At 41.9% G+C, this 144,179-nt stretch overlaps 4 protein-coding genes and 1 long non-coding RNA gene across 11 annotated transcripts in view; 3 read left to right on the top strand and 2 right to left on the bottom strand.

The window, feature by feature from the left end:
- Positions 1-13,263, bottom strand: part of LOC115572876 (phospholipid phosphatase-related protein type 4-like) — a 168,819-nt gene extending 155,556 nt beyond the window's left edge. For 2 of the 3 annotated variants that reach the window (XM_030403346.1, XM_030403347.1), the window contains exon 1: positions 7,981-8,473. In XM_030403346.1, coding sequence (XP_030259206.1) covers positions 7,981-8,064 — 84 coding nt within the window. In that variant the 5' untranslated portion in view covers positions 8,065-8,473. Of the gene's footprint in view, positions 1-7,980; positions 8,474-13,230 lie in introns of those variants that run through there. The other variant, XM_030403348.1, reaches the window with a different exon arrangement.
- Positions 13,264-48,618: 35,355 nt separating this feature from the next.
- On the top strand, positions 48,619-91,752 carry LOC115572882 (phospholipid phosphatase-related protein type 5-like). Of its 4 annotated transcripts, XM_030403359.1 has the most exons (8): positions 48,619-49,018; positions 49,219-49,299; positions 49,387-49,485; positions 77,137-77,269; positions 88,955-89,205; positions 89,290-89,466; positions 90,797-90,937; positions 91,200-91,752. In XM_030403359.1, the coding sequence occupies exons 1-8, from the start codon at positions 48,851-48,853 to the stop codon at positions 91,227-91,229; spliced, it is 1,080 nt and encodes a 359-aa protein (XP_030259219.1). In that variant the 5' UTR covers positions 48,619-48,850; the 3' UTR covers positions 91,230-91,752. The 4 variants fall into 4 exon arrangements, with proteins under 4 accessions (XP_030259219.1, XP_030259221.1, XP_030259220.1 ...); XM_030403362.1 differs by lacking the exons at positions 48,619-49,018; positions 49,219-49,299; positions 49,387-49,485 and adding exons at positions 75,345-75,534; positions 75,724-75,965; XM_030403361.1 differs by lacking the exons at positions 77,137-77,269; positions 88,955-89,205; positions 89,290-89,466; positions 90,797-90,937; positions 91,200-91,752 and adding exons at positions 65,411-65,482; positions 65,614-65,747; positions 66,701-67,209 and having other exon boundaries at positions 48,700-49,018.
- LOC115572884 (piggyBac transposable element-derived protein 4-like) lies at positions 80,211-83,001 on the top strand. The gene is made up of 2 exons (XM_030403365.1): positions 80,211-80,230; positions 80,811-83,001. The coding sequence occupies exon 2, from the start codon at positions 81,432-81,434 to the stop codon at positions 82,191-82,193; it is 762 nt and encodes a 253-aa protein (XP_030259225.1). The 5' UTR covers positions 80,211-80,230; positions 80,811-81,431; the 3' UTR covers positions 82,194-83,001.
- Positions 91,753-103,499: 11,747 nt separating the features above from the next.
- Positions 103,500-136,916, top strand: LOC115572880 (palmdelphin-like). 2 transcript variants are annotated; one of them, XM_030403356.1, is made up of 9 exons: positions 103,500-103,538; positions 116,475-116,520; positions 130,366-130,446; positions 130,906-131,015; positions 131,120-131,234; positions 131,338-131,362; positions 131,444-131,491; positions 134,498-134,658; positions 135,111-136,916. In XM_030403356.1, exons 2-9 carry the CDS (start codon positions 116,476-116,478, stop codon positions 136,194-136,196), a joined length of 1,671 nt encoding a protein of 556 aa, XP_030259216.1. In that variant the 5' UTR covers positions 103,500-103,538; position 116,475; the 3' UTR covers positions 136,197-136,916. The 2 variants fall into 2 exon arrangements, with proteins under 2 accessions (XP_030259216.1, XP_030259215.1); XM_030403355.1 differs by lacking the exon at positions 103,500-103,538 and adding an exon at positions 112,063-112,274.
- On the bottom strand, positions 128,067-129,096 carry LOC115572893 (uncharacterized). Its single transcript, XR_003982179.1, has 3 exons — positions 129,025-129,096; positions 128,242-128,307; positions 128,067-128,152 (listed from the first exon to the last, which is right to left on the bottom strand). It is a non-coding gene; the product is annotated as an uncharacterized LOC115572893 (long non-coding RNA).
- Positions 136,917-144,179: the final 7,263 nt, after the last annotated feature.

Below are 144,179 nucleotides of genomic sequence, written 5' to 3'. Positions count from 1 at the left end.
TTCTAAACCTGAAATTTCACAAATTCAGCACTCCTTACAATCTAATTTTAACTTAGTTAAAAATGGCTTTCATCAAACAAGCTTCTCCTGAATAAGAAAAAATCTCATAGCATGTTTTTCAGTACTAGATCTGATTTACTATCTAACTAGTGCATTGCCCGTAGGAAATATGTATTCCTATAGAAAAGTGGGAGGTTAAGTAGCTTTTTCATGGATGGCCAAATGAGGCTGTGTTTGAAGGTGAGACGTCAGGGATATTTAGGCTTGTTGTGAAATCCGATATTTCAGGGTATAATTGGCCGTTTTTGACTATTTTTGATTTTGCCATTATATTTCACCTTAAAAACTATTGACCTTGCCTTGTTTGGTGTCATTATTTTCAGCCCAGCCCCACATGTGTGACTGTACAGTTATTTTTTCATTTTGACAAACTTTATCACAAAAAACATAAAATCCGAGTAGATAAAATTTAGATTTTTTACTGTGAAAACCACAAATATGTTTAACAAACTATTCGTATTACTTAAAATGCAAATATATAAATTGCTGTTTGCTAAAAAAAATTGAAATTTACAAAGTTATACGTAGTGATATGTTCCCCCAGCTCCTTCCTGTCTGCTGAACATTCAGCAGTCTCCTCATTGTTTTGCCTCGTTAAACAAAAAAAAATGACTCCACTACACACTAAACTAAACACTACCTAACACACTAACAATACACTCCAAACACGCTTAATGTCACAAATCTTTCAATTCTCAAAACTCGCTATCTCTGTCGCTGTCACCGTCACTGTCCCTGTCCCTCTGACAACTTCCCACCGTTCCTAAGCAACCAAATCACATAGTTTGCCATTTAATTTTGTAATTGGTTGGTGGGATGCTTTTTTCCACCAATAGGAAAAGGAGTAGCACAAAGCAAACACTTCTTTGCCTCGTGAGAGAAGCCCGTTTTGACCGTTTCTTCCTGCACCAAACGCGCAGCAAACGTGAAAATGTTCGCGAAAAAGCATGGCGGACATTATTTATCATAAGTCCGGTTTTACTTGGCCTATCAACACGATTTAAAAACTGGTGTATAGTTTGAAGGCAGCTCCAACACATACATCGGAACCGAGACTCACGGAGGCTGCGTCTTGCTGCTACGTCATCTTAAATTGGTCATGTGACGCACTGGCACATCCATCAACTCAGGAGGAGGAGGTGGTGGTTTTGGTGGGGGTGGGCTAGCAGCTAGCTGCACACAAACATCCACAGTTTGTTGTCCTTGCGTGTCCGGATCTCCTCAGACCCGAACAGACTTGGCCCGGACTTGTTCAGCGTCATTAATCCACAACAGTCAGTTTAGATGCACAGAACGGGACCGAACCGCCGGCAAAATCCCGGTCTAGCTCGCGCCCTGCAGTTATAAATCTGCTTGTTTCTTAAGGTGGGGGGTGGCAGTGGGCTCTCCAGTGATTGGCTCTGGTGCGCACGTGGCTACGGTATGCAGTGATTGGCTCTGGTGCGCACGTGACTATGGTGGTTATGGTTAGCAATGCTAGCGGAATTCGTAAAGCATTTCTGAAATAATTTATTCACAGTATCATTGTAGTCCAAACAAATGCGACGTTGCACACCCTTGAACAGCGCAGCAGCCATGTTGAAACTCTCAGGTCAATCTGATCCTGATCCGCAGAGATATTTGAGGCACACATACACACACACACACACACACACACACACACACACACACACACACAGACACACACAGACAGACAGAGATTCCTTGCTTTTATAGAGAGATGACTGGTCCATACATTTTCTTGATGGAGCACCACTAGAAAATGTCGTTGAATTTAAATACTTGGGCCTCTGGCTTGACTCTCAATTATCCTTCAAACCGCACACTGGCTCAATTACAAAGAAAATGTACTGTTGTTTGAAATGACTGTATCGTTCCATTGATTGGTTCACACAACAGGTTCAGAAAAGAATTATAACACAATTAATATTCCCTATTCTTGACTATGCAGACATTATCTATCAGAACACCACAGAATCAAATCTCCGTCCTCTTACCGTGCTTTATTATAGCCTCTGCAGATTTGTTTTGAGATGTTCCTACAGAACTCATCACTGTACTCTTTACGAATCTTTGAATTGGTTAACCCCAAAAGCCAGAAGATTTTTTCATTGGTCATTATTTATTTTTAAATGCATTCACTTTAATTTTCCTTCATACTTAAAACAATTAAGGCATACTGATCACCTCTTTTTCCGCACTCCAAGAATATCTAAAGAATCTGGTCATTGTTCATTTCAATTCAAAGCTCTGATTGGAACAATCTCCCATGCCAGCTTAGGTCTACTACTTTTCTTCATGGTTTCAAAGCATCACTTCTAATCCATTTGCAAACCGCTTGTTTCTGTTTTTTTGCTCTTGTTTTTGTTTGGTTTTTTTAACTATTTTTTGTTTGTTTGTTTGTTTTTTAAATTATTTTATTTTATTCTTATTTCTCATTCATTTCCTCACTCATATCATTGTTGTATCTTATATATTTATCGTATAAAACAATCATTCTGAAATAAATTCTGCAATAAAAGAGTCAGATATTATCATCACACTCACTTATTGTTTTTAAATTCCTGTGCGTTAAAGATCATCGACCTGGTTGAATATCAAACTGCTCTAATAATGTACATATGTAAGCAACAAACTACTACCAGGTAATATTCACAAACTTTTTTTATGGAGAAGGGGTTATAATTCGAGGGAAAAGTTGAATTTCAAGATGCTAGCTGTTCGTACAACTATAAACAGTGAGCGCATTTCAGTCGGAGGTGTGAAACTGTGGAATGGTACAAGCATGGAGCTAAAGCAACATCCAACCATGATCCAGTTAAAAAAAGGTACAGCGATGATATTCACAATATACAGAGAAGGCGGGAGGGCGTTAAAATCACTGCTGTTTTCATAAATGTATGCGCCTGTTTGTGTGTATATATTATTAATATGTAATGAAAATATACATTTGCTGTAATAACTCTTAAAATAAGTTATAGAAATCTTTATATATTATATGGATATATATTACATGTATATTATATTTTAAGCTATGTAGGCTATGTATTTTATTAAACTTTTTTCGTATTGCTATCGACGACGTGGCTATCGCTGATACTGCTATTGATTTATCACTCGGGCCTACATCCACATTTCTGATGATTATCAGTAATGTCACTGTGTTCATATTGTACCAGTAGTCACACCTACAATATTGTTGCATTATTGATATCAAAGCAGGGCCTATTTGGAAAAAAATATTGTGATGGTATATACTGTATATCACAATATGGCCTAAAAATATTGTGATCTCATTTAAAGGCCATATTGCCCAGCCCTACATGGAAGGACTGTTTGAAGCCGCTACAGCATTGCTTATTGCTTAATCTCTGTTATCACTGAAAATATGCTCATTAATAAAAAGAGAAATCCCTTAATTAAGACAAAGTACATGCATCTTATCATTATTTGCATGCATAAGGGGTATGAATCGGAAATCAGTTTCAAAGATCAGTTTCAAATCAAGTCAAAGATACGAATACACCAATACACAGACCTCTGGATTAATCTAAATGTACTGTGACCGGTTGATGGCCCGATTTTAAAGTTATGAATCTGTTGAGTGATGCTGCTATGGCTGCTAATGCTGCTTCTTCCTCACTACATCTTCAAACTCTCCTAAAAGTTTAAAAGTCAGTGCGAGACTGTCGTGAGATGCAATACAGAAACGTTAGCCTAGCATTGCTAAGGAAATAAAATCCACATGTTGGACAACATAGACTATCAAATCTAAAATCAAATGTTTGGAAAAGATTTGGATTATATAAGACACATGAAAAGTTAGACAAAAATCAGATTGTTAGCTCTGTAGAGCAGCATTTAAGAACAGTGTAGAACCACAAATGTTAGTGTTCACCTGGTGAGACAGCTTGGTCTAACTTGTGCAGACGACGAGGATGCTAGAGAAGCTAGCCCTAGCAAGAACACACACGCAGACACAAACTTTTTTCAGCCAAAACGCTTCAGGTCAAAGGTAATCACAGCATCTGTAGCACGTTTTATTGCTAAGGACTAACAACCTGTCTGCTTTTGAACGTGTTGCCATCATTAGCTGTATTCTGAGACTGCTGGTAGTACTGCACACTGTTAACTGTCATTGTCTACTGACATTACGTACTGAATTGAACCATATTGCACTCTATTTACTGTCTACTGACAGTTGCCGCACCGTGCACACTGTTAAGTTAATCCGACTTTTGAGTTTATCAGTCGTAAACATTTGTCTGATTGTTAATCAAAGCAGTGATTTTATACATTGATTATTATGAGACAGCAGATAATGGAGACAGTCAGCTACATCCAGTTCAGAGAGGTCCAATGTAGACAGATCCAGCTCAGAGCAACCCTGCTCATGGAGACTAAAGGGGGGTACACACATAGGGATTTTATAAATCTTAAGAGATTTTTTATTTGTAGAGCCCCCACACATGAAGATTAAAAAATCAGCTTTGATCGTACTGTGTGTGGTGTGCTCCGATATTCTCAGCACATGTCACCACACACATAAAGATTATCTGTCTCACGGCCAACCTAGAGTCTAGTCCTCTGAGCCAGAAATATCGCGTGATCAAACGTGATCTACAGTAACCAATGGCAACAACCCCAGCGTCAACGGGCTCTTCATAAACGGAAAAGAGCACAGACTGTATATAAAAAAGAGTAAATAAACGTTTGAAAACATCAGAGACATGGAAGACATAGAAGAGGGAATGATGGTGGTCCTCGGACTATTGCTGTCCCATTAAAAACATTAAAATGGCTAATTCAAACACCCCCATAGGAAAAGTTAGATCTCAGCGCTGTTTTTATTTACGTCGACTTCAGTTCCTCAGTCAGCTGGTTGGCTATGTTGCGTTTCACGTCACATTTCATGGAGTAGTGACTCTGGAGTCGTCTGCTTTCCCCACACAAATGATGATTTTTTGTTGTGAATATTGAACAAGTTTAACATTTACGATTGTCGGCCGAGACCCGTTTCTGAGCAAATTATCGGGACAAATTGACTCTTAACACACCACAGACCACAGGATAATCGTATAGGATAATCTTATAAAATGGAAGATAATCTTCCATGGTCAGGAAGGGCTAAAATCGGAGCAAAATCAGCCCGATTATCGTTATGTGTGTACCCCCCTTAAGACAACAGGATAGTTGTTCATCAGATCCAGGATGAGACAACAGGTGTGTTTTCATACACTGAGGTAGAAGGCGATTAAGATAAAGATAAAGATACAATTCTATAATGTTTCAAGAATACTTATAGTCTATTTTCTCAATGAACTGGGAGTGTTACAAGAAAGTATTCTAATAATAAAGTAAAAAAAGGGCTGCATTTGAAAATAAAACACTACAGAGAGAGCTTGACAAATGTGCCCCCTTTAAAATAGGATACATACAAAGTGTCCTTTGACTTTCCCCTTTTCTGTCTTTTTAGCTTAACTTTAGCATGCTGTTGGCCAGTGAATGGCACGTTAGGATTCTGGTGAATCGATCAGAGATAATTTATTTTCTGTGCCTTCAGTTTGGACTGGATTGGCGATGTCTGTTATAAAGCCGTGTGCTTCATCTTACTGTGGCACTTCACATTGCTGCTTTAAATAATTGGCCCTCTCTTAACATTTGACACATTTGAACTGCCTTCGAGAAGAATGAACATGATAGTGTCCATTCTTGATTAACAGCTCTGAATTTGTTGTCCACTTATCTCTTTTTAAAGCATGCTGAGTGAAATACCTCCTCTTTGACTCACTGATTTACCTGACCTTTGTCTCTCGTCTATGTCTGTCTGTCACGCACTGTCGAGTCGCCTTACCTGTCAGAATGCACAGATTTGATCAGAATGGCTGATGACATCACGTAAGATGACTTATATCACACGCAATTGGTCTGTGAGTTTCCCAAGCCGTTAAACCAGTACTGTAAAGGCTAGAAAAGATGTGACAGTTAAAACAGAAAGGCTCCATCAAAATGTTATTATTCTCAATAATATATTGGTTATAGGTCTAGGTCCAGATAGGATGGTGGCTGGGTCCGGACTGGGACCGCGGTCCACCTATCAGTGATCATGGTTATATATTTTGTTACAGTATCAAAAAAGTCTTCCAGTGACTTTCAAAACTACAGAGATCTCTATTTACTCAAGGTAACTGTTTTATTTGTCACCTGTCGTTATAACTTGCAAAGAGTCAGAGAGTGAGGAGGGAAGTCAAAGGCCAATGAGACTTAGCCTAACATGAATGAAACTAACAAATAAGACAAGGTTAAACACCACCTGGTCTGTGAACATCTGTCACGATGATCCAGATGTAAAGACAACAGCTCCCATGATCCCACATTTATTCGTCTTTTGTTTAGTTTTGACTGAGGGACAGCAGAGAGCAGCAGAGAATACATGTGGTGCATTTCAATACTACAGAATAGGAGCGATAATAATACAAGTGGCTTCCTCTTATGTGTAAGATATCTTTTTCATCAGTTTGAGGCAGAGTCACCACCTTGGAGATTATATTTTAATGCGATGCATTTTGACAGGCTACTGGATATTTAGGTTATGTCCAAACAAAGGGAATTGTAACAGGCCACTACTACTAGTTTCACCAGCACTAATACCACTACAGTATCCTAATCTTAAACACTGAAAGAGGGGCACAGAGTAGTGCCTACAGGAAGGCTCTTCCACAGTCTGTGGGCGTATGAACTGAATGCAGCAGCATCACTGGAGGCTTCAGTCCTCAGGCGAGGACCATTTACTGTGAGAAAGTCAGTGGAACACAGTGATCTGACACAGTTTGGATAGCGTGTCATCTATAATCACTGTCACTTTCTTCACCATGTTCTATCACAGTGCTTTGACTAATGATACACAAACGATGAGGCACTTCAGAGAATCCCAAATATTGGATTGGACTTCTCTAGAAATGTTTGAATCCAGCCCAGAAAACTGCCATGCACACAAGGAATCACTATATCCTGTAGAGACTGCAGTGAGGCCAGGCAAACAGGGATGAGGTGAATACAGATTCTCTGGACCAGTGCGATCAAACTGCCTGTTACAGCCTGTATTACTGCATGTGGCTCTGGAGGAACCATATGAGGTCTATTTGTTTAACCTTGTGGGAATCAGTGTGGTTGCTCGCCTCTTTACATGACGGTCCACAACGAGTTCACTACTCATGTTCATGAGAGAGAGAGCTGCCAGAGGCCTGTGTGTCAGCACCATCCAACCCTCTGAGCTGTTCTCACCCCAAACCAGACGCACCACCAACACATACAGCCCGACTGACGGACAGCGTCCATCCATCACCTCTCATACAGAGACATGTAGTTACAGACCATCAGTCCACCCAGCAGCCAGTCAGCTGGTCAGAGTCAGGGACAACCTGATAATCTGCTGAGCAGAATGTCAAACTAGATATTAGCCAACCATACCAGTCACACAGCAGCCTGTCAGCCCTCACCTGCATGATAATCACAGGCCTCATAGACTGATAGATAGATAGATAGATAAATAGATACAGACAGATAGATAGATAGATAAATAGATACAGACAGATAGATAGATAGATAGATAGATAGATAAATAGATACAGACAGATAGATAGATAGATAAATAGATACAGACAGATAGATAGATAGATAGATAGATAGATAAAGAGATACAGACAGATAGATAGATAGATAGATAGATAGATAGATAGATAGATAGATAGATAGATAAATAAATAAATAGATACAGACAGATAGATAGATAGATAGATAAATAAATAAATAAATAGATACAGACAGATAGATAGATAGATAGATAGAGGCAGACAGACACAGACAGATAGATAGATAGATAGATAGATAGATAGATAGATAGATAGATAGATGCTTCACCTCTACAAAATAAAAGCACGGCAGCAGAGTGACGCTGTCCTTGGTCTCATTCCCGCCTTTCAGCCGCTCCTTGGCACGAGACATGACGAGAGGCCGGTGGTCTGCCCCGTTGCCGGGAGACAGGCAGCTGTACTTGATTCCCGTCGTAATTTTGGCGAAATTCGGGCCGAGTCGGGTTTCCCCGAGCCCTTAACCGCGGACCTCCATCTCCAGGCGGGGTGAGCTGGAAGTATCGACGCCTGTTACTGTGATTGGTCCGTTGTCGCCCCTAAATTGCGTTTTTTGGTCTTTATAAAATTGGTCCGGCACAGGACTGGCACGGTCTGTCCTTAAAGTGTGCTGTCATTAAAACGATAATGTCATCCTGAAGTGTGTTCGGAGGAGAGGATGACTCCAGTGAGCCCGTCCGGTACCTCAGAACTGTCCGGTGTGCTGTCTCCTCCGCGCTCCTCTCCTCTCCTCTCTGCTGCAGCAGGTGACTGCCCGCAAGTCAGACACAACATCACACTTCCTGTCAAGATTTTCAAAATAAAGATATTGACTATTTCTCTGCACTTTAGTTTCCTATTTATTTCATATTTCAACTAGACATGTGAGGTTGTAGCATTTCCCTTGACAAAAATGCTACACCCCTTTGTCTGGTCCGGTTACATGTCGTTTGCTTGACGCATATAAGCAGGTGCCAGAAAGATAGGCCGAAACTTAACGACTTCTCACTCTGTACAAATTTCGGTTTAATATAGCGCCAAAATCACGCCCATTCCGGTTTGCCCGATGGGCCTCATCTCATGAAAACCTTGTATAGTGGAGAGACACAGATAATGTATTGATCCTCTCTGAACTGTGTCATGATTCACACACACAACGTGTGTCAGTTAGTTGTAATTAAAGTCAAACCTCATATGTTTAAGCTCAGTGAACTACATTGTCTCATCAACACGTGACGTCACCAATGCCAACATGGAGCCAACTGGGCTCAGAATGAATCTGCTCATATTGACAACTATAGTTCTGTGAACAGAAAGCTGGTTCTGGTTCACTTCTGTGAGTTGCTCATATACAGGAGCAGCTCTACAAAGTTTTAAGTTAGACACTTTCGGCTGTGTCATCTTTATAATGACATATTTTCAGTTTTATATTTCATTAGTTTGATGGCAAACTGACAAACACCATATGTGTGATTCATGACACAGTTCAAACAGGATCAATACATTATTTGTTTCTCACCAAACAAAGTTTATCTGAAATATGGTCTCTTAAGGGACACTGGAAAGGACGGGGCCTCAGCTCTCTATAGAACGACTTGTTACGGTCCACAGACATAGTCTTTAATCGCTTTGATGAGAACTAAAGTAAACAGTTATTGCTCGCTCTAGTTTATGAAGAGGTTGAGTGTTAAGACAAAAGGTAATACCTGAGTCTTCTTTTGAACAATTAGGCCTATACAGATCAAAACAGAATAAACCATACAAGCTATAGAAATCTGTAATCACCCCAATCAAGGTCTGTAGATGAGCCTAGCTTATTAAAATTTAAACACTGTTGATTGTTCCTTTAACACCCACCTCTTTGACCCAGTATCAAGGTTTTGATTTTATCTACAGATTGATTCATCCTCTCAATAAACAACCGAACAAGGAAGACAGACCAAAACTGATCGATGGGTGTTATGTCAGAAGCGTGCTAAAAACCTATTTTCTGCACAGGTAGTGCGCATGAGTGTGTGAATGCCCGCCTCCAGCTCAGCAAGGCTTTACTTGTGATAGTACAGTATGTAGGACACAGCCCTGCAGATATACAGGTTACAAACACTGTGCCATGTTATCTCCTCCAGCCACTGCTTGCAACATGTTGTCAGTGTGTGGATAGCTGCTACATACTGTACATGTGATCAGTCCTATGGATCAGCCTCCCCTCTCCAGTGGGTTACAGTGTGGGAGAATGCCCAGACTGACAGCTGAGGGGAGCCACTGTGACTAGAAAGAAATATATATATATATATGTACATAAAAAAAAGCTGAAAATGATTCAATCTAATTTGAACATACTTGTTTGTTAGTGTTAGTGTGTGTGCAAACTTCTCTGTCTTGTTGTGCTATTGTTAACATCGGTTGTTCTCGAATCGTTTCTGTAAAAGACTCTGACTGAACAGAGTCTTACTAACTCTATAGAGCTCTGCACTTACCCAAAACGCTTCTTAATAACTCTCTGGTTGCTACAAAATGATGTAGATCGTAGTTCAACCGATAAAATGTCAGTGTGTTGGGGAGGGGAGGAACACTTCCTAATTCTATTTAATTCTTCATCAGAAATAAGGAATTTCTTTCTGGCAACAAAGTGACAGAACTACATCAGCTGGACAATATGCACCATGTTGCAGGGACGACCGTGGCTCAGGTGGTAGAGCGGGTCGGCCTATTTTCGGAGGGTCGGCGGTTCGGTCCCCGCCTGGGTGTCATGGTCATGGTCCTTGTGTCCTTGGGCAAGACACCCACCTTGCCTTGTGTGAATGTATGGAACCTGGACCCCTGTAAGAGCGCTTTGAGTGTCTTGAAAAGCGCCATACAAATCCAAGCCATTATGTTGTCAGTGTTTTGCAAAAAGATACAAGACTAATTTTCTTTTTGATGTTACTTGTTCTATCACATATTTATACATCTGTGTCAGTTATCAAGAATAGATGGAGATGAGGAGGAGCAGGGTTTGTTAGACACCTGGTGCTAAATTAAACTAAACTAATTAATCTATGAGTGATATCTGAGCACTAGTATTACATTTGTTGCATCCATAATTCAATTCATTGTAAATCAGTAATGTTGCTCATTCATATTTCTGATATTATATCATCAAACTTTGTTTGATATATAAAAACAAATGTTTTTTTTTTTGTTTTTTTTTAAACTAGTGCAGTGCCCGTAACAAAAGTGTATTCCTATATAAAAGTGGGAGGTTAAGGAGCTTTTTCATGGATGGCCAAATGAGGCTGTGTTTGAAGGCGGGACGTCAGGGATATTTAGGTTTGTTGTGAAATCCGATATTCCAGGGTATAATTGGCTGTTTTTGACTATTTTTGATTTTGCCATTATATTTCACCTTAAAAACTATTTACTTGGTGTCATTATTTTTAGCACAACCTCACATGTGTGACTGTACAGTTATTTTTTTTATTTTGACAAACTGTATTAACACAATGGACCTAAAATCAAAAAAAAACCATAAATTCCGAGTAGAAAAAGTTTGATTTTTTTACTGTGAAAACCACAAATAAACATATTTACAACAAACCATTTTTTTTTTTTTTACTTATAATGCAAATATAAATTGTTGTTTGCTAAATTTGTGCAGAAATTAAAAAAATTTACAAAGTTATATGTAACTATTTACATTTAAATGCAGGCAATGCTCAGGTCTGCCTGTGCTCCTTGAGAGCTGCACTGCCTGCTCCACATTCAGCATCTTCTCATTGTTCTGACTCATTAAACGAAAAACCGACTCCACTACACACTAAACACATTACACCAAACACTACATAACACACTAACTACACACTCCAAACACGCTAAATGTAACAAATCTCTCAACTCTCAATATCGCTGTCCGACCGTCGTTGCCTGTCAATCATCCGCCTAGGTCCCTCCCACAACTTCCTGTTCCTCAACAACCAAACTTGCTGCTTGGACACTTTCGTGACAAAAGCCGTTTTTACCGTTTCTTCCTGCACCAGACACAAAGCAAACGTGACGGCAATGTTCGCGAAAAAGCGTGGCGGACATTATTTACCCTAGGTCCGGTTTTGGACATGCCGATGCGGCCGGTCCGTCGCCTCAGGAGGTGGGCCGTGTAGCTAGCGGCTAGCAGCTAGCTAGCGGCTAGCTACACATGAACATCCACAGATTCCTATTCCACTTTGTTGTCCGTGCGTCTCCGGATCTCCTCAGACCCGAACAGACTCGGTCCGGACTCGTTTAATCTCATTAATCCACAACAGTCAGTTTAGATGCACAGAACAGAACGGACCGAACCGCCGGCAAAATCCCGGTCCAGCTCGCGCCGCTGCAGGTATAAATCCGCTTGTTTCTTCAAGTACGTCGTGGGCTTGAACTCTGCAGTGATTGGCTCTGGTGCGCACGTGGCCACGGTGTGCAGTGATTGGCTCTGGTGCGCACGTGACTGTGGTGGCTCTGGTGGAATATGCTCAGCGGAATTTGTAAAGCATTTATGGTATCATTGCAGTCCAAACAAATACTTAGATGCACACCACTGCCATGTTGAAAGTCTCGGGTCAGTGTGATCCTTATCCGCAGAGATATTTGACCAAGAGGCACATACACACACACACACACACACACAGACAGACAGAGATTCCGTGCATTTATAGATAGATATTAGGTCAGATGTTGTTCTTGTCTAATGGTTTGATTTATTGATATGATCTGAGTAATGTTTCTTAAAATCTACAGCAACCAGCTGTTTCAGAAAGTTACTAAGCCTACAAAACACACTTTATGACAACCATCATTTATATATGGTTAATTAACATTTATTAAAAGTTATTTGACTGAGTTTCAACTAATGTCTATAATACTTTATAAATGTCTAATAAGTACTGTACAGTTCATCAATAGTATTAAGTTCACTATGACGATGAAAGTCATGTTACATATTTACAGTGGTTTAATACGTTGTTTAAAAGCATGTCATTGTTAATTAGTGAAGTTTCACTAACTGTTGATTCACCATTATCAATGGTGCTTATATTACCAAAAATGAATTTGTATCTTCAAGATGACAAAGACTTCAATGAAAAAGACTGTCTACAAACAAGGTGTAGACATAATTTAGTTGAACAATAGGTAGAAGAAACTTGCAAATCCATCTAAACACTAAATCTATTTAGAGTGTTTATGCCATATTTACAGCACTGAGGTGAGATCTAAGCCCTGTTAGCAGGACTGCAGGACAGTAAACTGTCTACATCTGAATCTTCCTGTCTTCAAACACAGAAATGTTCCATGTATCAAAATGCTGAGGGTTGTTGGACTTACCGTGTGTGGCAGCCTTCATAGTCTCCTTCAGTAACAACTAATGGAGACACAATGAAGTTCCTCCAGTCTGTCACCATCACCCTGCTCTGATTTGTCTCCGAACACTTGTCTCTTGTCTGTCCCCCTGTGATCTGTGACTGAGTCATGATGGAGGCACTGAGGGTCATAAGAATGTGTGGAGTGAGAGGAGGAGAGTGACACTGACCTGTGGTCTGATCTTCATAATGTCTTCATGGCAGAGATCCTGAACTCGTTCTGTGTCTGTGCTCTGATCAACATGTCTGCCTGACTGCTGCTCTCTGCTCTTTTGTCACTTCTATTAGACCGAAACTTCTGGGCCAATGAAACCATACCAGTCCCACAGGGGATGACACACACACACACACACACACAGTTTTGTTAAGCTGTTTTATTTTATAGGCCAGTTGAAAACTATGGAAAAGGGTTAAGGAATCACCTCCTGATAAACTTGTGTTTCTTATTTTGTATTCAATGTTACAAATGTTCTGATGTGCATAGACTAATACAGTATTATTTGATGTGTGTACTTCCTCAGTCCTCTATGATGACGGGGTGCATATGGGGAAAACATTCTTCTTCTTCAGTCTGTCTGAATTTTGAGGCTTTTTATTGGAAAAACTTTATATTCATCTTTTTAAGACTTTTTAAGGACCCCAAAAGGAATACATAGGTTGTAAGGCACAAAACATTCCCTGGGACCAAGGCTACTCAAGTTTCACAACAGCACACTGGCCTCCAGAGAGACCCTCCAGCCCTGACCAATTTGGTGCCCTAGGCAAGATTTCTACTTGTACCGCTTGCACGTTAAACAGTTGCCATTGCACACCAATCATGGTCATACACTCTATGGTAAATGGTCAATTTACAGTGGTAAATAAACAAAGGAATAACATGAAATGTAAATACAATATACACTACCAGTCAAAGGTTTGGACACACTTTCTTATTTAATGTTTTTTCTTTATTTTCATGACTATTTACATTTAAAGGTCCCATATCATAAAAAAAAACACGTTTTCTCTGGTTTCTACATATATAAGCTGCACACTAAAAACAGTTGGGTTAAAAAATAACCCAATTTTAACCCAATTGCTGGGTTGAATAAGGACGAACCCCTTTTTTGGGTTATTTTAACCCAACAGGTTGGGTTATTTTTTTGACCCAAATTTTGGGTTGAATATTTAACCCAAAAGTTGGGTTATGCTAACTACAATGTAGGGTTATTTTTAACCCAACTGTTGGGTTGCACAATTTATCGCTTCTTTGACCCAATAGTTGGGTTAAAATAACCCAACACTGTAGTTAAGCATAACCCAATTTTTGGGTTAAATATTCAACCCAGCAATTGGGTTAAATTGAATAGGGTTGGGTTATGCCGAGCTCCACTATTTCCTTAACTTAAACAGGCTCCTTTACTTCCTGTCTTACATTATTGGACAAACTGATTAATCCAGGTCCAAGCTGGCATTTTAACGTCGAGTCACTGTTGAATCAACGTCAGGTGCTAGTGCTGGATAACCATTGAATTTTGTTTAGATTTTGCAAATCTAATCAACGTTGAAATAGTAACGTCATTCCTACATCACGTTTCTCAACATAGGTGAATTTGCCAACATTGAATCAATATTGATTTTAGTTTAGATTTTGCAAATCCAATCAACGTTGAAATTTCAATGTCACTATAAATTCCTGCTTTTCAACATAGTTTGACACACTATATATTTTTGTTACACTGTTTTTACTAAAGTAATGATGTGTTCAACAGAAGCTCCAGTAAAAATTAACACCTTAAAATGGATACATTAACACTAAGTACACAACCACACCATTTTAACCAAACTCAATGTTTATTAGTTTGTGTTGTCATTGTTTTAAGTACACATTAGTCACATATGTTGAGTTTGTTTACTTGAAAACATGTGACTCAAAACTTAAAATTTTTGAGGCAATTGATTGCCTCAATTACACTGAATTTAACAAACTTAATATATCTAAAAGTCATGAACATCTGCTACTGATAAGTATTTTCTTGCCCACTCCCTTTTAGCACACTTCAGTGTTACAATTGAACAGAAAAATAAATAAACATTTATAAATTAAAAATAAATAGAACAAAAAACAGATTGTAGAAATGCAAGAAGTAGATTAACTGATTATTTGCAAAATTTTTAAGAAGAAAAACTCAAAGTTTTCAGATTCTAGCCTTCCAAATGTGTTCTTGGTCACTTAGATATTTTTCACAAATTTCTGATATTGACCAAACAACTAATCTGACTAGTCAGTAAAATAATCAGTAATCAAAAACAATAATAAATAATACACTAATGAAATTAGCTTTTGTTATCAGCTATAAAAGTGCCTTTGGCTTCCTGGCTAATTCCTTTCAATGACGACTCACAGGGTGGTAGTGAACTGGATTGTGTCATGGTCACTGATGACAGTAAGGAGGCCCACTGCAACACCATCAAGCTCTGGCTCATCAGACTCGTCCTGAATGAATGAAAAGAGATACTAATCACAAACTAACACATGGAACAGAACATATGACATTTCATTTATCTTTCTTTAACCAAGTCCCATTGAAATCCAATACCTCTGGTCACTGTTCATATTTTTTCACCTTTTTAACCTCTTCCAGCCCTCTTACTCTACTGCTTGTCATCCTTTTTAGCCTTTTTTCGCCATTTTAACCTCTTCCAGCCCTTTTTTCACCATTTTAACCTCTTCCAGCGCTCTGACTGTACAGCTTTTCATCCTTTTCTCACCTTTTGAAGCTCTTTCGGCCTTTAACTTTTCACCCCTTAGCCTTTTTTCAACATTTTAACCTGTTCCAGCACTCTTACTCTACAACTGTTCATATTTTTTCACCTTTTAAACCTCTTCCAGCCTTCTTACTCTACAGCCTTTCATATGTTTTCACCTTTTTAACCTCTTCCAGCCCTCTTACTCTACAGCTTTTCATATGTTTTCACCATTTTAACTTCTTCCTTACCTCTTACCCAACTGCTTTTGATCCCTTGCCTCCTTTTTTCACCTATTTAAGCTCTTTCAGCGTATAACTTTTCACCTTTTTAACCTTCTTTCACTATTTTAACATCTTTACTACCCTCTTAGTCTACAGCTTTTCGCCTTTTTTTTCAACATTCTTATAGTTCTATGCATTTTTGGCAGCACGTTCAGCAGATTTCGGAAATCACTTCAGCTGTCAGCATTCACACTGTATTTTTCGCAGGAAATACAATTTTTTCTAGTGTTCCTCTGGAATTTATTAGTGTGAATGCTGAGTCATCAGCATTCACACTATTGTTCTTCTGGAATTTATTAGTGTGAATGCTGAGTCATCAGCATTCACACTATTGTTCTTCTGGAATTTATTATTCTTCCGTACGTTTTCCGGCACCTATCTCCTCCTACATACTTTGTGCGATTGAAACCATTCAAATATCAAAAAGCTTCAAATCCTCTTCAAAACTCATCGACTTTCAACCTCTACTTGTTCCTCATACGTTGAGCGAGAGACACCATTCAAACTTTAAAACAGTCTCAAGACCTTGAACTATTGACGATGTATTCAGTTTTTAAAAATTTAGTACGGTTTTGAAAATATCGCAGTTTTAGTTTTAAGGATTTTTAGCTCCTCTTCTGATTTTATAATGGGCGTGTATTGCGTCAGCTAGAGTGCGTGACATCATCGCATGAGTGGAGAGCGGCTTCGAAGATAGGAAAGACAATTTTCTTCAGCTTGATTTTTGTCCCAAATCTTTTAGTTGACATACACAATATATGCATAGAAATGTAGGAAATCTTGTTGGGTGTCAGCTGGTGGTCTCATTTCAGATGTGGGACTCACGGTTTTGGATTTAGAAGCCTGAGAGCGACAAGAAGTTGAAATATATCCCCATAAACCGCAATGTTAATTTTGAGGCTAAATTTCTGGCCGAGAGCAGATGGTACCTGATTTGTCTCTCGCTGCTGTGCCCTCATTTCTCACTCGACCGAAATGAAAAGACATGAACGCGTTCAGCCATGTCTTCTCTCACTCAATATACACAAATTTTGGCGATTACCATTACGCTTTTTTCAGAAATCACAGGAGTTTGGGAGAGGTTCTCCCATTCATTTCTTATGGGGACACTTTGGGGATCTTTGTCTCTGCTTTTCTCCAGCATGTGTATCTGAAGAATGCCTGTGTATTGCTTGAGCCAGAGTGCGTGACATCATCGCTACAGTGTAGAGCAGCTGGAAAATCTGGAGAGAGAATTCTCTTCAGCTGGATTTGGATCCCATATCTTTTACTTCACATAGACAATGTATACATACAAAATGTAGGAAATCTTGTTGGCTTGCTTCATGGTTGCTTCTCCTACAACGTGTGTGCAGCCATTTTAACCTCTTCCAGCAGTCTTACTCTACATCTTTTTACCTTTTCATCCTTTTTTCACCTATTTGAGCTCTTTCACCCTTTGATTTTTTTACTTTTTCATCCTACGTACGCACAAAACGGCAGTTTGGAGTATGCAGCCTTCTTGGAGGTCCTGGCTGGGGCCCTGCAAGGGGCCCCAGTGGGGGACTCCGTTGTCTTACTGGGGGACTTCAACGCGCACGTCGGCAATGACGGAGATACCTGGAAGGGCGTGATTGGGAGGAACGGCCTCCCCTGTCTGAACCCCAGTGGTGTTCTATTATTAGACTTCTGTGCTAGTCACGGTCTGTCTATAATGAACACCATGTTCGAACACAAGGATGCTCATAAGTGTACGTGGTACCAGAGCACCCTAGGTCGAAGGTCAATGATCGATTTTGCGATCGCATCATCTGATCTTCGACTGTGTGTCTTGGACACTCGGGTGAAGAGAGGGGCAGAGCTGTCAACTGATCACCACCTGGTGGTGAGTTGGTTTCGGTGGCAGGGGAAATCCCTGGACAGACCTGGTAAGCCCAAACGAGTAGTGCGGGTAAGCTGGGAACGTCTGGGGGAGGCCCCTGTGCGAGAAGCCTTAAACTCCCACCTCCGAAGGAGCTTCTCTAGCATCCCTGTGGAGGCTGGGGATATCGAACCTGAATGGACGATGTTCAAAGCTTCCATTGTTGAAGCTGCAGCTGTGTCCTGTGGCCATAGGGTCTTAGGTGCCTCAAGGGGCGGCAACCCTCGGACACCGTGGTGGACACCGGTGGTCAGGGAGGCCATCCGACTGAAGAAGGAGTCCTTCAGGGACATGTTGTCCCGGGGGACTCCTGAGGCAGTTTTGGGGTACCGACGGGCCCGAAGGGCGGCAGCCGCAGCTGTGGCAGAGGCAAAGCAGCGGGTGTCGGAGGAGTTCGGCGAGGCCATGGAGAAGGACTTTCAGGCGGCGTCAAAGCGCTTCTGGAAAACTGTCCGCCACCTCAGGAGGGGGAAACGGGGAACCATCCAAGCTGTGTACAGCGGGGATGAGACCTTGTTGACTTCAACTGAGGAGGTTATAGGGCGGTGGAAGGAGTACTTTGGTGACCTCCTGAATCCCACTCAGCCACCCTCTGTAATGGAGACAGAGCTGGAGGATGATGGGGTATCGTCGCCGATTTCCCTGGGTGAAGTCACTGTGGTAGTCAAACAGCTCCACAGTGGCAAAGCCCCAGGGATCGATGAGATACCACCAGAAATGCTGAAGGCTCTGGATGTTGAGGGGCTGTCTTTGTTGACACGCCTCTTCAACATTGCGTGGGGGTCGGGGTCGGTGCCGAAGGAGTGGCAAACAGGTGTGGTGGTCCCTCTCTTTAAGAAAGTGGACCAGAGGGTGTGTGCCAATTACAGAGGTATCACACTACTCAGCCTGCCTGGGAAAGTCTACTCCAAGGTGCTGGAAAGGAGGGTCCGGCCGATTGTCGAACCTCAGATTGAAGAGGAATAATGCGGATTCCGTCCTGGTCGTGGAACAACGGACCAGCTCTTTACTCTGGCAGGGGTCTTGAAGGGGGCCTGGGAGTACAATCTCCCAGTCCACATGTGTTTTGTGGATCTGGAGAAGGCGTACGACCGGGTCCCCCGAGATGTTCTGTGGGAGGTGCTGCGGGAGTATGGGGTGAAGGGGTCCCTTCTCAGGGCCATCCAATCCCTATATTCTCAAAGCGAGAGCTGTGTGCGTATACTCGGAAGTAAGTCGGACTTGTTCCAAGTGGGTGTTGGCCTCCACCAGGGCTGTGCCTTGTCCCCAATCCTGTTTGTGATTTACATGGACAGGATTTTGAGGCGCAGTTGTGGTATGGAGGGGTTACAGGTCGGTGACCTTAAGATCGCATCACTGCTTTTTGCGGATGATGTGGTCTTGATGGCATCAAGTACCTCGGGGTTTTGTTCACTAGTGAGGGGATGATGGGGCGTGAGATTGACAGGAGAGTCGGAGCAGCGGGTGCGGTGTTGCATGCGCTTCACCGCACGGTTGTGACGAAAAGGGAGCTGAGCCAAAAGGCAAAGCTCTCAATCTACCGGTCAATCTTCGTCCCTACCCTCACCTATGGTCATGAGCGATGGGTCATGACCGAAAGAATGAGATCGCGGGTACAAGCGGCCGAAATGAGTTTTCTTCGCAGGGTGGCTGGGGTCTCCCTTAGAGATAGGGTAAGAAGCTCAGCCATCCGGGAGAGCCCGGAGTAGAGCCGCTGCTCCTCTGCATGGAAAGGAGCCAGTTGAGGTGGTTTGGGCATCTGATGAGGATGCCACCAGGGCGCCTTCCTAGGGAGGTGTTCCTGGCACGTCCAACTGGGAGGAGACCTAGGGGTAGACCCAGGACCAGGTGGAGGGATTATATCTCTTCTCTGGCCTGGGAGCGCCTGGGGATTCCCCAGTCAGAGTTAGCCAATGTGGCCGGGGAAAGGGATGTCTGGGACTCGCTACTGAAGCTGCTGCCCCCGCGACCCGATTCTGGATAAGCGGTTGACAATGGATGGATGGATGGATGGACTTTTTCATCCTTTTTTCAACTCTTTAACCTCTTCCAGCCCCCTTACTCTACAACTGAACATATTTTTTCACCTTTTTAACCTCTTCCAGCCCTCTTACTCTACTGCTTTTCATCCTTTTCAGCCTTTTTTCACCATTTTAATCTCTTCCAGCCCTCTGACTGTACAGCTTTTCATCCTTTTCTCACCTTTTGAAGCTCTTTCAGTCTTTAACTTTTCACCTTTTAGCCTTTTTTCAACATTTTAACCTGTTCCAGCCCTCTTACTCTACTGCTTGTCATCCTTTTTAGCCTTTTTTCAACATTTTAACCTGTTCCAGTCCTCTTATTCTACAGCTTTTCGTATGTTTTCACCATTTTAACAGCTTCCTGCCCTCTTACCCAACAGCTTTTGATCCCTTGCCTCCTTTTTTCACCTATTTAAGCTCTTTCAGCGTATAACTTTTCACCTTTTTAGCCTTCTTTTACCATTTTAACATCTTTACTGCCCTCTTAATCTACAGCTTTTCACCTTTTTTTTCAACATTCTTATAGCTTTATGCATTTTCAGCAGCACGTTCAGCAGATTACGGAAATCACTTCAGCTGTCAGCATTCACACTGTATTTTAGCAGGAAATACACATTTTTCCAGTTATTTTTGTCATCCTAAAAGACTGTCTGGATGTAAATGTCAGAATCAGATATTACTGACATTTTAGATTTATTTCCAGGAAGGTTATATCCAGTTATCCAGAGTTAATTGTCTTGAAATTTGTTCAGTTAACTAGTAGATACTGTATCTACTTTGTTTTTATTCAGATATTTTCATTTCTGAGTCAAATGTTGCAGTCTCTGTCAATCTCCAATTAAATTATCACAACTTTATGAATTTTCAACAGATTTTTTAGCAGTATTGTCACAAGTGTCAGATCCTATTATTACACATGATATTCATTCTGGAGTATTACATATTTGACAGTAAAAAGAGAGAGAGAGAGAGAGAGAGAGAGAGAGAGAGAGAGAGAGAGAGAGAGAGAGAGAGAGAGAGAGAGAGAGAGAGAATAGCATAATCTGATATCTTTCATCTGGAAAAAGGCAGTTATCTGATTATGAGAAATCTGATAAACAAACTTAGATGCTTGCCTGATAATTAGTTTACTGATTGCATGTGTGCATAACAATTTGATTTCAATCATTTTGTTTTAAATCTAGACATGTGAAGGTGGACTCAGCCAGTGCTAAGAAAGGTCTTCTACCTGCCTGTTGGAGAGATAGAGAGACTAAAGCCTCAAAATGCGGTAAAAGATGCCGTATAAAAGAAAGGCTACAACTTTTATTCCTTGTCCCCCCCTGGAATTATTCTCTAAAATTTTACTGTTTATTGTCCCCCCCAACTATGAAATGGGATTATTGCCCCTGTGCTGCTGCACCACCAGACTACACAGTAGCTCCACTCCTCAGGCTGAACTCATGTCCTTTTCATTTGAAGAAGGTACAATGCACATTAATTAACATGAGCACCAGAGTCTATCATGTAAATGTCCCAGATTTAGTCATACAGGCTAATTTTCGACTGCTGTCCCTGGCAGGTTGATGGCATAAGAAAACATAGCACACACAGACGAGAACAATTAATCATGTAGCACAGTGGTGCCCAACCACTGGGCCGCGAAACGGTACCGGGCCGCAGAGAAAGAACACGTCATTCCATTTCCGTTATATTGACGATCATACTCGGAAAGTTGTTTTATTTTGAAAAACGGATTCTCTTTTAACATCCGTCTGTTCCTTTTGACATGCTTGACACGTACCTGTTTCAGTCACGCTATACTAGGGGTGGGCAATACTGTAAATTTTGGTATCGATCTGATAGCAAGTAAGTACAGGGCCAGTATATACCAATAATGATACTTTTTCCTTGGAAATTCCTGATCAATGAATGATTTTGTACTTTTGCCTTTAATAAGTTGACCATGATTATGATAACGATAAAACTGTTAGGACTTGGCAAAGATGAGGACTCAGTTGCAGACAGAAAACGATTAATGCAGGCTTTTATTCTGATATTCTTGGTGCTCTCTTCAGACAGAGTGATAACACAATGGCTATCAACTCTAGACTCGTCTGAACAGACGAGAAACAGACAAAGCAAACGAGGCACAAGGCACAAAACAATGAACGGAAAATCGCTCCCGAGGGAGGAAAAGGCAAAAGGCTAAATCTACACTGATCTAAATAACAACAATCTAGGAAAAGTTACACAAAAGAAAATCGCTCACGAGGAGGAGAGGACAAAAGGCTATAAACAGAAACTACGCTACACAGAGCTAAGAAAACTACAAATTAAAACGCTCCAAGAGGAGGAAAAAGCAAAGCACTATGAAATTAAACTAGCTTCTCAAAAGGAACAAGCTGACCAAAAACTTTAGCAAAACAAAAATCACTCTTCTTCAGAGGGATATAAAGAAAACAGAAATCCAAGCAGGGCAATACTTAACAACGGCTATGACAAGACTGTGGAAGACAGCTGGAGGTACACGACGAGACGATATACTCTGGAAACAAGACAGGGGAAGACGAGGACTATATACACATGGGGGAGGGTGACACAGGTGGACACAATCAGGGAATCAGGGGAGACATCAGACAGGTGACACAGGAGGAAGGGCAAGTGACCTGAAACGAGAGGAGGATTAGATTTTCAACATAAAACAGGAAGTTCGCCAGACAAGACCCCAAAACAGGACATCCCTCACCGCGGTGTGACAAAAACACAGGACAAGATTTTAGCCAAATAAGAAAATTATATTTAACATAATTAAATGTATAACCTATCTGCATGTGGCCTAAATAGGAATACTAATGTTTCTTCAACAGATACACAAAAGGGTTATTAGATTCTTGAGGTAGGCTATATATCTAAATATGAGTAGGCCTATATATTTTCGAGTTCCAGTTCCAGTGAACCTGAGTGAGCGAGTGAGAGAGTTGAAGAGGAGTGCTGCGCTTAAGGACTGAGAGAGACACTGCGCTCACACAAACTCTGTGAAGAAATACAAGTGATTTGCTGATTTTATAGAAGAGAAACTACAACAAAAATATAAATCTCATCACAATCTCACCTTGGTATCGTTACTGTCTATATTTGGATCGATCCACCCACCCCTACCGTAGGGGCGCGGATGGGATTTTTGAACTGGGGGGGACCTAGCTGTCAGCAAATGATTTCAACTCAATAAGTTATTTTTGTGTAATTTGGGTTTTAACTAGCGCTCAAGTAGTTACTTTTGTAATAGCCTATGGGCCAATGGTTTGCACTAAAAAGCCATTGGAGAATTGCTATTTGAAATCCTGGATAAACAATAATGAACATTGTTAAACAAAAGCCTACCTGATCAACACTAGCCATACATGATGAAAGTGTTATTTGTCTGGAATGCCAATCACCTATCAAAACTTCATGTCATATGCAAAATATGTTTTATTTAAACATTTGTGTATGTACTCAGAAGTTTAAACAACAACATATTTACATAAATGAAAATAAGTATGTTTACTGTAAATAAAATTTTCATTTTAAATGACAGAAGTAGTACTATTAGGAATTCCCTATAGTGCAGCCAAACACATTTACTTTCTAGAAGCCAGTGTTGGGGGTAATATATTACGTTTGGGCAGTAATGGAGTAATATAACGCGTTACTAACTATATTTTGGTAATATTATCACAGTTACTGAGTCCGGTAATGCGTTACAATCCAAGCTGTCGCACAGGCGGAGGTTTCGAAAAAACAACCCTGGTGCAACAGCCGTAAAAAAAGAAGGGAAGAAGACTGTTTTAAATCTACAGTAGAAGAAGACGGTCTGGTTTGGAGATGGCAAGATGGCAACAACAGCAACTGATAATTAAACGTGTTCTAAGTGGTTATACTCGCACTATTTTGAATTTGTCACAGAAATAGATAAGAACCACACAGTTCAGAACAGAGGTGAAGATGCTTGCCCCAGGAGAAGTGAGAAGGCTGGTGGTAGGGTATGTCGTAAAGGATGCGCTGCCTCAGTTGAGTCGCCGGCGTTTCAAAAGCTTGTCTGCAAAATCACTGTTCAATCAAGTGACAAGGTAAAAACAGATCTCTAATGATATAGTCCTATTGTTAGGGTATAAACACATTTCCAAAGATAGTTCATTTAAGATGAGATGGTGTGAGAGTTGATTCAATGATTTTTTTTTATTTTTATTTGTTAAGTAAAACACTAAATACATCTCCATGTTTTACAATACGCATAAATGGGGGTTAATGAACAAAGCCCTCACTAAGAAAAAATATGGATAGAAATATACAAAGTTATGAGTCAATAGAGATTTGTGTCTCAGTGTCTGAGGAAAAATCATTCACGGAAGACAACCTTTAAAATTTAGCAAAGTAAATTGAAATTCATATACTTGTAGCAGATTAAAAGAATACAAGTGAAAATATTAAAAAGCTTTATCTAAAAGAAATACAACAATAAATCATCAATCAATCAATCAATTTATGAGGAACTACAGTTAACTGAGGACTATTCGCTATGACAAAATATTGTGCCCCTTCATTTTGTAATGCCTTGTCCTAAATGTTTATTTTGGTGAAAGTAACTAAAAAGTAATGAGTAACTTATTACTCTACACAGAAGGTAATATTGTAAAGAAACTTATTACTTTCAATTACAAGTAACTAGTAATGTGAAATACATTACATTTTAGAAGTAACTTGCCCACCATTGCTAGAAGCAGACTCAATGAAGGACCCAAAAACATCTCTCCTCCTTTCATTACCCTGAACATACTGCTGGGCAATTTCTTGTCTGTCCAGTCTGTCAAGTCTCTCTTGGTGAATATGGCACACAGCAATGCCATTCAGTCTTTTCTGAGTCATGGTTGATCGCAACCATGTTTTTAATCTGCGCTCTGCAGAGGATATGGGCACCACCATCAACAGCCTCACTAGTGTCTCTACCTGATCAAACAGGCCACGGACTTCAGGGGGCATTTCGTTCAAAGCATGCAACGCAACTGCAGTTGTGTTGAGCTTGAACTTGTGTTTAAACATGGCCAATTGGACTCTCAATTCTTCCTCTTTCAGTTCAGGATATTTACGAACTGCTGCCTCATTTATAAGGGGAGTCAGGAGCAAGTTTTCCAGTTCTTTTAATGTTTGAATGCCTGGTTGCATAAACCTCTCAGTGATTTGTGCATCTACTGTGTCTAGGACTCTAGGACTCCAGGTGTGTATGCAGGAGCCTGCCCAGAGTATCTGTTAGGGGGCCTATGTGTGTGAGGTGGAACAATGGGCTCTAGAGACAGATTGTCACACCTGTCCTCTGCCTCCTTAAAGACTGCCTCCAAATGTTCTGAGTTTCTTTTGGATTTCAAGCTGTCTTGGACCAAAGAGACTGCAGAGAGCATGCCCTCCATTGTCTGAGTTTTCTTCTGGAGAGATGTGTTTAGAACCTCTAGTTCACTGATCACATCCAAAGCAAGCAGAAGTCCCAGTACAACATTACCCTGTTGAAGTCGAACACGTAAGCCCTCTGCCCTGCTTGCAGACTCAGAATGACTTGCAGCCATCTCATCTAGTGCGCTTAGTACCATCCCATATTGGCTGAGAACAGCACAGATAGCAGGTGAGCATACAGTCCACCTTGTGGGACATAAAGGCCTGATGGACAGGGCTGGCCCTTCCCCTTTAGCTGCAACAATGGCTTTAAACTTCTCTTTCATCTTACCAGACTGCCCAAAAAATGTGCCAAGGTCATGCATCCAGTCAAGTGCATTTCGCACAACATACGAGGCTGAGCAAGCTTGTTGTGTAACTAAATTGACACAGTGTGCTCCACAGTGTATATATGGTGCTAGTGGCTATGCTCGCTGAATAACAGCCTGTGCACCTGAGTACTTTCCAGCCATATTCGAAGCTCCATCATATGCCTGGCCTCTGAGGCCTGATATTGGCAAATTCAGCCTCAACAGAACATCCAAAATGATCCTGGCAAGGTTTTCACCTGTTGTAGACCTTGCTTCATACAACCCTATGAAGTCTTCGTGCACCAGCAAATCAGTGTCAACATAACGTAGGCACATCGCCTCCTGCTCAACACCAGAGACATCCCTTGTCCCATCCATAATAATGGAATACTGCAACACTGGTAAGGACCGGATCTCATCTGCAATTTTCCTGATAATTGATGAATTTATCAAATTTATCCGCTCATTTTGACAATCCCAAGATGTGTGCACCCCCCTCTTTGCAGATAACCACCTACTGAATGACTCATCATCTTCAGCTTTGTATTTCAGAAGCTGGCCAAGGTTACCTTGATGATGTTCATGCCCTCTAAAGGCCAATCCCTGCCTCGCCAGAAACATCTCACCCCCTATTATTTTTAACAGGCTAGCTCTGTTTTCGGCCTGCTGTGTGCTGACTGCGCTGCTCAACTGTGTAGCCTGTTTTCATATGCAGCAGTTCTAACAGCCAGTTTGTGACCCTCTGATTTCTCATGCATGGAACATTTTTCAAGTGTTTTTTTCCAGTTTTTAAATCCAGTATTGACAAAGGCTTGGTCTATACTCTTAGCTTGTGCTGGTTTCCCTGTCTTAAAGTATTTAGAGCAGTGAAAACACAGAACACCATCAGTACCCTTGCTAACATGCAGCCAGGGATGCTTCTCATACCATGCTTTTTGGAATGTCAGTGTCCGGTCTTTGAGCACTTGCTTTTGCAAAGCTTTAGGGTCAGGTTGATTCGGCTTCTTAAATGTCATTATCATGTCAACTTCCTCTCCCTCTGTGTTGCCTCCTGTCCCTCCTTGTTCTGTCCCTGCTTCTTCTGTCTGTACTCCTTCTGTCTGTCCTTGGCTACCCCCTGGCAGACCCTGTCTTGACTGACTAGGGCCTGCATCACTGTCCTTAGGAATTGCCTGCAGGCCAGGAGGATGATGTTCTTCTTGTCTGCCCTCTTCTTGTCTGCCTGCTTCATGTCTGCCTGTTATTTGTCTACCCTCTTCTTGTCTGCCTGCTTCTTTTCTGCCTGCTATTTGTTTGCCATCTTCTCGTCTGCCTGCTTCATGTCTGCCCTCTTCTTGTCTGCCTGCTTCATGTCTGCCCTCTTCTTGTCTGCCTGCTTCATGTCTGCTCTCTTCTTGTCTGCCTGCTATTTGTCGACCCTCTTCTTGTCTGCCTGCTTCTTGTCTGCCCTCTTCTTGTCTGCCTGCTATTTGTCTGCCATCTTCTTGTCTGCCTGCTATTTGTCTGCCTTCTTCTTGTCTGCCTGCTATTTGTCTGCCCTCTTCTTGTCTGCCTGCTTCATGTCTGCCTCCTTCTTGTCTGCCCTCTTCTTGTCTGCCTGCTTCTTGTCTGCCTGCTTCTTGTCTGCCTGCTATTTGTCTGCCTATTTGTCTGCCTGCTTCATGTCTGCCATCTTCTTGTCTGCCTGCTTCTTGTCTGCCTGCTTCTTGTCTGCCTGCTATTTGTCTGCCTGCTATTTGTCTGCCCTCTTCTTGTCTGCCTGCTTCATGTCTGCCTTCTTCTTGTCTGCCCTCTTCTTGTCTGCCTGCTTCATGTCTGCCTGCTTCTTGTCTGCCTGCTATTTGTCTGCCTATTTGTCTGCCTGCTTCATGTCTGCCATCTTCTTGTCTGCCTGCTTCTTGTCTGCCATCTTCTTGTCTGCCTGCTTCTTGTCTGCCTGCTATTTGTCTGCCCTCTTCTTGTCTGCCTGCTTCATGTCTGCCATCTTCTTGTCTGCCTGCTTCTTGTCTGCCATCTTCTTGTCTGCCTGCTTCTTGTCTGCCTGCTTCTTGTCTGCCTGCTATTTGTCTGCCCTCTTCTTGTCTGCCTGCTTCATGTCTGCCTTCTTCTTGTCTGCCCTCTTCTTGTGTGCCTGCTTCATGTCTGCCTGCTTCTTGTCTGCCTGCTTCTTGTCTGCCTGCTATTTGTCTGCCTGCTTCTTGTCTGCCTGCTTCTTGTCTGCCTGCTATTTGTCTGCCTATTTGCCTGCCTGCTTCATGTCTGCCTGCTATTTGTCTGCCTGCTATTTGTCTGCCCTCTTCTTGTCTGCCTGCTATTTGTCTGCCCTCTTCTTGTCTGCCTGCTATTTGTCTGCCCTCTTCTTGTCTGCCTGCTTCTTGTCTGCCTTCTTCTTGTCTGCCCTCTTCTTGTGTGCCTGCTTCATGTCTGCCTGCTTCTTGTCTGCCTGCTATTTGTCTGCCTGCTTCTTGTCTGCCTGCTTCTTGTCTGCCTGCTATTTGTCTGCCTATTTGTCTGCCTGCTTCATGTCTGCCTGCTATTTGTCTGCCTGCTATTTGTCTGCCCTCTTCTTGTCTGCCTGCTATTTGTCTGCCCTCTTCTTGTCTGCCTGCTATTTGTCTGCCCTCTTCTTGTCTGCCTGCTATTTGTTTGCCCTCTTCTTGTCTGCCTGCTATTTGTCTGCCCTCTTCTTGTCTGCCTGCTTCTTGTCTGCCTGCTATTTGTCTGCCCTCTTCTTGTCTGCCTGCCTTTTCCTCCCTCTTCATCTCTGTCTTCCTCACTCCTGGCCACATCCTCACATACACCCTGATCAAAATGTTTGAAATGAAACACAGTAGACACACACATGCACCTGGGATGGAAATAAGCACCACCCATAACACAAACACACACACAGAAGGGTGCATTGGTAAAGGAATAGGCTCAAACAGTTACAGCAGTCGCACTAGCAAACCTGAGTGAATATTGAAAAGTAATATCATGATAGATAGATAGATAGATAAGCTTTATTTTCAGACTCAAGGTCCATACAAAAAAATAAAATAAATGCAAGCAATATTTAATTGAAATAGGCTACTGTTGTTTAATGTCAACATTTTTCAACTTTCAGCTTTCAACTTCACTTACAGGCTTTCTTTTGAAAAAGGTGTCAATCATCTCCTGCCTCTTTCTTTTCTGCATCTTGATACTGTGTGACAAAAAGACAGCAGTAAGCCTGATGACATGGGGCTGACAGGACTGTGACTGCAAAAGTGTTGCTTACTTGCACCCTGAAACGGGGATATACGTGCACACATAAGGCTCAAAGGGTGCTTGAGCCCCTGCCCTTTTTGCCTCATATTATAAAATGCCCTTTTTGTGTGTTTTCTAATGAATACATAAATTCCTGTTGTGCAAAGGGATGTCAAAAAAACGGCGGTATAAAAATGCCACGGTTATCTACCGTACGCATTTCCTCATAACAATATGGTGTTGTGAGTGTGTAGAGCCTATAAAGCCGCTTCTCTGTCCGCTGCTCCGCTGTCTCTCTCTAGGAACTGTCGCTACTTTCAAATTAAAAGCCCCCCTAAGAAGCCAGTTCTAAACACCAATGGGGTGCAATGTAAAGCTCTTATTTTGAGGACAAAGAGAGCGAGAGAGAGAAGCCGCTGCCTCATCAGAACTCCACCATGCACGTAGATGAGACGTGACAGTGGAGCGACTTGAACCTTTGTGAGTTATAAATACATTAACATAACTTCCTTGTGGGGGCTAACAAGTCGCCTTCCACTTATTCAACGTGCTTTAATATGAGTCACATTTCAGAAGAGTGTCCATTTGTCCTTGTTAAACTAACAGCTTGTAAATGAGAGTTAATAATCTAATCTGACAGCTGTCTGTGTGGCTGTTTATTTCGCCACAAATCTTAAACTTCTTCCAGATATTGAATTCACTGTGACTTTGCTGTTGTAAACATTGCTGTTCCTACTAACAGTCACAGTAGTCATTTCTTGGTTTTGTCACATTTTTAGATGTGTAGCCTGTATTTCTAGTTTGCACTTGCCCTCCAATAAATAGCCTTATGATACACCAGTGTTGTATTGCTTTTTAAGAACCACAGCTGAATTGCATGTCTTCCAAACCTCAGTATTATGATGATGAGAATAAACTTATGTTGACAATAATTTGTTGACACAAAAGAAATGGCAATTGCATATCACTCACAGCTACACAGGATACACAGCTAAGTAGTTAGCTTTTTATAAGTACTTTGTTTACTAATTTTAAATTAATCTACATATTGTGTTATTAAGGCCTGAAAAAACTTTCGGCGTGTGCTATATGCGCACATGTATTGCCCTTTTCTGACTTTGAACCCCTGTCCCTTTATAATCATGTGCACGTCCCTGTATATATATATATATATATATATATATATATATACATATATATATATATATATATATATATATATATATATATATATATATATATATATATATATATATATATATATAAAAAAAAAACAAAACAACGCCTACCCTAAGTTCTTTCTCTGGTGGAATGAAAATAATAATATACACTTTTGTTTCATAGTTCAATTGGTATGCAAACAATGGCATCATTTCTCAGTTTTTTCTCCTCAACAGGTACAAGCAAACACAACAGGTAAGTATCCACAAAAGTATTCAGCTAATCAACAACAAAAATCACTGGCAGTTAACCCAAAAATACACTGCTTAACAATGGCAATCCCTCCTCCTCGTCAATTCCCTGGCTGCGTTCTTCAGTTACTTTATACATTACATGCCACATACATAACCAAATTTAGCTAGCTGCTGAACAATTTCCCAATTAGTAATTAGCATTAGTCTAAAAAGCGAAATACAATACCCAAAGTACTCGACATCATGTCAACAAAACATAAACACATATCAAGCTTATTTAAAAACCTTGAAAGCATACACACTCATTCACAGTTCCTGGAAAAGGGATATGTAAATTACCATTTCTTCTTCTCCCGCGGTTTCTCTAACAATAGGGCTCAGAGCTCCCCCTCCCGCCAACTGCGTGTATTACAAATCAACTCACGCAATCTCTCAAAAAAGGACCAACAGTTGGGTGGATATTTGCCGGTGACGGTGTGAACTATGAACCTAGCTAGTTCCTGCCTCCTCGGCACGAGCTGAACGATAAATCTAACACACCAAGAGAGGCGGGACTTAAGGCAGAACAGCCAATCATCAGCCGGTCACACTCAAAGCCGGTGTCATGTTTCAAGCAGCAACAGGAAAGGTAGGGGGAGAGGAGGCAGCTGCAGCGAGTGCAGACACAGAGTGGCCAGAGAAACTGAGCAACCAGTGATGTGCACGGGGGGGGGGGGTGGCCCCCCTTGTGTCACAGTTGTTGAAAAACGCGCGCTAAAGTGCCCTCTTGGGAGCCAAAACACGTGCTAAACTGCCCTCTTGGGTGGAAAAAACACACTAAACTCCCCCCTTGGCTGGTTAAAACATGATAAACTGCCCTCTTGGGTGGCAAAAACGTGCACTAAAGTGCCCTCTTGGGAGGCAAAAAAGCGTGCTAAAGTGCCTTCTTGGGAGGCAAAAACGCATGCTAAAGTGCCCTCTTGGGAGGCAAAAACGCGTGCTAAAGTGCCCACCTGGTTGGCAAAATACAACTGCCCTCTTGGGTGGCAAAAATGTGTGCTAATATGCGCTCTTGGGAGGCAAAAACGTGTGCTAAAGTGCCCTCTTGGGAGGCAAAAACGCGTGCTAAAGTACCCTCCTGGTTGGCAAAACACACTTAACTGCCCTCTTGGGTGGAACAAACACTAAACTGCCCTCTTGGCTGGTTAAAACATGATAAACTGTCCACTTGGGCGGCAAAAGGGCGTCTTTAAGTCCCCTCCTCATTGGCAAAACATTGGCCCTCTTAGGTGAAAATAAAACACTTAATTGCTCTCTTGGGTGGTTAAAACAAGTTTAAGCGCACTCCCGGTTGGCAAAACATGATAACCTGCCCTCTAGTCTTGGGTGGTATAAACGCGTGCTTAAGTGCTCTCTTGAACACACTAAACTGCTGCCATTGGATGGAGAATATTGATTCCAATTAAGGCATGCAAGCTTTCCCAGAGTCATTTTATGGTCTCAACAAGTTAAACCCTGTTTATGTTCAATACACTTTGTATGGCCATTAGCCCATATTTTCTGTTTTCTTTAATTAATTTTTTTTTTTTTTGCGAACGGCCGATGGGCTAATAAACTTTCTAGATTTTATTTTCAATTTACAATTTAGGCTAGGTCAGTTAGATTCATTGTATTTAGTAAATGATGGAATAAATTGATAGCAGCTAGATAGATGGTGACTTAAGTTTTACAGTTTTTCTCAATTGTTTACACACAAAAACTGGTACTTGAGACACAATGACCACAACATGTAACTCATGCACCAACCCCCTGAACCAATTCTGCTAAACTAGAAGCACAATTCCTGCTTTACACTCAAATTGCAGTTCTAAAACACACTTTTTTCAAAACACTACACACAATTCTCTGCATTTGGCACAATTTTCATGAAGAAAATCTCTTGCTTTCACAAAGAACACTCTGTCATTCAAAATTCTAAAGTGAATTGCCCTACTATGCACTCTGACTCATCAAATGGGCAAACAGCTAGACACCCTACACAACACACTCATTCCACCAGAGCAGCTCAGGTACGTTGTCATTTGGGACAACGTAAGTTTCCACTGGGCTGCTCTGGTTCGTAACTGGTTCACTGCCCAACCACGCTTTATCTCCCTCCATATTCTCCATTCCTCAATCCTATTGAGAATTTTTTGTAAAGTGTATGACCGAAATCCACAAATCCACAAATGTGTATACCCCTTCTCCAAGCTATAGAAGATGCATGTGGATATATAGCAGTTGGTGCTTTTCATGGCTGGATTCACCATGCTAGGTGATGTTTCTCTTGCTGCTTGGCCAGGGAAAACATTGCTTGTGATGTGGATGAGGTGCTGTGGCCAGACCGAAACAGAGGAGATCATGCTGCACAGTTTTTTATTTTTTAATTTTATTTTTTAATGTAACTGTGTACAGTAAATTCTTCTGTTGTTTTGCAGGTAGACCGTATATTGTTGTATATGCACTTTGTGTTGGTTGAGATGTACACTGTGTACATTGTTTTTGTGGGAAAAATAAAATATATCTGTTACCGTGTATTTGTATGTCCTGAGTATAAAAACAATATTCTCAAATATTTTACATCACACTTATGTATGTACTGACTATAGTAAGTGTAACTGAACAAAAAAGGCCTAAGTCAATATGATGAATGAAGAAGAAGTGTTTTCCATTCATCATAGTGTTTTACACTGAGCACATCAGTGTTCAGGTCTGTCCAGCTTCCTCCCCCGCCAGCGGATCCAACTCACCACCAGGTGGTGATCAGTTGACAGCTCAGCCCCTCTCTTCACCCGAGTGTCCAAGACATACGGCCGGAGGTCAGATGACACGACCACAAACTCGATCATTGATCTCCGGCCTAGGGTGTCCTGGTGCCACGTGCACATATGGACACCCTTATGCTTGAACATGGTGTTTGTTATGGACAAACTGTGACTAGCACAGAAGTCCAGTAACAAAACACCACTCGGGTTCAGATCGGGGAGGCCGTTCCTCCCAATCACACCCCTCCAGGTAACACTGTCATCGCCCACGTGGGCGTTGAAGTCCCCCAGGAGAACGACGGAGTCCCCGGTTGGAGCACTCTCCAGTACCCCTCCCAGGGACTCCAAGAAGGCCAGGTACTCTGCACCACTGTTCGGCCCATAAGCCGAGACAACGGTGAGAGTCCTATCCCCGACCCGAAGGCGCAGGGAAACGACCCTCTCGTTCACCGGGGAGAACTCCAACACATGGCGGCTGAGCTGGGGGGCTATAAGCAAGCCCACACCAGCTCGCCGCCTCTCGCCGCGGGCAACTCCAGAGTAGAAGAGAGTCCAGCCTCTCTCAAGGAGTTGGGTTCCAGAGCCCAGGCTGTGTGTGGAGGTGAGCCCGACTATTTCTAGCCGGTACCGCTCAACCTCCCGCACCAGCTCAGGCTCTTTCCCCCCCAGTGAGGTGACATTCCATGTCCCCATGGCTAGAGTCACCATCCGGGGATTGGGCCGCCGGGGCCCCCGCCCACGACCACCACCCATATCCCTCTGCACCGGCCCCTTCTGAACCCTCCCGCGAGTGGTGAGCCCACGGGAGGGCGGGCCCACGTTGCTCGTTCGGGCTGCGCCCGGCTGGGTCCCGTGGGCAGAGACCCGGCCACCAGGCGCTCGCCTGCGAGCCCCAACCCCAGGCCTGGCTCCAGGGTGGGGCCCCGGTGACGCCGATCCGGGCGACGTGCACGTCCTTGGTCTTCTTGTATTCATCAGGGGCGAGCTGGACAGACCTGGCAGACCCAAACGTATCGTGAGGGTCTGCTGGGAACGTCTGGCAGAACCCTCTGCCAGGGAGATCTTTAACTCCCACCTCCAGGAGAGCTTTGACCAGATCCCGAGGGAGGCTGGGGACATTGAGTCCGAATGGACCATGTTCTCCACCTCCATTGTTGACGCGGCTGTCCGGAGCTGTGGCCGTAAGGTCTCCGGTGCCTGTCGCGGCGGCAATCCCCGAACCCGGTGGTGGACCCCAGAAGTAAGGGTTGCTGTCAAGCTGAAGAAGGAGTCCTACCGGGCCTGGCTGGCCCGGGGGACTCCTGAGGCAGCTGACGGGTACCGGCAGGCCAAGCGTGCGGCAGCACGGGCAGTCTCGGAAGCAAAAACTCGGGTCTGGGAAGAGTTCGGGGAGGCCGTGGAGGAGGACTACCGGTCGGCCTCGAAGAAATTCTGGCAAACCATCCGGCGCCTCAGGAGGGGGAAGCAGTCCTCCACCAACACTGTTTACAGTGGAGGTGGGGAGCTGTTGACCTCGACTGGGGACATCGTTGGGCGGTGGAAGGAATACTTCGAGGATCTCCTCAATCCCGCTGACACGCCTTCCATAGAGGAAGCAGAGGCTGGGGACTCAGAGGTTGACCCATCCATCACCCAAGCCGAAGTCACTGAGGTAGTCCGTAAGCTCCTCGGTGGCAAAGCACCGGGGGTGGATGAGATCCGCCCTGAGTACCTCAAGTCTCTGGATGTTGTGGGGCTGTCTTGGCTGACACGTCTCTGCAGCATCGCGTGGCAGTCGGGGACAGTGCCTCTGGACTGGCAGACCGGGGTGGTGGCCCTCCTATTTAAAAAGGGGGACCAGAGGTTGTGTTCCAACTATCAGGGGATCACACTCCTCAGCCTCCCTGGGAAAGTCTATTCCAGGGTACTGGAGAGGAGAATTCGGCCGATAGTCGAACCTCGGATCCAGGAGGAACAATGCGGTTTTCGTCCTGGCCGTGGAACACTGGACCAGCTCTACACCCTCCGCAGGGTGCTCGAGGGTTCATGGGAGTTTGCCCAACCAGTCCACATGTGTTTTGTGGATTTGGAGAAGGCATTCGACCGTGTCCCTCGTGGCATACTGTGGGGGGTGCTCCGGGAGTACGGGGTCGGGGGCCCTCTGTTAAGGGCCGTACGGTCCCTGTACTGCCGGAGCAGGAGCTTGGTTCGCATTGCCGGCAGTAAGTCAGACCTGTTCCCAGTACATGTTGGACTCCGGCAGGGCTGCCCTTTGTCACCGGTTCTGTTCATTACTTTTATGGACAGAATTTCTAGGCGCAGCCACGGGCCGGAGGGGATCTGGTTCGGGAGCAAATGGATCTCATCTCTGCTTTTCGCACATGATGTGGTCTTGTTGGCTCCTTCGATCGGGACCTCCAGCATGTCCTGGGGCGGTTTGCAGCCGAGTGCGAAGCGGCTGGGATGAGAATCAGCACCTCCAAATCTGAGGCCATGGTTCTCGACTGGAAAAAGGTGGCCTGCTCCCTCCAGGTGGGAGGAGAGTTCCTGCCTCAAGTGGAGGAGTTTAAGTATCTTGGGGTCTTGTTCACGAGTGAGGGAAGGATGGAGCGTGAGATTGACAGATGGATCGGTGCAGCGGCCGCAGTAATGCGGTCTTTGTATCGGTCCGTCGTGGTGAAGAGAGAGCTGAGCCGAACGGCGAAGCTCTCGATTTACCAGTCAATCTACGTTCCGACTCTCACCTATGGCCATGAACTTTGGGTCATGACCGAAAGAATAAGATCCCGGATACAAGCGGCCGAAATGAGTTTCCTCCGCAGGGTGGCAGGGCGCTCCCTTAGAGATAGGGTGAAGAGCTCTGTCACCCGGGAGGAGCTCAGAGTAGAGCCGCTGCTCCTCCACATCGAGAGGAGCCAGCTGAGGTGGCTCGGGCATCTGTTTCGGATGCCCCCGGGACGCCTCCCTCGGGAGGTGTTCCTGGCATGTCCCTCTGGGAGGAGACCCCAAGGAAGACCCAGGACACGCTGGTGTGACTATATCGCCCAGCTGGCCTGGGAACGCCTTGGGGTCCTCCCGGAAGAGCTGGAGGCAGTATCCGGGGAGAGGGAAGTCTGGGTGTCCCTGCTCAGGCAGCTGCCCCCGCGACCCGGCCCCGGATAAGCGGATGAAAATGGATGGATGGATGGACATCAGTGTTCAACTGGTTCTTATAAATGTCTATTCATTTGATGTTTGTGTGTGTCATTTGAAAACAAAATACCATTTTGAGAAGAAATAACATTGTTTTGAATGTAAGGTTTAATTTTGTAGGAGAATTGAGGGGTTTTGCCCATTGTGTGTGTGATTTTTGATTTGTGTGTAGAGTTCTGAGAGCATGAGGCATGCTTTCAGAAAATGTGTGTAAACAATCGAGAAAAACTGTAAGAACACATTCCCGTTGTTACAGTTTTTCTCGATTGTTTACACACATTTGTGACCGAAATCCATCAATGCGTGTACCCCTTCTCCGAGCTATGGAAGACACATGTGGATATATAGCAGTTGGTTTTCATGGCTGGATTCGTCATGCTAGGCGATATTTCTCTTGCTGTTTGGCCAGGGAAAACATTGCTTGTGATGTGGATGAGGTGCTGTGGCCAGACCGAAACAGAGGAGAGCATGCTGCACAGTTTTTTTTGTTGTTGTTTCTTTTTTTTTACTGTAACTTTGTACAGTAAATTCTTCTGTTGTTTTGTATGTAGACCATATTTTGTTGTATATGCACTTTGTGTTTGTTGGGATGTACACTGTGTACATTGTTTTGTTGGAAAAATACAATATATCTGTTACCGTGTATCTGTGAGTATAAAAACAATATTCTCAAATATTTTACAACACACTTATGTACTGACTGTAGTAAGTGTAACTGAACAAAAAAGGCCTAAGTCAATATGATGAATGAAGAAGAAGTGTTTTCCATTCATCATAGTGTTTTACATTGAGCACATCAGCTGGTTCTTATAAATGTCTATTTATTTGATGGTTTGTGTGTGTCATTTGAAAACAAAATACCATTTTGAGAAGAAATAACATTGTTTTGAATGTAAAGTTTCATTTTGCAGGAGAATTGAGGGGTTTTTGCCCATTGTGTGTGTGATTTTTGATTTGTGTGTAGAGTTCTGAGAGTATGAGGCATGCTTTCAGAAAATGTGTGTAAACAATCGAGAAAAACTGTAAGTTACCAGTTTTGCATTACTAAATACTAGTGTATGTAGCCTGGTGCTATTATTAGGTAGAGATGCCTATCACATCTTTAAGCCTAGGCTGAGGAGCTAGCCTAGCTAAGTCTTGCGGGAATAGCTTTTTAAAGCTAGCCAGTAAAATTAAAAGTGGGGTTAGCAATGCATATCAGGGTTTCCGCCAGGTTTAAGTTGACCCCCCACCAGGCTAAGCATTTGGGATTTTTTTATTCTATTTTAATTTTTAAAAATGCTTTTCTTTAAAATGCCTTTTTAAGTGCACAGCTCAGTTGGAAACATATACAGTGGCTTGCAAAAGTATTCACCCCCCTTGAACTTTTCCACATTTTGTCACGTTACAACCACAAACGTAATTGTATTTTAATGGGATTTCATGTGATAGACCAACACAAAGTGGTGCATAATTGTGAAGTGGAAGGAAAATGATACAAGGTTTTCAAACATTTTTAAAAATAGAAAACTGAAAAGTGTGGTGTGCAAAAGTATTCAACCCACTTTACTCTGATACATCCATCCATCCATCCATTTTCATCCGCTTATCCGGGGCCGGGTCGCGGGGGCAGCTGCCTGAGCAGGGACACCCAGACCTCCCTCTCCCCGGATACTGCCTCCAGCTCTTCCGGGAGGACCCCAAGGCGTTCCCAGGCCAGCTGGGCGACATAGTCACACCAGCGTGTCCTGGGTCCTCCTCGGGGTCTCCTCCCGGAGGGACATGCCAGGAACACCTCCCGAGGGAGGCGTCCCGGGGGCATCCGAAACAGATGCCCGAGCCACCTCAGCTGGCTCCTCTCGATGTGGAGGAGCAGCGGCTCTACTCTGAGCTCCTCCCGGGTGACAGAGCTCTTCACCCTATCTCTAAGGGAGCGCCCTGCCACCCTGCGGAGGAAACTCATTTCGGCCGCTTGTATCCGGGATCTTATTCTTTCGGTCATGACCCAAAGTTCATGGCCATAGGTGAGGGTCGGAACGTAGATTGACTGGTAAATCGAGAGCTTCGCCTTTCGGCTCAGCTCTCTCTTCACCACGACGGACCGATACAAAGACCGCATTACTGCGGCCGCTGCACCGATCCGTCTGTCAATCTCACGCTCCATCCTTCCCTCACTCGTGAACAAGACCCCAAGATACTTAAACTCCTCCACTTGAGGCAGGAACTCTCCTCCCACCTGGAGGGAGCAGGCCACCTTTTTCCGGTCGAGAACCATGGCCTCGGATTTGGAGGTGCTGATTCTCATCCCAGCCGCTTCGCACTCGGCTGCAAACCGCCCCAGGACATGCTGGAGGTCCCGGCTCGAAGGAGCCAACAAGACCACATCATCCGCGAAAAGCAGAGATGAGATCCATTGGCTCCCGAACCAGATCCCCTCCGGCCCGTGGCTGCGCCTAGAAATTCTGTCCATAAAAGTAATGAACAGAACCGGTGACAAAGGGCAGCCCTGCCGGAGTCCAACATGTACTGGGAACAGGTCTGACTTACTGCCGGCAATGCGAACCAAGCTCCTGCTCCGGCAGTACAGGGACCGTACGGCCCTTAACAGAGGGCCCCCGACCCCGTACTCCCGGAGCACCCCCCACAGTATGCCACGAGGGACACGGTCGAATGCCTTCTCCAAGTCCACAAAACACATGTGGACTGGTTGGGCAAACTCCCATGAACCCTCGAGCACCCTGCGGAGGGTATAGAGCTGGTCCAGTGTTCCACGGCCAGGACGAAAACCGCATTGTTCCTCCTGGATCCGAGGTTCGACTATCGGCCGAATTCTCCTCTCCAGTACCCTGGAATAGACTTTCCCGGGGAGGCTGAGGAGTGTGATCCCCCGATAGTTGGAACACACCCTCCGGTCCCCCTTTTTAAATAGGGGGACCACCACCCCGGTCTGCCAGTCCAGAGGCACTGTCCCCGACTGCCACGTGATGCTGCAGAGACGTGTCAGCCAAGACAGCCCCACAACATCCAGAGACTTGAGGTACTCAGGGCGGATCTCATCCACCCCCGGTGCTTTGCCACCGAGGAGCTTACGGACTACCTCAGTGACTTCGGCTTGGGTGATGGATGGGTCAACCTCTGAGTCCCCAGCCTCTGCTTCCTCTATGGAAGGCGTGTCAGCGGGAATGAGGAGATCCTCGAAGTATTCCTTCCACCGCCCGACGATGTCCCCAGTCGAGGTCAACAGCTCCCCACCTCCACTGTAAACAGTGTTGGTGGAGGACTGCTTCCCCCTCCTGAGGCGCCGGATGGTTTGCCAGAATTTCTTCGAGGCCGACCGGTAGTCCTCCTCCATGGCCTCCCCGAACTCTTCCCAGACCCGAGTTTTTGCTTCCGAGACTGCCCGTGCTGCCGCACGCTTGGCCTGCCGGTACCCGTCAGCTGCCTCAGGAGTCCCCCGGGCCAGCCAGGCCCAGTGACTCCTTCTTCAGCTTGACAGCAACCCTTACTTCCGGGGTCCACCACCGGGTTCGGGGATTGCCGCCGCGACAGGCACCGGAGACCTTACGGCCACAGCTCCGGACAGCCGCGTCAACAATGGAGGTGGAGAACATGGTCCATTCGGACTCAATGTCCCCAGCCTCCCTCGGGATCTGGTCAAAGCTCTCCCGGAGGTGGGAGTTAAAGATCTCCCTGGCAGAGGGTTCTGCCAGACGTTCCCAGCAGACCCTCACGATACGTTTGGGTCTGCCAGGTCTGTCCAGCTTCCTCCCCCGCCAGCGGATCCAACTCACCACCAGGTGGTGATCAGTTGACAGCTCAGCCCCTCTCTTCACCCGAGTGTCCAAGACATACGGCCGGAGGTCAGATGACACGACCACAAAGTCGATCATTGATCTCCGGCCTAGGGTGTCCTGGTGCCACGTGCACATATGGACACCCTTATGCTTGAACATGGTGTTCGTTATGGACAGACTGTGACTAGCACAGAAGTCCAGTAACAAAACACCACTCGACGGGTCAGACTAAGATCGGTTCACTCGCCCCCACTCGCCCCTACTCTGATACACTTAAATAAAATCCAGTGCAACCAATTGCCTTGAGAAGTCACCTAATTAGTAAATGGAGTCCACCTGTGTGTAATCTAATCTCAGTGTAAATACAGCTGATCTGTGAAGGCCTCAGAGGTTTGCTAGAGAACATTATTGAACAAACAGCATCATGAAGCCCAAGGAACACACCAGACAGGTCAGGGATAAAGTTGTGGAGAAGTTTAAAGCATGGTTAGGATATGAAAAAATATCCCAAGCTTTGAACATCTCACAGAGCATTGTTCAATCCATGGGATGGGAAGATGGATGGAGCCAAATACAGGACAATCTTGGAAGAAAACCTGTTAGAGTCTGCAAAAGACTTGAGACTGGGGCGGAGCTTCACCTTCCAGCAGGACAACGAGCCTAAACATACAGCCAGAGCTATAATGGAATGGTTTAGATCAAAGCATATTCATGTGTTAGAATGGCCCAGTCAAAGTCCAGGCCTAAATCCAAGTGAGAATCTTTGGCAAGACTTGAAAATTGCTGTTCACAGATACTCTCCATCCAATCAGACTAAACTTGAGCTATTTTGCAAGAAGGAATGGGAAAATATTTCAGTCTCTATATGTGCATCGCTGGTAGAGACTAACCCCGAAAGACTTGCAGCTGTCATTGCAGGGAAAGGTGGTTCTACAAAGTATTGACTCAGGGCGGTGAATTCTTTTGCACACCACAATTCTGTTTTTTATTTTAACTGCCACTGTATGTCCATGCTTCATCATAGTTTGTTTCTTTTGAGGTGTCAAATAAATATTTTAAATGTGTATTGTTCCGTGTGTTTTTATCACAGAGCCCTATTGGGTGAAGAAAACACACTAAACTCCAGAAGACTATTAAGACCAAGAAATACTATGAAACATTACTGTTGCAATGACTTTTATGTTGGGCCCCTTTCTGATCTATATTGAGCCAGAACTATATCTCACAGAACCAGTTTGGATTATCTGGTGCTAATATGTTTGTAAAAACTTGTTTGCTGTTGGTAGTTGGTTTATGCACATAGCCTCTACATTGGCATATCAGTCAAAATATGAGGACCAGGGAAGTGTCTTTCATCCTTTTATTGCTTCATTCAGTCAATTGTATTACACAGATGATTTGATTATCAGAATAATGCATCCAAGGTTGACAATCGACTGGGAGACCGTCAGCTCCACATCCATGCAGCATGCTCCAGCAGACAGACAAAGGGCTGAGCAGAGGCTGGTTCAGAGTTTATCACCTCAGGTGAGGCCTGTTAGGTTGAGCCATATATGCCCCGCCCACCCGGGCCTGGGCAGGTGGGAGTGTTTTCTACAGCCGCCCCTCAAATATGGTAACGTATTTGATTATAACATTAGTCTTTACCAGACTGAGTGGTTTCGGGGTCTGCTATCGGGGGGAGAGGGATTAGTTTAGCAACAGGTCTTATGTATAGTTTCCCTTTGATGCTCACCTCCACTGTACGGATGCGCCCATCTTCACTGGGGATAAGGCGGTTTATCTACCCGATAGGCCAGAGTCCTCTGGGGAGCTGTGGGTCAATGACCATGACTACGTCTGACACTGCTAGATTGGTATTGTCCTTTTGCCACTTCTGTCGGGTTTGGAGGCTGGGTAAGTAATCTTTAATGAAGCGTTTCCAGAAGTGGTCTGCTAGGATCTGGCTGTGTCTCCATCTTCTGCGACCAATGAGGTCGGAATCACCATATACTGCCTGGGGAAGTGAAGCATCCCGCCGCCCCATGAGAAGCAAATTTGGAGTCACAGGATCGGGATCAGCCAGGTCTGACGACGCGTACCCCAGGGGTTTTGAGTTCAGGATACCTTCGATTTCTATCAAAACAGTGTTGAGTACTTCCTCTGTAACAGTTTGTGCCCCCAATGTCACTCGTAATGCTGTTTTGATAGATCTCACTTCCCTCTCCCATATTCCTCCAAAGTGGGGGGCATTTGGAGGGTTAAAATTGAACTGTATCTTCTTTTTGCTCAGCTGTTCCTTTAATACTGGATTTAAGGCCTCAAAAGCGTCACTGAGTTCCTTTGCTCCTCCTTTAAAGTTTGTTCCACAGTCTGATAAGAGTTCAAAGGGTTGACCTCGATGTGCTGTGAAGCGTCGCAGTGCCATAAGAAAGCTGTCAGTGTCCAGGCTTGTGAGAATCTCTATATGGAGGCAGTGAGTTGTAAGGCATTTGAATAGTAATCCCCATCGTTTATCTGTTTTACGACCTGCTTTTATGAGCAATGGACCGAAACAGTCCATACCTGTAGACCAAAATGGGGGCTGGGTCAAACGAACTCTGGACGGGGGCAAGTCTGCCATTTTGGGAATAATGGGTTTAGCTCTCCATTTCCTGCATTCGATACAGCTCCACTGGTGTTTCTTAATTGCTTGTCGGCCTCTGAGAATCCAGTATGAACGTCTGATCTCTGCATAGACCCTCCCGGGACCGGGTTGCAGGAGGCGGGTGTCATAATCCTTTATGATCAGTCGGGTTACTGTATGTCTGGGGTCTAGGACAATGGGGTACATTGCTCCTGGTTCAAGTCCCTCCGCCAATCGCAGTCTGCCTCCTACTCTGATAAGGTTTAGCTTGTACTCGAATTGTGGAGCAAGAGAAGAGAGGCGACTATTAGTGGGGAGTTCTTTATTCAACTTGAGGGCATGGAAATCCTCTGGGAAGCTTTCTGATTGGGCTTTTGAGAGAAGGAGTGTTTCAACCTCTGCTTGGGTGAAAGGTGGGGTTCCAGTGGGGGTGTAGTGGGCTGTTACCTGCAGGTGTTGACGGGTTGCCTCAACAAGGTCTTGCCAGGTGCTGAACTGACTGGGGTCTGGTAGATCTGGGTGCCTTGGGATCTGTGTAAGGCAGCAAAACGAGGGCTTCCTTAGGTCTGGGACTGGGCCCTGAATGTTTGGTAGGTGAGCAGGCCACTGATCGGAATGCAAAGCTAGGAATCCTGGGCCTCTATTCCATCTAGACAGTTCTGTTAACTCAGTCAGTCTCTTGCCTCTAGTAATATCGTCAGCAGGGTTGTGGCGTGTTTCGACATAACGCCACTGGTCCGGGGAGGTTAGGTCTAGGATTTCTGTGATGCGGTTTGCTACAAACACTTTATATCTACATGACTCTGACTGTAGCCAGGTTAAGACTACAGTAGAATCTGACCAGAGCACAGTTTTGTCGATAGGGATTGTTAACTCACTCTTAAGCAACTGGGACAGTTGCGCTCCTGTCAGAGCAGCTGACAGTTCAAGGCGAGGGATGGTGAGCTGTTTTTTGGGGGCTACACGTGATCTGGCCATGACGAATGAAACATGAGTTCCTCCCTGCTCATCCTCCATCCTCAAGTAGGCAACAGAACCATAAGCTCTCTCAGATGCATCACAGAAAATATGTAGCTGTCTTTGTCTCACCGGAGAAGGTACTTTGGATTCGTACCATCTTGGATACTGGATTCTGGTCAGGTCAGAGAGTTCATTTTCCCACTCTGTCCATTCTTGCTGCAGGTCTCCTGGGGGTATGGGGTCATCCCACTCTCTCCTTTTCATCCAGAGCTGTTGGAGAAGGACCTTTGCACTGGTGGTGTAGGGTATTATATATCCGGTGGGGTCATACTGAGTGGCAAGTACTTTGTATATGTTCCTCATGGTTAAGCTGTTATACACTACTGGCCTATGCTTATAGCCTAGGGTATCAGTTGTAAAGTGCCAACTTAGCCCCAATGTGCCTTCTGTTGGTTCAATCCTGTCATGGCTCAGCCAACGTTCGGTGCCATCAGACTGGGCCTCCAGGGGTAGATGGTCTACTACAGACCGGGTGTTGCTGGCCCACTGCCTGATGTCAAAGCCTCCAGTGGATAACACATCTCTCAGCTTGATAACCAGTTGCTTTGCTTCTTGGGGGCAAGGGAGTGAATGCAGGCAGTTGTCTACATAGAAGGAATGAAGGACTATGTCTGCTATATTAGGGCTGTGGTCTTGATGTTCCTGTGCATGTCTTTGGAGGGCATAAATGGCACAGCAGGGGCTGCAGGTGGTGCCAAAGGGTAGTACTTGCCACTCGTATACATCAGGAGGATCCGCCTTTTTTAGGTCACGCCACAGAAATCTTAACAGTGGTCGGTCTTCAGGACGAAGTCTTATTTGGTGGAACATGGATTTAATATCCCCGCTGATTGCTACTTTGTGTTGTCGGAAGCGAAGAAGCACACCTAGTAATGAGGGGCATAGAACTGGTCCGGGGAGGAGTTGATTATTCAGAGCTTGACCTTGGTAGGAAAAGGAACAATTAAAGACTATGCGGGGCTTTCCATTGTGCTCAACTATGTGATGGGGGATGTACCAGGACTCGAATGATTTGGATATTTGCTCAGTGGTTAGTTTGGATACATAGCCTGCTAGCACCAACTTGTCGATCTCTTTAGTGTAGGTTTGGGCCAACTCTGGATTTTTCACTAGGCGGCGTTCAGTCTGGCGCAGGAGGGGCATGACTGATTCCCTGGGTACTTGTAGAGTTGGAGCATTCTGCATACGGAGTAGCGGGGTTGCATAACGTTCTGGGCCATCCACGTTGATCCTGATGGTTTTGGCCTCCAGCAGTTTCATAGCCTCCTTGTCCTGTTTGGATCTGGTGATTAACTTCTCATTTTTAAAGGGGAGAACATCTATTTGCCATAATCTCTCCACGTGTCGGCTGAGGTCTGCATAGGGGGGGCCAATCGAGGCGGTAAAGAGAGCTTGTGTGGTATCTGTTTGCTCGTGCAGGAAGGTTGGCCCCAGCAGTGTCCAACCTAATTGGGTATGGATGGCTGCTGGTGCCCCTGGTGGACCTAGGCAGATTCTCTTTGTTGGGGTTATCAGATGAGAATTATCGGCTCCTAACAAAAGGAGAGGCTGCACCTTCGAGAAGGAGAGGAGGGGAAGGCCCTGTAGGTGGCGATAGCGCTTTTGGAGCTTATCTACTGGATAACCCTGTTCTACCAATGACAGTTTATCCGATGTGAATGCATCTTTAACAGTAAATGTTTTGTGTGGGTTTAGGGCAGGGGAAATCTCAAAGCTTACTTTGGCTCCATCCAGGCCTTCAGTTCTTTGGCCCGTCAAGTCCTAATTGTTCACGGGCTGCTGAAAGGAGCATTGTACGCTGAGAGCCATCGTCTAAGATGGCATAAGTGTCTAGTGTGCGGTGTTTATTCCATAAAATCACTTTAACCACCTTCAAAAGGACTTTGGGGGAGCCAAACTGAGGGTTCAAGTATAAGACTTTGGAGTCCGTCTCTCTTTGGTTAACTCGGTGGAGAATGGCAAGATGTTTCCTGTTACAGAGGGGGCATGGCTTTTTCAGGTTACAGTTTATCGCCATATGTGGGCTGGCACATCTCCAGCATCTCTTTTCCCGTTTAATCCAGGCTATTATGTCCTCCGTCTTCTGGTCCTTCAACCCTTTACATTGGATTATTGAATGATCAGTGGCTTTGCAGTATTGACATAGTCGTGTTATGGTCCCTGGTTCTGCTGAAGAGGAGGAGGGGTGGGGGTTGGTGTTGGTGCCATGTAGTATGGTAGCAGTTGGAGGGGAAGATTTTAGCGTAGGTCTCCGAATATGGGTGGTGCTCTCAGGAGTCAGATGTCTGACTTGGGCTGCTACCAACTGACACTCTGCTTCACCATGAAGCCATGTAGCGAAATCCACCAAAGTAAAGTGAGAGCCTGGCCTGGCTGAACGGTTATAGCGGATGAAGTTAGCAACTAAATCAGCCGGCAGTTTACTGAGGAGGTGTTGCACATGTGACGAGCAGGCTAGCTCAGCTGCTCCCTCATTCTGCCCCATAGCTTGCAACATTCCAACCAGAGACTGGACTCTGACTGCGAAGTCATGAAATGCTTTGGCATCGCCTGGTTGGACTTTAGGGAGATTTAATATTGTGGTTATTTCTTTTGATGCTAGATGGTGGGGTTGCCCATATTGCTGGTCCAGAGCAGCTAAAGACTTGGTATAGGGCTGGGGGTCATGGGCGTAGGCCAGTGCGATGTACCGTGCTGAGGGTAACTTAAGATGATCTAACAAAATATGATATTTATACGTTTCAGTCTCATATGGAGGCAGGAGGTTTGTGAGGGCCATCTTAAGCATTGTATATTCGTGAGGATCCTCTTTGTTAAAGCTGGGGAAGGTGTGTCCCTCAACACGTGACTTGTATCCAGGTGGGGGGGCTGCGTACAGTTGCTGACTAAGCGCTGGGGCCAGAGGCCATGATGAGTGGGGAAAATTACTGTGATACTGATATGCCTAAGCAGCTTGAAGGACCATGTAAAAACTTGTTTGCTGTTGGTAGTTGGTTTATGCACATAGCCTCTACATTGGCATATCAGTCAAAATATGAGGACCAGGGAAGTGTCTTTCATCCTTTTATTGCTTCATTCAGTCGATTGTATTACACAGATGATTTGATTATCAGAATAATGCATCCAAGGTTGACAATCGACTGGGAGACCGTCAGCTCCACATCCATGCAGCATGCTCCAGCAGACAGACAAAGGGCTGAACAGAGGCTGGTTCAGAGTTTATCACCTCAGGTGAGGCCTGTTAGGTTGAGCCATATAAGCCCCGCCCACCCAGGCCTGGGCAGGTGGGAGTGTTTTCTACAATGGTGTTAAAATGCACTAGAATACAGGAAATGGCATCTACTTAATTGAAAATGTTCTGGGGGAGGACCCCCAGACCCCCTAGGGTTTTATTTCCTTCATACATCCATGTCTCTGTGTGTTCTTTACAGTCCAATGTTGAATCTACACAGTTCTCGTGGATTCCCATCCTAACTACAAATTAACTTGAGTAGTCTGTCTAGTTAGTCTGTTTTAAGGCTATATAATGTGCCATTTGTATAACATATAAACATGTCTAAAGTGCCCTCGGCAACACACGGAACTTAGTGCTCTCTTCAGTGGCGAGAACGCGCTGTATGTGCCCTTTTTTTTCTTTTCGCCCCTGCCCTTCAAAAAGTCTGTGCACGCCACTGTGAGCGACTGTAGTGAGCTGTTTGAACGAAACTGCTGAAAAACTGCAGAAAAAGTGTGGGTTTTGAACCCTCTCACCGGGAAAAATGTGGGTGTTAAAACACCCACATTCACCACGGATGCGACGCCCCTGAGTGGGGGGGACGGATCGGGGTCACTATGAATCTGGGGGGGTCATATCCCCCCCGTCCCTAGTGCCATCTGCGCGCATGCCCCTACGGTATACCCTGAAAAAAAAGCCCTCAAGCTAGCTGAGATTAGTAGAAAACAAACGTCTTCAGAGAACTACTTTGCAAAGAAAAAAGGAAAAGGCCCAATCATGAGACGGAAGAAGAGGGAGATGGACAACTGTGTTCAAGTTGGCTGATAACCCTGCTGGAAAAAACTGCATAATAGACCAGCACCAAAACACAACATGCTGTTCTTGCTGGTGACCAGTGACCAGCATATATTGTGTTTTGGTGCTGGTCTATGCTGTTTTTTTTCCAGCAGGGAAAGTGGCTGAACTGCAGCTGTGAGTGGCTGAACTGCAGCAGTGGGGACGGTGAGCGGAAAACTGCTGGAGACTGCAAATATGACGGTGGCCTTAAAGTGTGTTACCTTAGTAAGTTACGGAGTAGACTGGAGAAAGGAACACACTCCACACTATCCCTTACTTTTTATATAAAACCTCAGGATTAACCAAATCTGAAGCTTTCTGTGAATCAAGAAAAGCAGCCCCTACAACTCCGCACTCCACTACATAAAATAGATGGAGCACAAAGGACTTACACCTTTGTGTTTTAAGAAATGAAAATAAATGTACCTTGTAACTTTGTAACCGTGTAACTTACCTTGTGAGAGTGAAAATAAAAGTAGTTTGGTCATTTGGTCATCAGAATGTGGTTCTGGGGAGAAACTTGAAGTTGTTCTGGAATTATTTAAAATATACTAAGTAAATTGATTTGTGAGAAAAAATCATAATGGAACATTTTAGTGGACGAATCAGATGGATTGTTTCATGATTTTGATGTATTTCTTTGGACATGTAAAGAAAAATCATCATTGATTTATTAAATTGATACAATTTTGGGGATCATTTCTACATTTGATTTTATTCGGCAGTCATCTGTTATTCCTCCTTCATGTTCCTTTTGTATTCTGTACATCTCGAATTTAAATGATTACACAACGTGTTATTATGCTAGTGGCTAAAACACAAAGTAACTCTCCATCATATCCCGCTGTGTAGCACTGACTCCTGCTGGTGTGGCCTCCGGTACACACGGTGGTGCTGTCCGCCGCTGGCTCGTTTCTCGGCCGCCATCTTGACTGCAGAAGAAGACACTACGGTGTTGTGTAGCATGTATGGCTAGCAGCTAGCTGACGTGCACAGAGCAGAGCCTGCTGGAATGACTTCCTCTGGGCTGCTGCGGGACACAGGACACGGGCAGCTATGGACCAAACGTTTGTCCAGTGGAAGAGACAGTGTCTCAGCAGGCTGGACCTTAGTAAGAAGGCCAGTGTGGATGAACACATTGAACATGTCGTGTCTCTGCTCAACAGCTGTGAGCAGTACTTCACCACCAGCTCCTGCTCGGGTCGGATCATCCTCATCGACGGGGTGAGAGAGATTTCACTTGGGCTGGACCTGTCCCCTGGTCTCACACGGTCCTAACAAGCTGATGTTCTGTCTCAAACCTGTCTTCACAGCTTTTTTGACTGCTGTGACATCGTCTTTTTTCAAGAGATGGAATGTCACCACAACATTTTGTCTATATTGTTTTTTCTTGAATCCTTGCTATCATGTGTCCTGTCCTCTAGGCTCCAGAGAGAAGTGATGTCCAAAAACAGAACTGTGTTTGGCTTTTTGTCTCGCACAACAAATGCAAATGGGATGATGTGGTGAGAAAAGCTGTACTTGTGCACTAGCTATATTTAATCTAATAATGTAGATGTAATATGAGGAAGAGTCCACTGTGTGTCCCCCAGGTATGTGCTGTGGCCCGGTCCAGTGGAGAGGCAGTGTTAAAGTTTGAGCCCTTTGTGCTCCATGCTCAGTGTCGACATCTGGATGATGCCCAGCTGCTGGTAAGGGTGACAGTTCATCTGTGTGTGTGTGTGTGTGTGTGTGTGTGTGTGTGTGTGTGTGTGTGTGTGTGTGGACACAGCGCTCTGGGCTGCTGGTTGAGCTTCATGTTTAATCTGCTATTCTGGTCATTATACAAAGCAGGGAGAGCCATACTGCAGTCATTACTAAAGTGCTCCAGAGCAGCACATCTGGCCCCACCCCACAGCTCCTTTAATTTGACTGGCAATAAATGCAATTTCTGACAGATTTGCCAATTAATTAGACTAAAATAAGAATACCATATGGATTTTGTCCTGTATTTTTTCATATCGCAGCGCTAAAAAAATCGCAATGTCAGTTTTTTCCAATATCGTGCAGCCCTAATTTGGAGTCTCGAGTCCTGCATTTGTGCTTCATTACGATACTGTCAACTCCGAGCAACTCCGAGCTGAGAGGAGGTGAAAACAGGTCAGTTTAGCCCAACTTCCAACAAGCTTCATTATTAGAAGGCAGCTCACTGATATTTCCTTAACTTATGTTCAGCTGTCAGCCATATTGGAACACACATGCTGTCCTCTCTGTTCTAAATGTTTCTTCATAACAGCTATATGACAGAAATTACAAATAATAAGCTCATACTAACGTACAAATGACCAAAAACAACTTAATGCTGTATTAAAAGGGCTCTTTGTTACTTTTGTAGCAATTTACACGTATTATTCACTTTTGTATTGGCCATAAATGAGCAGATTGTAATGAGTAACAAATCTCTCTCTGTTGTCTATATGAGCCGGTGGACCATATGAAGTTGTTTAATGCTACAGGACTGTTGATGTCTTTGTGAAGGAGTCGGGTGGGATTTTCCACAACAGTCCAAAGTAGGGGTGGCTGAAAAAATCGATTCACATCAGTATCTAGATTCTTGTCTCCTACGGTTCAGATTCTATTCACAAATGTCAAAAATCTGTCATGGCTCTGCCTTTGACTCACACACCGGGATAAGTAAATATCAGCACATCATTGGTTTCATGTCCTGTCAAGGTGTCTTTTTTTTTTTTTATGATTAACATTTTTTATATTATTATTTCAGCAATCTCTGTAATCTCACACAAATTATAATGAATATTGGTCCAGTATTGTTGGACTTTAGCACATGACCATAAAACATGAACTAGAGTACCTTCCTCAGATTTGCATCGCCAACAGTTTGATGTGGGTAGTAATCCTAATTGAAAAAATCTGGAAGGAGTCCAATAAGAACGATGTATAATTTTGAATTGAATAAGACGTACTCTTTCATCCCTTGGAACTACTTTAACATTTTTATATATATACTAGAAAAATTGCATTTCCTGTGAAAATACAGTGTGAATGCTGAAGGCCGAAGCGAAATCTGCTGAACGTACTGCCGAAAATGCATAAAACTATAGGTTGAATGGTCGGCAATTTGCAGAAAAAGCTGAATTTTCCAATAGCTGGTAAGGCAGAAAGGCTTAAAAGCAATAGGTTTAATGGGCTAACAAAGTTCAACATTTTGAAAGCTGAACAGTTTCTCTAGCTGAATATGAAGTTGAATGTTTAAAAGAGTTGAAAAGGCAGAAAGATGAATATCTAAAAAGGCTAAAAAGCTGTAGAGTAAGCGGGCTGAAAGAGCTTAAAAAGGTGAATAAAGGATAAAAAGGCTAAAAAGCTGTAGAGAAAGAGGGATGAAAGAGCTTGAAGAGGTGAAAAAAGGTTGAAAAGGAGAAAAGTTAAAGGCAGAAAAAGCTTAAAATGGCCTCACACATGGTGGAACAGGAGCAGAGCCAAAGATTAAAATGTCCCCATTAGAAAGAATGGGAAAATGCCTCCCAAACCCCTGCGATTTTTGAAAAAACTGTAACGGTTATCACCAAAATATTTATATATTATAAAGTTGGAATGGTGTCTGTAGCTAAAAAGAAAGGTGACTATTTTAAAAAGCTGACAGGGCAGAAAAACTTAAGGGGGCTAAAAGAGTTGAAAAAGTTGAACATTTTAATTGCTGAACATGAAGTTGAATGTTTGAAGGAGCTGAAAATACAGAAAAATTAATGTCTGAAAAGGCTAAAAAGCTGTAGAGTGAGAGGGCAGAAAGAGGTTAAAAAGGTGAAAAAAGGCTGACAGGCGAGAAGTTAAAGGCAGAAAGAGGTTAAAATGGCTGCAGACATGCTGCAGCAGGAGCAGTGACAAAGACGAAGATGTCCCCATAAGGAATGAATGGGAAAATGCCTCCCAAACTCCTGCGATTCTTGAGAAAACTGTTATAGTTATCGCCAAAACATGCTATATGTTGAGTTACAGGAGACATTGCTGAACGCACTCATGTCATTTATATTTCTGTAGAGTGCATAATCAGGGCACAGGAGCGAGAGACAAAACATGTACCGTCTGCAATCCTCCAGAAGTTTTGGCTCAAAATTAACATTGCCGCTTATGGGGAACATTCAGGAATGCTTGTCGCTCTCGGGCTTCTAAATCCAAAATCGTAAGTCCTACAGCTGAAATGAGACCATTAGCTGACACCCAACAAGATTTCCTACATTTATATGCCTATATTGTCTATGTCAAGTAAAAGATGTGGGATCAAAATCAAGCTGAAGCAAGAAAATTTCCCGTTTTCGGAACTGCTCCTCACTCTGGGGTGCGGCAGTTGATGATGTCACGCACTCTAGCTCACGCAATACACACCCATTATAAACTCAGAAGACAGGCTAAAAATCCTTAAAACTAAAACTGCGACCATTTCAAAACCGTACAAAATTTTTAAAAACTGAATACAAGGTCAATAGTTCAAGGTTTTGTGATTCATTTAAAGTTTGAATGGTGTCTCTCGCTCAACGTATGAGGGACAAGAAGAGGTTGAAAGTCGATGAGTTTTGAAGAGGATTTGAAGCTTTTCCCATTTGATTCAATGTTAAATTGTTTTTGGAAAAAGCTGAATAGCTGAAAAAGTTGAAAAGTTGAAAAGCTGATTACAAGGCTGAAGGAGCTTAAGAAGCTGAACATTTTAATAGTTGAATGGTTTCAATAGCTGAACGTATGCTGAAGTTATAGCAGAATGAAATTTGAAAAAATCCCCATAAGGATGAATGGGAAAAATTTGGCAGAAAAAGCTGAATATTTCCAAAAGTATGAAAGATAGAAACAAGAAAAATAGACGCCATCATGTCCTTAAAAAGCTGAACATTTTGATATTTGAATGGTTTCAATCGGGCAAAGTTTGAAGGAGCTGAAAAGTGCCGAAAAACGTACTGAAGCTGGAATAACTAGAAACATTTGCATTTCCTACGAAGTGTGAAGTGTGAATGCTGAAGACTGAAGCGAAATCTGCTGAACGTACTGCCGGAAATGTATAAAACTATAGGCTGAATGGTCGGGATTTTGCAGAAAAAGCAGAATTTTCCAATAGCTGGAAAGGCAGAAAGGCTGAAAAGCAATAGGTTTAATGGGCTAACAAAGTTGAACATTTTGATAGCTGAACAGTTTCTCTAGCTGGAAATGAAGTTGGATGTTTGAAGGAGTTGAAAAGGCAGAAACATGAATATCTAAAAAGGCTAAAAAGCTGTAGAGTAAGAGGGCTGAAAGAGCTTAAAAAGGTGAAAGAAGGCAAAAAAGGTGAAAAGTTAAAGGTTGACGAGGACCAAAAAAGTTTAAAAAGGTGAAAAAGGATAAAAAGCTGTAGAGTAAGAGGGCTGGAACTGGTTAAAAAGATGAAAACATATGAAAACCTGTAGAGTAAGAGGGCTGGAAGAGGTTCAAAAGGTGAAAACATATGAAAAGCTGTATAGTAAGAGGGCTGGAAGAGGTTAAAATCGTGATAAAATATGAAAATCTGTAGATCAAGAGGGCTGGAAGAGGTTAAAAAGGTGAAAAAAGGATGGAAATGTAAAAAAAGTCAAAGGGCGAAAGAGCTTAAATAGGTGAAAAAGGAATGAAAGGGATGAAAAGCTGTTGGGTAAGAGGGCTGGAGGACGTTAAAAAGGTGAAAAAATATGAAAAGCTGTAGAGTAGGGGGCAGGAAGATGTTAAAATGATGAAAGAAGGCAAAAAAGGTGAAAAGTTAAAGGCCAACGAGGACCGAAAAAGGATGAAAAGCTGTAGAGTTAGAGGGCTGGAAGAGGTTAAAAAGGTGAAAACATGTGAAAAGCTGTATAGTAAGAGGGCTGGAAGAGGTTAAAATCGTAATAAAATATGAACAGCTGTAGAGTAAGAGGGTTGGAAGAGGTTAAAATGGTGATAAAATATGAAAGGCTGTAGAGTAAGAGGGCTGGAAGAGGTTAAAAAGGTGAATAAAGGATGACAAGCAGTAGAGTAAGAGGCCTGGAAGAGGTTAAAAGGTGAAAACATATGAACAGCTGTAGAGTAAGAGGGCGGAATGAGCTTAAAAAGGTGAAAAAAAGACTTAAAAGGCCAAAACGTTGTAGAGTAAGAGGGCAGAAAGAGGTTAAAAAGGTGAAAAAAGGCTGACAGGTGAGAAGTTAAAGGCAGAAAGAGGTTAAAGTGGCTGCAGACATGCTGCAGCAGGAGCAGAAACACAGATGAAAGTGTCCCCATGAGGAATGAATGGGAAAATGCCTCCCAAACTTCTGCGATTCTTGAGAAAACTGTTATAGTTATCGCCAAAACATGCTGAACGCACCCATGTTATTTTTATTTCTGTAGAGTGAATGAATGAACTTTAAATGAATCCCGAAACCTTGAACAGAAAAATGAATGTCTGAAAAGGCTAAAAAGCTGTAGAGTAAGAGGGCGGAAAAAGCTTAAAAGGATGAAAGGATGAAAAAAGACTGAAAAGCCCAAAAAGTTGTAGAGTAAGAGGGCAGCAAGAGGTTAAACAGGGCAAAAGAAGACTGAAAGGTGAGAAGTTAAAGCCAGAAAGAGCTTCAAATGGCTGCAGACATGCTGCAGCAGGAGCAGAAACAAGGACGAAAATGTCCCCATAAGGAATGAATGGGAGAATGCCTCCCAAACCCCTGCGATTTTTGGGAAAACTGTTATAGTTATCGCCAAAACATGCTATATTACAGGAGATTTTGCTGAACGCACTCATGTCATTTATATTACTGTAGAGTGCATAATGAGGGCACAGGAGCGAGAGACAAAATATGTACCGTCTGCGATCCTCCAGAAATTTTGGCTCAAAATTAACATTGCGGCTTATGGGGAACATTCTGGAGTGCTTGTCGCTCTCGGGCTTCTAAATCCAAAACCGTAAGTCCTACAGCTGAAATGAGACCATCAGCTGAAACCCAACAAGATTTCCTACATTTATATGCCTATATTGTCTGTCAAGTACAAGATGTGGGATCCAAATCAAGCTGAAGCAAAAAAAAATCCCATTTTCGGAGCTGCTCCTCACTCTGGGGTGCGGCAGTTGATGATGTCACGCACTCTAGCTCACGCAATACACACCCATTATAAACTCAGAAGACGGGCTTAAAATCCTTAAAACTAAAACTGTGACCATTTCAAAACAGTACAAGATTTTTAAAAACTGAATACAAGGTCAATAGTTCAAGGTTTTGAGATTCATTTAAAGTTTGAATGGTGTCTCTCGCTTAATGTATGAGGAGCAAGAAGAGGTTGAAAGTCGATGAGTTTTGAAGAGGATTTGAAGCTTTTCCCATTTGAAAAGAGGGTTGAAAGAGCTGAAAAAGCTGAACATTTTAATGTTTGAATGGTTTTGAATAGCTGAAGGTATGCTGAAGTTATAGCAGAATGAAATTTGAAAAGATTCCCATAAGGATGAATGGGGAAAATTTTGCATTAAAAGTATAATAGTTAGAAAAGCCAAAAGTAATAGCCATCATGTCCTTAAAGAGCTGAACATTTTGATATTTGAATGGTTTGAATCGGTCAAAGTTTGAATGAGTTGAAAAGTGCCAAAAAACGTACGGAAGAATAATAATAAACTCCAGAAGAACAATAGTGTGAATGCTGCATTCACACTAACTAGAAACATTTGCATTTCCTGCAAAAATACAGTGTGAATGCTGAGGGCTGAATTGATTTGGGAAATCTGCTGAAAGTGCTGCCGAAAATGCATGAAACTGTAAGAATGTTGAAAGAAAGGGAACAGGTTGTCAAGAGGACAGGAAGATGTTAAAAAAAGAAGGCTAAAAAGGTGAAAAGTTAGAGGCGAAAAAGGTTGAAATGGTGAAAAGCTCTAGAATAAGAGGGCTCAAAGAAGTTAAAAAGGTGAAAAAAATATGAAAATCTGTTGATCAAGCGGGCTGGAAGATTTTAAAATGGTGAAAAAAAGGTGAAAAGCTGTAGAGTAAGCAGGCTAGGAGAGGTAAAAATGACGAAAAGAGGCTAAAAATGTGAAAAGCTAAAGGCTGACGAGGACCGAAAAAGTTTAAAAAGGTGAAAAAGGATGAAAAGCTGTAGAGTAAGAGCGCTGGAAGAGGTTAAAAAGGTGAAAAAGGATGAAAAGCTGTAGAGTAAGAGGGCTGGAAGAGGTCAAAAAGGTGAAAAAATATCAACAGTTGAAGAGTCCGAGGGCTGGAAGAGGTAAAAAAGGTAAAAACATATGAAAAGCTGTACAGTAAGAGGGTTGGAAGAGGTTAAAAAGGGGAAAAAATATGAACAGTTGTTGAGTAAGAGGGCTGGAACAGGTTAAAATGTTGAAAAAAGGCCAAAAGGTGAAAAGTTAAAGGCTGAAAGAGCTTCAAAAGGTGAGAAAAGAATGAAAAGCTGCACAGCAAGAAGGCTGAAAGAGGTTAAAATGGTGAAAACATATGAAAAGCTGTAGAGTAAGAGGAATGTAAGAGGTTAAAGAGTTGAAAAAAGGATGAAAATGTAACAAAGTCAAAGGGTGAGAGAGTTCAAATAGGTGAAAAAAGGATGAAAAGGTAAAAATGGTTGTACATATGGTGGAGGGGAGCAACCATGAAGCAAGCCAAAAAGATTTCCTACATTTTGTATGTATACATTGTCTATGTGAAGTAAAAGATATGGGATCCAGATCCAGCTGAAGAGAATTCTTTCTCCAGATTTACCAGCTGCTCTACACTGTAGCAATGATGTCACACACTGTGGCTCCAGCAATACACACCCATTCTTCAGATACACACGCTGGAGAAATAGAGAGACCGATCAAAAAGTCCCCATAAGAATGAATAGAAAAATGCCTCCCAAGCCCCTGTGATTTCTGAAAAAAGCGTAATGGTAATCGCCAAAGTATGTACATGTTGAGTGACAGGAGACATTGCTGAACGCAGTGGTTTTGTTTTTATTTCTGTCGAGTGAGAAATGAGGGCACATCAGCGAGAGACAAATCAGGTACCGTCCACTCTCGGCCAGAAATTTGGGCTCAAAATTAACATTGTGGCTTATGGGGTTACATTTCAACTTCTTGTCGCTCTCTGGCTTCTAAATCCAAAACCGTAAGTCCCACATCTGAAATGAGACCACCAGCTGACACCTAACAAGATTTCCTACATTTCTATCTATATATTGTGTATGTCAAGTAAAAGATTTGGGACCAAAATCAAGCTGAAGAGAATTCTCTATCCTATCTTCGAAAGCCGCTCTTCACTCTGGCGATGATGTCACCCACTCTAGCCCACGCAATACACACCCATTGTAAAATCAGAAGAGGAGCTAAAAATCCTTAAAACTAAAACTGCGATATTTTCAAAACCGTACTATATTTTTAAAAACTGAATACATCGTTAATAGTTCAAGATCTTGAGACTGTTTTAAAGTTTGAATGGTGTCTCTCGCTCAACGTATGAGGAACAAGATGAGGTTGAAAGTCGATGAGCTTTGAAGAGGAGTTGAAGCTTTTCCCATTTGATTCAATGTTAAATTTTTTGGGGAAAAAGCTGAATTTCTGAAAAAGTTGAAAAGTTGAAAAGCAGAAGGTTGAAAGAGCTGAACGAGCTGAACATTTTAAAAGTGGAATGGTTTCAATAGCTGAACGTATGCTGAAGTCATAGCAGAATGAAATTTGAAAAAATCCCCATAAGGATGAATTGGGTAAAATTTGGCAGAAAAAGCTGAATACTTCTAAAAGTATAAAAGATAGAAAAGCCAAAATTAATAGCCATCATGTCCTAAACAAGCTGAACATTTTGATAGTTGAACGGTTTCAATCGGTCAAAATTTGTAGGAGGAGATAGGTGCCAAAAAACTTACGGAAGAAGAATAAAATATAAACCAGAAGAATGCTTGCAGCATTCACACTAATAAGAACTAGACAATCCCTTGCCGGGAAATCGCGAGAGTGTGCTGTGCGCTTTGCCCCGTGACGAAAAAGCAAACATGGTATCAGCAAAGTTTCCTCACCATCAAGCGGGAAAGGCCTTAAAGAACACACTCATCAAGATTTGTGGTCCTAGTTTCAGAAATCTGGTAATAAGAGCAAGTTAAAAAAGAGTGCAGTTTCGCAAATCCTCTTCCTGATTTACATTGGAGTGAATGGAGCAGTGGAGAGCTACTCTTGTCGGTTAGAGGCACATAATTCAGAATCTGTAAATCCTACCAATAAAGTAGACACATTGGGAGAAGGAAGACAAGTGTGACTACAACTTTGGAAATTATTACTGTTCTTGAGTAAAGTTTGTGGCTGGGAGCGTCACTGAAAGAGAACATTTCTGAGAGTTTTTTGAAGTCTCTCACCGTTCAAAAATGATACATCTTAGGAGAAAAGTTCAAATACAGCTCAAATACACAGGACTTGTGCCTACATTTTAACGTTTGAATGGTGTTTCTAGGTGAATGCATGCCAGAGCAGAAGATGTTTGAAAACCGTCGCAGATTTGCACGTTTTTTGACCTCATCCCATTCATTCCTTATGGGAAGTCTTTCGCAGCTGTTCGCGTCTCACGACGTGAAACATTAATATTCTAGAAAACTGAATAATAGCATACAGAGTCCGATCAAGCCACACATTGAATGAGTGAAAAAATAATCGTTAAATGTAGTTTAAATGTTGGGAAATATACTGTGTGTGAGCTTCAGAAATGTGGAAATGGCAGCGAGTTAAAAAAGGGTGCAGTTTTGAAAATAGTCCTTCCGATTTACATTGGAGTGCATAGGACAGTTGGGACGTACTCTTGTCGGTTAGCAGTCGATAATTCAAAAACCGTAAATCCTACTGATAAAGTAAACACATTGGAAGAAAGAAGACAAGTGTGGCTACGACTCTGGGAAATATCACTGTTTTCGAGCCTAATTTGTGGCCAGGATCGTCACGGAAAGAACATTTCCGAGATAACTCTTCAGTCTGCCACTCTGTCAGTTGGCCCCCTCCACTCTGCTGCACGAACATTCCGCCATACACAATCATTGAAAACCCTGAATCTTTCCAAAATCACTCACCGTCATTCAAGGGTCACAGTTCAAAAACTACACATCATAGGAAAAAAGTTCAAATACAACAAAAATACTCAGGACCTGTGCCTACATTTTAAAGCTGGAACGGTGTTACTACGTGAACGTATGCCAGAGCAGGAGATGTTTGAAAAAGGTAGCGGATTTGCGACTTTTTTGACTTCGTCCCATTCATTCCTTATAGGAAATTTGTCGCAGCTTTTTATATAAAATGTATATTTTGGTGAGAAAAATAATAGCAACCCGAGTCCGATCAAGCTGCACGTTTTGATATATAATTTGTTTGTGTGCGCTCAACGGTGCGGGGCGAGTTAGCGACAGAAAAAAGGATGTAGGATGAATAATAATCTGAAGAAGAGACGCGAGCAATAACAATAGTGGGCTGTGGACACCTATAGCTCTGCTATAGAGGTGTCCATAGTGGGCTGGCGAGCACAGCCCACTAATAATGATAAACTCCAGAAGAACAATAGTGTGAATAGTGTGATATATATAATTACGTATAATTGGCAAGCAATTTTCCTGTGGTCAAGAACTGGATCCATTAGGAAATTAAAGTCTCCTCACAGAACAACAGCGTGATCCCCAGCAGTTTGTAACTTCATTTCAAGACGTATAAACATTTTTTGATCCTCCAGATTAGCTACGTATATGTTGGCCAAGATTAGCTTCTGCGACTGTATTTCAGCCAGTACAATAATCATCCTTCCCGAATTATCCTTAATTTGCTTTAGACATTTAAACTGTAAGTTTTTACTAACTAAAATTATACAGCCCTTGCTCTTGCTAGAGCCTATGCTGTAAAAAACATGTCCAACCCATCCCGCACAGAGCTTCTCAGACTCCTCTTTTGACATTTGTGTTTCCTGGAGAAACACCACATCATAGTTCTTGTTCTTGAGCATGGTCATGACCTTTTTTCTCTTAACAGGGATCCCCAGCCCATTTACATTCCAAGTGGAGAAACACATTAAACCTATTTGTGATGACATGCCTGCTTACTTCTCTCTATAAAAGCAAGGAATCTATCTCTGTCTGTCTGTCTGTGTGTGTGTGTGTATCTGTGCCTCAAATATCTCTGCGGATCAGGATCAGACTGACCTGAGACTTTCAACGTGGCTGCTGCGTGGTTCAAGGGAGTGCAATGTTGCATTTGTTTGGACTGCAATGATACCGTCAATAAATTATTTCATAAATGCTTTACAAATTCCGCAAGCATTGTCCACCGGAGCCACCACAGTCACGTGCGCACCAGAGCCAATCACTGCAGAGCTCTAGCCCACGACATACCTTAAGAAACAAGCAGATTTATACCTGCAGCGGCGCGAGCTGGACCAGGATTTTGCCGGCGGTTCGGTCCCGTTCTGTTCCGTGCATCTAAACTGACTGCTGTGGATTAATGAGACTAAAAGAGTCCGGACCGGGTCTGAGGAGATCCGGAGACGCACGGACAACAAAGTGGGATCGGAATCTGTGGATGTTCGTGTGTAGCTAGCTGCTAGCCCACCCACACGGCCCACCTCCCGAGTCACAGACCGGACGCACCGGCACGTCCAAAACCAGACTTAGGGTAAATAATGTCCGCCACGCTTTTTCGCGAACATTGCCGTCACGTTTTCTTTGTGTGTTGTGCAGGAAGAAATTGTAAAAACAGGCTTTTGTCATGAAATTGTCCAAGCAGCAAGTTTGGTTGTTGAGGAACAGGAAGTTGTGGGACGGAGGCGGATGAATGACAGGCAACGATGGTCGGTGTATGGACAGCGATATTGAGAGTTGAGAGATTTGCGACATTTAGCGTGTTTGGAGTGTATAGTTAGTGTGTTATGTAGTGTTTGGTGTAGTGTGTTTAGTGTGTAGTGGAGTCGTTTTTTTTGTTAAATGAGTCAAAACAATTAGGAGACTGCTGAATGAGCATTGCCTGCATTTAAATGTAAATAGTTACATATAACTTCGTACATTTTTAAAATGTATGCACACATTTAGCAAACAACAATTTATATATGCATTTTAAGTAATAAAAAATGGTTTGTTAAACATATTTGTGGTTTTCACAGTAAAAAAATCTAACTTTTTCTACTCGGATTTGTTCTTTTTTTTTTTATTTTAGGTCCATTGTGTTAATACAATATGTCAAAATAAAACTGTACTGTACAGTCACACATGTGAGGTTGTGCTGAAAATAATGACACCAAGTAAATAATTCTTAAGGTGAAATATAATGGCAAAATCAAAAATAGTCAAAAACGGCCAATTATACGCTTGAATATCGGATTTCACAACAAACCTAAATATCCCTGACGTCCCACCTTCAAACACAGCCTCATTTGGCCATCCATAAAAAAGCTACTTAACCTCCCACTTTTCTATAGGAATACATATTTCCTACAGGCACTGCACTAGTATTAATAACACACAACCATTTATCAAAGGCAGTACCGTTAAGCGGTGGTGGTGACTTAACACAAACATCCCCATAAATCTAATGAAATAAGAGTGTGCAACTAAACCTGAACCTGCACAACTAGACCCCCACAGAGGTCCGCAAGGCTCCACTCGTCGTGCCCCCTCACGCACTGCTGCCATGAAAAAGAGTCCACACCAGTGTCTATTACGTTCGGGTGTGTAGGATGAAAATGGCAACAACTCACTCCATCAGCACTCACTGCATGGCGTCAATGAAAGCCATGGCTCTCCGGGGACAGTCAAAAGCCTTCACACCCTCGCCGGTCTCAATTCTCGGCTTAGCTGGGAACAGCATCCTGAAACTCACCCCCGCTTATGCAGTTTTTTCTTGCAATCTCTGAATTTGTCGCGTTTCATCTGAGTGGCTGTAGAGAAGTCAGGGAAGAGCATAATAGTAGTGTTTTCCCAACTCAGCTTGCCTTTATTCCTCGCTGCTCGCAACACTGCGTCCCGGTCTGCCGATCTCAGTAACCTGTCCAGTATTATTTATTTATTTGTTTATTTAACAGGGACAGTGCAGGGCTCTCAGTCGTACCAGAATTAGCTACTAGCTAAATTTCATCTGTAGTCCCTGGGCAGGAACAAATAACATAAATCTAACACAGTCAAGCACGTACAAAAACTCATACACAAGCAGCCTTTCAAACAGCAACAATAACACGGTTTCATACTCTTAAAACACAATACAACACAACACAACAACAAGAATAAAATCACAATGTTAAGACACAACAAAACAATGTTAAGATACAACACTAAAAAGATTACAAAATAGTGAGCTAATGTTTGAATTTATGGTTGGTGGGTGCATAATTGAGTAGATTTAAGCCATGATTTTATCTAATGTCTCTGATCTTATTTGGTACCGAGTTCCAATAATTAGTAGAGATGCACCGATCAGGATTTTTGGGGCCGATCAAGGATCACCGATAGCAGTATCTGCCGATCCCGATATTGCCAATCACCGATCACAGCGTCAAATCCATAAATTCTTCTATATTGTTGTCTTGTGTAACTTTCATATATTTAATTAATGATTCTTCTTACACAACATTGACATTGTATTATTAAGTATAAAAATTAGGAGATGAGAAAGTATCATGAATTGACCACCGTTTTACTGCAGGCTGAGGCAATGTGCAATATTTCACACTCTAGAGACTCTCTTAGAGACAACTTGGACTCAGCTTACATAGAGCAACTTCAGCTTACTAGTGGGAATGCATGCAGTCAGGGTGGGAATTTTGTCATTTTAGGGGCAAGTCCATTTGGCCTTCACTTTTTTTTTTCCAGGGGCACCAAGGCCACGTGACAGGGCACAAAGGCCACTGAGTAAAATGTGTTGATTTACCTTTCAGACTGATACCATAACATCCTAATTTATAATATACCAATACCAAAATCCAACCAGAAATTAAAGTTATATTAGAAAGTAGTTTTGTTAAGTATAGGGTTAGGGTGAGGTGGTTTTTGTGACACCACACTGAATATTAGTGTTATTGAATATTTCTCCCTATAGAAATTCCCCAAAATTATGGCAAAGCACATTTTTTCCAAACAAAAAAATGTAGAATAACCAGCAGGAGACCACTGATGTGTGGAGTGATTTTGGTGACACTACACTCTGAATAATAGTGAAGTTATTGAATTTTTTGTAGTTTCTCTTTTCGGTGTTGCACTTTGTAGACGGTCCCTGCGCCCTCGTCTCAGACGGCTGAGCATAGAGACCAGAGTTAATGTCCAGACACTTGTTTTGATAAAAATACGGTTGTAGCTCGTTGTCTATCGTAGTACGGTAAGAAAGAGCCGTCGTTTGTGTTTTAACAAGGTTTCACTTATGAGTTATTGATCCGGGAAGTTCGAATCTGTGAATATATTTCCAACTTTACCGGACTAAATCCTACCACATAAGTTAGTTACGTATCATGTCAAAACCAGCTGCACTCGCTCGCTGTGCTGTAAGTTTCGTTCTTCTGTTTTGAGACGCTGCTGCTGTTTGAGAGGCTTTCACGTGAGATCATCGTGTTGATGAGACTCCACCTGCGCGAACCGCGGACTCATTGAAGTTACTGTGAGTGACTACTGTGCACTCAGGTGGCTGTAATTCAGGGCAAGCTTGCTACGCTGACCGGGCCAGGGGCACATAGGCCACTGTGGCTGTACGATGAGTCTTTTTTCACGGGGCATCAAGGCCAAAGTGCGGGGCAACGGCGGCCATGAAATTCCCTCCCTGCATGCAGTTAATGCACTGTCTTTATACTTAAATTATCTGATCGGCCTGATGTGATCTATTTTGAGAACTCCGATCAAAACCGATAGGGGCATTATCGGCCGATTGCGATCGGTTGCCAATCGATCGGTGCATCTCTAATAATAAGTGGCTCTGACAGAAAAGGCTCATCTGCCAAACTCAGTACATCTGTGCTGTACTGTACAGTGACCTCTGCTAGTCGTCCTCGTTGTTCTCCTGTTGTCTGGGCGCAGAGATATGAACTCCTTTAACGGAGGAGCAGCGAGATTCTGAATTACCCTATACACTAAACTAACATCGGCAAGACGCACTAAATTTTCAAAAGTCAAGAGTTTGTGCTTTTGAATGATTTTGCAGTGATGATGACTTGATGGCTTTTTGTCTAATACCTTGAGAGTTTGTTTATAGAGCGTTTGTAGTGGAGTGAAGTGTTGTTTTTCCAGTTTGTGACCAACTTGTGATGCAGTATGCAATATTTGAAAAAATCATCGAGTGCATATATAATTTGGCGGTATCTAAGGGTAGCTGATTTCGAATGCATCTGAAGTTTCTTTGGTTGAATTTGACAGTGTTACACACCTGCTTTATGTGTTTCTTAAAAGACAACTGTGAGTCAACAGTAACTCCCAGGTATTTAAAATGTGACAGTCTGGATCTTTTCCCCATTGACAAAGATATCTGGCTGATTTCCATTTTTTCTTACATAAAAGTACATGCATGCAGTTTTACTGACGTTTAGTGTCAGGCAGGACTCTGAAAGCCAGGTGGCAATTTTGGCCATCGCTGCTGTTAATTTGGCTGCTACTTCACATCTGTCTCTTCCGTGTGCCAGGATAACCGTGTCATCCGCATACATTTGAGTTTCAACTTCAGGACATGCAAGTGGTAGGTCGTTAACATATAAACTAAATCATAAAGGACCTAAGACTGAGCCTTGCGGGACACCAACAGTATTGGTCTGGGTCTGTCTCCTGGTGCGGGTCGCTGGCCAGCAACCCAATGTGCCCGCTCAATCTCTTGTCTCCCCTCTATGTTCAGCAAATTTGGCAACAGCTCCTCCAAAAATCTCACCACGTCTCCTCCCTCTTTGCCCTCCGGAAAGCAATCGAAGTGTACATTGTTGCGTCTCGAACGATTCTCCATGTCTTCCAATTTGTCCCATATCTGTCCGACATCTGTTTTGCTAGCTGGTGGGTTAGCTTGCCACACCTGCTCGGCTCTTTCCAAGTACTCGACTCGGTTCTCCACGTCATCCAGTCTCGTAATTAGGGCTGAAAGTTTAGTCTCAACTGACGAGGTGGTACGAAGTATTTCTGCCAGCCCCCCCAGGTCTTCAGAAATCTTTGTCAGTGCTGAGTAAATGTTACTGATATCTTGAGCTATGTCGTTAGCTTGTTGCTGCTCGGGCTCATCAGCTCCATCTTGACCTTGCATCATGGCGTCGGCCCCGTGCCACCGTAAATGGCGTTTAATATCTCCACAGGCCGCAGACTTCGAAAGTTTCGACATTTCTGCATTTCTGAGCCCTCTTCACAAACAAATCAGTTAAGGATCTATGAATAAGACAAAACAACATCTGGGTAACTCTCATGTAACCTCACTGTTGATCTTGATCAATTTTCCATTGAGATTGTAAATCATGACAGCTTGCTTTTATTTGTTTCCAAGCAGGAACTGCACCTGAATGTGTTGCTCAGGGTGAAACATGTGGACTCAACACTAAGCTGCAGTTTGTTAAATAAGTAGTTGTGGGTGCTTGTGTTTCCACCTTAAAATGGGACCATTTTTTATCATAAAATATAGTTATCATCACATATAATTCATCAGGTAAACGTACCTTTCTGTCATTAATGATCTCCTCTGTCATCTAGCACTCAGTGGCCATCAACTCAGGCTTCAGGAACTCTGGTCTCACTGTCAGCAAGACAGGGAAAATCATCACGGTAGGCTTTGTGACATTTCCAGCGTTGTGGACAAAACGTCCAGTAAATCTAACTTTGCTTTGCTTCATGTGTTGCTCAGATAGACTGTATGAAAGGTTTAAATGTATCCGTACTGTATTTCGTCCCTTTAGGCTGTCCGTAGCACCCACGGCCTGGAGGTTCCTCTGAGCCATGAAGGAAAGCTCCTGGTTGAACATGAATACATCAGTTTCCTAACTCAGATAGCCAATCAAAAGATGGAGGAGAACCTTAGACGGATCCACAGGTCAGTTTGCTAATTGGCTCTCTGCCATTAAGTCATTGATAGAAGTCATTGTGGCTGTTAGCCTCTACAACGTCTTATTAATTATTAGGAGTGTCACAATTCTCTAGAATCTAAAATTCCATTTTGATTTTCAATTTTAAGGTCACGATTTGATTTGATTCTCGAATAGCAGGTGGCTCTGCCTTTCTTATTTGGTGTAGTCTAGGATCATTGGTTGTATGTTATGATAACTCACCATATTTTAAAATTCTTATTCCTATATTGTCAAATTTGAATAATTTATTTACAGTATAAATGTAACAATAACCTGTTTCACCAGTCAACTGGAAAATGTAAACATAATAAGAGGGTACCTGCCATCTAGTGACTCTTTGTTGTAGCTGCAGAGTGCACATTTAATGTAGTGTGCTGTGATGGTCATGTAGCTCTGTTGCTATGGAGGGCCTGCACTCTGTCGTTAAGGCCACTAAATCTGCACTGCTTGGACTTCCAGGGATGCAACCTACTTGGCATTCGCAGTGTGGTTCCAGTACGCTAATTAAATGCTAAAATCCAGGGTTTTGCACCATTGAAAAAGGTTGCATGTCTGATGCGATGATGTCCGTTGACTGTGGACATGTATGCTATGTGCACATAGCAGATCTTACAAACTGTGGTTTTCTTGTCGACAACACAAACATTGTCATTAACTCGCTGCACTACGACATGCTGTGTGTGGGTTTTTTTCCCCCTCTTGGCATGCCTGCCGGATGTGATACTGTGGGCGTGGCTAAATCTTCAATTCCACCTTTGATTTCGATGGCCAAGATCATGACATCATTTCAATCGATATCTGAGTCACAATCGAGATCGTGACACCCCTACTAATTATATAAATCACAGCTCAATGTAAACATGCAAATGTTAACCCAGCCTCTGGGAGATTTTATTTGTATTGTTTTGGTCATCTCCAGGTTCTACCATAATCTCCAGACAGCTCTGTCTACAGAGAAACTCAAAAAACTACAAATCCCAGATCCTCCCAGCTCACAAGGACTACAAGATTCCCCTCACAGACCAGAGACAGAAAAGGGGGAAGCAGAAGAAAAGGAGGAAAAGATAAAAACAAGTGTGTATAAAAGGAGGCGTAAGAGACAACAACACCATCAGACTGACTGTTGCCATGGTGACGAGTCCAGCAGTGGGCCAGAGCCGGAGGACTGTCTGGATCTGTTCACATGAAGAAGAGGCTGCGTTTATCACTGACTGGACGATAGTGTCACTCTGTTGTAGATGAGTTGGTGCTGATAGGTAGTGATTGTTTTGATATCAGATGATCAGACGATCAGTCTGCACCACTGACCCGCTCTGAGGCAGCTTTATGTCAACAGAACAGTTTAAAATGACTCACTTAATGCTTGACATGGATCTCAGTATTGGATTTAAAATAAAATGACAATAATAAAGACATTTTAATAAACCAGGTGCATCTCTTTGAAATAATCATTTTTTAGACAGAGCATCAAGCCACCAATTTGCCCGTCCTTTTGGCGGCTCGGTGTGGTTTTAGACAGAGGCCGGCAAATTGGGGGTCTGTTTTGGTCCGCCGATTTTCCGCCTGGGAGGGTACACTTATTTCCGCCTCGCCCGCTATCGAAATCCGAGGCTTCAGTGTGCCGGCCCCTGCGTGAGGTGGGCGGAGGTGTCACTGACCTGTTGTGCGACCCACAGCCGGGGAGTTTTAAAACCAAGAAACAGCTGATCACAGCAGTCAGTCCATCACTTCATCCGCGGACATCAAGATGAGCAACTGGACAGCCGCTGAGTAGAGGTGTATGAATCTTGACTCATCTGGATCTTTAACCCGGTTCATAAAATAACCCATGAGTCGCGAATCTCTAGTATCATTAACACGAATCACTTGAGTCCTACTATAATCAAATCTAAATTGATAAATAGTGTTGCACAGAGCCGTATACATAGCAAGCGTGTAGCCCAGTAGCCCTGGGCTTGCTACGAGCTTGCTACGAACTACGAGCTACGAGCTTGCTACCAACTACGAGCTACTAGCTACGAGTGTTTCCCTCATCGGCTTGCGGGCTAGCTTGCGAGCCTCGATGCCGGAAACACAGCCGACTCGTTGTAGCACTAGCTCGCAAGCCTCCAGCATAGCGGCTCGCGGGCGTTTCCGGCATTGCAACTCGCAAGCTACGAGTCTGCTGCGTTTCCGGCATTGCAACTCGCAAGCTACGAGTCTGCTGCGTTTCCAGCATTGCAACTCGCAAGCTACGAGTCTGCTGCGTTTCCGGCTACCTGCACAATGTTCTACAGGTAGCCTAGGCTACTGCTGGTTTGGTGTATAGATGTAGCATAATAAAATGAAATTAGGTCGATTGATCTTTGCAAAATAAAATAATTAATAGATAGATAGATAGATAGATAGATAGATAGATAGATAGAATTACTTTAATGATCCCAGACTGGGAAATTATTTTGTTACAGCAGTAGTGGGTCCGCAAATAAAACATTTCATACATAAAATAAATAGAATCCAATATATACATAGTGTATATATACAGTGCACAGTGTGCTATAAACAGTAAACAATAATAATATATACAACAAAACAAAATATGCAAAATATACTATAACAATAATAATATATACAACAAACAGTAGAGAGACCAGAGTTCTCTGTCAGGCAGAGGTGAGAGAGTTGTTGTATAAAGTGATGGATTGTGGCAGGAAAGATTTCCTGTATCTATTGCCACAACAGCGAAGCTGAAGCAGCCTTCCGGAGAAGGTGCTCCGCTGTCTGACCAGTATGAGTTGGAGAGGGTGGAGAGGATTATCCATGATGGATAACAGTTTTTTCAGTGTCCTCCTCTCCACCACAGCCTCCAGAGTGTCCTGTTTGCAGCCAATCACAGAGCCAGCCTTCCTGATCAGTTTGTTGAGTCTGTTGGTGTCGCTGGCTCCGATGCTGCTTCCCCAACAAACCACAGCAAAGAAAAGTACACTGGCCACCACAGACTGATAAAAGTTCTCCAACATCTTGCTGCACAAGTTGAAGGATCTCAGCTTCCTCAGGAAGTAAAGTCTGCTCATCCCCTTCTTGTAAACAGCTTCAGTGTTAGATCTCCAGTCCAGTCTGTGGTTGATAATAACACCCAGGTACTTGTAATCCTCGATATAAATATTATATAAAAATATTAAGTAGTATATTGTAAGTAGGCTATTATTATCTCTATTTGGGAACTTTATCCTTTTAAACTGTTCCTACCTCAGTACTCTATTATTTCTTTATTTGTTTTATTATATTTTTGTATCTCTTGTTTTTCCAATCATGTATATAGTGTTTTATTGCATTGTGTTTTTTACTACGTTAGTGGTTAAGAGACAATGGGGTGGGACTGAGTTTCTATGGTGATTAGGAAATACTGACTCAAGTGACTCAAGTGACTCGCACTACCCGGTTCAATTAAGTGAGTGACTCATAATGACTCGAATCCATAAAAGGAACCGTATTTACCAGCTCTACCACTGAGATCCAGGGCTGTGTCCAAATCACTCACTACTCCCTATATAGTGCACTATATAGTGACTATGCCATTTTGTAGTGCTGTCCGAATGTCTAGTGGGGAATATTATACCCTATATCAGGGCTATTCAATTAATTTGGAATTGGGGCCAGTTCAGGAAACTGAGGCAGAATAAGGGGCCGGACAATATGAGTAATTATGGTAACAAATAAAGAAATTACAACAACATACTGAAGGAGTCAATATATTCTATTCTGTAAATGCAGAACAACATACGCACACTGTGATGTGATCCTTGTGATCCTTCTAAAAAAATGAAATAGACTGCCCTATAAATCCACATATGGACTACTACTGTACTCACTTTTGTCCATTTTGAACATAAACCAGACACATTAACAATCAACCTAGGTCAGCCATATCACAGATATCTAAGATTGCACTCATTTGAGTGACAGGCAACATCAAATGTATCTCAACCAACAAAAATAAACCAAAGTGCATAGTATGGTACAGAACAGAATTAAAACAACATGGTATTGGTGGTATTTTATCAAGGCAATGTATTTCAAATTGCATCACTCAGTTTACGTGAGCCATATCAGTTGAATTTCATTCATTTAGCTAACAAACAACTTCAATTCCAAGTGCACCAACAAATACAAAAACAAAACTGCATAGTATGCCTCTGAATAGATTTATAACAACATATCAGTGCATGGCACTTTATCAAGCCAAAACATTTCAAACTGCATTCAACAATAATACTACATCAAGAAAACCATTAAGTGCATAATATGAGGTAAATAACATGTTAATTAAATCATACTGTTCAAAAATCAATTCACATTTCTTGCTTGACTAACATGCCTGTTACCTAGCGTGTAGTTTGCCAGCATTTGCCATCTAATGAGAGAAATTGCATTTTTTTGACTTGGCAAGAGCAGTGAAGTCAGGTGTATATGTTGTCAGGGCAATGCGCAAGCAGTGTTGCAGATGCTGGTCAGTGAGGGATATGCGATTGTGAGTTTTAATGGCATTCATGTGAGAGAATGATGACTCACAAGTGTATGTTGAGCCAAACATTGTCAGAAGAAAAAGGGCAAGACCCCTTGAATGTGGAAATTTCTCTCGGCTGACTTCATGGGTCCAGAATTTTTGAAAACCTGCCTGCTGCAATGACTGTCGCAAGTCATCTGACGACTGATTGTCAATGAGTTCCAGTTGTAAAGACCCCTCATCCAATGATGATACCAGCTCCTTTCCTTTCAATGCAAAGTCTGTCTCAACATTCACACAGAAAGGGTCCTTCACAAATCTCATCACTTCACTGGAGATGCTGAAATCCTCAAACCTAGTGGCAAAGTTATTTTTCAATGAGTCAATAAAGCCTGACATCACCTCTGTAATTTGCAGGCCAGATTTTCTCAATGTGGGGAAGTGGAGCATCTTGCCAGGACAAAGATCAGCAGAGAAGAGTGAGAACTTTCTTTGAAAAGCATGAAGTTTCTCCACAAGTTCTGCGACTGTTTTATCTCTGCCCTGCAACTCCATGTTGAGTTGGTTCAAATGGTGGAAAATGTCACTCATAAAGCAAACAGCGGCATTTAACTCATCATTTTCCATCAGAGACAGGAACTTGCCAGCTTTTTTCAATTTTGAAGAGCGGAGAAACACCAGAATTTCCTCTCTTAGTTCACAAAAACGTTTCAAAGCGTTTCCTTTGCTAAGCCACCTAATGTCATTGTGAATGAGCAAATCTTTAAATTCAGCAGACATGTCAGTCAACAGCTTGCGGAAAAGGTGGTGCTGTAAACTGGAGGTACAGCGGATAAAGTTTATAATGGCCATGACAGAGTCCATGGTCTCTTTTAACTCACCACTGAGCTTGGCACACAGGAGGCTTTGGTGGATGAGGCAATGTAGAGATTTCACCTGCGGAACCGCGGCTGCCATCCTCCCGGCGAGCCCCTGATCCCTGCCCGCCATCGAGGGCGCACCATCCGTCACCAACATGTTGACGCGCACCAAATCCAAGTTGTTCTCCTCAAAGAATGAAGCAATTTTGGTGAAGAGAATCTCACCTGTAGTGTGCCCCTCCATGGGAATTAGTCCAAGCAGATCCTCACGGAAACATTCCCCATCAAAAAATCGCACATAGAGGCACAGCTGTGCAACATCACTGTTATCAGTCAACTCATCCGCGGCCAAAGACATCACCTCGGCCTTCCTCAGCTTGTCCCAAAGCGACTCGAAAACGTCTGATGCAAGGGACTCGACTCTCCTCATATTTGACGTGTCAGAAATTGAAATTTGCCTGATCGAATCCATAATGCTTTTTCAGGTTTTCTCATCTGTTACCACCTCCTCGATGGATGCTAGCATACACTCCTTGACTGTCTCTGAGTCCTTAAACGGCTTATTCATTTTGCCCAATATCCATGCCACTTGTAACGATGCCGCAGTTGCCCTCTCTTGATCCGCACAGGCCTGAAACAAAATGCGACGTCTTTGCTCATAACAAGATGTAAGCCCTGTTATCTTCTGCCTCCGAGCAGCAGAGCCCTGTGGGAAAGTAGCATCAAAGTTAGCATGCGCTGTCCTCAAATGCCTTCTCAAATTATACTCTTTGCACACAGAGAGGCGCTCGTTGCAGATTAAGCACACTGGATTCGCATTAACGGCAATAAACGCGTATTTCTCTGTTCATTCCTTGTTGAACTGCCTGTTCTCTGAGTCAACTTTTCTTTTTTTTAAGGTAGAGAGAGACATCTTTCTTGCTAGCCAAATTTCCTGCTAGGCTTTAAAGAAGCAGGTCAGAGCGAGAGCGGTCACAGTGGTCAGAGTGCAGCACTAGAGCACGAATTACTCTGATTGGTCATGTGTGGTTCCCCAAAATACATGTCTGGCCGAAACAGGTAGATATTCTACTTATTTTGCCACCATGGCTTAAAGGGGTGCATACCGCCACCCACGGCACGATAGAATGCACAATTAACCATAGTCATGCGCTGTATGAGATTACCCATATGTAACAACTACACCTCACTCCAAGGGCCGGTACAAAATTCCTCAGGGGCCGGACCCGGCCCTGGGGCCACCAACTGAAAAGCCCGGCCCTATATAGTGCACTCAATGTATCCCACAATGCATCGCGAAAAGTAGTGTAAGACCGATGGTCACTAACCAAGCAATATTCACTAGGGGTGTCACGATTCTCCAAATCCTCGATTCGATTACATTTTCAATTCTAAGGCCACGATTCAATTCGATTCTCGATTTTTACATTTATTTTTTTTAAAGTACAGGTTGCTATGTCATTTTTAGACTAGACTTTTATGCAACATAATTTCTGACCTTTGTTCGCAATGTACCACACTACATTGTCAAATTTAAAACATTTATTAACAATATAATGTAACAATAACTTATATCTTCAGTCAATTGGAAACTTAAAGAAAATAACCTGCCATCTAGTTTCTGCAGAGCTTGCAAACTGTGGCTTTTTTGTCGACAACGCAAATGCTGTCAACATAATTCACTGGAAATCCAAAATACTTCCACATGGGCGACTTCAGTGAAAGAGGAGGGGGTTCAAGTTCTGTCGATAGGTCTCCTGCATCTGCAGTTGCCATTGTTGTAAGAGTGGCGTAGCCACTTTCAGGAATAGGGCGCTGCGTGAGGTGTGTGTGCGTAATGTGTGAGTGGGCGAGCGAGAGTGAGGGAGCGTGCATATGTGCGGACAGTGAATGAATGGAAGAGGAAGGAGAAGCAAAAGGAGTAGCAGTAGTAGCGACAGCAGTAAAGTGTACAATACAGTCTGCAGTTTGGCTGTGAATAAAGGCGACGGCTCCTCCAGATACAGCAAAGCTCCCTGGTATTATTTCCCGACCAGCTTCACACGTGAAAGGGGGTTCACCAACAGTAAACACAAACTTTGGCCCCACAGGAAATCATCTCCCCTGTGCTTCCCGACCACGGTCCGGGAGCGGAACAGGAATGGTGTAACACCATGCTATCGTTTGGCTGGCTGTAGCTAATAGCTACTGGCTTAGCTAGTAGATAAGTTAGAGGAGGTTGACTCGCAGCACTTCCACACGTGTGTGGTTTTTTTTTCGCTCGGCAAGCCGACCAGACGTGACATTAGGCCATGGCAGCATCGACGATCCCATTTTTTTAATTCGAAGTTCGAGATTGTGACTTAATTTCGATTGATTTCGATTTAAAATTGAAATCGTGACACCCTTAATATTTACCATCATGCATTGCGCTGCGGACGAACGCATGGAGGTTTCAATTCACGTTTCAACTGCGCGACAATAGTGACGTGATTAATGGCGCCGAAGAGTTTGAAGGCAAATTCATTGTCATTTTTCACAGCCCAACTTCGAGCTTCACGTCACCTCACATCACATGTTTACACCTACCTCAGAGGCGGCTTTTGGAAAAGGTGGAATATTTCCTGTCTGCTCGGTGCAAAATTCAGCTGAATTGCTGTGTTGTGCTCCGGCATCCGCTAGATAAAAAAGTCCTGGTTATCTCTTTTGCCACTCTAATCACTCTTTTTGAGTGTTAGCTTCCTTTCATGTCCTGACTGTTCACAGGCAGCAGGACGTCCTGGACAGGACTTGTCAAGGTTCTTCTTTTTCTCTGACACAAAACAGGACAGTTCACATGTCAACTGGTTTACATTAGCTGCCTGACCTCTTTATCAGCTCAGCTATGTATGGTGGATACAAAAGACAGCTGCTGCACACAGTGATGTGCCCTTATATTGTAACTTTCACTTATATTACATATGTTTTTTCTTTAGCATACACCCACGCTGCACAGTCTGAGACACAAACAAGCCTCTCAAGGCTTTGTGTGCCATTGGTCTGACTGAGACCATGTCCTGTCTCATTAGGGTGCCCATATACAATGTAGAAGCTGTCTCTTGTTATTTACCTGACATTACAGTATGACCACAAGATGGAAGCAGTATTCATTGTTCCCAACTGAAACTGCTTGGCTGCTTGAGTTTGAGTTTAGTGATGTTCATTGGTATTAGACTGATCCTGACTGGAACTGTAGAGTGATGGAGGGTGACCCTGACAGTGATGTGCAGAGGAGATCAAACTTGTCACTATTCATGATGTATTCAGAGGTCAAAAGATGTAATTTGCCTTAAAGCTAAACTAATTATGATTTAGTCATTTCCCACACATACTGTCATGTGAACCTGTTTGGCAACATTTTGCTGGTGGACCCTTACTGGCCTGTCCCACCCCAATCCACCTATTTTCCAACCGTGATACATACTATATACACCTTGTTGCAGGCTGTACTTTACAGATGAATTAATACCGGAACCAGCACTATAATGTTGTCTAGAATGTTCAACACATTTGCAGTTAACCAAATCAAAACTCCATAGAAAATAAGGCCTTAGATATATATAAAAGAGAATATTGTGCATGAGGTGGACAAATACACAGCTACAAATAAATGCTCCTGTTGCTCTGTGTCTTGTTGGACTCAGCTATATGAACTGTGTAAGGTGATAACGTCAGTGCTGTTCTTAGCTTGTACTGCTGCCTGAACACACCAAACACAGCTTTAGATACACGATATGTAATTTCTAATCTGATGTGACTGAGACACTCTTGTTTTACTCACGTTACGTAAGTCTGATCTTCAGACTTTGTCCCAAACTCTCTAACTCTCTCTTGGAGGGTATACTGTAGCGACAGGTGACCAAATGAAACACACCGTACCTTGTGTGTTCTGGTGGATTTCTGTTTTTTTAACCTTATTGGAAACATTTGGGAAAATCACATACATCCAGTACAACTTAATGAAACATGTAACAAAGGTCTTAATTCTTCCATATCTTCCATAATTTACAACTTGAGGTCCGAACCTGTGCTTAACCTTTTTAACATCTTGAGCCAACCTGAAAAATCAGTCTAAAAACTTTTGTAACATCTGCCCTCCACTTTCTCTTTTTTCAACAATTCTGTAGAGCACTGAAGTGGGTTTGTGTTCAGCTGACTGTAAGTGGCTCTTTAGAGATTGTTCAGTGACATAGAATGAGTTCACTGGTTGGCTGGAGTCAGATGATTCAGGATATTCACAGGAGCGGAAGGACAAGGTTTCCCTCCCACAGAATCACAAAATAGGCAAAGAAAGACTTTCCCCATTTCTGAGGGGCAAATCATCACCATCTTTAGCACACTCCCCATCATCCTTTGCACTGGATCATTCTCAGCAAATTGTTCGGCCAGGTTGTACATATTAATGGTTTGGAAATTTGGATTATTGAGCATCATAGTGTGACACATTTACCAGGAATGATTAAAACTGGATTATTCCCAGTGGTGACTTAACTAGAGACTGGTAACGTTGGATTTTAAGTAGCATCATTTATTGGAAGTCATCAGTTGCATTCTTCATTGCTGTAATACTGTGTCCAGGACGCTGCGACGTCTGGTTGTTGGTGGCTGGGTCCACCATGCTCTACTTCCAGGTGGTGATTTTGGCTGCGACAGTGATGCTGGTTTACTACTGTGAGTTCACCGACACTTTCAGTCCAGTAGAGCAGGGCTTCATTTGCAGAGATCCAGCTTTGACTAAACCAGATCCTGGACCTGAACAGAACAGTCGAATACAGCCTGTGATCCTGTACTCTGTGGTGGGTGGACTGCCTGTCGTACTGGTGAGTTGCACTGTGATTTAAACACAATCAGCTGAAGGTACGGCTTCTCTTTGTTGTGATGAAGATGCTGATGCTATTGGAAGAAGAGCTACAGAGAGGCACAGATGTTAAAAGTGCAAGTTAATAGAAAATACTGTACATAATTAAACTGTCTGATACTTGTTTATTTTATCAAATGTAAAAGACACTGTTGACAGGTATTTAGTACAAGCGGTGTATGAAAAAGTATTCATTACAGCATGAATGTGCTTTACAGTTTGCAGAAGAAAGAGATGATCAATTAATACTTTTATATTGACTGGTGGTATTGGGACAGAGGTTTCTACTCAGCACTTCCCCTAAGCTCTACAGAGGGTTTCACAGTGTCTGTCAGCTCACGTTCAACTATACTTTGGTCAGTTTGCTTCAGTGCTCTCATCAACTGTTTCCAGCAGCAGGCAGCTGTGTTCAGTGGCAGAGCTCTTGTGATACTCTTGTAATCTCCCAGCCCAGCACCTAGCAGCAGGCAGACAAATGTAGAGACTTACTTGTGAGCACTGTGCAGCATTGAGCAGCTAAATAACAGTACATTTCACTCAGGAGTTGGTGGAGATTAAAACAGAACTCATAGTTCAGTGATTTTAGGTCTTTCATATACCACTTTGCTGAATGTGCTAACATGTGTGCTAACATGTTTGAACCTTCGAGCCCATCTGAGACCCATTTTAAACTGTCTATCAAAACTACGTACAGCCTAAAGTTAGTGTCCCTACAGTAGGGCCTACTCATGTTCTGGTGTGTCATTAGCATAGTGTTGAGAGAATGAACTCTCCCTCAACAGCTGACTGCTGGGATTTCTCCTCTATCTGTTTTTCTTCGTAGCCTTATGTGTTTGTACACAAATGATCACATTACTGTGAGCTCGATGCATGTCTGATTGGAAAACAAACAGTAAAACCTGTAGATCTCCTGTGTATCTGTTGAGATTTCTATTTCCTATCGTGTTATGAATGCTGTTCTATGGGATTATGACACTGGTTAGATATTGTGGAATACAGATTGAATAAATGGAAAAGATGGGTGAAAATGGTGTGAGAGTGTGACAGTACATCATTACTGGTAACTTTATTCCAACAATTCAACAACCCAGGGATCTCCAACAGTAATCTCCTTTTTTCATTGTGTGTCGCAGATCTCAGGAGTCGAGCTCGTCATCTTCCTCCTTCACTGCAACTCAAACAACCTGTATGACCAAGAGAAGGTTGTTATCATTGGGGACTGTTGCTATGTGAACCCCATGGTGCGCAGGACTACCCGTTTCCTTGGTAATCTAATAACTGCTGTAAAATAACAAAAATGTGTACAGACTTAGCTTTAAAGTCTGCATTTTATAGCTTGTGTGGTTAAATCAAAACTTCTTCATGCTGAATATAATTTTCCACCATTAATCAGTGTCATTCAGTGTCGTGGCAGTTCAGTTTTTATTTCATGGATTACCAAGTGAACAGTACATAGCCCCTGAGGGGACATGGTGGAAGAAATATGATGCTTCATAAAAAATGAATAAATAGATAAATAAGAAAATAAAAAATCCTAAAAATGTAAAAATAAATAAATAAATAAATAAATAAAAACAACACTGCCATGAAATCAGGCATTTTACACCACAACAATCCCAAAAAAACGACTGCAAAATGTTGGAGGAACTGTAAAATGACCAAACTCATTACAGGGTATCCGCGGATCCTTAAAAATTTATGTCATAAATATGTACGTTCATTTACCGCTTCTGTCGTCGCCTTTTTTGTTTTTTTGTTTTTGTTTTAGGGAAATGTGTTGGTGAGATTCAGGAATTCCAGAGATTCCAGGAACATAAGTGGCATTTTGCCAACAGCCCAGTCGGAATTTATCACCGCACACTTCACCAGTTCCGGAAAGACTTAGACTGCGGAATCTGCTACCACTATGGGAAAGTTTAAATATCACAAGTGTTGGCTTGAACATCCAGAATTCAGTTGGTTAAAAGCCGTAAAATGACGAATTTGAGGCGCAGCGTATGCTCTGCAAGAGGACCCTAAACTTGGGCACACTCGGTGTGAAAGCGCTGGTGTCACACACAAAATCGGGAAAACACCAGTAGCTTCTAAAAGTCTCCAGCGAATTCACGCCATCACACACTCCTGTACGCCTTTGTCACCAGTTCCCGGTCAAAGTTGTCGAGGTTCTGCTCGACCCGAAGTCTGCACCGTCTCGCAGACGAGCAACATTCAAACCATCTTCGGCTCAACTCTGACGTTGAAAGCGGAAGTGCTTTCAATTTTGAACACCGTGTCTGTGTGTGTGAGTGTGTACCGTTTTTATAAAAAGTACGATGGAAGAGGCACAGATTGACCGTATTTTCGTTTTCAGCTCAAACTCATTTTCAGTAGGAGTGCGGGGGCACTTTTACGCTAGCATCAATATCGCTAAGAAGGCTCGACACAACATGAAACTTTGCTCGTAGTATCACCAGGGTCTCTACACATGAACACAAGCATTGAGAACATTTGTTTGTGTGCACAGTTTGCTAAAAAGAAAGTTTTTAAACAACTCACCTTAGCAGTAGCTTGTTCCTCTAGTCGTTGTCATGGCAGTTCAAAGTGGTCTTAAAAAGTCCAAAAAAGTCTGCCTTACCCTGCATTATATGAGAGGGTGTTTTATCTTTAGCAAACACTATGACGGTTACACTGTGCACATAACTGTTATTAACAAAAAACATGTTCTCTTATTGTAAGATGCTTTCTCATAACAGCAATCTTTGGATGAGAACTGCAACGTTAAAGATCACTGCATTTGCATTTATGATGTATTAAGATATGTTAAAAAACAATCAAGCACACTAAGTGATGTGTAACCAGGAGTTAATGGAGTTCTTGCATCATTGTGTATCACTAACAGTGTTACACAGCTGTAATTTTTGCATTAGCAACATGAGATTGCCAGCAGAAAGTAGCATCCATGAAGGTCATCAAATGAAATGACAGAGGGAAGTATAGAGCAGTGAAAAGGAATGGATTTCAGTCATTATAATGTGTCATCCTCAACAAATACGTTCCTCTTTTATAATGACAAAAATGTTTTATGTCATGATGACACTTCTGGGCTGCCGTACCTAACAAACGAAATGATAGTCAAAGTAAAAAGAAGCCTCTGTTTCATGAAGGTGTGTTTCATGTTAACACTGTACTCACTGAAATTTTAGTATAACCTATGTTGATGCAGGAAATACATTTACTCAAGTATTGTTCATTTAACCTCTCCGCACCCACCCGCCCGCCAACGGGCGATTTCAGATAAATGACTGTATGTCTACACTGCGCAGTGACGTATCCCGCTTCAACTTTCATCAATATGGACATACTATACGTCGTTAGAAAGGGGGGAATCTCCACAATTCATTCATCCAGTTGATTTTGCAGAAATCATGAGCACCAAACCATAAATCATTGATATTCACCAGCATGGTAAACGTGAGACACAAGAAACACACGGCGACTCCCTACCTTTGAAGCGGCCATAAAGCCGTAACATGTGTCCATTCCTCAATTATCTATATTCCAGTTGTCCGTAAGAATCCACTGATCAAAAGCATCAAAATGGTTTTTCATAAAATTATTCCAGCTTGTGAATATCGTCCTGTAAAGTCCATTTGTTTACCGTCTACCAACTTTGTCCGGCAAATAAAGTCCATACTTTACCGGCCGCACCGAAATGTTTTCTAGTTCCTGTATGGTGATGTTGGGTATGCTTGTTTTCATCACTTTGCTGGCTACAAAATAAACGTGTCCCCATCTTTTTCTGTTCAGTTTTCACCCCAGCAGAGCCCCTGAAGTAGATCGAGCGCTGCCTGTTTGAAGGACCAATAGACTTTGTTTACTGTTTTTCGCTGCCTTAGTATAGGAATAGCGTATTGGCTATCGACATGTCAATCACTCAGGCTTCTAGCCAATTATTTTACCTTTCTAATGAGGGCAGGCGTGCCCAGTTCAGGTATTTATGAGCCGAGGGGTTTCTGTGCGTCTGGCGACTTGTGGGCGGACTTTACGCAGCAGACGCATGGTGAAGAGACGCATTTCTTCATCGGCATTTTCATAGTTTACAATGGCGAAAGCCAGGAAGAAATCCAAATATATCCGAGAAGATGACCAGGAATGGACTATAGCATCATCTGATGAGAGTCAAGACAGTGAGTATGACTCTGAGAGAGAGGAGATGTTCGCTCAGGGACTTGACGACATCTTAGATCGGTGAGTAACGTTATCTTTGATCATGTTTTATTTATTTATTTAGCCATGAGTGAAATTTGAATGAAAGTTAGTGGGTGGGGGTTTTTTTTATGATTACAGTGAACAGTACAGTATACATTAGCATGTCATAAATGATGCTAAATGGTTAGCGCCCCTGGGCCTAATTAGCCTTGCTAAGCCTAGCAAGCTAGCTAGCTACTCAACTAAAGTTATGTAATCCTTGTAATCCTATTCTATAATGTCAGGGTTTTCCCTGCCATTATACGGCTTAGGCGCGGCTTAGGCACCGTCCCCAGACGGTGGAACAGCGGCACTACGCCGCTATACCGCTAGGTCAGCGGCGCTATGCTCCGCGCGTGATGGTGACGAGCGTCCGTCCCCCGGCTGACAGCGATGAGCGTCCGTCCGTCCCCCGGCTGAAGGAGTTGGTGACCGTCTGTCCGTGTCTTCTTTTGTGTAATATATATAATATGATATCCGTGTTTATTTGTTTCCTATGTAAATAACACCCCATTGAAATGCATTTATATATTTTTTCATTATATTTGGTAACATTTGTGCATTGCATTGTGTTTTGTAGGTCACAGTCTGACAGTGACGTGGATTGGGAGCCTCAAAGTAGGACACTCAGACGCCAAACCCCATCTCCTGCTGAAGGTGGTCGGCAGAAGCGGCAACGATCCTCCTCTGCATCCACCAGAGCTACCTCCCCTGCTGCATCTTTCACTGCCCCCTCTGGCTCAGGGGACGCTGCAGCTTCTATACCAACTGCTGGACGTTCCCGTGCTGCCAGACGTGCCCGGGGGAGGGGCAGAAGAGGAGGATCCTCCAGAGAACCTAGCTCCCACACGGAGGAACAACAGTGGCATGATGTGGGGGATGACGACGTTGAGCCTGCTCAAGTTGCCTTCATGCCGGTGAGACAGCCCGGACCACAGCAGGAGACCAGAGTGGCAACCAGTCCACTGCAGTTTTTCAGACTGTTTTTCACCGACGCAGTGCTTGGGACTTTGATGGCAAACACTAATGCCTATGGAGCAAAGAGGCATGAAGGGAAAAAAGAGGTCTGGCATAACATTGGCGTAGATGACATTTTTTCTTACCTTGCCATGGTAATATACATGGGGATGGTCAAGTGCCCTACGCTGGTGGATTACTGGAAAGGGTCCCGCCTCTATAGCCTTCCATTCCCCCCTCTGTGATGTCCCGTAATAAATTCCTCAGGATTTCTCGTGCTCTCCACATGAGTGACATCACAGCAGATGAGGAGAATGCAGCTAAGAGGGGGACACCAGCTTATGACCGCCTGGGCAAGATCAAGCCACTTTACAGCCAGATTGTCAAAGCCTGCAAAGCCCACTTCCAGCCAGAGCAACACATCGCAATTGATGAAAGGATGGTTGCATCAAAGGCCAGAATCTCCATAAAGCAGTACATCAGGAACAAGCCCACTAAGTGGGGATACAAACTGTTTGTTTTGGCAGATTCTGGCACTGGCTACATGTGGAATTTTTTTGTTTATGAGGGGAAGTCACCTAGCGCTGGAAAGGGACTGAGCTATGACTCTGTCATGTACCTCATGGACTTTGATTCCCTTGGTACAGGTTATCAGCTTTATATTGATAACTTTTACACAAGCTCCCAACTTTTTCTGGACCTGCTAAAGAAGAAGACAGGGGCTTGTGGTACCATCCGCACAAACCGGGTTGGTTTCCCCAAGACCACCATCAATGACTTCACCAGGGGCACTCCTCGGGGGACAATCAAGTGGATCAGGGACAGCGAACTCCTTTTTGTAAAATGGATGGACACTAGAGAGGTTGTCATGTGTTCCACCATTCACAAGGCATTCACTGGTGATACAACCCGAAGGAGAGTGAAGACAGCTGGACAGTGGGCGGCGATCGATGTCCCCATTCCAGCACCAGTCAAGGACTATAACCAGCACATGGGGGGGGGTTGACCTGTCGGATGCACTCATTGGGTACTACAGTGCCACACACAAGACAATGAAATGGTACAAGACATTGTTCTATCACTTTTTGGACATTGCGGTTGTGAACGCTCACATCCTGTACCAGCAGTGTCAGAGGGGGCAGTCCATGACGCAGAAAGAGTTCCGCCAGGCCCCTATTGAGGAGCTTGCAGACCAAGGACCTGCGTCAATGTCCCAGCCATCCACCTCAAGTTACACTGCACCCCCAAACCCAGCAGCATCCCACAAGCCGCATTATTTCAAAGAGGGGCAAAATGTGGCTAAGCGGGATGCAGGCAGTGTCGGCAGACGCCTTTGCACGCTCTGCCACAAAAAAACACCTGTTGGCTGTTCTACATGTGGTGTTCCCTTGTGTTTTGTTGCCACAAGGGACTGTTACAATGAGTGGCACACAAAACATGGGATGTAGAATGGCCCACAATGTCCACTTACGTCAGTTATGCCCATGTACAGTTGTATATACTTCATTTTTGTAGATTATTTTGTTTTTTATACATTTTCCACTACTTTTGCAGGGTTCTCCCCAGACGGTGGAACAGCGGCGCTGCGCCGCTATACTCCGCGCGTGACGGTGACGAGCGTCCGTCTGTCCCCCGGTTGATGCTAGGAGCTCCCGGCTGACAACGATGAGCGTCCGTCCGTCCCCCGGCTGACGAAGTTGATGACCGTCTGTCCGTCCGTCCGTGTCTTCCCCCCGGGACTGACGTTCACGAGCGTTCGTTATACATACAGTAATAGTGTATTGATAGATAATAAAATCCTTGTTTGAAATTCAGTTCAGTATAGTCTGTCATTTTTGTATAATGGTAACTATTCTGTAGTGTCTTGTCACATGACAATATCTCAATATGGCCACCTAGAAGTGTGTGGAAACCCCTCCAACCACCCATCAAATGAATGTGTGAATAAATTATGTTTTGAATCATGGAGAAAGGTTTTATAGTCACCAAAATGCTTCAGTAATGTTTCCAGTGTCACAGAAGTGAGTAAAAGCATTTGGCACAATTTGGCCATTTGGAGACGTTTTGGAGAGGTTCGTGGACGCCAGTGACACCACAAACTAAAACCTCCATAACTCCCATAAGGGTAGGTCTAGAAGTCTAACCCAGGTGTAGTTGACAAGATGAGGAAGGTATGTGCTATATTGCCATATGCCTTACATAAAGCACATCCTAGTTATTGTTATTCAAATATGACCTATTATTTTCGAAGACAAAAAAAATGTTTTAGAGCCATGTTTGAACTGATGTCATTTTGGTTATGTGTATGGTACATGCTAAATAAACACATTCACAGAAACTAGAGGTTGTTAGCTTTCAAATGGCGTATCATACATCCATCTCGTAATTGTAGTTCTTGTGTTATCAGCTTTTCCATTTGGGTATGCTAAATAGGCGAAATTACTGAAAATGGGTGGGTGTGAACAGGTTAAGTATATATGAAAAGTACGTGCAGTGCTCTTATGTTATGCCACTTTAAATCAATCAATATCCCTTATTTAACCAGGCAAGAAACTCATTGAGATTTAAAGGAGAACTTCGGTCGATTTAAACATGCAGCTTCATTGCTCAAGCGACCCTTGACTTGCCAGTACCGAAGACGCGAACACATTTGGTCCAACCATTACAGAGCTCCGTGAACGGAGATTTAGCATAGACAGCTAACAGCATGGGGTCAGAACTTTACACTGTGTTTTAAGCGTCTTAACATGCTCCACATCTCACACCAAAAGTTATGCAACATCAGCAGACACCTTAGCACACAGCACTGTAGCGTGTACGACTCAAACTGAATAAAAAAGTAGTTAGAACAATGTGATTGTGCAAGGAGCTACTTACCTGTTTATTGATATCCGTGTCTTCCGGTAGCTAGACCAAACTAGTCGATCCGTCGAGCGTGAAACGAGTTTATCAATGTGCCTAAGTATTTATAAGATGTGACTATTTCAATTTCAACCCCATGAACACTTGACAACCTAGGAAGGTGAGATGAAAGCTGCTTGCCATTTGAAAATAGCATGGTCTTTGATTTATCTGCATTCAGCACTAACTTGAGCTGAGTCAAACAGAACTGAACAGTGTCAAAGGCTGACTGCAACAACTCAAGTGATTTTAAAGCTGAAGAAGATGAACAATTATTTACTGTATCAGCATATATCAGCATATAAATGGGACACAGCATCAGACAAATTATCATAAAGATTATTCACATAAATTGTGAACAACAGTGGCCCTAATATGGAACCTCGAGGCATGCCCTCTGGGACAGGGAGAAAAGAGTAAAAAGACCCGGCAGCCTGGACACACTGCGTTCTATCTGATAATAATTAGAAAACCAGTTTACAGCCTGGTTAGATAAGCCAATCTTGTGGAGTCTATCTGCCAGGATGGCATGATCGACTGTGTCAAATGCCTTTGACAAGTCTATAAAAAGAGCTGCACAATATTTTCGGCCGTATAGTGCCTCTATGATGTCATTTACCACTTTAACAACAGAACACTTTTACTGTACTGTGCTATTTACGAAAACCTGACTGATATTGTGAGAGGAGACCATGAGCATCTGAAAAGCATTTAAGTTGTTCACTGACCAACTTTTCTAAAACTTTGGAGAGAACAAACAATTTGGAGATCGGCAGTGTTGGGAAAGTTCACTTTCTACATGAACTAGTTCAAAGTTCAGTTCAGAAATTTTAAAATGAACTAGTTCAGTTCATAGTTCATAATTCAAAATGTTGAACTAAGTTCACAGTTCCAAAAAAGAAGTAGTTCATAGTTCTTTTTTTTTTTTTTCAATATGTTGATGCGAGCTATTATTTTTCAAAATTATTGCCACAGCCCATATAGAACCACAGACGGCTCAGTTTAAACATTGAAACTGCAGCTCTTCGACAATATTCTGCAAAACCAGGCGGGCCAGCTGCGGCTGGGAGATGAAGACAACGGAGCCGCTGTACGTCGTTAATGCAATTTGGGTGGTAGAGGATCTGTTTTGGCTTGCCGTTGCCGTGTCTTTTGATTTTTTATTCACTTGCACATACCTTGAAAGGCTAGCCGGGTGCTTTAGAGTTCAAATTAAAAATAAAATACATAAATAAGTAAATAAATAAATAATTTTAAAAAAAGAAGAAGACGAAGAAAGGGAAAAATAAAATCATAGGCGGAAATCCCAGGGGGGACAGGGGGGACATGTCCCCCCCTCCAGTAAAGAATAATTTGAGACACAATTATTAATTTTTGAACAATGCAGTAGCATTTATTGAAAGCACAATGTAAGCGGTGCTCATTATAATCGCGCAATAATGTGCTATTTACATCTTTAAAGATTTAGTCCCCCCCCCTCCCATTCTTACAAATGGTTGAGTCCACCCGACACTCTTTCCAACGGGCGGAGCTAGCAGCTGCAGCAGCGTGTGGACGGAGCCTGCTACTCCCACCGTGCTTCACAGGGTGAGAGGTCTATACCACACAGACATAGTTACATAAGTTACAACAACACACATCCCATTTACTAAAAGCGCCAGGTCCAGGCTGTCTGCAACATTTATCCTGCATTGTTCAAAAGCCTACTCAATTACGAGTACTGTTAAGCTAAGTTAAAAGCTACAGATAGTGATAGTCACAGACAGAGAGGAGAGGATAGGGAGAGGACAGGACAGGACAAGAGCACTAACTCTCTAACTGTAAAACAGAATACATACAGTTTTGTGGCATAGTTGTCAGATGTTTGTTGACAACACAATAAATATAGATTTTTGAGGAATTGTTTCATGTTGGATTATTCTTGAAGGTATTTCCTTTAGTTTTGGGATTGTTTGGAGCTTTTACCTCTTGTAAAGATATTTAATGGACTGTGGTGGAAGTTAGAACAGTGAACAAAGGTATCATGTCAGATGTGTTCACATAAAGTGTATTATTGCCACCTTCGACCTAATACCATTGTTTTGTATTGCTGGGTGAATAAACAAGAACTTGTATACAGGTAGGGTAAGGACTAATACAGTATAATGCAATTATTGTAATTATCATTAGTTTGATAACATTTTTTAAAACATTTGATTTGAACATGCTGAAGTTTCGTTTTGATCGAAAGTAAAGTGAGTTACACAAACGTCTCGTCCAGCGTTGTTTTTATACACAACAGCCAGACTGGGTGTTTTTCTGCTACATCAAAGCCTGTTCACGGTGTGTTTTAGCCGGGTTTCGCCTGGAAGGCTCGATGGAAATCTGGCACTCTCTTGAATGAAGTTAAACTGTGAGAACACGCCGTTCACAAACGCAGAATGAACGCGTTCACAATAACGTTCATCAGGCAGAAATACAGTACGTTCAGTTCACGTTCGCCCAAAATATGAACGAGTTCATGAACGATCGTTCATTGAACGCATTCAGGCACAACACTGGAGATTGGCCTATAGTTGTTAACTATGGAGGATCACCACCCTTCAGGAAGGGAAGAACATAAGCAGACTTCCATATTCTGGGAATCTTATTTTGAGAAAGAGTTCAATTAAAAATATGACACAGGTTCTGTGCAGCTGACCTCAAAAAGAAAGGCTTGAGATTGTCAGGTCCAGCAGATTTACTTAGATCCAATTGCTGTAGAGCCCTACAGACCTCGGCTATATCAAAAGGAGTCAGATCAAATCCTGAAGCCATAGCATTTATAGGTGGTGATTGAAGGCAAACCCATTGCACATTAGGTTGTTGTGGGATGTGAGGATTCAAATAGAGATCCTGAAGAAACAAAGTGCTCATTAAAATAATTTAGAATGGCTGTTTTGTCAGCCAGAGTATGTGCATCTTTTACTATGCAAGCAGGCAATTCGTCTGTGGTTTCATCCCCAAATAAGGATTTGACAACTTTCCAAAACTTCTTAGGATCATTTAGGTAACAGGTAGTTTTATCAGCATAAAAATCAGACTTTTTAACAAGGGAAGTAAAGCAATTTCTGAGCTGTTTGAATATCAGCCAGTCATCCTGGGATTTAGATTTTAAAGGGAGAACCAAGGATTGTTTCTACCCTTTACTCTAAATTTGCAGAGAGGGACATGTTTATTTATAATAATAATAAAAGCATCATAAAAGCACTTCCAGGCCAGCTCTACATCATTAAAAAGTGACATCCTGGACCAATCAAAGTGCCATAAATCATGATAAAAACCCTGCTCACAGAAATGTTTATAATCACATTTAAGAATAATACGTGGCTTTGCTTTTGGGAGCTTAGCTTGTCTTATAGTGGCTATAACACAATGATCACTCATATCATTTGCAAAAATACCAATATCTGAATATTTATGAGTAGGATTAGTTAAGAATAAATCAAGAAGGAAGGATTTCTCTGGACATTTAAGGTTTGGGCGTGTTGACCCATTAAGTATTTGTATTGTGTTAAAAGAATCACACATAGATTCAGAAACGAAAGATAACCAATCCCAGTTCAGATCTCCTGTGAGAAGAATCTCATTGAAGTCTAAAGTTGAAAGCTGTTTATTCAATGATGAGAAAGTCTAAGGAAGTTCCAACTTCAGGGCAAGCAATTCAAATTGCCTGCTGAGGAAAACAGATGATTGAACAGTGAAATGAAATTTCTGTCTGACATATACTGCTATGCCACCACCTTTTCTGGGACGGTCACAACAATAAACACTGTAACCTTTAATAGCAATGCTTTTTTATGCTTCTACCTACTTTACTTAAAGCAAAACTCTCGCCAAAATGCAACCTAGTTTAACCTTGTTAAAAAAACTTTCTTTTTAGTAAACTCTGTGTACATAAACAATGTTCTCAATGCTCATGTTCATGAGTAGAGACCCTGGTGATACTACCAGCAAAGTTTTATGTTGTGTCGAGCCTTCTTAGTGTTTTTAGAATAGTGATTTTGATGCCAGCGTGCTCCAGCACTCCCATTGAAAATGAGCTTGCCTGAAAACGAAACTATGGTAAATCTTAAAAGTGCCTCTTTTGTCGTAATTAAGCTTTTACACGAAGGTTTGACTCATATGCATTCACAAAAAAAGCCTAGGTTGCATTTGCGTTTTTCTTTAACAACTAAGATGACCTTCTAACATACAACACGTTGTTATTGATTATTCTACCCAGCACTAATTAAAAGGTCAGTGCTGCTTGAACATTATGGCATCAGTACCAATAATCTGATTAGTTCATTAGCATTCAACAGGGCACATTTAATGCTCTGAATATACTTTTTACTTTTTTAAGTACTTTATTTAAATCACAATGTCAGTTCAGTTTTAAGTCATTCTGACAGTTTTTGGAAGCCTGGAAGCCTGTTCATATTCTGCATGAAAACAGTTCATAACTGGGCTTAGTTCAGCGTTTAAAACAGCATGAACACATGAACCCATGTTATGAATACATGTTATGAACACTTGACATGAACACAGCATAGCTTAGTGAAACAGTCACTTCAAACGAGTGTTGATTGGCGGAGTCGAGTGAGAACAACAGGAAAGAGGCCACATGACACATTGGATCCATATTTTGTTCTTTCAGTAAATTAATTGATTAAGACAAACAGACAAGAACCAGCTACTGATGTAAGCATCACGAAGTGGTGAAAGCATCACACATTAAAGCACCTGGCACCACTGAGCGGACAGATGGGATAGTTATGGAACATTTGAACATGATGTGCAAAATGCTGCTTTGTTTCCATGTGTTAACAAATGTAAATCATCTAACGTGTGCATGTTTTTCTGTAGGTGTGTACGTCTTCGGTCTGTTTACAACAGACATCTTTGTCAACGCTGGTCAGTTTATCACAGGAAGTATGGCTCCTCATTTCCTGTCTGTTTGCCAGCCCAATTACACCGCCCTTGGTTGCCAAGACACAGGCAATTTTGTCAGCCAATCAGATGCTTGTACTGGTGACCCTGATGACATCATGAGAGCCAGGAAGACTTTCCCCTCCAAAGAGGCTGCACTGAGTCTGTACACAGCTGTTTACCTGGCAGTGAGTGTCTGTTGTGCAGCGACCTGCAGTAATAACACAGGTCTGAAATAGTGTCACACGCACACAAATCCTCTTCCTTTTCAGATGTACGTCATGTGCTGTGTCGGTTCAGCTGGAGGTCGTCTGACTGGCCCCATCCTCAGTCTCTCATTGGTCAGTCTGGCTGTGCTAACAGGCATCAACAGGGTGGCCGAATACAGAAACCACTGGAGTGATGTCATTGCAGGACAAGCCATCGGGGGAGCTATTGCTGTCTTTCTGGTCAGTCTTAACTCCGCTGCTGTAGCACATCATGACTTTATAAGAGCCGTTCACTGTTTGATAGACCTACATAAACAGTGCCAATACATGTGATTATAAAAGGGATGTGATCTGTTTGATGTCACTGAGTTCATCTACTCAAGTAGTGAACATATTAAGAAATACAAGATACCTGTACTTTACATGAGTATTTCTGTGTTATGCTTCATTACACTGCTTCTGTTCCGTCTATACTACATCTCAGAGGTAGCTTTAGTTTCTAGTTACATTTCACCCATTTTCGACCATCGTATGTTGTCATTTTGGTCAAACAACCCCCCCCCCCCCCCCCAAATTTTCTTTTTTAACTTTTGCTTTATCGAGCTCATCTTATAATCAGTACACTTAAGTTTGGTTGCTTAATCTGTATTCATATCCGTTTGTTCAATATATTCTCTTCCAAGATTAATGTTTGCAAGGAGCAATGTATATGATACGACTAGAATTTGTTAAAAAAATTAACAAAATGAACTGCGAGCATGAAGAAACAACAGTGTTGAGTTCTGTCAAGGACGTCTGTGTACTGTACTGCAGAGACGTCTACTGAAGCTAGCATCCTAATGTTGTATCCTAACACCACTTTGTAGGTCAAGAGGTGATGAGTCTGACAGCTCTTGTAGTTTCAGCTGGGAGACATGTGCCAGCTGTTAGTGTAACAAATGAACAAAATAAACCCACAAAATGTCAAGAAATTAAATATTCTAATTTCTATTTTCCTTACTGAACGGAAGAATACAACCATACTGAATTCAAGTTTCTCTCTTTTGGTTTGTGGTGTTCTTTCAGCTAACCAGAGAATCTTTCAGGGAGTCTGAGCAGCACTCTGCCACTGTACATTAACCACAATGGAACAGGGTCTAATGGACTAGCGTGCTGCAGGGTACACATACACAAAGCACACGAGCTGCTGTTGCTTGAATAAACTTTGTCTTCTGTCTAACACGCCATGCACCAAAGCTGGGTCACAGCAACAATCCAAGCTAACATGATGAAGCTCCGTCTCCCTCCAGCACCACAAACACATCTCTGTAGTACAAGTATCCACACACAGGCCTTCCTGCTAGACTCATGCTTTTCTTATGTACTTCTTTATCTACTTCTTTATGTACTACGTCTTTGTATACCGCTTTTCCTTATGATACACAAATCACATTTAAAATGACTGTGACTCTTCTTTCTGTCTTTCTTCGTTCCTCCCTCTCTCTCTCTCTCTCTCCCTCCCCCCGTCCTTCCTCCCTTCCTCCCTTCCTTCCTTCCTTCCCTCCTTCCTTCCTTCCCTCCCTCCCTCCAGGTGGTGTTTGTGGTTCAGTATTTTAAAATGCGACCTGTGATTCCTCACCATCCCTCCGATGCAGGCACAGCTAACAGTGACGAGACATCACCACAAACTAATCACACCATGGACATCTGTGACAAATACACTGTTGCACAGGTAAAACATACATATAACACTTTTACACATGCCTGGTTTTGTTTTCATTTTCTGTAAGAACACGAGTGCATAATGTACCTTACTGTATATGAAAACCACTGTGGCATGATATAAATTGCATGTGCACATACCTACAGTACAGGGAGAGAGCCACTTTCAACTGATTTCATAATAAGGACATCTGCTCAATTATCAGCTCAATGTACAAGTAATATTTGAGAGGCAATTTTGAATTGAAATGTTTTAATTTGTGCTCCTATAGAGCCCAGGATCCTGGACAGAGGTCACATGACTATGACCCCCTCCCCACATGACCGAGGGGAGATGGAAGTCATCCATTTTAGATTACTCTCTGTGTCTACTGAGCCCTCATAGTTTAGGGTTTAAAGCTCTTTTGTTCAGCATTTGATTATCATAATGACTCTGTCGTTACATTATATAAATGATGGTACATGTAGCATCTTTACAGTATCCAGAGGAAGGTAAACGACAGACATTACTACAAACATATTAAAAGTCTTTGTGTCTAATATGTTATTTAGTTAAATGGTACACTCATACTATTCATCATAATCCATAGGTTATAGGGTCTTTAAAGGTAAAACTGTGTTAGATAATGTAATTATATATGTAGATGTGTGGTTGGTGGTCGTATTTCCACTCCTGCTGTCCATGACACCAGGCAACAGCAAAGTTCAACAAGGCTTCTTTTCAAGCAACACAGTTCCAAGGCTGAAGCTGAACACAGGATATTGTTGTGTGTCATCTCTACATGGAAGTTTGGTTGTTTTGATTTCATCCAGCTCATATTGTAATTTATTTGCATGTCTTTTTTTATTTTGTTCAATATTGAACAGACTTGTTATGGTGGACAAACGCACGCTTATGACCAAAGATACTTTACTTCCTGCTTGTTTCCTTTGTTTGTTCCTGTTCTTGCTAAATCTATTACTGACATAAGATCTGATATGGCCGTGCTGGTGTTGTTCGTGGAGCTTCATAGTAACTGTTGCTCCAGGACCATCATTGGAACTGACCAATCACGTTTTTCTAATGTCACACTGTAGCCCTGTGACTCGGGGGAAAGACTGTAACCTTTTTTCACACGTGTTTAGCATTGTGAAAAGGTCTATTTGAACCCCAAACTATGTTTTCCTAAACCTCACCAAACAGCAACAGAAAACTGAAAAAAATAGAAAATAACAAGTGGACTGTACAAAGTTATGATATGAACGGGATACAAACCCCAGGTCCTGAGTGTGTGTCTTTAACTCAGCCCAGTCAACCAAGACCTTTAGCTCCAGAAGAAGAAGCAGAAGTGGCGGTCTGTGAGCAATATTAATGTGTTCCAGGAACAACACCAACATGGCCATATCAAAGACAGCCACCCTGATAGCCTGATACATACACACTACTTGAGGGCCCATCTATCCAATAGGAGAAAGAGCAGTGATCTATCTCCTCCATCTGGAATAGCTCATCTTCTGGACATTACCTAACTCTGCTGATTAGAGATTTAGCGCTTTCAGCCTAAAGTTGACCAGATTGTCTCTTCATGCTTATATGGAAATGTATACATTAAGTCAGCTCGGAACCTCTGGCATGAGAGATAAATTCAGTTTTAGCGCTCCCTAGGGGGCCTCGTTCTCCGGCTTACCTTTAACACACACACAGAGCTGATTAATAGCTCCTGAGGCCCCTGGACATGTAAACACCACACCACACCACCGGCCACACTTCTTACCTCACCACAAGGAAAAACAAACTTTCGCTCGGAATGTGTAACTGTGCAGACACCTCACTATTAAAGTCAGTGATGGCAACAGATCATTGAAATATCATGCTTGAATACAGCCAGCAGCTCATTACTTGGCATCTGCCAACAGAACACATTTTATATGATTATCTTGGTCCAGGTATCACAATATATTACAGTATATCAGTAACGCGCCAAATACTGAATACTATGGAAAAAAAAACATTCAGCAGTCACATGACCACCAATGTATTTATAAAACATGCTTTATGCTTCTAAGTGCTGTATCACAGAACTTGTTTCAGTTTCTTGCAGTCGTTCCACTTTGACATGAATGGATTTTTTTACTCCTCTTTCAAACCACCGGTCTTCTATGGACAAGATGTCCACATTGTAGTCCTCAAAGGAATGATTCCTCTCCTGCAGGTGAAAGTGGACAGCAGAGTTTGGACCTGAGGAGGTGGCCCTCCTGTGTTGTGCCATTCATTTATGGAGAGGTTGTTTTGTCTCTCCAGTGTACAAATCTGTGCAGTCCTGCTACACTAAACAGCATAAACTACATCACTCTGTTTATGCCTGGGTGTTTTGTCCTTAGAATTGACAAGTTTCTGCCTCAGCGTGTTGCTAGGTTTAAAGTGAACTAAGATATGATGATTACTGAAGATAATGCTGAGTTTCTCAGGTATTCCTACAACATAAGAAAAAACATCAGTGGTATGCTTTCTCGTCCAATTTGGGTAGCCACAGCCACAGAGTCTAATAGTTGTTAGTATCACTGAGCAGTTCAGTGACTTTAGTGGTCTAATCCGCTGTGTTTAGCACCACTGTGCATCTTCCTTCGTCTGCTGTGAGATGGTAATTTTCCGGTCTCTTTGAGTGATGCAGGGCCTTCCTTTCCTCAGCGGTGAGGATGGAGGGGGTGCTTTTGCATTAGAAAGAGTAGCTGATACCTTCAACCATAGATTTTCTGCCTCTTTTCTGCCATCTTGTTGTTTCTGATGCCTGACTCTTTTGCTGTGATGAGAACTTCTACTAGTATCTGCTCAGGAGTTACTGCAAATTCAACTAGCTCTAGCAACCCACATGAAGGCCAGTTGGGTCAACAACCCACAAGTGGCCCCAACGAGTCTGAAACTCAGAGCTCCTATGTGTCCTTAACAAGTCTGTAAGGACACTCCCATATAGAGTTTAAAAGCCTGCAGCTCCTCTCCAGTTAGTGAGAACTGAAGAAGCCTCTTGGATGAGAGGGGAAACCTCTTCAACACACTGAAACAAGTAAAGTTGTATATGATACAGCACTTAGAGTTAGTATTACCTGGCTGACTGAGAACCTTCAACATACTTTATGCTTCTTAAATACATTATTCAATGTAAACCTTTAATACATTTTATTACAATACTCAGATATTTAAAAAATACATATTTTGACTTGTTGTAAGACAGAAGCCACTCATTTCAAGTTTGATACCTGTAGTGTTCCATGTGAAAATGAGATGTTTCCGTAAATGCAGGTGTCTGTACATATAGCACCTTGGATATAACAATTGACTCCACGTTCCACAACTAAAGCAAGGAATAACTGTCAGCTGTTGTTCATGTTGTTTGGAGGACTGATACTTGAAGACTTGGCACTGAATCATGAACGTAGTCTCTTTACCTCCTATCCATTATCACTGGTACTGACACTGGACAGTGTTGAGGAGAAGTGACCGGCATGTGATTAAACTGCACTTATACTTGCGTAGTGACTCGAGACTTGACTCAGAGTTGACATTTCTTGCAGGTTACTGTGAGCAGTGGGGCCTTTTTTGTGGACATTGTCAACCTGATCAAATAAAAAAGATGTTTAAACTACTTTAATAAGCAGCTTTGGTTAACAAAGGATTTCTAGTTCTAGTGTGAAGTAAGTGGTGACATGAAAACCTAGCTCTTCCCAACACTTGTGTAAAAGTAAAGACGTCATGTTGAAATACTACTTTGGTAAATTTCTAAATGTAAATTAAAACTACATTTTCTGCCCATTAATATAATTAAGTAGCCTATCAAATGTGTGTGTGTGTCTGTGTCTAGAGTATAGGGTATTTAAACTGTTTAGAATATTCAGAATCAGTCTTTAATTGATAAAACTAGATTTTTGATAACCCTAGTTTACCCTGGAAGGAGATGAACTACACCACAGCTAGCCAAGAGAGATCTCTAGTTTGGTTAAAGGTCGTTGATATTACTTTGCACATGTGATTAAAGAAATTAAAGAAACAAATATAGAAGTCACATTCCTCCAAATGAGGGTCTCTTCCAAGTGGATCATTTCTAAGATAAACCCACCTCAGCCACTGTCTGTTCTGCCTGTCATCTGACAAGGGATACATATGTATATATATATATCTACTGGGGGGGTTTAATAGACCAAAGATCATATGAGTTGTCTAAGTTTTGTGTGCGCGTGTTGATGTGTAGCTGTGATCGTCCACCGGCTTTATTGACAGTCAGAACTGACAGTCTCTTTCTGCACCTCAGTTGTCCATAATGATAAAACACACTTCAGGGAATTTTGGTTCAGCCGACTTCTTGTGTCTCACAGCTGTCATCTCCAGTTTTACTGGATGAGCTCAGTGGATCCTTATAACTAAACAACCAACATAATCTTATGAAAAGATTGTTTTTGCTATATTTATTTCAAACACAATCACCTGTGATTTGTCCTGTGATTTCCATTTTTACGTTGTTAAATGTATTATTTGTTTTTCATTCCATATACTAATATTTTCAAATGCAGGTTGAGATGACATCGTGTGACTGATTTCAAACAAAGCTGTTTCACATGTGTAATTAACATTTTGACTCATTATTTCTTTGCTTTAAGCAGTAATTTAACCCAGCTTTCATGCAGTATATCCGTAGAACCAGTGGCGTAAGTCAGGGGCCCATGAAGGAAGAAATAAACAAAAACAAAAAAAAAACAGCTGTCCAGAATTGCCACAGGCCCTGTTTTTGTGAATGAAATAGCTGGGGGCGTTGGTAACGCTGAGTGGCTTTGATGATAAAATTGAAAATAAGGGAAATCCTCTGAGAATCATCTGTGGGCGGTGGGACTGCCCGCGTCATGGGCCATGACCCCTTACATTTTTAGAAAAGTGTACAAGACATTTAAATTACCCCTAGTGAACCACTTAAAAACTACAAGATGGTTTTTTTACAGCTCCTACCTCCTGAAATAAGGTGGACATTTTTATTTCCTGTCCTTACCTATTGGGTGGAGTGATTAATCAGGTGTGCCTGATCATTGTACTGAAGTCAGGCACACCTGATAATCACTTCATCCAATAGTGGTGGACATGATGAAATAAAGATGCCCTTCTAAATTCAGGAAGTAGTGGAGCAGTGAAAATGGCACAAGTGTTCAGAATCTGATAGGCTTACCTGCCTGACATTGAAATGCTTTGCTTATTCCTGCATTATATACCAGTCTCCCACTTGTCAAGGTAATTGCACATAGTTTTGGGTTTTTCTGGGAGGTGGTGGTCTGTTTCCGTCTTTGGCCATTTGCACTTCGCGTTTGCCTTTTTTAAAATCTTGTTACTCGAATCCCGCTTGAATCCGAATCTCGCGAATCGTACTTGGGGCACTACAACTACTGTACTGCTATGGAAGTTAAATCCTGTCATTAATCAAGAGCATAGATTTTCAGTTTGAGAGCATGATTTAATTCCTTTTCAGTGACACAGCTCCTTCGCGTGCTCAGATTTGTTCTCCTCATGCTCACATTTTGTTCTTGCATTTAAATTTCTTCTGCTCTCTTTCAAAATGTCAGCTTGAACTCAAAAATCACATGCCTGTGTTCACATTTCTCCCTCTTGCACACAAAAATTTCGCTCGCATTCAAATGTGCCCTCTGCGCGCTCAGGTCTAAGTGCACGCGCTCAGAACACACACCTGCTCACAGGTCAAGTTCTGCTCTCGGATCTCTCCTCTGCTCACGGATTTTTCTTGTGTATCAACACTGTCAACCAATAGAAGGACGGCTACTGTTGACCAATCAGATTACACCCGCTTCTTTGCGGGGCGGGCACTCTTTCTACCGGGTTTATCTACTTCTGCCCTCCAGGCTGTTAAATGTGGTGGTTGCCTTTATTTTTTGACGACCTTTGGAATAAAATATCAGTTAATCAATACACCAGCGCCCGTGCTTTTCATTACAGTAGCTACATCAACATAAAGTAGAACAACAGCTGCTGTACTTTCGCCATCTTTCCAGTCTGACAGGAAAGAGGGACACTCAGCGGGGTCAACTGGCGGAGCTGTTGATCCCTGCTCCAAACTGGATGCTGATGACGACAAAGACCAAAGATGAAGGACCTATAGGGAAATTAAAATAATATTTTTAGACAAAATTATTCATCTCAGAATATTCTGCAGTACACTGAGCAATTATAAAGGCTGTTTTGTTGTTAACTTACCAGGTACAGCTGAGGTTGCAGAGAGGACAGTGGGCACAGTGGGAGCAGAGAATAGAGATGGACCTGAGATGAAAAACATATCCCTTGTCATATGATCATATCTTATATTAGTATATCTTAATGAGATAATTTGACTAGAAATTAAATATATATGGTGACAGTTTTTGATCACCTCATTCATCAGCCTTGGCTGCTCCTGAGGAGGTGGATTGCCCCTGGGCTGAGTCAGCGCCTCCTCCAAAATATTTTAACAGTGCTCCTGGGGAAGTTTCATATAACATATGAGCATATTAGGGAGATGATGTAAAAGGAATATGTTTATTTACTCACATAATTTACTGTGCTCTGCAGCAAACAATTGCAAACAACATACCTCAAACTAGTAAGTTAACTAAATTAATTAATTAATGCAAAACCATATTGCTAGCGAACGTCAACGCGTTTTTAATTAACGTTAGTTATTAAACATTTGCTATCAAACAGTGTTATCAAAAACGTTGTTTTGATGCCAAAAAGCGACCCAGAATAATGTATATACACTGAAAATCAACTTATTCAAAGTATTACACAAACACAAAAACACAAATGTTACATTACTAAGACATACCTTTATCTTGTCGTTTTTATCTTTCTTCCTTTTTCTGTTTTCTGCCCCTGAAGGGTAAGTCCTTTTTTGCGACATCTTTCACCTGTTCCTAGCTCCTGGATGCTGCGTGCGCACTGCACGGTTGGCTGCACTGCACACATCACTAGCGGAGCTCTGACATATCGAGCAGAGGCAGTAGAAAACTACACTCTTTGTTGTAGTTGTTTTTTTGTTTTTTTTGTTTTTTTCTACAAGTATGTACAATTGATAGTATATGAATCATCATTGCTCACACATAGAAAAAAAAAATTAATTCCTTTTTTCTTTTTTAAGTTAATTGCTCTTGGGGGCCCTCTAGTGGTCACGGGGCCCTAAGCAGCTGCTTAGTTCGCTTATGCCTTGGGCCAGCCCTGGATTCAGCCAACCAGCACTCGCGGCAAACTCCTCATCTCTGCTGTCACTCGTACATTTGTTTCGCCCTGATCATTTTGCGGGACACTCTCTCGTGGCGTGCCCGTTTGCTGATAACTCATTCCCGCATGTTTATCTCAGGCTCCTCGCTAGACTTCTCCCTCCCTCCACCAGGCACATATCGAAAACCTGACAGATCTATTAATCATAGGTGTGATTGGCAAAGACAAAAAAGCAGGAAAATATACGGCTCCACTATGTCTCTCTTTACATTTATTTTGTCCTATTGTCGGCTTCAGCTAAGAAAGAAATAGTTCGCCCCACACGTCCAAAAGAACACATTCTTAGAACACAGGAACACAGTGTCAGTCAGTAAACCTAGCAACTCTAGGGGGGTCCGGGGGCATGCCCACCCGTAGGAAAATTTTGAAAAATAACCCTTTAAATGGTGACTACTGGTGAGATTTAAAAAAAAAAAAAATCATTTTCAGAATTTAAGAAGACATGTGACAAAATAGTGTAGAAGTTCACATTGCCGCTTGAAAATATGAAAACTTCTTGAGCATTAGAGAACTTATTTACCATTATTTTCTTTAAGGGGTACCCGAAGGGCTGGAACCCTATGAATGGTGGCGCTGTAATTAAGGATTGAAAATGCATTTTTGGGAAGGTCACGCCCCTCACACCGTAAGTCTGATTGACTTGAAATTTGACACACAAGTCCAGCTTCATGTGCTCTACAAAAAAGGCAATTGGACCATATAGCTCCGCCTACTTAGATGTTTTGCTAATTAGCATAATGTGAAAAACAGTAAAATGAATGGAACTTTTGAAAGATTGACTCTATCAACACCAAATTTGGTATACGGCTTCGGAGAAAAAAAAAAAAAAAAAAAAAAAAAGAGCCAGATTGGTCAAAAAACATGGCCGCCATGGACCAATGTATTTTCGCAATGGGCGGGGCTTAGAAATGATTGGCCATAACTCCCACACCCTTTGCCCTATCATCACAAAACTCGGTGGATAGGTTCCCAACTGTACTGGGAATCTACCTACCAAAGCTTGTTGAGCTCAACATATAGGGGGCGCTATAAATGCTACACATGCATATCTCAAAGACCATTGGACGGAATTTCACCAAATTTGGGATGCATGCTCTAGGGGCGACTATTAACTAATATCTTGAGTGCCATGTGGATAGGTGAAAGTGGGCGTGGCCTATTCGTCATTAACCATCATTGTTTGCGATTTATTAATTTATGGTGAGCTGGAAGCACCCAGAGACATGACACTTGGTACACTGAGTATAAATGACGTCCAAATGCTGCTCCAAGAATTTGATCCCAATCCGTCAGATGGGGGCGCTATAACATAGGGTGTGAATTTTGAAAGGCTTTCCCCGTGAAGCCAAAGGTGCTATTGACTTGAAATGTCTCAAACACATCCTCCTGACAGTCCTCTACAAAAAAGCCTCTTGCACCACGAGAGCCGCTATTACAGATTTTTTGCTAATTTGCATAGCATTAAAAACAGTAAAATGAATAGAACTTTTGAAAGATTGACTCTATCAACACCAAATTTGCTATACGGCTTCGGGGAATGAAAAGACAAATTTCTATTATAAATGAGCAAGATTGGTCAAAAAACATTGCGGCCACGGACCAATGTATTTATGCAATGGGCGGGGCTTAGAAATGATTGGCCATAAATCAAACTCCCTTTGCCCTATCATCACAAAACTTGGTGGGTAGGTTCAAAACAGCCATTGGCATGCAGCTGAAAACCCAATTTGGAGAAATCTGGGGCTTATCATGGCTATGTGTTGCACAGATCTTTGAGGAACACGGCGGCCGATGTCATCTACTGCGGGGGATGAGGGTCAGAGTGGCCGGTTTGGGGCAAAAGAGGTTAGAACCCGCGGATTGCCGCTTGCGGCTATATTTATGATAGATTTTTTTATGGAAACAGAATCTGTTTCAGAAGTCAGTAGGCCACATGACATGGAAGCTATTGAGAAAAAAAAAATCATAATTTCTGCATATTAATATTCATATAAAATAGAGGAAGTACTAAAATACAATAGAAAGAGCTCTGTCTCATTCATCCAGTTTACTAATACAATCTGCTGCTGGTTTGGAGTCACTGGGTCACATGACATAGAAGATATTGAAAAAAAATGCAATTATTTGGTATTAATATATTTATGCTAAGTAATTTAATGACGGTCCCTAAACCAGTTTTCAGTGATTCAGCGCGAGGCTCCGGGAGGTGAGCTGACCGTCCTCCTGCTGCTAACACTGGGTGAATCTCAGTAAAGTCGCGGTTGGACCCGAGTGAATATCCGCTGAAACTAATTTGAAGTTAGGAGTGACATGAAGACATTAATCAGAGGCAAAAAGCGTTAACAGCGGTGAGCGGTCATAATGTTCATCTGATCTCTAATATGAAAGCAGTGGACATGAATAAGGAATAGAAAAATACTGATGGGAATGTCAAGAACAAGCGAAAAACACAGACAGACTAACTCCTTTCTAGGTTTGGGAAATGTGCAACGTTACTCGTTTTCAAGTTACATGGTATACATGGGTATATAATTATCCTCCTGGACAAAATTATTACCAACTCACGTTCCCTTTCTTTCTTTTCTTCCCCATGATAAAGAAATCAGTTAAACTGAGCTGCTGCTGTCTTTTCATCTTAACTTCTGACCTGTGGGCTAGTGTTGTGATGTTCACGAACGAACCGATTCTATTGAACGGCTCGTTAACATGAACAATGGGATCCGAGTCGCAGCTGGGAACCGTTCTTTTTTTTTTTTTGTATCACTGTGTGCTCCTTCTTTGCTCCTCTTCCTAAGTGGGACAGAGAAGTTACATGGGGAGGAGCGCAGCCCAGCTGCACGGTGCCCATTAGATATGCAAATGTAGCATGACGCCACCTGAATTGTGCACACTGCCTTTGCGCAAAAAACCCCCCCAAAAAACAGAAACACGTGACTGCCCCTGCCTCGGAGAGCAGAGCAGCTGCAGCGGTCTTAATTAGGAAGAGGACAGTTTTGTTCCAGATCTCACCCCATCATACCTCCCAGTGATTATTTCCAAGATAAAATGAGATACCACCACGCTGGCTTCTTAAAACTTAATAAATTTAAAAATCAGTCAAATGAGCCAGTTTTTTGAACGGCTCTTTGAAAGGAACGGCTCACCAAGATCCGGCTCCCCTCAAAGAGCCATAAATCCCATCTCTACTGTGGGCAGCTGCAGACTCCCGCTTCCTAACAGTCTGAGCTGTGAGGGGGCGGGGCGGCCGGCAGTGTTGCCAGGTGGGAAATGTAGGATTATCGTACCAGAGACATAAAATTATCGTATTTTGAGGGAAATTATCGTACACCCGTCATAACCAAAATAACAAGTCTATTGATGTGCTATAGTCACTCTAGTGTTGAATAGCGTCTAACAGGCACTCACAGCTTTGTGGCGTCAGTACGGAATGGATTCATCAGCAGCCCCACAGTTGCGTTAGGCTTATGTGTCCCCCATAAACAATGACGGGTGGGAACTAATGAGCCAAATCATGAGGCCTGGAGGCCACCTACTGTTAGGAAATAGACATAGCACCAGGTTTACTTTTTTGACAAAGAGAAACAGTATTCATGATAACTGACAAGAAAAAATAAAGATCTGGCTTCACATACTGACATTTTATTTTCAGAGCAACAACATGTCTCTGTCCTCAAAAATGACAACAACTAATAAAATAAACAAAAACAGCACTTGTGCAAATTTAAAAGTGCCTGCTACCAGGTTATAACTTAAAATAAAGTGCATATATAACCTGGCTATATAATAACATGGAAAAGAGGTAACCAGAATAACAATAAATAATAAAAAATAAATAACTGATGAACAACAGGCCAAGGGGTACATGTTTTTTTTCCGAGTTAACCCCAACATCTAATGCTGACAAAAAACTAAGTGGTGTGTAGCCCTGATCGCCTCGGTCTTCATAAGCTGTCCGGTCTGCGTCAGTCATGTCACGTCTCCGCCTTTGGCAGTTTTCTGAATAAAATGAAGAAGAGCGGAGAGGAGACTATTGTTTAGATGAATTACATATTACATTACATGATAGATGAATGATTTCATCATTTCTTCGTAAAGCCTTTCTGCAGTGGCTCCTTCTCTGACAAAATGTCTGTTTTCTTCTGAAAAGATCTGCACCAGCTTCCAAAAGCGGGTCTGGACCCTGTTTGTACCCTCATCAAAAAAACGAACCACAACACAGAGCGTTTTGACATTTTTAATGTCGGTTAATTCATCAATCAGGATACTGAATTTTTTTCTCATCAGGATTTCTGACAGACTCTCAAAATAGCAGTCACCAATAACATGCTTTGCTATGGCAGTTGCCTTTGTGCAGCCAGGTGACATGTTTTGTGCCGTTTTAGAGTCACTACATATGTCCTTGATAACATCCACCGGATGGTCTGTGGCCCTCATTGCGATGTTGTGCTCTGCCAAAAACCCTGCCAGCTTGACCTCTGCTGTCTTTACCGCTGTTTCTAGCTTCTCCTTTTCTGATGTCCTTTGCAGGCATTGCATTATGGATTTTTGTGTTGGCGCTAGATTTTTTTCTTTCTCTATGTGTTTTTTAGATTTGCTGTGGTTTTTTAACACAGTTAATTCGGCCACCAGCTCTGTATTGCAGCACCGGCAGAAAGCTTTGCTCTCCGAGCCTGCAACAGGTCTCAACTAGGGTTGCCAACCGTCCCTTGAAAAACAGAATCGTCCCGTATTTAGAAACAAAGTTACGCGTCCCGTATTGAGCTTAAAAGGGACGCACTTTGTCCCGTATTTCCTTGAGAATCAAAATGGTCTTTAAAATGTCAATGGAATCAATGAATGACGGCGTTTTATATGAAAATTTACGGTAATCTTACTGCCAGCCCTCTCCTGGTCTGTGACCAATGAGCCGACAGCACACTCACACACGAGAATAACAATACAGAATCCGGCTCTTCTCACTGGTCGAGGTACTGTCGCTTGCAAGAACATACCGGAAGACAAGAGACTGAGGCAACTGGCAAAACAATCCAGCATGGCTCACAACGACACAGTTTCACAGGACACTGCAGACGGTACGCCTTCTACCATGAGCAGTAACGTTACTCCCCCGATAAAAAACAGAAAAGGCTGCAAAAATACAGACTCGTATGAGAAAAAGAAAACGTGACTGGAAAAAGTGTAGATCATGTCTGCTGGCGCACTTTTTCTGTAGCCCATGGTGAACTGTTGGACGTGAAACAGCATGCATCTAGTGGTCTACACGTGAGGGACAACCAGGTGGACCCTTGACTGGTTTGTTGTCCACCAGGCAACACCAGAGGCAGATATGGTATGTAGAAAAAATACGAATGTTTTTTAAGTCCAATAAATGTCAGTGTTTTGTGGCCAAAAAAATGTTTAGTGTAATAAACACATACAATTGATAGATGACTACATAAAATAGATAAATAATACATAAAAGTAATACATAGATGAATAATAGATAAAGAATACACACTATACTATACATACATATATACAACCTTACACATGTCAGTTCAAACAGTCCATAGATAAATGTGATGTTCATAATTTGTACTGCACAGGCAGTTGATACATGAACTATAAATCAGTAAGAAAGTAACAACTTTCTATTGTTTTCTGTTATTTTATACTGTTTTCAGTTAAGCAGGAGAGTTCTGTTAAATAAATAAATATTTATTTTATTCTGTCAAGTTAAGCAGGACAGATTTCTGTTAAAAATATCTTTTATTTTGCACAAAAAAATTAATTGTTGAATAATATTTTTGTCTATGTATTCGTATCACTCAAAAACATGCATCAGACTAAATTCACACTCGAGTCAAAGTATTTGGAAAGTTACCAAGCCGTCGTGGGGAGGTTGTCCCTTATTTATTTTTCAGGGAGTTGGCAACCCTAGTCTCAACCACTCTTTTCTATAATTTTGTAGGCGATGCTGCTTACTTCTACTCTGCCCCGCCGTCTTCTTAAACTCTCCTCCTCCTCCTCCTCCTCCCTCTTCCACAGGTTCTCTCATTTTCCGCGCTTTCTTCCAGACCGGCTCTGCTTCTTCTTTTCTTTTGCTTTTTTCTTTTCCTCACTCATGGGGCGGGCGCAGCGGACTATTCAGCCAATCATGACCGTTGTTCTGAGGCAAACGCATGCACGTCACTCGTAGCTCACATTTAGAAAAGCACGATTGGCTGGAAACTTGTCACATGGAAACAGATGCCTTCAGGGTTCACAAAAAACCTCCGACAGACAGTCGCGACAGGCTGATCTCTCGATTACAACCGTTTACAACCACACATTCACGGAATGGTCAAATTATCGTATATTTGGCTTTTTTGGGGATTATTGATCGTACATCGTACAGAGGGCAAAATTATCGTACAAATACGATATCGTACACCTGGCAACACGGGCGGCCGGTGACAAGAGGCTTTGTTACGCTTTCAAAATAAAAGCAAGTGAGTTAAAGATTTCAAAACAAAATATTTTTCTCCTCCGTGGTATAATTTTGGGTGGGACAAATGCGCCTGTCTCCCACCAAGCTTAATGCGCATGCCCCGTCTCTTTGGTGAATGTCAAGCGCCACCTAGAGGCCTGGAATATGAACTACAGCGTTTTCGGTCGTTTTCAGTGGATCCGTATGGACGCAAATATTCTTAAAACGATGACGAGGAAGACGGAGAATAAAAAGATCGTTTTCGCCCGTGTGGACAGCCCCTGAGAGGAGGAGCCAAGACAGATTACTCCGCAGCTGTCAGGTGCAGGATTATTACAGGTTCTTGTGCCAGTCATTCTCCTGATGACCACACCCAACAGCACAACCACGCCATCATCTGTCTGGTATCTGGAGTAACATTTAGATGGCTTTAATCTAATTTTAGTAAAAAGTCCAAACTGAAAGCAAATTTTGAATAGGCATATTTTTAGGCATATTTTTTCAGAAAATGTTGCAAATATGAGATTTGTAGTAATTTGATAAAAAGCCCAAATTTTGTGATAAAACATCTAAATAAGATGAAAGGTCAAAAGTATGAGATCAATATATTGATCTCATACTTTTGTAAGTGGTGTGTCCAGCGCCGCCCCTCCCTTCACGCAGAACACGCGCTGTGCGTAGGGCCCCACTATCCATGAGGGCCCCATTTTGCGCAAGGGGACGCATTCTCTGCAAATGCGCAAAGGATGCGCATTGCTGTAGTGAGGCACGCGCAGAGCACCGAGTCAGCAATTCAGAAAAAGAGAGACGAGTAATCTGACACTGCACGCGTTGCCGCAATGATTGATAGCACGCAGCATCTGACCAATCAGCGGTCAGATGCGCCGACAGGCAGCTGGATGCAGGTGGAGAGATGGCCTCAAAACGGCAACATGAATCGGGAGCAAGCAAAAGAAAGAAAAAGTCTAAACAAGAGGAGGCTTGTGCTTCACTTGAAGGTGGGTATGTTGTTGAAATAAAAGAGAAAAACTTTGTGGCATAAACACCCCAGCTGCTAATCATGAGAAAGAAGAGAGGATAATTCCGTCTAGATGTGGACTGGAGTTTACATTTTCTAGTGGCCCTGATTATCATTTATTGAATGTCCTGTTAACTGCATATACATTCACCTCTGTTGAAAAAGGAGTGGTTAATTGACCAGTTGGTGGTCGTATGTTGGCTCAGGTTTATAGCCTATCAATCTAGTTTTGGGCTAATTTTATGGAGGTTATATATATATATATATATATATATATATATATATATATATATACATATATATACATATAAGATAATATATAAACCTCAAAATAAAATTCTGCTTAGGGCCCCAATTTGGCCCTGAGTGTGTCACTAGTAAATTTGAGTTTTGAAATAAATGTAGTGAAACAAAAAGTGGAGTAGCAGTAAAGAGTATGATACACCTGCAGCAGTAGCGTTTCTGATGTGGCAAGGAGTGGAGTTTTTAAAATGTGAATAAGGGGGGGAAATAGAGATAAGGAGGGAAGGGACTAACTTGAGGACCAACAACGCCACCTGGGGGCTTGCACCCCAGGATATGAAAACCAAATTTAATAAAGGGCACAGGGTTGAGACTGATGAGGCAGAGACAGTAGATAAATAGAACAAATGTTTTTATTTATAATGCTGTAAAGGAAACCTAGAAAAAAGGAAACTAGAACTGTAGAAGTGAATTTCAAAACAAGAGTAAGTGAGAGTGAGTACAAGAAAATATATTTTATTAACAGAACACAATCTAAAAGAAGCCAACTATGATATTAAATCTCTAATGAAATAAGTATGATAAACTAAGGGCTGGGGCCTTAGTGGGGGCAGACTGGAAAAGTACCCCGTCTCACTAGTGTGGGGTGGGCAACACTACAAACACAACAAAACATGCACAAAAAGAGCCCCAGTGCCTACTTGCATGCAACAGGAGTGAGGTACCAGCATGGTGCCTAGCTCCCACCTGAGGCTACCCAGGCCGCACTGAAAAATTAAACGAACAAAAAAGGCACTTCCTGAAACAAAAAGGAAAACAAAAGTTAACAAAAAACCCCAATTGATAATCAGACAATCTCCACACACTCAAAGATAACAGAAATGTATTCAAAGTAAGCAAACTTAATAAATCTGGACGAAGAAAACCAATCAAAACCATACAAAACAGGCAAATAAGGCCAAAACAAATGAAAAAGCTGGTCCAAAAGGAAAAGAAAAAGGGAAAAGAAAAGGAAAACCTAACAAAAACAAAGCCAAACAGAACAGCAGCAGGTGAACTAAAACAAAAAGAGGCACATGGTTAGTGGGAGGGACAACTTTAATCCACCAGGAAACAAACATGGGGGCCCTACTCACCACCTTCAGTAGGCAACCACCACCAGGGACCAGCAAGAGGCTAGGGGTGGGCGGATCGATCCACATATTGATAGTATTGATACAAAGGTGAGTATTGGTATCGGATCGATTCTAGCGTGATGAGATCAATATTTTTGTTGTAGTTGTTCTATAAATTCAGCAAATCACTTGTATTTCTTCACCGAGTTTGTATGAGGGCAGTGCAGTGCCGGCCCTGAGTAATTTGGTGCCCTAGGCAAGATCTTAGCCAGCACACCCTTTTATCGCAGGCATTTTCACAATCAATTTTCATACACTCACACAGAAACTGCATGTATGTATTTAAGATTATATTTCTTTTAAGTCAAAAATATCACGCCAAATAAAAACTGAAGAAAGAAACAAGTGATGAAAATACAATATAAATAAGGCATTGCGCAAACATATTATCTCTCAGCCTCAGACTACCATCTCTCACTTATCTATTGTCAGCCGCTTTGCCAAACGACCTCCAACTCCTTCCATGTTGTCATGTGGGTATTGTGCTCCCAGCTATCCTCATGAGTCTTCAGCAGGTGGCTTGCATTTTTCCAGTCATTTAGTCTTTCCTTATTAAGTCTATATTCTTTTGGAGAAAACATTTAGAAGCAGAAGCAGTGCAAGCTATCATTCTTGTTTGAGTACATCAGCCAGCTTCTTTTGATTTTTTCAGCATTGCACTAAGACTCTGGTACAAAAGTCATGTTGACACTCTCCCATCTTTGTTTTTGGGAAATGTGTAACTGCTTTTTATTTGAAATGGTCCTCAGTGAACTAACTCTCATCTTACGTAGTCAGTTAGAAGAGATGGCCAGTTAGCATCTATTGGTGCAGCCTTTAGTTTTGATGCTGTGTCACTCTGTTGTGCTGAGGTAGAGGGACAGGAGCACCTGATGCTGTGTCACTCTGTTGTGCTGAGGTAGAGGGACAGGAGCACCTGATGCTGTGTCACTGGGCTTGTGGTGAAATATTTTAAAAGTGCATCTGAAGAGAGAAGAGAAGTATATGTGACCAGTGGCTGTAAAATTTTAATAATAAAAAGAAAAAAACAGATGCTTGATGTGTGCTACACATAAGACTAATATAGACTAATAATGAAAATGTGATGAGGTTCATTCAACTTTATTGTCATTGCAATGCAATTCAGTCTAACCAATGAATGACGCCTATGAATGATATGGGAAAGCTAAGGTGTGGAATAACTGCACTTTAACACTGCTGTAAACTTTAACCAACATAAACTTTGACACAATAAACCAAAGGCTTACACCTACACTATTACAAAGGGGATGGAAAACTAATCGCATTTTAACTGACATCCAAGCAGGAAAGACACCTGTAAAATAACACATGAACAGGCCTAGCGTTAACTTTCCAAATGTCCCTGATGAATTTAAGTGGAGTAGGGGAGACTGGGGTAAGTTGAGCCACCCCTTGTTGCTCGGAAACAGTAAAAAAAACATTGATCATGTGACCACATATTTAGGAGGAAGGCATAATTTCATGGAGTCTGTGAAGGTAAGAACCACATGAATAAAGTGGTTAGACATTTATTTCCAAAAAAAACATTTTTCACTCTTGAAAGTGAACTTTGTCTATTGTTAGTTTCATGAGAATGGTGTTTAGACCAAAATGGATCATTTTTAATTTGTTTTATACATCAATTGTGGTATCTATGAGCTACAACATGAGGTCATAAACCTAGCATAAAAGTGCACCATTTTAGCTGTGGGGACTGATAAAGTCAAAATGGTAGCTCTGGGGTAAGTTGAGCCATTTGGCCAGGGGTAAGTTGAGCCACCCAGCAGAGGTGGGAGATGGATGGATCGAGGGAGAGATGGGGATAGATGGAATAAGAGGAAGATGGAGAAGAGAGGATAGATAGAGGAAGGAAGGAAGGAAGGAAGGAAGGATGCTGAGAGGATGAGAGTTTCAGTTCAGATTGTTCAAATGTGTTACTAGTCCATAACTGACCTTACTGTCAGCAAGGAAACCGAGAAACTATTACTAGAATTCCCAGTAGGGATACGGCTCATCTTACTCCGCTCCTGTGCTCAACCTACCCCATACACGGGGTAAGTTGTGCAACAAGAGCACTTTTTTCGGACATGCTATATTATCGAAACAGTTATGTTTACACTCATTCTGGTTGTTTGAAGGGATGCACAACATCCTGAAATATATGCAGATATATTAGTTAGTAACAAAACAATGATTGCCTTGATGTAGTGATCCTAAATATGAAAAATGGCTCATCTTACCCCATTCTCCCCTAACATTAACACACGTTGACTCAGCTATTTATTGATTATTAAACAATGCTGCTATCGTCCTAAGTAAGCTAGCAAGTCAACACTCTGCTCCAACAATGATGTTGCTAACGATGCATTAAACTATTAATTTCATTCGCGTCATCACATTGACGTTAGTGTACCTGTATCTTCTTCACGTGTACCTGTATCTTCTTCACGTTTACTCTTCTTTCCTTTGTTACTTTCACTGGGCGCCGGATGGTTTGGACCTTGTGGTTCTGCTACAGTATCAGAAAATCTCTCTCTTGGTCTTGGGGTCTCGGTCTGGTCAGATTCAGGCAGCTCGCCTCTCGACCCGTCCCCCACGTAGAGGACAAGTACAGTGCAACGAGCCAAGAACCCAGAAAAAAGGCCTCTCTGTTATTTAATAGTCTTTCCTATGACGTTATGTTGGTGTGGGCTTATAAATGTTTCGAAATAATAGTAGTAATGGCACTGGTAATAAATATATATTTTTGTATTTTTTCATTATTATTAATTCCCCCCCCCCCCCTCGTTTTCGGCGCCTCACGTGGATGACGGCGCCCCTAGCATTTGCCTATACTGCTTATGCCCAGGGCTGGCTCTGGCACAGTGTCTCTCTCAGTCCTTAAGCACAGCACTCCTCTTCAACTCTCTCACTCGCTCACTCAGGTTCACTGTAACTGGAACTCAAAAATATATACTCATATTTAGACATAGCTATAGCCTACCTCAAGAATCTAATAACCCTTTTGTGTATCTGTTCAAGGAACATTAGAATTCCTATTTAGGCCACATGCAGATAGGTTATAGATTTAATTATTTTAAATATAATTTTCTCATTTGGCTAAAATCTTTGTCCTGTGTGTTATCATTATCATTCATGATCAACTAATTAAAGGCAAAAGTACAAAATCATTCATTGAGCAGGAATTTTCAAGTAAAAAGTATCAGTATCAGTATATACTGGCCCTGTACTTACTTGCTATCGGATCGAGAGCAAAATTAGCTGTATCGCCCACCCCTACAAGAGGCTGAACTGAGCCAACTGATGTCTTTTATACTGAACCTAGGCAGGGGGAGGAGCTAAGGGAGGAGTTTTGCTGACTACCTGGGTTGTGTTCAAAACACCTCACTGTGGTTCACTACACTGAGTGTGGGCCTCAGTTCTGTGCGGGAACGAGCTGAAGGTTCTGAGTCATGTCACAGAGCAGTCAGCTGGAGGTTTCGTCAGCAGACACAAGAACGTGTCTTGTTTCGGCACGTCGCAGCAGAGGGGTGTACTGCGAAGCCAGTTTAGTGGGTTAGCGTGGTATGTTGAGTCTAAAGCCAGGCTTCCCTGTACTACAAAGGTGGCTCTCCTTTAACCCGGCTAAATCACCATGGTAACTTATGCTTAGTTCATAACCTGGTCCCGACCAGGTTATGAACATAACCCGACCAGGTTATGTTCAGAGTTTCATCTTAAAATCGGCTATAAAAGCGCAGCTGTTTCACTGTGTAACTCATTCGGAGATGGCGTCACCATTCATTGAGAACCCGGTGGACTTGGGAGCAAGAATAATTCGGGCAGCACTACAACGTGAACGGCTTCTTCAAGATCGCGCTGATCCGCTGGCATTTCCTGATGAAATTCTCTATGAGCGATATAGATTTTCAGCCGAGGGAATACGGTACATTTGCTCACTTATTGAGCCGAGTGTCAGGAATGCCACTGGAAGAAGCTGTGCGCTCACTGTTGGGCAAACTGTTTGTGTAGCCCTTCGTTTTTTTGCCATGGGAACCTACTTACATTTAGTTGGTGATGCAGAAAATCTGAGCAAGAACACACACTGACAAAATGATGGGGCACTTTGAATGTTTTTGTATTTGGCTCTAACTTGCTGCCATGTCCGACTGCTGCTTCCACATCTTGATAAAATGCAATATGAAATATTAATTAGGCCAACCTAGTATTTATTTGTCACAGATAATGAGTAATGTTAATTATTTCTTTGATGTGGCCATGAATAAACTGATGAACTGATCAATGTTTCACCCGTTGTAGGGCAGTGTACGCCCAAACACAAATCTTACAGGCTTGAGCTATTTTCACTGTCTAAAAGGTCTTTATTGTCATTGTACAGGGACAGTAGCTACATTTGCTTGTTCATCCCGACACAGTAATAAAAAAAAAACACTTAACATTTATAGCCTACGCACACACGCTTTCAATAAAACACACGCGCATTCTATAACTGAGATCAGTAAAATGTGAAAACAATATAGACATCATTCAAAAATGAAAAAAGATAGTTGTTGCTTCAGTTTATTTATTTCTTAAATGGATCAGGGTTAATATGTAAAAGTTGCACAATGTTGAGCTTTCAGAAATTAAAACACTAAGGGCTTAATATAATATTGATCATAATATTAATAATTGTTAACTTACGCATTTACACGGTCAGCAGTTTTCTGCCAGCAGCCCTCCCTCGCTGTATTGGCAGCGACAGTTTTACTTTTTGCCGTGATGGTTTCTTTGAATTCTTCATAGCCTTGCATAATAAGAATCTGCTCATCTTGAGTAAAATATGTGGCCCGGGAGAGAAGCAGAGAACTACACTTGACAAATTAAGTTGATAACCACCGTCGCAGTACCGTTTAACTCTGATTGGGGACTTGGGGCTTTGCTGAGCTGCATCATGAGCACAAAGCCTGGCTATGTTGAGCCCCCTTCGCAGTACAGGCCTCTGAACTTCCTACTGGCAACACTTCTGTCATTGTTATTGACTGGCAGGAGGACAGCCAAGTGTCATTCAGCTGTAACACACACCAATAGGCACACATAGCCCCGCCCACACCCCGCTACACCTGCAGCCGGGTGGCCTCGAACTCCACGCGGCACAGACGCGCAACCGGCCAGCACGAGAGAGGAGTGGTCTGCTGTCAGGTAGGCTCAGTGTTTGTCTCCACAGTGTGTGTGTGTGTGTGTGTGTGTGTGTGTGTGTGTGTGTGTGTGTGTGTGTGTGTGCATGCTCCATCAGCTCCATCAGCTGCTCTCACTTCAGGTTCAGGTTTCAGGTTCCTGTTGTTTGTCAGCACCCCGCAGAGCCAGTCAGTCACTTTGGAGCCACACACTGTCATGGCAGCTTTCAAACAGGAGAACCGCAGAGACAAACAGAGAGGTGCAGATAATTCCTTAATGCTACTTAAGCTTCAATTTCTCCTCAGTGCTCAGCTGCTGAACGCACTGCTGCCTCCGAGCAGGTGGTGCTGCAACCCTGTTTCTATATACAGCGACAATCATATTTTTACAATATGATAATATTGTCTATACACAAACTGAGTATTAGTAGCTGTTGTGTAGTCGTCTGTAGGGTGGAAAACTTCCTGCTTTCATTAGCTTGAGTACACACATGGTTTGTAGTCACACTGTACATTCTGCAGGGCTGTCAAGGGAAAAACATCATGCGTAAAACTGGTGATCTGACAGTTTTCAGATCAGTTTTTGAAGCTTTAAATCATTGTCACCAAACCTGAAGATGATTGTGAAAAGATGATATCTGGGGCTGCAGTGTCTTTACTTAAATTCATCCGAGGGATTGAAATATTAAGCACCGTATTCATCCATTAAATATATTTTATTTTTTTATTTTTCTCTTTATTAATCTCATAAACTGATCTGAATCATAAAGAAGTTATTTGATGTTTTTGTTTGTTTTGATACATTTCATACCTAATTCATGTTGTTGATTTGACTCATCAGGTTCAGCACCTCTTCCTACTCTCTTAGATATTGTCCTACGCTTTGTGAAGTAATATCTATGTACATGAATGTTTAATGCTTTAGGAAGAGATGCGTCCATGTTATTTTGTGGAATGACAACATTTTGAACATTTTGTTCCCCAGTATTTTTTCATTCAAATCTATGTGAGCGTTGAGCCCTGTGAAATGATCATATGATGCCGGTGACTTACAGTAAGAGCTTTTCACACCACTTGTAAAAGTGTTAGATTGTTAGATAGATACTGAGCATATTATACCATGTCATACTGATGATAAGCCCACATGGTTGTTCTGTCTACAGTAGAGCTGGCAAGCAGATGGTTTACACAGATTAACAGCTTCATGAGCAGATTAGCTCAGAGCACCCATTACTTTACTGCCTATATGCCTGACTGATATAAACTCTACACAGCTTTTATTTTGTATGAATGAGAAAAGGTCACCCTCATGAATGATGAGCTGGTCGCTAAATGTGTTTTCCCTTCATGTAGATGATGGTGTGTGACAGCCGAGAACTGTGTGACTGACAGTGTGTGTGACAGGAGGTGGGTCAGATTAAACCCCCTCCTCAGGTTGACAGGCACAATGCCTTGTTTGAGAGAGTTAGGGCAGAATAACGTGGCCCCTGTCCTTCAGTGGCATGGACTGGTTTGTTAAAATGACTTGGAGCAAAATTAATCTGAGAACCTTTTCTCCTGGCTGACCTGAGGCACTGAGTCAGTATGGGCTATACAGCTGATCTTACATGCAAGGGCCTCAGGGGACACTGATGAAATACCTGCATAATTACACACTAATAAAAAAATGTGATCAACCAGCAGACACCTGGCCTGTTAATAGAAGCACTCAAATGTACTGCTTCATTTAATGCTTATGTCTAAGAATACTCCACACCCCCGACCCCTTATACATGTTTGACCTACATCTATATCAAACACACAGCCTCTACACATTCCGCTGACAGTGCAAACTGAGATATTCACCCACAGCATGATGTGCTCCACTTCTATCTTTCATTTGTGTTCAGCTTGAGGTTTAAAGAGCAGCCTGCTTTCTGTGTTGCTGGCCCTCGTTGAGGAGGCAGTCTGAAGTAAAATGGTTGCTGCACACGTGTCAGAGTTTCCAGTTGTTGTGGGGACGTTTCCATCAAGATGACATTGATCCACTGGGTCTTTACTTCCTGTGATGGTGGGAGCAGATGGAGACGTTGGAGGAGGAAACAGTAGTTAGTGGATGTAACTCCAGTTCTATGAGGATGTGTTAAGCCCTCTAACTGCATGTTCTCACAGCAACAGTAAAACACATTCATTTTAATACACTAAAACACTTTCATTTGCACAAAATCTATGTGGTGGCAGAACCTGACACTGTTGATGGTGATGAAAGCGGTGCACTGACCATTCACCTCATGGCATATTTGAGCCTTTGACTGATGGTTGAAGAAGATGAGATTGAGTATATTCCTTGAGTTTTATGGAAACAAAAAGGCAGTAAATGTTGAGAACTGACTGACAATGATTTGTAATTGAGGAGTTCTTTAGAGGGTCACTTTACAGGATTGTGGTATATTGTATTTTCTAATTTGTTACATGCTTCCATTACATGAGATCAACAAGTCCTCCAAATAACACAGCATGCCCTACAGAATGAGTCTACTAGCCAGTTCTATCGACCATGTCACATAAGAGGCCTGCGCTGTCTTAAAATTTAAATGGAAATCACTGCTGGAAAACTGGTTTGATTATGTGAAACTCTGTTTAGAGTTGGTTAGGTTTAAGTAAGGACCATGTTTTGGATTATAACATGTATATTTAGCCGTTAATGTTAGGGAAACTTTTGGATTCAGGTTAAAATGACTGCTACATTAAGGTTTGGAGAGCTTTGACATTATGATTAAAATCATAAACATGTAGTTAAGGCTAGAGAATCCATATATTCTCGCTTTAAAAGAAAACAACACTGACTGTTGGTTTGAAACAGGAAGTTAACAGTGGTCCCTCTCTTTAACTGCGCGTCTGCTTTAGAAAAAGACCATATGGTTTGACTCCAAGAGCACATTTTACGACTTCTATTTATGTTTCCTGTTAGGTGGCAACCTCAAGTGGCTGTATTATTACTGCTACAAATGAGGACGTGAAGAGAAGAGCAATAAGGTCTTCATAGAGAGGAGGTTAGGCATGGACGGTCAGTTTAAACATGCACAGGAGACTGTGGTTTGTGTTCCGTCAACAGCGAGTGTCATTATTAATGTAATGTTAATGCATGTAACTTTAGTTGTATATGTAACATAGGTATGTTCGTAACTGAAGTTCTACTAGTTATAGAGTTTTCCTAATACCAACTGTGAGCATATGACAAAGCTTCAGTTCACCTGTTGGTGGTGCGCTGCAGTGGTCATGTAGTTATGGAAATGACGTTTCAGAGGTCATTCGACAATCCTAATCTATTAGGAATGAGGATGTTTTGGATTTATAGACATTATCTGATCAAAGAATGAGAGAACACCAAGGATCTGAGCATTTAATGCCAGATCTCAGGAGGATCAAAGACTGAAAGAATATTTGACATTAGAAGTGATATAAGATAGATATATTTTGTTTAAACAAAATGGCTGAAAACATCTCTACGAACCAATAGATCGGTGCTACAAGCAGCAGAGAGAAAATGGAAAAAATCATGTCAATCATGCAACGGAACTCCCGGTCAAAGCACTGGTCATCTCCCGCCTGGACTACTGCGACAAAACCGTTGCAGCGTATTCAGAATGCTGCAGTGCACCTGGTTTTCAATCTACCCAAATGTGCCCCCCTCCTCTGTTACCTCCACTAGCTTCCTGTTGTGGCCCGCATCCAATTCAGGACGATGGTGCTGGCCTTATACACATATATGCACTTGTATGTTCTTACCCTTAGCACTTAGATCATAGCACTTATGCATTGAAGGTATCAGTGAATAAATAGCAGCTAAGATGCTCAGATGAGGGCTTGAAAATTGTTTCTATTTTTCTTTTTACACTATCGACGGTGATATGTTGTTTTCTTTCCTGTGACAAAATGTACTTATTGTAAGTTGCTTTGGACAAAAGCGCCTGCTAAATGCCCTGAACGTAAATGTAAATGTACATTTAAAATGAGTCAGTTATATATAAACTGGTGTTTTCCGGCTACCGACACAAGTCAGTTAGTGCTGCTTTGTGTTGTACACACGGTTTGCACCGTACAGTAACAGCTACTTTAATCTTGTAGTTAGATGCAGTATACATTTATTTCATTGTGGTACTGTGGAACAAATTTCTTTCCTTTCTTGTCCACTTTCTCCTCGCCTTTATTTTTTCCCTCTCCCTCACTGTCTGTTCTGATGCAGGATGGAGGAGTCTGACCTGCTCAATAAGAGGCTGCGGGCTATCACTGTAAGACTTCACTCTGATCAACTCTACAACCAGTGTTGGCGTTTTGTAGCCATTCCTACAGTTTCTGCTCCACTGAACTATGCACCGATGTGCGCATGAGTTAGTAAATAGCTCACACGCTCTTAATTTAAAAAACAGTAGTGGTAAACACGTGAGGCTGGTTATTCTTGAGCATCAAGTCTCATGTGTTTTCATTTCAGTTTTCATTGAAAGTATCTTAGTTATTAAATGATGGCTTCACATCAGAATATCTCTGAATACAGAGGCAGATAACGAATCAATATATAAACACATTCTGCCAGTAGAAATGGTTCCTGTGCCTCCAACCAGGACACAGTACACAGTATAAATACACAATACACAGTATAAACACACAGTACACAGTATAAATACACAGCGCACAGTACAAATACACAGTTCACAGTTTAAATACACACTTCACAGTATAAATACACAGCACACAGTGTAAATACACAGCGCACAGTGTAAATACACAGCTCACAGTGTAAATACACAGCGCACAGTGTAAATACACAGCGCACAGTGTAAATACACAGCGCACAGTGTAAATACACAGCGCACAGTGTAAATACACAGCTCACAGTGTAAATACACAGCACACAGTATAAATACACAGCACACAGCATAAATACACAGCACACAATACTAATATACAGCACACAGTACAGATACACAGCACACAGTATATATACACAGTACACAGTACAAATACACAGTCCACAGTACAAACACACAGTTCACAGTACAAACACACAGTTCACAGTACAAACACACAGTTCACAGTACACATACTAAGTTCACAGTATAAATACACAGTACACAGTATAAATAGAAGTAGACAGTATACATACACAGTTCACAGTATACATACACAGTTCACAGTATACATACACAGTACACAGTATACATACACAGTACACAGTATAAATAGAAGTAGACAGTATACATACACAGTTCACAGTATACATACACAGTTCACAGTATAAACACACAGTTCACAGTATAAACACACAGTTCACAGTATAAACACACAGTTCACAGTATAAACACACAGTTCACAGTATAAACACACAGTTCACAGTATAAACACACAGTTCACAGTATAAACACACAGTTCACAGTATAAACACACAGTTCACAGTATAAACACACAGTTCACAGTATAAACACACAGTTCACAGTATAAACACACAGTTCACAGTATAAACACACAGTTCACAGTATAAACACACAGTTCACAGTATAAACACACAGTTCACAGTATAAACACACAGTTCACAGTATAAACACACAGTTCACAGTATAAACACACAGTTCACAGTATAAACACACAGTTCACAGTATAAACACACAGTTCACAGTATAAACACACAGTTCACAGTATAAACACACAGTTCACAGTATAAACACACAGTTCACAGTATAAACACACAGTTCACAGTATAAACACACAGTTCACAGTATAAACACACAGTTCACAGTATAAACACACAGTTCACAGTATAAACACACAGTTCACAGTATAAACACACAGTTCACAGTATACATACACAGTTCACAGTATACATACACAGTTCACAGTATACATACACAGTTCACAGTATACATACACAGTTCACAGTATACATACACAGTTCACAGTATACATACACAGTTCACAGTATACATACACAGTTCACAGTATAAATAGAAGTAGACAGTATACATACACAGTTCACAGTATACATACACAGTTCACAGTATACATACACAGTTCACAGTATACATACACAGTTCACAGTATACATACACAGTTCACAGTATAAATAGAAGTAGACAGTATACATACACAGTTCACAGTATAAATACACAGTACACAGTATAAATAGAAGTAGACAGTATACATACACAGTTCACAGTATACATACACAGTTCACAGTATAAATACACAGTACACAGTATAAATAGAAGTAGACAGTATACATACACAGTTCACAGTATACATACACAGTTCACAGTATAAATACACAGTTCACAGTATAAATACACAGTTCACAGTATAAATACACAGTTCACAGTATAAACACACAGTTCACAGTATAAACACACAGTACACAGTATAAATAGAAGTAGACAGTATACATACACAGTTCACAGTATACATACACAGTTCACAGTATAAATACACAGTACACAGTATAAATAGAAGTAGACAGTATACATACACAGTTCACAGTATAAATACACAGTACACAGTATAAATAGAAGTAGACAGTATACATAGAAGTAGACAGTATACATACACAGTTCACAGTATACATACACAGTTCACAGTATAAATACACAGTACACAGTATAAATAGAAGTAGACAGTATAAACACACAGTTCACAGTATACATACACAGTTCACAGTATAAACACACAGTTCACAGTATAAACACACAGTTCACAGTATAAACACACAGTTCACAGTATACATACACAGTTCACAGTATACATACACAGTACACAGTATAAATAGAAGTAGACAGTATACATACACAGTTCACAGTATACATACACAGTTCACAGTATACATACACAGTTCACAGTATAAACACACAGTTCACAGTATACATACACAGTTCACAGTATACATACACAGTTCACAGTATACATACACAGTTCACAGTATAAACACACAGTTCACAGTATAAACACACAGTTCACAGTATAAACACACAGTTCACAGTATACATACACAGTTCACAGTATAAACACACAGTTCACAGTATAAACACACAGTACACAGTATAAATAGAAGTAGACAGTATACATACACAGTTCACAGTATAAATACACAGTACACAGTATAAATAGAAGTAGACAGTATACATACACAGTTCACAGTATACACACACAGTTCACAGTATACATACACAGTTCACAGTATACATACACAGTCCACAGTATACATACACAGTCCACAGTATAAACATACAGTTCACAGTATAAATACACAGTTCACAGTATAAATACACAGTCCACAGTATAAATACACAGCACACAGCATAAATACACAGCACACAATACTAATATACAGCACACAGTACAGATACACAGTACACAGTATATATACACAGTACACAGTACAAATACACAGTCCACAGTACAAATACACAGTCCACAGTACAAACACACAGTTCACAGTACAAACACACAGTTCACAGTATAAGCACACAGTCCACAGTATAAACACACAGTCCACAGTATACATACTAAGTTCACAGTATAAACACACAGTACACAGTATAAATACACAGTTCACAGTATACATACACAGTTCACAGTATAAACACACAGTACACAGTATAAATAGAAGTAGACAGTATACATACACAGTTCACAGTATAAACACACAGTACACAGTATAAATAGAAGTAGACAGTATACATACACAGTTCACAGTATACATACACAGTTCACAGTATAAATACACAGTACACAGTATAAATAGAAGTAGACAGTATACATACACAGTTCACAGTATACATACACAGTTCACAGTATAAACACACAGTTCACAGTATAAACACACAGTTCACAGTATACATACACAGTTCACAGTATAAACACACAGTTCACAGTATACATACACAGTTCACAGTATACATACACAGTCCACAGTATAAACATACAGTTCACAGTATAAATACACAGTTCACAGTATAAATACACAGTACACAGTATAAATAGAAGTAGACAGTATACATACACAGTTCACAGTATACATACTAAGTTCACAGTATAAATACACAGTCCACAGTATAAATACACAGTTCACAGTATAAACACACAGTACACAGTATAAATAGAAGTAGACAGTATACATACACAGTTCACAGTATAAATACACAGTTCACAGTATACATACACAGTCCAGAGTATACATACACAGTCCACAGTATAAATACACAGCACAAATATACAGTACACAGTACAAATACACACAGCTCAAAGTATAAATACACAGTTCACAGTACAAATACACAGTTCACAGTATAAATACACAGCCCACAGTTTAAATACACACTTCACAGTATAAAACACAGCACACAGTGTAAATACACAGCACACAGTATAAATACACAGCGCACAGTATAAATACACACCACACAGTATACATACACACCACACAGTATACATACACACCACACAGTATAAATACACAGCACACAGTATACATACACAGTTCATAGAATAAATACACAGCGCAGAGTATAACTACACAGTCCACAGTATAAATACACACCACACAATATAAATACACAGCACACAGTACCAATTTACAGTACACAGTACAGATACACACTACACAGTATATATACACAGTACACAGTACAAATATATAGTACACAGTACAAATTAGGGCTGGGCGATATGGCCTCAAATCAATATCACGATATATTGAGCAACTCACCTCGATAACGATAAATGAACGATAAGTAACCCCCCCCCCCCAAAAAAAAGGAAAAAAAATCCTGTGTATTTACAGAAATGCCACTTTAAAGGACTGTAAAACTACATTGTAGTTAAGATTTATATTATTTATTTAGTAGTTAAGAACAACTGATAAGCACACGATTGAACAGCTGAAAAGCACAGATTACTTGAAATGACAACAACTGAATAAGTTTAAAAGTATAAAATATACAGTCCCTTATAAACAATTCTAAGCTTCTCGTTCTCGCTTTTTTAATTTCTTCGAATTGAATCACGTGGTTGTACTGCAGGTGGTGGAAGAGGCTGGATGTAAATAAACATTTTGAGGACTTCAGAATCAGAATCTAAGACATGAGACAAAATAGTAGAGAAGTTGACATTGCTGCTTAATAATTTTAACCTCTTAGAGAACTTTTTTTACCATTATTTTCTTTATCTTTATATATTTTGATAGACACAGAATCTGTTTCAGAAGTCAGTGGGTCACATGACATGGAAGCTATTGAGAAAAAAAATCAAGATTTCTGCATATTAATATTCATATAAAATAGAGGAAGCACTAAAGTACAATAAACATAGCTGTGTCTCATTCATTCAGTTTACTAATACAATCTGCTGCTGGAGACACTGGGCCCCATGACATGGAAGATATTGAAAGAACTGCAATTATTTTGTATTAATATATTTATGCTAAGTTATTTGATGACAGTCCCTAAATCAGTTTCCAGCGATTCAGTGCCATGTTCTGGGAGGTGAGCTGACCGTCCTCCTGCTGCTCACACTGGGTGAACCTCAGTAAAGTCGCGGCTGGACCCGAGTAGAGCTTAGAATCAAGCCCGACCCGAGCCCGTGCACGTTGTGTCCGAGCCCGGCCCGACACATTGAATGTAATTACGAGACCGATTTAAACCCGACAACTGTTTAAAGCCCCTGTACGGAGTTTTTAACTGGATATATAAAAGTCTCTGGTTTCTGCTGATGTGTCTCTTTTACCTACAACAGCAAATGAGCCCATCAGCGTGAAGATACGCTTTTTCTAAGTAGTCTAATTCTATACCTCTGAAAGGCATTGGTTGGGTCGGACCACTGACGAAACGATTTACGGCAGTCAGACCGGAACTGACGACATTCAGCATATCTGTTTTGTTGCTACGCTAGCCAGTGCTAACTGAGCTAAAACTTTTGTCATGGCTGATAATGAGACAATAAAAATAAAAATAATTCGAACCGAAGACCAACGAAAGGCCGAGAGGGAATCCGATCGAGCTAGGGCTAAAACATGGATAAACATTGGCGATTCCTTCCAGAGATGGAGAGAGTTGCGGGGCTTGAAGGGATTCAAGTCACATCCAGAATTTGCCAGATTCCTCCTAGACAGGTATGTAAATAGTATTTCATTTAAGAAATGTATTGCGGGACGTAGTTTACAGCAATACATGAATTTATGTTGTCACAACAAAGCTGGCTAACGTTACCACTAGATTAGCTCTAGATACTAACGTTACACTCGTAAAAACGACAACAAACGTCTTAGATCACGCATCCATTTCGGCTGTGTGTATCAGCCCAGCCGACCTGCAACGATGCATCGGTAATATCCTCTGTCATTATAAATGATTCAGTTTCTTACTTAGAACAAAACATCCATCACAATCACTGTGACTTTGCTGTAACGCTAGCTCTGTAGCACCGTGGGTAATATATATAGCTGGGAAATTGCAGTGCAACAGCAGCATTACACACAGTGACAATAGTGTCTGTGTCTTTGCATGTTTAGCCTATGTCACAGACATCACGGTAATACAGTTAGCTTACAACGTAACGTATTATGTTGGCAATGCTGCTGCAGTTTTTGTAGGCTTACTGTTACGAACTTAGATGTATGTCTGTGTAAATTCTCATTTGTCCAGGTCAAAGACATGATCCAATTACATAGACAGAACTTAGATACAAGTTTTAACATTACTTTGTTTCACCATTACTTTGTTTCACCGGCGGCATATTATATTACATAGAAATACAAATAGACACATTACCTCGTCCATATGCACGCTGCAGATAGCTGCTAAAAAAAAAAGTTTTCAAAGCAAGTCCAGTCTTCTCTCCGACGTTTCCAAAACAAATCTACATGCGCCGGCCAGACAAACGTCTTCACGACAGTAGGCGCTAGGGCTCATGGGAAATGCAGTCTTCATTCCGGCAAAACACCACCGCTTTCGTCCAGCGGGGCCGCCAAAATCAACACTAAATGAAAAGTCTGTACAGGGGCTTTAATACGTGGGCTGTTATAACTGACGTTCTCGACTACAACTGCGAGTTGTTTGAACTACAGAAATCTTAATGAATAATTCAAAAAGTGCCGCACTTAATGCACTCAACAAAGCCGACAAATGTTATTATCACGGCCCACGACTTGTTTCAAATGGGTCCACACCTCCGACTTTCCTCCTACCTGCTTAAAGTTAATTCTACTGTTTTTATTTTTTTATTTACATCTTCATGCTCCATGTTGCACTTAAGCTACACAATCAGTGATGCCGGTAACGCATTACTAGTTTTGTCATTTTCCTCAGTAAAAAATATATATTTTTGCTTTCTTCTTGCGTCTCGGGGAGTGACGTCACGTACGCGAGAAGTCACGTTTTCCAGCATGAGGACACTCACGTGTCAGACCACGCAGAGACACAAATGCAAACAACAATGGAGGGAGGAGAAAGATGCGCGTTTTCTAGCTGGAAATACAGTCATTATTTTGAGTGAATAAAAAACAAAACACAAATGTTTGAGCAATGGACCGGCCCGGCCGAAGACAGTGGCCTGTTGCAGCCTTTGAACGCAGCATCATTACACAAACTGTCCACGACTCACAGCGAGAGTGGGTTCACTTGATTACTAACCTGGCATAGCTGGTGTTGCATCAGCAGGCGGAGTTTGCCATCAAATTATTGTAAAAAAGGGACATCGGTATACGCCGGGGTAGATTAATCAAGTGGACCTAACATGTCCCCTGTCCCTAGAGGATGTTATGCCTATGACACCGAATATACTGACATGGCCAAAATGACGTCGGTTATTGTTGTAAATTTCGGTATCGGTAAGTTTTCGGTTTATCGCCCAAGCCTAGTACAAATACACAGTACACAGTATATATACACAGTTCACTGTATAAACACACAGTTCACAGTATAAAGTTCACAGTATAAATACACAGTATAAATACACAGTACACAGTGAAAATACACAGCACAAATATACAGTACACAGTATAGATGCACAGTTCCCAGTATAAATAAACAGTATAAATACACAGCACACAGTGTAAAAACACAGTAAACAGTGTAAATACAGGGGCGCCATTTAGCTCAGTGGGTAGAGCACGCATCCCATGTGCCGAGGCTCTGCAGCAGACCCCGGTTCGACTCCCGGCCTGGGTCCCTTTGCTGCGTGTCACTCCCCCTCTCTCTCCCTGTTTCCTGTCATATCTTCAGCTGTTCTATCAATAAAGCCATTAAAAAAAAGGCCAAAAAATATATATATATATAAAAAAAAAAAAACAGTGTAAATACACAGTTCACAATATAAATTCACAGTTCACAGTATAAATACACACTGCAGCTTGCTCTTCATGTGCAGCTGTGTGTTAAACAGGAAACAGACAGAAAATTACAGACACACTTTGAACTTTAAGGTTGTCGGCTCCAGAAGAAGTTTGACAGCAGACAGCTGCGCAGAGAGACGTCCAAACGACGTCTTTTCTAAGTCATTTTTGCACGTCTAATTTTGGTCACCTCAAGGTGCAGACTGTTCTCCAGACGACGTCTTTTTTTCGACGTATACTTAACGTCCATTTATGACGTCCACAGTACCTCCGTACAGGAGCTATTTCTAGTCCAAATATGGTCTTTGTGGACGTCATTTCAACGTCAAATTAGAACTCATTTTAGACATTGTTTTTATACTGTACTGCTTCTAGTTTCTATGCATAACTGTAGTCCAGTGGCGGCTGGTGACTGAAAAAATTGGGGAGGACAGGAGGAAAACCAGTCCACGGTGTCATGTTATTTTATACAAGTCAACTACTTAACCCTACTTTCTTATATTCAATGAAAATTAAGCAATAAAACAATGACTTACAAGACTTCTTTAAAAAAAACTTTTCATTAAATGGCTAATATACAAGACAAAAAAATAATCAAATTTGTATCCTTTCCAGGATTCGAACCCTAGTCAGGACGAACGAAAGAAACGAAAACTATGAATTATGTTTCTGACTGCTTCTCTCTGATTTCTCCGAACAGTTTTTTTTCTTTCAGAAATGTGCTTATATTTCCTTTGAAACCGATTCCAATATCGCTGAAAACTCCATATTTCTTGTCCGAGCATGGCTGCCAGTGAAAGCTGTAAAATAAATAGAAGTATTTTTGTTTACGGTTGTATACATAAATCCGGCGAAACACGGAAGTAAAGCAGCGCCGCCACTACTGCGGTGCTTTGCTGCTAAGGAAGTAGCGTGTTGGTCCCGTAGCGGTTGTTGAAGACGTTAGCTGTAGATGCGAAAATGTTCTTCTATTTCTTTTTCTTTTTTTTTTAAACGTATGCTGTTCAATAATGCCGGGAAGAACATGTTGTGAGACCAGGCGGCAATTTGGGACAGGCGATTAATTCCTCCCTCTCAAAAATCCGGGATGAAAATGTCACAAACTTACCCAGCTTCTCGGTGAATTCTCTGGCATCCTGCTGGGCAATAGTTGTCTTCTGCAAGTGAAGTTGTTGCGGCGGAAGAAACGATTCAGCCGACCAGCACTCGCTGCAAACTCCTCATCTCTGCTGTCACTCACGGTGGCGTACATTTGTTTCTCCATCACCCTGATCATTTTGGGGGACACTCTCTCCTGTCGTGCCCGTTTACTCATAACTCATCCCCGCATGTTTATCTCAGGCTCCTCGCTAGCCTTCTTCCTCCCTCCAGCAGGTAGCCTGGTCCTGCTGCTGTCCTCCTCAGACAGACGCTGAAGCTCAGTTTCTCTCACTCTCTTGGGGTCGACAGAGAAACATCTAGCGACTGCTTCTCCCGAGTTTTCCTCTGCATATTTTACGACAGAAAGTTTGAATTTGATGTTGTACTTTTTATTTTTTGCTGCACCGGAGTCCTGGTGATCATCAATGTGATACTGACTGACAGAAAGCAGCACAACACGTGAAAAAGGCGAAGAAGAAATAACGTGCAGTGTCAGTGGTCACGTCTCCTTCTTTAATAAAAAATAATAATAATAATATTTGGAACCGGCGGTTATTTATCAAAATATACACCTGAATCTGGCGTTTAAAGTCACCTGACGTTTTCACGAGCAGGATGCTTCCATTGAAAATCCATTAGAGGGCACCGGCAAGTCAGAGTTCGCAGCCACGCAGTAATGGCGGCAGGCAAGATGGCGGCGCCCATAGATTTCGCCCCGGTTTTGTGTATAAATGTGAGAATGAAATTTAGGAACTGTTATTGGACCAACCTGCTGTCAATCTTGCATTCTGGTTGCTGATTGGTAAGGGAGGACGTCCTCCCTTAGCGCGTCATTTTACGTGTCTTAGCCAATCATAGATCAGCATGAAAAAATCCTTAATGCGCTGAGCGAATGGAAGGAGATCCCTCCCACGGAGGACAGAAAGAAGCCCTCCGTCCTCCTCTAGCCTCACCTTCCTGCTCCCTGCTCCTCTCACAGACTGCCCTGTCTCCTCCGTCTGCAGCTGTCGCTGTTCAACCCTTTTAAGTGGATTTTCTTCCAAAGAAGAAACTTTTTTATGATATATATATATATATCTATATATATATATATATATATATATACATACATATATATACATACATATATATATATATATACACACACACAATATTTTATAAATGATACTGAGATTTGGTAATAATTTATTTCAACTACTTACAAAAAAAAATTGATCTTTCCAACCTCCTCTGCCTCTATGGACGAGCCTCCTCTGCTGTAGTCCCATTTCAGAAGGTGGCATGCTGTTAAAAATGATAAATCACAATCCAATCCTAACTGGTTTTTTCCCAATCTTTATTGCAAACATGTCATTTTAGTTGAGAAATACTAGTTACTAGGCTACTACTTCTTAACAGCAGGCAGCATAACCCTCAATTAAGTTTGAAAAAACCAAAGTGGTAAAATACAATAAATAAAATTACACTTCTTCGGTCTGTAATACAAAAATAGGGTTAGTCCTGAGTGACAATGTACAAACATAAGAACAAATAAAATATAAAAGAATTAAACACATATACATATATACATATATATACATATAAATAAATAAATAAAATTAAAAATAAATAAATGTATATATACATATATATACATATATATATACATACACATATATATATATATATATATATATATACATATATACATATATATATACATACACATATATATATATATATATATATATATATATATATATATATATATATATATATATATATATATATATACATATATATACATATATATGTATATATATATATATATATATATATATACACATATATATACATATATATATATACATATATATACATATATATATATACATATATATATACATATATATACATACATATATATATACATATACATATATATACATATATAATTTAATTAGTTATTTATTTATTTATTTCTTAAGTGTGAACACTGGGGTAAAAATCAAACTGAACACAGAAAAATTAAAGGGCTTACCAGATTCACCTAATGAAAATAAACAAAAAGCTAGCTTTTTTTTCACACATAAATGGTTTTTCAAACACACATTCCCTTTGTCTGTAGCCCACTGTCTCAGGTCATCTTCAAGGCTGTTGATAACTTCAGCTTGATCATCATTTGGTTCATATTCAGAGTCAGTGGACAAACAGTCCACATCAGTGTCAAAATCAAAACCATGTGATGTCTCAGGAACGCTGTCACTTGTTAAACTGCGTGGGGTCCCAGGCACACTGCTACAACTACTCTGACTCCCAGCCACAACAATGATATTAATGTCAATGCTCTGATGTCCATCTTCGCTGTCATAACGTAGAAGTTCATCCACGTCTCTTTGGTGTTTTCGCCATTCTCTCATTTTCATAGCCATCTGTAGACACAGATGCAGTATAAGTCGGTTTAGTCTTACAATTTATTTGACTGGGTGTGTGCAAAGGAGCATGAGGTCACAATCTGTACCTTGTTTAGGTGGCTTCCAAAGGGCAGGACACCCCACTCCACTTTCAAAAGAGGACCAAACACCACCTGACAAAAGGATAAGACTGATTTAAAAACACCCAACTAAAGCTTTACAATACTTAACTCAGTACTCCATTGCACTAAATTGTTATGCATTTGGCTGCGAACCCCCACCTGGCTGTGTCTGCAGCTCCCCCTCCTCCCGCCTGTATATAAGTATTTTGCTTTGTTTTGTTTTGTTGTGCTGCTAGCCCCATTAGCTGTCCCAGATGTTAGCAAGTGGCCAGCATGTCTCTCTGTCAGCAGCAGCACCACAAAGAAAAATAAATACAGTCTGAGTGAAGCGCTGGAGCCACGGACCCATACACGGCCGTCACCGACAAAAAAGCCTTGACCGGTAACTTAACAAGTATGATGGCCATTGTGATGAGGTAACTCTATGCTAACTTCGACTAGCGGTAGCGGTTAGCATCCGCTGCTAACACCCGCTTCCCAGCTCACCACAATGGCCCTCTTGCTTGTTAACACTGGAGGCTCCTGTTGCCGACGATGGTCGGGTAACAGCCCACGGCTCAAGCGCGTCACTCTATGTATTGATTTGTCGCCGGCTTCGTTGTAAACAAAGTTGGTTGTGTTCAAAAGCTAACGTTAGCATATGTAATGCTAATTATAGCGACAACAGGTTTGAAGTAGATTAACACAACAAAGCTAAAACGGCAAACGCTATAAATGCATAAATGAACATAAAATTAACTTATGGGTCTATGGGCTGACCGAACTTACCTGCAATTTAGTGGACGCTGATTTTCGGACTGCTGTAAGTTGTTGTATAGGTCAACGGTGCACAGAGGCGAGCGGAAAAGAAATACCTGGGCCAATGGGAGTGGCTCTTAGGATGTACATTGTAATGACGCAATGCCTCAGCCAATCACAATGGCGTTGACTGTATTTTATTTTATTTTTTTATTAAACAGAATTACAATGTTTAATCACAAAATAATCATATCCATACTACTAGTACTACTCCTATGATCATAATAATAATAATAATAATAATAATAATAATAATAAATAAATTACTTACATCATGTCAATTCCCTGCACCTGTCTTAGACGTCCAAAAAAGTGACCTAGCCCAATGTTCAAATGTTCAACTGCATATTGACGTCCAAGTGGGGTCATGATTAGACGTCCAAATTGCAGACCTAGTTTGCACATCGTGAAGAGGTCCAGGTCAGTCTTGGACTGACGGACGCAATATAGACATGATCTGCACGTCCATCAGACGTCTAATGTTTAGTTGGGAGCAGAGCAGATGCGGGTCCAGAGCTCCCGGCTCTGTTAGAGTTTCTCCAGAGATCAGCCTTTGAAAAAATAAAGTGATCATCTAGCAAAACTGTTTGAAATAAGGTAGAATAATAACTGCAAAAGAAATCATATCTTTATTTTAAGACCTCTTTGAACCAAGTTCATCACAGTCTAATTTCTAAGTGCAGGTCTAAACTTTATTTACTATAACTTTTATTCACAGTGATGATGCGTTGAGCACAGGTAGGCCTTATCCATGGACACCGCCAGAAAACCTGTGTATTGGGGGGTCCAGGTCATAAAACTAAACATTATGATTAATATGAGATGGGCTGCTGGTGGGTGAAATAATACACATCCTCATTAATGAGGAAAACATCACATCACCTGCACCATAAGGAACAACGTCAGTTACAGAGCTCTGCTCAATTACGCACGCCGCACATCAGTTTAACTTTATTGATTATCTAAATCTCTTGTCAAGTTTAAGTTCTGTGTTATAATTTAAATGTAATATATAGTAATCGCATTTTTGGTATAAATTTATCTGACGTCTTAAAGCCGTCTAACAGCTGATCCAGCTGTGATTAGCTGCAGCCGTTATCAGAACAGACGTTGATGATTCTCATTTCATCAACTCGCAGCTCTGTAGAGACTCTGAGCTGAGAGAATTTTTCAGAGTGGCTACAATCCTTATCTTAAGTAAACACCTTTTAAACATTTGTCTGGCTGACCTCACCTGCTTCCCCTCACTTGACTTGAATCCGAAGTAACTGTGCTGAACATTCACTCATTTCTCTGACTGTCATGTAACAGGACAAGCATCGCATTCAGGAAGACATTAGACAGAAGAAACTGGAACTGGACCAGGAGAAACTCAAATTACAGCATCTAAAGGTGCGGTAGACTCAATTACACTGAAACACTGTCTGACTGTAAACTGTGATCTGTTATCTTCTGTTTGTCTTCATATTGTTCTTCCTCCTGCGACAGGCACAGAGGTCACCACTAACTCTTTCAATATTTAAAACTTCTGCTAGGAACTCTCATCTCTTGATGTTTCAGGCAGCCGGGCCACCATACACCCCATCACCAGACTAAAGAGCAGCTTTTTTTCTCAATCTATTCTCAGAACGCTGCCATAAAAATAATGTAAATGTTAGGACTCGTACAACTCAGTGACAGGCATTAAGAATAATATAAATACTCTATATAGAGATAACCAGTCTTCTCACTGATGGTTGTGTCTGCTGTTGTAAGTCGTGTAGAGGCATCAGTATTAGACTGTTCTATTTAAATTAGTTCACAGACCTTCACCCACATTATCGAGGTGTGTATTCTGTTTGACATCATCAGAAAAAAGCTCTGAGAGAGCATTGGCTGCTACAGGACTCAGCTTCCCACAATGCAACACATTTTCTGTCTGACCAGCAGCAGACCAGAGCACTGCAGCTCAGCATCCACAGGTACGGATACACACACAAACACCAAAACACACACACACGCATGCACGCACAAACACACACACCAGTGTGAGGTACTGGGCTGACCTGCAGTGCGTCCTCATCAGGATAGAAACTGAGGTGGAGGCTTTGGAGAGAGAGGAGTCTATGATCTCCACCAACGAGAGCTTCATCCTCAACAGACTGAAGGCTGTGGAGAAAAGTTCAGAGGATATTATCAAGGTACACACACACACACACACACACACACACGCACACACACACACACACACACACAAACACACACTCCATTACAATGTTTTACCCATTTTTTTCTGTCTTCTAGGAAGTCCAGGACAGCTTTGTTCCTGGTGAGTCATGAAATATTTTTGGGATGTTTTAAGAAGACCAAAAATGAGTCCATGTTCACAGTTCTGCTTTCTGTCCCACAGAGCCTCTACAGGTCACCACAGTGATCCCTGATATTCCAGAAAGAAAGAGTGAGACCATTTCACTTGTTTCTGTCAAGTCAGTTGTTTTTTTGTAGTTTATCATGTTTTTATGTTCATAAATCCTACATAAACTTGGTGGCAAAGAATCTTAAAAGAAAACTGTAGTGACAAACAGAGCTTATACCTGGTTCCCTTGCAGAGGACAGCAGCGTTGGTCAGTCTGATGTAATTATAGCAGACTGTAGTTTAGTCCTGTGTTGACCTTCGCCACTTGTTGCTCAATAAGTGTAATCTAAGCACTAACATCTAACAGAAGCTGTCTATTGGTTGGGGCTGGAATCTCAAGACACTTCACTTCAATCTAATTCTGATGGCTATGATGTGACTATATATGATCTATCTTGATGCATCCAAAAAATAAAGATTCTAGACATTTTTTTCTCACAGTGTAACTACCTTCTTCTTTGAATCCACTTGATCCATGATTAAAAAAACAGATACGTTTATTATCTTTGCTTATGCTCAGCCATTCTCACCAAATCATAATAAGTTGCAGAGCTTCAAATGTAAACATGACGTGTGTTTTACATCTGGTATGTTTCAGTTTGCAGTTGGTTCAGCCATAAGTAATGTATGGCCTGCTCTTACAAAATTGTTGCAGGCGATCACAATATTAAAGCCCGTGTACAGACTTTTCATTTAGTGTTGATTTTGGCGGCCCCACTGGATGAAAGCAGTAGTGTTTTGCCGGAATGAAGACAGCATTTCCCATGAGCTCTAGCGCCCACGGCCGGCGCGTGTAGATTTGTTTTGGAAACGTCGGAAAGACGACTGACTTGCTTTGAAAACTTTTTTTTTTTTTTTTTTGCAGCGTGCATATGGACGAGGTAATGTGTCTATTTGTATTTCTACTTAATATAATATGCTGCCGGTGAAACAAAGTAATTCTGCTGTTGCACTGCAATTTCCCAGCTATATATATTACCCACGGTGCTACAGAGCTAGCGTTACAGCAAAGTCACAGTGATTGTGATGGATGTTTTGTTCTAAGTAAGAAACTGAATCATTTATAATGACAGAGGATATTACCGATGCATCGTTGCAGGTCGGCTGGGCTGAAGCATACACACAGCTGAAATGGATGCGTGATCTAAGACGTTTGTTGTCGTTTTCACGAGTGTAGTATCTAAAGCTAATCTAGTGGTAACGTTAGCCAGCTTTGTTGTAACAACATAAATTCATGTATTGCTGTAAACTACGTCCTGCATTACATTTCATAAATGAAATAAAATTTACAAACCTGTCTAGGAGGAATCGGGCGAATTCTGGATCCGACCCTCCCTTCAAGCCCCGCAACTCTCTCCATCTCTGGAAGGAATCGCCAATGTTTATCCGTGTTTTAGCCCTAGCTCGATCGGATTCCCTCTTGGCCTTTCGTTGGTCTTCGGTTCAAATTTTTTTTCTTTTCTTTGTCTCATTATCAGCGATGACAAAAGTTTTAGCTCGGTTAGCACTGGCTAGCGTAGCAACAAAACAGCTATGCCTTATCCTGAATGTCGTCAGTTCCGGTCTGACTGCCGTAAATCGTTTCGTCAGTGGTCCGACCCAACCAATGCCTTTCAGAGGTATAGAATTAGACTACTTAGAAAAAGCGTATCTTCACGCTGATGGGCTCATTTGCTGTTGTAGGTAACAGAGACATATCAGCAGAAACCAGAGACTGTTCTATATCCAGTTAAAAACTCTGTACAGGGGCTTTAAGGACTTGGTTTTAAAATTCTTATTGTTGACCTTCCTGTATGGAAATATAATCTACGAGGAGAGAAATCTGATGAATGTTTCCTTACTCCTAGTATTTAGCTTACAGCAGTGTAAGGCTGATTTAACCCTGATTTGCCTAACAACTGGAGGAGAAACCTTGGCCGGGAGCTTGGTCCCCTGAACAGCTACAGATTCATCGGGCCGTCTCAATGAATATCAAACGCATTTGATATCTAGGACTAAAAGACTTGACGACCACCATTGTCGTTACGCCAATAGTTTCACAATATCCAATAGGAGAGATATCCCTGAGCAGTTGACTATGTTGCCAAGCAACGGTTAACAAACTTAGCCCTTGAGGCTAACGTTAGCTATCATAGGCCAACTACTGTTGATGGATATTAACTCACCTCCTGTTCTCACTGATGTTAATGTTACTGCAACATCTGGCCATCTGTGACGGTTCTCTGCATGTGTGTGATGCAATCTGATTTCACAGTCGGTCAGGATTTTAGCCAAGTTTAAGAGGGGCCAGGCGAGTCTAGATCTAGCTCTGCAAAATATTTGCTGTACAGTGTTCTTCTGGAGATGTAGATACTGTCAAAGGTTGAGGGTGAGGTTGCACCTGAAAACATGGCAGACAGTGACTGTCACACTATCCTCGTTTCCATCCAAGCACTGCAGCTTTGCATTTCCTCTTTCTCAGAAACAGGATTAGGGCTCATTCAGATTGCAGAAACTGGCATACTGGGCAAAACTGGTAAACTGTGAACCTAAGCATGTGTACCCATGTAAACACACTCATTATCTGATGATGATTGAGAAAGGAGACAGGAGAGTCTTATGTAGGCTGTGTAACAGACTTAAACATGCTGTGCTGCTAAACACTAAATTACCTCTGCTCTCACTAAAGAGTGATGCTTGCTCATACAGCCTTTTAAATACCACTGAAGTGTAGGAAGAGCAGCTGAAGTTGTCATTGCTAATCATGGAAGTAACCTGGACTGGTGTTAAGGGCGGCTGTGGCGAATCCCGGCTCCCCCTAGTTGCATGTCAAAGTGTCCTTGAGCAAGATACTGAACCCCAAATTGCTCCTGATGAGCAGTTGGCACCTTGCATGGCAGCCTCCTTCATCAGTGTATGAATGTGTGTGTGAATTGGTGAATGTGGCATGTATTGTACAGCGATTTGAGCTGTCGTTAGACTGGAAAAGCGCTATAAAAATGCAGACCATTTAACATGTAGGTGATATTAACATGGACTCTGTCTGTCTGTCTTCCCTCTGTGTCTCAGCTCCTTTTGCCATGGAGCTCAATGGGAGTAAAAATCTGTCTACTGGGGAGAGCACAGTACTCTCTACTGCAGCAGTTCCCCCAGAGGAGATACATCAACACTCAGGTGTCAAGGTTTACGACGACGGCAGCAAGTGTGTTTATGCCCTGAACTCACAAGAGGTATTATATCTCGTATAACAATAATAATAATAGTAATTATAATAATGAGAAGAAGAAGACGAAGAAGACGAAGAAGAAGAAGACACAACAAGTCAGCAGTAGCTGTTTGTGAACACACAGTCTGCTTCAACTGATCCAACCATTGAACTAGTAACCACACTGTCACCAGACTCCCATATCAAATGTAGTGATTTTCTTAAATTCACTAGTGCAATGCGCTTTAGACCACGTGTCATAGACTGTTTGAATAGGACCCATAAAGTCGTTATCGGCATACCAACACAAAGAAAAGATTGATGTCAGAATACTAAGATTAACTATAACTGTCTATTGCTTTGATCTTCTTTCGTGCAGCGACCCCTTCTATTTGTTTTTGGAACATCGTCTGTTTTTGCCAGTGACTTTGCACTGTGTTCTCCTAATAATGTCCCATATTTCTTTTCAACTTTTAGGGGTCAAAAGAACAGAGCAGTGGGTCTGAGCTGTCAGCCAAGGACGTTAAACACTTGCAAAGAAGCGCCACAATGCACCACCAAGTACACCAACCAAACTACCACCAAAACCACAGCAGGAGGGAGGAGCATTGTTTTTACAAGCACCAAGATGAAACAGACAGAGCGCTGGGGTGTGACCTTAGACACCCGGAGGGTCACTGCGGTAACCATCTCCCCAGAAACAACAGCTCGGAGAAAGACTTGAGCTCTAGGGAGAAGTGGCAGAGAAAACCAGGGGCAGAACATCGCTTTGGTCCCCAAGAAAGCCATTACAGAAGGCAGGAAGAGAGAAATTACCAAAGCAACCTGAGGGAAGGTCATCACCTTGGAAACTACAAGGGCTTGGGAAATTACTACAACAACCAGAGCGATTGTCACTACAGTTCATACCAGGTGAGAAACTGTGTTCAAGAAGATTGGCCTGCAAGCGGCATCAACAAAAGCAATAGTTTGGTAAGTGGAGGCAGAGCCAATGGCTGCCTTCCTCCCAGATCACATGACCAGGAAGTGCTGTCCACCTGCCAACCACTGCTCTGCTACACTCCAGACAATTTTATTCCTCTTAGGGATTACATCAGTGTGGAGGAAGAAGAAATTTATCTTTTGAATCCACCCTCCTGTCACAGTCATGATGGAAACCCCCCCACTGCTGTGTATGACTCTGCCCACTCTGACAGATTGCCCTCCCCCCTCTACAGAGGCGACACTCCCTACACCATCCTCAACGCCATGGAGACCAATGAGCCAATAACGGCCATCTTCATGGGCTTCCAGACAGCTCAGGATGTCAGCGGGCAGGGTCGAGAGTTTGAGGGCTCAATAAAGGCCGAGCTGGTCATCATCGAAGACAACGCTGCTAACAACATCATGAGGGAGAAGAAGAGCCAGGCCATGCTTGGGGGCAATAGTTATCCAACAGGAAGTTCAGCTAATGGAATCATGGGACGCATGAAGGGAATAGGAGACAAGAGGATGGAGAAACAGGTGGGACCAGATATCAGAGAGGTCCCCAAAAAACACAAACTGTGCTGTACTGTCTGCTAACTGGATGTACTAATGCCTGAGTGTCTGTATAAGTCTGCTAACCTGATGACGAACTGCAAATGAGCCCACCAACAGTCTCTGACTCATGACATAAGCAGTGTGTGATGGGTCAAACAGATACTGTCATGTCATATAATACACAGACGTGTAGTGTTGCTGGTGTGCTGACATAACCTACCCACATGAAGGGGAAACCCAGGTTTCCCTATCCTGGAAACTCAATACTTTCTACATTAAATGAATCAAGTAGCTCCATGATAGAGAAAGGAGTCACTTAAAGTGATGAGCTCAGAGCTCATCACTTTAAGTGGTTCCATCCAACATTTCAATTTCAAGATCTAGCACAGTTAAGTCTCGGCACTATGCACCATCTGCTTAGCTGCAACAGCAGACAAGCATGGTCAGAGACTAGCTGGTGAACATAGTGGAGCATTCAGCAGCTAAAGAGACTAAGAAGTTCATAAAAACCAAAACAGATCTGGAAGGAGAGTCACTGCACCAAAGTAATGCTTGTCTTGCTGTGTGTCTTTTGGATGTGGTAATATGCAATTGTTTTCTACAGCCTGAACACATTTATATGGTAACATAGTTGGCCAAACAAATCTATTAATGCAGTAATTAAAAGCTTTACTCTACCAATATACACTGAACACTTTTGTTTTTGCTCCCATTTTTCACGAGCTGAACTCAAAGATCTAAAACTTTTTCCTTATACACAAAAGATCCATTTCTCTCAAATATTGTTCACAAATCTGTCTAAATCTGTGTTAGTGAGCACTTCTCCTTTGCCGAGATAATCCATCCCACCTAACAGGTGTGGCATATCAAGATGCTGATTAGACAGCATGAATATTGCACAGGTGTGCCTTAGACTGTGTAGGAACACAAGCCTTTGTCTCTGCATCTTAAAGTGGTCTCATTTCGGCCATGATTACCTTTAACCCAAATCAACTCCTTTTTCCAGCATATGGGACTGAAAGCCCCCATATCCTGGCCTGGCAAAATCCTCTCCTCTCCACAGAGTGGGAAGATGTTGTTTTTCTTGCAATAAACAGATCACCAGAGATCTTCTTTTAGTAATTTACAACAACTAAGCACATCTGGTCTGTTCCCCTTCCTCCAAAGAAGATGAACCCCTTTTCCTCAGGTCAAACAAGGTCAAGCCCGATAGTCTTCTTTGTCCACACCAAGAGGAAGGAGGAATGTTTTCTAACATAGATGTGGTGATTTAAGATGTTTTACTAATCTACGTTTCTCTCCCTCTGGAACATTCTCCAGTGGGGGAAGGCTTAATGGGAAACCTAATCTGTGTGTTCTTCTCCTCACATGTCCAACAGTTATTTACGACCGTTGTTGTTCCTGGGTCTGACATTCCAACCCCCCTTGCAGTTTTCTGTTCTCACCCAAATTCAAATACGTCCTAAATAACTAATAAACTACATTTCAATTTCTTAAATTTAGCAGATTCCGAAATAGCGTAAAAAGGTCATACAGCAGATCTTTCCCATGTTATTGTCAAGCCCAAAAGAAATTTATTACTCAATGAGTCTGAGGTCAACAGAAACCACCCCTCCCCTTTGTCGATGGAGGAAAGACTTGGAGATCATCATTCCTTGTGTAATACTTGTGTTATTCACCAGTTAAATGTCTGATATGTTTTGTTAAAGATAGAACTACAAGGAATATGTATAAGTCCTTGGTTCTACTGTGTATCGTATACTTTATTGTTATATGTTGTATACTTTATGGCTTCATGTGTTAATCAGGTTATAATTCTTTTGAATGACAAATGATCATTATCATGTTGCATCTTTTCATGAAGACAAAAATTTGACTTTTAAGATGGTGAAGTTTTGGGAAGGTTAAAACACGATTTCAAAATGTTGAATACAATAGTATAGTTAGATTAACTTTTTCGGCGCCTAAACGCAGATCACAGGAGGTGTGACACTGTCAGCCAGCCCCCCCTGTTCAGTCTGCCTGCTGCAGGTCATAAAACAGACACTCTCCCCTTCTCTCACTCTCTTCTTCTCCGGGCGTTCCTCTCTCCCTGTCCTCTTCTCCCCCTGCTTCTTCTCCTTCTTCTCTCTTCTCTTCTTTGTTTTTTCATTTTTATTTTTATTTTAAAGTAATCTTTACTTTTATTTTCGCAACAAGCTCTAAAACAAGCGAATTGAATCCCTACTTTAAGTATTTTACTTTTATTCAAGTTTTTAATAGAACAAATTATTTTCTTTTTGATTTTATACTGTTAAAATATCGCCGCCTGATTCAGAAGAAGTTGAATTAGTTTCAGAATCAGAACTTCAGTACCACTATTTGAAACCACCAAGAAATTTCTTTTTCAAGACTGTGATCATCTGATGAAGAATGTTGCAAGCCTTGCAAGGAGTCTCCAACAAAAAGAGACTTTGTGTGCTCCCAGCCGAGACGACTCTGCCCCCAGCGCTCCCAAGGCGGAAACCCCGCTGGGCCTTCGGACCAAGAGTTCCTCAACAGAGTACCGGCCTTCCCTCTGGCTACTGGACCGACGTGCCGTGCCGTAGTCCAAACCAGAACTCTCAAGAACACCAAACTTCAGTGCCTCCTGACTCCCAGACAAAGCCGGCTGAACGTCTTCATGCAGCTGGATCCACACACGTGAGAATGAGTGGTGTCTAAAGTTATGACCTCTGTCAAAGTTATGACTTCTGTCTAAGTTCTAACTTCTATCTTATGAACTTAAGAGAATTACGATTAGGGTCTCATAGTATTAAAAATTACTCCCGTAATATTTAATATATAAATCCCGACCCTTTAACTTTACCATCTACCGACGGTCACACAACGTTATTACTTTTCTTATTACAGTCTTTACCTTCTCTGTTATCTGTTGTTCGTCTAAAATTGTCATGTCCTTTATTTTACCCCAATTTATTTAGTCAATAAACATATATAATCGTTTGTCTTTGTCTGGAACTTAATTTTAATATGGAGAACCGATGGATATGTGCAAAGAAGTCACTACTTCAGAATATTGAGACTGAATAAATTGAATTTTGAATGGATTCTAACTGTCCAAGCCAACTGGTACAGTTAGGTGTTTGGAATAATGTCCTCCGGATCCAGAACAGACATAAAAGTGGCAGCAACCACTCTCTTTTTTGATTTACAAGAAAGGCAGGATTTGATCCTAAAATGAAAACCCGGTTTTCGTTTCAATCTTTTTACCAGCTGCTAAATATGATTTGCGAAGGAGATGGATTCGTCAATTAATATACCAAGATATCTGTAATTGGAAACACACTCAATCTTTTAACCCTGAGAAGAGAGGATTGAGCAGATTTTGTGGTTTTGATTTTGTATTAGAGAACGGCATGACTTTTTTTTTTTTTAGCATTTAAAACAAGTTTTAAATCATACAAATGTTCTTGAATATTTTATGTTGTAGAACAAAATGTGAAAATCTCTTGTGTTAGCCATAGACCTTATTTCAGGCGTTTAACTGAATTTCGGAAGATCCATTTATGAATCACATTTCTGAGTAGAGGCATGCAAAAAGCCAATAGAATTTGGAGAAAAAAAAATGAGAAATGGAGAATTTGGTTTTAATTATTGCAGAAAATAAGATTCGTAACAAACACAAGTTTCACAAGTCAAACATTTGATCAGAAAAATAATACTCACAAATTAACACAATGTTAATACATTTTGAAGTGTAAATGCAAAACACCAGAAGTAAAGCGATTTTTAGCTTATAAGCTAATAACTACATTGCCACTGCATGACTGTGACTATACTTAACACACTTTAGTATCAATTAATCAGTCTAGAAGTTGTAAAGTTATGCTGCTTGTATCATGTATTTAACGTAAGTAGTAGGATAATAATGTTTCAAAGCCTTTATTAAATTGGCATTAAAGACCAACAATAAAAAATGGCAACATTTTGACTGGAAGGTCTTCATCAGGTTGTGTGGAAGGAAAGAGTGTTCACTTACTTATTTAAATAGAACCATTTTAAATGTGTTTTTATTGCAAAAGTTATTATAAGTTACTGTAGGAAAGAAAATGCTCTTTTAAAGTATATGAACTACAGCCCCCCCCCCCTTCTTCCCTAATCCAACCTCTAATCCTGCCAGCTGTTGAGTTGGTAACTGTAGCACTACCTATGTACAAATCATAGTCAAACACAAAAACAGACTTCTGCCAATAAGTGCATTCTAGATGTCAGTGTGTGCAATTGTGGCCTTTATACCATGAATTTGACCTATGGAGGATGATGTGTTAAACAATTAGGCTTCTCTTCCTTTTTATGAGGCCTGCCGCTTATTGGGAGCGGAGGTACAGTATATGGCACCTATGTTGGCTGATGTTCCACCATGTTTGCAGAAATGTGTGATCTTGCTGACAGACAGACACAGGTGAAAGTGTTTCCTTCCACCCCTGCAAGGATGGCAGAAGTAACAATGATGAAAATGCAACACTTTCTTCACTATATGAGCTATTATTACATTATGAGCTGTTATTACATCATGAGCGGTATCAATAAGGCTCTTAATGTAATAAGTTATTCCATTATTACATTATGCGCAAAGCCCTATTACGGTATGCGTCCGTGATTTTATTACATTATGAGCCGATTATTACATTATGAACTTTTATTACATTGAAATGATTACAATATGAGCCGTTATTACATTATGAGCCGTTATTACATTATTAGTCGATACAGACCTCATAAACTGTCAGAAACCGTCTCAGGGAAGCTCATCTGCATGCTCGTCGTCCTCATCGGGGTCTCGACCTGACTGCAGTTTGTCGTTGTAACCGACTGCAGTGGGCAAATGCTCACATTCGATGGCGTCTGGCACGTTGGAGAATGGTGGCGGTGGGGTTATGGTATGGGCAGGCGTATGTTATGGACAACGAACACAGGTGGATTTTATTGATGGCATTTTGAATGCACAGAGATACCGTGACGTGATCCTGAGGCCCATTGTTGTGCCATTCATCCACGACCATCACCTCATGTTGCAGCATAATAATGAATGGCCCCATGTTGCAAGGATCTGTACACAATTCCTCGAAGCTGAAAACATCCCAGTTCTTGCATGGCCAGCATACTCACCGGACATGTCACCCATTGAGCATGTTGGGAGTGTAGCACCCTATAATGTAATAATTTCCTGAAAATGTAATAATGCCTGAAAATGTAATAAAATTTGCACTTAAATGTAATAAAACACAATAATGTAATAACTTTGCCAATAATGTAATAAAATATCCTGATATTGTAATTTTTACCGATAATGTAATACCTTATTACATTATTGGGAATTTATTACATTTTCTTTGGGTGGCAGTCGTGGGCGGGGGCCCTGGCGACCCAATCCCTGGACGGTGACTCTAGCCATGGGGACATGGAATGTCACCTCACTGGGGGGAAAAGAGCCTGAGCTGGTGTGGGAGGTTGAGCAGTACCGGCTAGAAATAGTTGGGCTCACCTCCATGCACAGTCTGGGCTCTGGAACCCAACTCCTTGAGAGAGGCTGGACACTCTTCTACTCTGGAGTTGCCTGCGTTGAGAGGCTGCGAGCTGGTGTGGGCTTGCTTATAGCTCCTCAGCTCAGCCGCCATGTGTTGGAGTTTACCCCAGTGAATGAGAGGGTTGCTTCCCTGTGCCTTCGGGTCAGGGATAGGTCTCTCACTGTTGTCTCGGCTTAGGGGCCGAACAGCAGTGCAGAGTACCCAGCCTTCTTGGAGTCCCTGGGAGGGGTACTGGAGAGTGCTCCAACCGGGGACTCCGTCGTTCTACTGAGGGACTTCAACGCCCACGTGGAGTGGTGCTTTGTTACTGGACTTCTGTGCTATTCACAGTTTGTCCATAACGAACACCATGTTCAAGCATAAGGGTGTCCATATGTGCATGTGGCACCAGGACACCCTAGGCCGGAGGTCAATGATCGACTTTGTGGTCATGTCATCTGACCTCCGGCCGTATGTCTTGGACACTCGGGTGAAGAGAGGGGCTGAGCTGTCAACTGATCACCACCTGGTGGTGAGTCGGATCCGCTGGCAGGGGAGGAAGCTGGACAGACCTGGCAGACCCAAATGTATTGTGAAGGTCTGCTGGGATCGTCTGGCGGAACCCTCTGTCAGGGAGATCTTTAACTCCCACCTCCGGGAGAGCTTTGACCAGATCCCGAGGGAGGCTGGGGACATTTAGTCCGAATGGACCATGTTCTCCACTTCCATTGTTGACGCGGCTGTCCGGAGCTGACGACCCGGCCCCGGATAAGTGGATGAAAATGGATGGATGGATGGATATTACATTTTCAGGTGGTTCTTTTATTTTTTCAAAACTGATAATGGAAGGCCTTACAGATAATGTAATATATATGTTAATTTTCAGTCCAGAGTTCTACATTTTGTGTTCTGGATTTGAAACAACAGAATAATTTTGGATTAAATTGCAGACCTTGAGTACCATACAGCCATATGCATATGTGCAAATACTTAGGGGCATGCAACTACATCCTGGTCCTACTGTGTGGGTGATGGACTTACCTCCTTTGGAGATCAGAATTCCAGCTCAGATATAAGCTTCTGAGCAGCACTGGAGACCCCAGGTAACTCTTCCCTAAACGTACTTCTTCACTCCACAGATTTCCAACAAATTACTACCTCATGAAAACAACCACAAACCAACAAAACAACTTTCAGTAACACTTCATTTGGAGAGAGTATGCATAAGCATTCATAAACCTGCATACACATTACATGACACCTGACAAAAATATAAGGGATACGACACGTATGCAATACCTATACGACAGCGTGTTCCAGTTCCTGCCAATATCCAGCAACTTCGCATAGTCATTGAAGAGAAGTGGACCAACGTTTCACAGGCCACAATCAACAACCTGATCAACTATGCGAAGGAGATGTGAGGCAAATGGTGGTCACACCAGATACTGACTGGTTTTCTGATCCCCCCCAGACCATACCTGTCAAGTATCCCGTTTTGGCCGGGAAAGTCCCCTATTTTACCCTTCTTTCCCGCCGTCCTCCCATATTAGTATTTTCCCGTAAATCACCCGTATTTTAACCTGCGTTATTAAAAAATACCCCGGGCGGAGTAAATAAAAAAAATTCCAAATCTGAGCTCTGTCACTAGCCTCGCGATAACTGCCACTTGCAGTAGCTTACTACAGGTACTGTAGGTGGCAGTTGTCGCGAGGTTAGTGTGTGACGTCAGATGATGAGTGACAACGTGAGAAAAAAAAGAAAAAAACAGAGATGGATGATGGACAAAGTCTGCAACAAACTGTTTACAACAAATCACTGAAAGAGTAAAGAAAAGTTATGTGAAATGAAAAGAAAAATTGTAAAAGAAAAGCAATACAAAATGAAAAGAATGTGTGGAATGAAAATAAAATGTAAATGTAAAGACAAGCAATGTTAAATGAACAGAAAATATGCAAATAAGCCTTTAAATAAATGCTCTTCATATATACCCTTTTGTGTTTTCATTTAGGCTATAATGAATGTTCACACCATGTCAGTGTCAACAAAGATAGGCCTATCATTGGCTTTATGAACAGCCGCACTACTTCCTGAATTTCAGTCAGCTCCTTTGTTTCCTGTCTGCCATTATTGGACAAACTGATTAATCCAGGTTTGTCTGATTATTGTTGTTGTGACTACTGAGGTCAGGCGCACCTTATTTCCCTTATTTTCAAATCCAAAACTTGACAGGTATGCCCCATACCCCCCAAATAAAGAAAAACTGCACATTTCAGAGTGGCCTTCTATTGTGGCCAGTCTAAGGCACACCTGTGCAATATTCATGCTGACTAATAAGCATCTTGATATGCCACACCTGTGAGGTGGGATGGATTATCTCGAAAAAAGGAGAAGTGCTCACTGACAGATTTAGACAGATTTGTGAACAATATTTGAGAGAAATGGATCTTTAGTGTATATAGAAAAAGTTTTAGAT

Source organism: Sparus aurata, chromosome 21 (genome assembly GCF_900880675.1).
Source record: "Sparus aurata chromosome 21, fSpaAur1.1, whole genome shotgun sequence".
Lineage (NCBI taxonomy): Eukaryota > Metazoa > Chordata > Actinopteri > Spariformes > Sparidae > Sparus > Sparus aurata.
This window is presented reverse-complemented; position numbering and strand designations above follow the sequence as displayed.

What these genes read in the sequence shown, in the direction of transcription:
- LOC115572882 (XM_030403359.1), top strand. Translation starts at nt 48,851, where the DNA reads ATGGACCAAACGTTTGTCCAGTGGAAGAGACAGTGTCTCAGCAGGCTG. An exon ending in GGATCATCCTCATCGACGGG is followed by an intron (nt 49,019 to 49,218) that starts GTGAGAGAGATT and finishes CCTGTCCTCTAG; the next exon opens with GCTCCAGAGAGAAGTGATGT. An exon ending in GAGCTATTGCTGTCTTTCTG is followed by an intron (nt 89,467 to 90,796) that starts GTCAGTCTTAAC and finishes CCCTCCCTCCAG; the next exon opens with GTGGTGTTTGTGGTTCAGTA.
- LOC115572884 (XM_030403365.1), top strand. Translation starts at nt 81,432, where the DNA reads ATGTCCCGTAATAAATTCCTCAGGATTTCTCGTGCTCTCCACATGAGT.
- LOC115572880 (XM_030403356.1), top strand. Translation starts at nt 116,476, where the DNA reads ATGGAGGAGTCTGACCTGCTCAATAAGAGGCTGCGGGCTATCACT. An exon ending in TCAAATTACAGCATCTAAAG is followed by an intron (nt 130,447 to 130,905) that starts GTGCGGTAGACT and finishes TGACATCATCAG; the next exon opens with AAAAAAGCTCTGAGAGAGCA. An exon ending in CCAGGACAGCTTTGTTCCTG is followed by an intron (nt 131,363 to 131,443) that starts GTGAGTCATGAA and finishes TCTGTCCCACAG; the next exon opens with AGCCTCTACAGGTCACCACA.